This window comes from Cherax quadricarinatus, chromosome 9, assembly GCF_038502225.1.
Source record: "Cherax quadricarinatus isolate ZL_2023a chromosome 9, ASM3850222v1, whole genome shotgun sequence".
NCBI classification, from domain to species: domain Eukaryota; kingdom Metazoa; phylum Arthropoda; class Malacostraca; order Decapoda; family Parastacidae; genus Cherax; species Cherax quadricarinatus.
Genome location: NC_091300.1, coordinates 63,484,962 through 63,606,857, shown reverse-complemented (window position 1 = coordinate 63,606,857; position 121,896 = coordinate 63,484,962). Strand labels below are relative to the sequence as shown.

The 121,896-nt window shown below is 40.5% G+C and overlaps 1 protein-coding gene across 3 annotated transcripts; it reads right to left on the bottom strand.

Moving 5' to 3' along the window:
* Positions 1-1,471: 1,471 nt before the first annotated feature.
* Positions 1,472-89,878, bottom strand: p (WD40 repeat domain-containing protein pink). 3 transcript variants are annotated; one of them, XM_053772699.2, is made up of 8 exons: positions 89,799-89,878; positions 77,276-77,402; positions 59,878-59,988; positions 45,776-45,862; positions 31,947-32,099; positions 19,180-22,997; positions 17,099-17,210; positions 1,472-4,851 (listed from the first exon to the last, which is right to left on the bottom strand). In XM_053772699.2, the coding sequence occupies exons 2-8, from the start codon at positions 77,354-77,356 to the stop codon at positions 4,462-4,464; spliced, it is 4,752 nt and encodes a 1,583-aa protein (XP_053628674.1). In that variant the 5' UTR covers positions 77,357-77,402; positions 89,799-89,878; the 3' UTR covers positions 1,472-4,461. The 3 variants fall into 3 exon arrangements, with proteins under 3 accessions (XP_053628674.1, XP_069939555.1, XP_069939556.1); XM_070083454.1 differs by having other exon boundaries at positions 89,689-89,821; XM_070083455.1 differs by lacking the exon at positions 89,799-89,878 and adding an exon at positions 89,663-89,798.
* Positions 89,879-121,896: the final 32,018 nt, after the last annotated feature.

Below are 121,896 nucleotides of genomic sequence, written 5' to 3'. Positions count from 1 at the left end.
GCAGTCTGGTGAATACACAACAGCCAGTAGATGTACGCCGTGAGGCCGTCTGGTGAACACAATCACCAGCAGGTGTAGAGTCCGCTGAATAATGACAAAGGCCGTCACCAGCAAGTGTAGTCCGTGAGAGTTTGGTTAATACTCTCTTCAGGTGTACTCTGTGGGGAAGTCTGGTGACTACTGACATTCACCAGCAGGAGTATTCCATGAGAGTCTGGTGAATACTTTGTTCAGGTGTACTCCGTGAGGAAGTCTGGTGACTACTGACATTCAGGCCGGCTCAGCAGTCCCCACATTGGATCTGATGACATACATCATCGTACCGCCAGCCAGCAGGTCAACTACCCAACCACCAGTGTGGTAGGAGGCCGCAACAGGGTCAAAGAATCCCCCCCCCCAAAAAAAAAACAAAACAAAAAAAAAAATTATGAAATGATTGAGAATCTTTTCCAAAGGTAATGAAACAAAAAGCATGAAATATGATAGAAAACTTACGGAATTATGCTCTTGTGATTGTGGCTTAGCGCTTCTTTTTGATTATAATAATAATAATATGCTCTTGTGAAGTTAGTGGTCTCGGCGATATTTACGCATTGATAATTTTGCTCACTTTGAGCCCTATTTTGGGCCAATTCCACTGTTCCAGTCAACCAAACTCATAGCTGTCTCGCTAGAACTCCTTTTGTTCTATCGACTGAGTACGAGGAACTGCTCATTTACCTATTTCAACAACCCAATAGCGATCAGAAATCACTAATTTGGCCAATTTCACACAAAATTCAAGAAAGGCCAATTTCAAAATGGGGGCCAGAATACATAATGTAGACATTTCTGGCACTAAACATTTTCTCTGTTCATTATTCACATCTCCAGGCCTCTTTATATTACACTTGCTTTTCATTTTGAATTTTTCTGCACATGAAAAATTGAAGATTTACTGTTATTTAGACTGCTGCATAACTGTAGTAATTGTATAAATAATGTCAGTGCATTTGTGAATGCATATTAGACTGGCCAGTTGACGTGTATTGGATGCTATTTTGAGCTCAATTTCAGGCTACTTTTAGTTTGTAAACCATCCAAAAACATCTAAATTTCTGTAATATATCTGCAATTATATCAATTGAGACCAAAAAATTGAGAATACAACCATAAAAACCATATAAAAATACACTGCAAAGTCGTTCTTTTACACCAAAAACACGGTCACAGTTTTTTTCTCGTTATGCACTGCGTGCTGCAGGAATTTTTTTTATACCGCACGCACTGACCACACAGACCCATTCTCTCATATGTAGGCCTACCAGTTTTCTCTCACAAGATTGGAAGCCACTAGAATTTTGGCGTAGTATTACGGGACCAACCCTGGGTTAAATGTGGTATATTTCATTTAGGCATGGTAGCTGAGTGAGCTACCTTTTTTTTTTTTTTTTTTTTTTTTTTTTTTTTTAAAAAAAAAAAAAAAAAGGTAGCTCACTCAGCTACCATGCCTACACAAAATGACATTTAAAGTGCTCCAGGGCAATTATTAAAATAATTATTACAGTATTATTATTAGTACTGACATACCTTGTTCACTGAATTTAATCAACTCTCACAACTACCCTTAGATGCCATTGGAAACGAGAGAGAGAGAGAGAGAATGAGAGATGACAATAATGTAAACTAACAGATGAATGCATAAAAAAACCATACCACGGGCAGGGATAAATATATTGTTTCAGACTATGAAACAATGCTCTTCTCCAGACTGAGGGACTGACCACCTCAAAACTTTAAGGGTGATGGACTGATTACATCATCTTCAAGTCTCTTCTGCTTCTATCAACTTTTCTGTACTCGACTGAAGAAGCCTACTGTGTAGGCGAAACGTTTCAAAATAAAGATACTTAACTGTTGCATATGTGTCTTACCTAACAACAGGGATAAATATACCTAGTTGGATGAATAAGAATAAGCAGAGTTAACTGCACATGGCTTGTATCCAGAGACAAGACTGAGTAACTGAATCAAGCTTTCTGTGCAGTGGCAATTTGAAAATCTGAATTTGTGTTTGCATTCTCTGATGCACTTTTAATAAATTTTTGCAATTTTAGCAGAAACAGTACACTCAAACCATACCACAGGTGGGGTTAGAACCCGCGATCAGTGTCTCAAAACTCCAGACCAACGCGTTAGCCACTGAAGTTTTGAGACACTGATCAGGGGTTCTAACCCCACCCGTGGTATGGTTAGTTTGCAATCGTGTCATTACAATTTTGTGAGTCGGTACACTCATTTGTGGAGAAGAAGAATGTTATCCATGGAGCCCACACTCTTATACTGATGTGAAGAATGGGTTTTAAGCGTTGCAATGAGGAGGATGCCGCAGTAGTCATGTTTGAGAGCAAAGTGTGGTGTGAATATTATGTAGAGAATTTGGAGAGTAGGAGGTGCAGGGTCACTAAAAGTATTATCCATGGGGCTGAAGAAGGTTTAAGGTGGTTTGGACACTTAGGGAGGATGGAGGAAATAGGATGACTTGGAGGATATATAAATCTGTAGTGGAGGGGTAGGGGTCACCCTAGGAAACATTGGAGAGAGGGGTAAAATGGTTTTGTACAACAGAGGCTTGGGCATCCAACAGGCATGTGAGAATGTTAAATAGAAATGAATGGAGGCAAATGGTTCTTATGACTTGAAATGCTGTTGGAGTGTGGGCAAGGTAACGCTTATGATGGGATTCATGTAATGGGTTAGCCAGACTTGAGTCCTGAAAGTGAGAAGCACTGTGCCTGCACTCTGAAGAAGGGTTGGGGATATAGCAGTTTTGAAAGTCATCCGAGCTGTAGTGTTGGTACGCGTCTGACAAGACAATGATAAAGTGGGAAATAATAATTATTTCTCCTTTAACAGGTCACCCTACCTTGGTTGGAAATGTCTGTGTTAAAAAAAAAAAAAATGGAGCGTGTGGTAATCCCCAATGTTGCCGTCAGTAGGTCATCAACCTTCAATTTCATGCCCTCATATCTTGGAAAGTACTTGAGGTAATTTTTTGCTTCATTATCACCACAAAAAAATTTTTTTTATTTATTTATTTAATTTAATTTTTTTTTTTAAAAATGCTGACATTTTCTGCAGTTTTAATTCTGGGGCTCCGGACAGTGGAAGGGTTAATATAAAGTACACGTTTAAAAAATTCTTCTTTGTCCAATAAACAGTTGTTCTCTTACCTTACTGCAGTGACAAAGTGTGGAGACAGATATCTCCTTAAATTATATTGATAACATAAGGTTTGTGGGCAGCTGTGTTGTTGTAGGCAGCAGTTGTAGGGCGAGTGATGAGGACAGTTGTAGGGTGAGTGATGAGGACAGTTGTAGGGTGAGTGATGAGGACAGTTGTAGGGTGAGTGATGAGGACAGTTGTAGGGTGAGTGATGAGGTCAGTTGTAGGGTGAGTGATGAGGACAGTTGTAGGGTGAGTGATGAGGACAGTTGTAGGGTGAGTGATGAGGACAGTTGTAGGGTGAGTGATGAGGACAGTTGTAGGGTGAGTGATGAGGACAGTTGTAGGGTGAGTGATGAGGACAGTTGTAGGGTGAGTGATGAGGTCAGTTGTAGGGTGAGTGATGAGGACAGTTGTAGGGTGAGTGATGAGGTCAGTTGTAGGGTGAGTGATGAGGACAGTTGTAGGGTGAGTGATGAGGACAGTTGTAGGGTGAGTGATGAGAACAGTTGTAGGGTGAGTGATGAGGACAGTTGTAGGGTGAGTGATGAGGACAGTTGTAGGGTGAGTGATGAGGACAGTTGTAGAGTGAGTGATGAGGACAGACACATTAGTGTAGTGACCATAAATACCTGTTGGTTTGACCTGAGTATTTTACAAGGCTTGACAATCCACAGCTGAGCAAAATTATTTCACAAACTATGGTGCTAAAGTGTGCACCTGGAGAGTTGATACCTCATCTAACCTGAGATAAAATGTTCATAAATAATTTTACTCAACTAAAGACTTTTAAGAATAACTGTAACAATTCACCACAGAGTATTTGGCACATTGGATAATAAACTTAACAAGAAAAAATAAAGTACACAAAAGATTCACAAGATCAAAGGAACACGTCATTTTTTACAAATTTGCATAGGAACACTGTACCAAAAATGTATGAGGTTATGTAATCTTTTGTTTCTGGAGAGTATTTGGGCCATTCCAGCCAAAGGAATTAAATACTTTTTATCAAAGTAATCTCATAGCTGCTCCAAAGATCCAGATGCTAGGTATAAATTTAAAGATAACAATTAGTGTTAGGTTAATGTAAACACCCTATTGACCGCTTTGCAGTCAATAGGGTTATATTTTACCTGCACATCAGCAGTCAAGAATATTTTAATTCTTAAAAAACAAAAAGATTAAAGTATTCTTGTAAGCCCTCAGGGTATATATACTAGGAGATATACACTTCTTAGTGTAAATATCCTATATTTACAAATTGACACAGTTGAGAGAGGCACTGTGAGCACATATAACACAACAATGACCCCTGTGAGCTAAGCAGATGGTGTGGAAGGCATGACTGCAGGGAAACACAGTAATGCCACCTTCACTTACTAGAGCTTGAGTGGGCAACTTCAAGTGGCAACAAAAGCATACTCCTTGCAACACCTGCGTCTGTACTCCCCAGTGGTGCCCCAGTGGTCCTGGAGTAGCACCCAGCGCTGAGGATCTTGGGGGAGTATGCTCATCATTCTCATCCACCTGTACTTCATTCTCAATCTCACCATTCTTGGAAGAACACTGTGACAATTTAAGTCCTTCACTTTCTTCATTAGTTCTGTTGTCAATGGCATCATGTCTATGAAGTGATGTTGCTACCTGCAAAAATGTTCACTCATTAACGAGGTTATGAATGAATTTCTATGGCAATATAATGCTGTCTGACTCACATGGTCAGAGTGTTAAAATGAAAATAATAATTCTCATGCTGTTACAGTTGTCTGACAACCTCCTAGCAACAATTTATACATGTAAACTGCCTTGTATAATTAATTTTAAAAACTGGATACATATATATACTATATATTTTTTTTTAACAAGTTGGCCGTCTCCCACCAACGCAGGGTGACTCAAAAGGAAAGAAAATCCCCAAAAAGAAAATACTTTCATTATCATTCAACACTTTCACCTCGCTCACACATAATCACTGTTTTTGCAGAGGTGCTCAGAATACAACAGTTTAGAAGTATATACGTATAAAGATACACAACATATCCCTCCAAACTACTAATATCCCAAAACTCTCCTTTAGAGTGTGGGCATTGTACTTCCCATTTCCAGGACTCAAGTCCGGCTATATAGAAATAACCGGTTTCCCTGAATCCCTTCACTAAATATTACCCTGCTCACACCCCAACAGATCGTCAGGTCCCAAATACCATTCGTTTCCATCCACTCCTATCGAACACGCTCATGCACGCCTGCTGGAAGTCCAAGCCCCTCGCCCACAAAACCTCCCTTACCCCTTCCTTCCAACCTTTTCGAGGACAACCCCTACCCCGCCTTCCTTCTCCTACAGATTTAAATGCTTTTCATGTCATTCTACTTTGATCCATTCTCTCTAAACGACCAAACCACCTCAACAACCCCTCTTCAGCCCTCTGACTAATACTTTTATTAACTCCACACCTTCTCCTAATTTCTACACTCCGAATTTTCTGCATAATATTTACACCACACATTGCCCTTACACAGGACATCTCCACTGCCTCCAACCGCCTCCTCGCTGCAGCATTCACAACCCAAGCTTCACACCCATATAAGAGTGTTGGTACTACTATACTTTCATATATTCCCTTCTTTGCCTCCATAGACAACGTTTTTTGACTCCACATATACCTCAACGCACCACTCACCTTTTTTCCCCTCATCAATTCTATGATTAACCTCATCCTTCATAAATCCATCCGCTGACACGTCAACTCCCAAGTACAGTGGACCCCCGCTTAACCATCACCTCCAAATGCGACCAATTATGTAAGTGTATTTATGTAAGTGCGTTTGTACGTGTATGTTTGGGGGTCTGAAATGGACTAATCTACTTCACAATATTCCTTATGGGAAAAAATTCGGTCAGTACTGGCACCTGAACATACTACTGGAATGAAAAAAGTTCGTTAACCGGGGGTCCACTGTATCTCAAAACATTCACTTCTTCCATATTCCTCCTCCCCAATTTGATATATATATATATATATATATATATACATGTATATATAGGTAAAATGAAAGGGGGTAAGGCAGCCGGGATTGATGGGATAAAGATAGAAATGTTAAAAGCAGGTGGGGATATAGTTTTAGAGTGGTTGGTGCAATTATTTAATAAATGTATGGAAGAGGGTAAGGTACCTAGGGATTGGCAGAGAGCATGCATAGTTCCTTTGTATAAAGGCAAAGGGGATAAAAGAGAGTGCAAAAATTATAGGGGGATAAGTCTGCTGAGTATACCTGGTAAAGTGTAAGGTAGAGTTATTATTGAAAGAATTAAGAGTAAGACAGAGAATAGGATAGCAGATGAACAAGGAGGCTTTAGGAAAGGTAGGGGGTGTGTGGACCAGGTGTTTACAGTGAAACATATAAGTGAACAGTATTTAGATAAGGCTAAAGAGGTCTTTGTGGCATTTATGGATTTGGAAAAGGCGTATGACAGGGTGGATAGGGGGGCAATGTGGCAGATGTTGCAAGTGTATGGAGTAGGAGGTAGGTTACTGAAAGCAGTGAAGAGTTTTTACGAGGATAGTGAGGCTCAAGTTAGAGTATGTAGGAAAGAGGGAAATTATTTCCCAGTAAAAGTAGGCCTTAGACAAGGATGTGTGATGTCACCATGGTTGTTTAATATATTTATAGAAGGGGTTGTAAGAGAAGTAAATGCGAGGGCCTTGGCAAGAGGCGTGGAGTTAAAAGATAAAGAATCACACACAAAGTGGGAGTTGTCAGAGCTGCTCTTTGCTGATGACACTGTGCTCTTGGGATATTCTGAAGAGAAGTTGCAGAGATTGGTGGATGAATTTGGTAGGGTGTGCAAAAGAAGAAAATTAAAGGTGAATACAGGAAAGAGTAAGGTTATGAGGATAACAAAAAGATTAGGTGATGAAAGATTGAATATCATATTGGAGGGAGAGAGTATGGAGGAGGTGAATGTATTCAGATATTTGGGAGTGGACGTGTCAGCGGATGGGTCTATGAAAGATGAGGTGAATCATAGAATTGATGAGGGGAAAAGAGTGAGTGGTGCAATTAGGAGTCTGTGGAGACAAAGAACTTTGTCCTTGGAGGCAAAGAGGGGAATGTATGAGAGTATAGTTTTACCAACGCTCTTATATGGGTGTGAAGCATGGGTGATGAATGTTGCAGCGAGGAGAAGGCTGGAGGCAGTGGAGATGTCATGTCTGAGGGCAATGTGTGATGTGAATATAATGCAGAGAATTCGTAGTTTGGAAGTTAGGAGGAGGTGCGGGATTACCAAAACTCTTGTCCAGAGGGCTGAGGAAGGGTTGTTGAGGTGGTTCGGACATGTAGAGAGAATGGAGTGAAACAGAATGACTTCAAGAGTGTATCAGTCTGTAGTGGAAGGAAGGCGGGGTAGGGGTCGGCCTAGGAAAGGTTGGAGAGAGGGGGTAAAGGAGGTTTTGTGTGCGAGGGGCCTGGACTTCCAGCAGGCATGCGTGAGCGTGTTTGATAGGAGTGAATGGAGACAAATGGTTTTTAATACTTGACGTGCTGTTGGAGTGTGAGCAAAGTAACACTTATGAAGGGGTTCAGGGAAACCGGCAGGCCGGACTTGAGTTCTGGAGATGGGAAGTGCAGTGCCTGCACTCTGAAGGAGGGGTGTTAATGTTGCAGTTTAAAAACTGTAGTGTAAAGCACCCTTCTGGCAAGACAGTGATGGAGTGAATGATGGTGAAAGTTTTTCTTTTTCGGGCCACCCTGCCTTCGTGGGAATCGGCCAGTGCGATAAAAATATATATATATATATATATATATATATATATATATATATATATATATATAATATATATATATATATATATATATATATATATATATACACATATACAGTGGACCCCCGGTTAACGAACTTTTTTCATTCCAGTAGTATGTTCAGGTGCCAGTACTGACCGAATTTTTTCCCATAAGGAATATTGTGAAGTAGATTAGTCCATTTCAGACCCCCAAACATACACGTACAAACGCACTTACATTAATACACTTACATAATTGGTCGCATTTGGAGGTGATCGTTAAGCGGGGGTCCAATGTATGTATGTATGTATGTATGTATGTATATGTATATGTATATGTATATATATATATATATATATATATATATATATATATATATATATATATATATATATATATATATATATATATATATATATATATATATATATATATATATATATATATATATATATATATATATATATATATATATATATATATATATATATATATATATATATATATATATATATATATATATATATATATATATATATATATATATATATATATATATATATATATATATATATATATATATTTATATATATATATATATATATATATATATATATATATATATATATATATATATATATATATATATATATATACATAGGTAGTAGGTTGGTAGACAGCAACCACCCAGGGAGGTACTACCGTCCTGCCAAGTGAGTGTAAAACGAAAGCCTGTAATTGTTTTACATGATGGTAGGATTGCTGGTGTCTTTTGTCTGTCTCATAAATATGCAAGATTACAGGTACGTCTTCCTACTTCTACTTACACTTAGGTCACACTACACATACATGTACATGTTTATTTATACATACTCATCTGAGTTTTCTTTGATTTTATCTTAATAGTTCTTGGTCTTATTACTTTTCCTTTTATATCCATGGGGAAGTGGAATAAGAATCTTTCCTCCGTAAGCCATGCGTGTTGTAAAAGTCAACTAAAATGCCGGGAACAATGGGCTAGTAACCCCTTTTCCTGTAAAGATTACTAAAAAGAATAAAAAGAAGAAAATTGTCAAAGTGGGAAGTCTGAATGTGCGTGGATGTTGTGCAAATGATAAGAAAGAGATGATTGTGGATGTTATGAATGAGAAGAAACTGGATGTCCTGGCTTTAAGTGAAACAAAGCTGAAGGGGGTGGGAGAGTTTCAATGGAGAGGAATAAATGGGATTAGGTCAGGGGTTTCAAATAGAGTTAGAGCTAAAGAAGGAGTAGCAATAATGTTGAAGGATAAGCTATGGCAGGAAAAGAGGGACTACAAATGCATAAATTCAAGGATTATGTGGAGTAAAATAAAGATTGTATGTGAAAAGTGGGTTATAGTAAGCGTGTATGCACCTGGAGAAGAGAGAAGTGTAGAGGAGTGAGAGAGATTCTGGGAAATGTTGAGTGAATGCGTGGGGAGTTTTGAATCAAGTGTGAAAGTAATGGTGGTTGGGGATTTCAATGCTAAAGTGGGTAAAAATGTTATGGAGGGAGTAGTAGGTAAATTTGGGGTGCCAGGGGTAAATGTAAATGGGGAGCCTTTAATTGAGCTATGTGTAGAAAGAAATTTGGTAATAAGTAATACATATTTTATGAAAAAGAAGATAAATAAATATACAAGGTATGATGTAGCACGTAATGAAAGTAGTTTGTTAGATTATGTATTGGTGGATAAAAGGTTGATGGGTAGGCTCCAGGATGTACATGTTTATAGAGGGGCAACTGATATATCGGATCATTATTTAGTTGTAGCTACAGTTAGAATAAGAGGTAGATGGGAAAAGAGGAAGGTGGCAACAACAAGTAAGAGGGAGGTGAAAGTGTATAAACTAAGGGAGGAGGAAGTTCGGGCGAGATATAAGCGACTATTGGCAGAAACGTGGGCTAGTGCAAAGATGAGTAGTGGGGGGGTTGAAGAGGGTTGGAATAGTTTTTAAAATGCAGTATTAGAATGTGGGGCAGAAGTTTGTGGTTATAGGAGGGTGGGGGCAGGAGGAAAGAGGAGTGATTGGTGGAATGATGAAGTAAAGGGTGTGATAAAAGAGAAAAAGGTAGCTTACGAGAGGTTTTTACAAAGCAGAAGTGTTATAAGAAGAGCAGAGTATATGGAGAGTAAAAGAAAGGTGAAGAGAGTGCAAAAGGAGAGCAGATGAAAGAGTGGGAGAGGCACTGTCAAGAAATTTTAATGAAAATAAGAAAAAATTTTGGAGTGAGTTAAACAAGTTAAGAAAGCCTAGGGAAAGTATGGATTTGTCCGTTAAAAACAGAGTAGGGGAGTTAGTAGATGGGGAGAGGGAGGTATTAGGTAGATGGCGAGAATATTTTGAGGAACTTTTAAATGTTGAGGAAGAAAGGGAGGCGGTAATTTCATGCACTGGCCAGGGAGGTATACCATCTTTTAGGAGTGAAGAAGAGCAGAATGTAAGTGTGGTGGAGGTACGTGAGGCATTACGTAGAATGAAAGGGGGTAAAGCAGCTGGAACTGATGGGATCATGACAGAAATGTTAAAAGCAGGGGGGGATATAGTGTTGGAGTGGTTGGTACTTTTGTTTAATAAATGTATGAAAGAGGGGAAGGTACCTAGGGATTGGCAGAGAGCATGTATAGTCCCTTTATATAAAGGGAAAGGGGACAAAAGAGATTGTAAAAATTATAGAGGAATAAGTTTACTGAGTATACCAGGAAAAGTATACGGTAGAGTTATAATTGAAAGAATTAGAGGTAAGACAGAATGTAGAATTGCGGATGAGCAAGGAGGCTTCAGAGTGGGTAGGGGATGTGTAGATCAAGTGTTTACATTGAAGCATATATGTGAACAGTATTTAGATAAAGGTAGGGAAGTTTTTATTTCATTTATGGATTTAGAAAAGGCATATGATAGAGTGGATAGAGGAGCAATGTGGCAGATGTTGCAAGTTTATGGAATAGGTGGTAAGTTACTAAATGCTGTAAAGAGCTTTTATGAGGATAGTGAGGCTCAGGTTAGGGTGTGTAGAAGAGAGGGAGAATACTTCCCGGTAAAAGTAGGTCTTAGACAGGGATGTGTAATGTCACCATGGTTGTTTAATATATTTATAGATGGGGTTGTAAAAGAAGTAAATGCTAGGGTGTTCGGGAGAGGGGTGGGATTAAATTATGGGGAATCAAATTCAAAATGGGAATTGACACAGTTACTTTTTGCTGATGATACTGTGCTTATGGGAGATTCTAAAGAAAAATTGCAAAGGTTAGTGGATGAGTTTGAGAATGTGTGTAAAGGTAGAAAGTTGAAAGTGAACATAGAAAAGAGTAAGGTGATGAGGGTATCAAATGATTTAGATAAAGAAAAATTGGATATCAAATTGGGGAGGAGAAGTATGGAAGAAGTGAATGTTTTCAGATACTTGGGAGTTGACGTGTCGGCGGATGGATTTATGAAGGATGAGGTTAATCACAGAATTGATGAGGAAAAAAAAAAAAGTGAGTGGTGCGTTGAGGTATATGTGGAGTCAAAAAACGTTATCTATGGAGGCAAAGAAGGGAATGTATGAAAGTATAGTAGTACCAACACTCTTATATGGATGTGAAGCTTGGGTGGTAAATGCAGCAGCGAGGAGACGGTTGGAGGCAGTGGAGATGTCCTGTCTAAGGGTAATGTGTGGTGTAAATATTATGCAGAAAATTCGGAGTGTGGAAATTAGGAGAAGGTGTGGAGTTAATAAAAGCATTAGTCAGAGGGCAGAAGAGGGGTTGTTGAGGTGGTTTGGTCATTTAGAGAGAATGGATCAAAGTAGAATGACATGGAAAGCATATAAATCTATAGGGGAAGGAAAGAGGGGTAGGGGTCGTCCTCGAAAGGGTTGGAAAGAGGGGGTAAAGGAGGTTTTGTGGGCGAGGGGCTTGGACTTCCAGCAAGCGTGCATGAGCGTGTTAGATAGGAGTGAATGGAGACGAATGATACTTGGGACCTGACGATCTGTTGGAGTGTGAGCAGGGTAATGTTTAGTGAAGGGATTCAGGGAAACCGGTTATTTTCATATAGTCGGACTTGAGTCCTGGAAATGGGAAGTACAATGCCTGCACTTTAAAGGAGGGGTTTGGGATATTGGCAGTTTGGAGGGATATGTTGTGTATCTTTATACGTATATGCTTCTAAACTGTTGTATTCTGAGCACCTCTGCAAAAGCAGTGATAATGTGCGAGTGTGGTGAAAGTGTTGAATGATGATGAAAGTATTTTCTTTTTGGGGATTTTCTTTCTTTTTTGGGTCACCCTGCCTCGGTGGGAGACGACCAACTTGTTGAAAAAAAAAAAAAAATATACACACACACACACATATATATATATATATATATATATATATATATATATAGTTATAGTAGATTGGTAGACAGCAAGCACCCAGGGAAGTACTACCATCCTGCCAGATGACTGTGAAACAGAAACCTGTAACTGTTTTGCATGATGGTAGGATTGCTGGTTTCTTTTTCTGTCTCATAAACACGCTAGATAACAGGGATATCTTGCTACTCCTACTTACACTTTGGTCACACTTCACAGTCACGCACATGCATATATATATATACATACATCTAGGTTTTTCTCCTTTTTCTAAATAGCTCTTGTTCTTCTTTATTTCTTCTATTGTCCATGAGGAAGTGGAAAAGAATCTTTCCTCCGTAAGCCATGCGTGTCGTATGAGGCGACTAAAATGCCGGGAGCAATGGGCTAGTAATCCCTTCTCCTGTAGACATTTACTAAAAAAAGAGAAGAAAAACTTTATAAAACTGGGATGCTTGAATGTGCGTGGATGTAGTGCGGATGACAAGAAACAGATGATTGCTGATGTTATGAATGAAAAGAAGTTGGATGTCCTGGCCCTAAGCGAAACAAAGCTGAAGGGGGTAGGGGAGTTTCGGTGGGGGGAAATAAATGGGATTAAATCTGGAGTATCTGAGAGAGTTAGAACAAAGGAAGGGGTAGCAGTAATGCTGAAGGATCAGTTATGGAAGGAGAAAAGAGAATATGAATGTGTAAATTCAAGAATTATGTGGATTAAAGTAAAGGTTGGATGCGAAAAGTGGGTCATAATAAGCGTGTATGCACCTGGAGAAGAAAGGAATGTAGAGGAGAGAGAGAGAGATTTTGGGAGATGTTAAGTGAATGTATAGGAGCCTTTGAACCAAGTGAGAGAGTAATTGTGGTAGGGGACCTGAATGCTAAGTAGGAGAAACTTTTAGAGAGGGTGTGGTAGGTAAGTTTGGGGTGCCAGGTGTAAATGATAATGGGAGCCCTTTGATTGAACTTTGTACAGAAAGGGGTTTAGTTATAGGTAATACATATTTTAAGAAAAAGAGGATAAATAAGTATACAAGATATGATGTAGGGCGAAATGACAGTAGTTTGTTGGATTATGTATTGGTAGATAAAAGACTGTTGAGTAGACTTCAGGATGTACATGTTTATAGCGGGGCCACAGATATATCAGATCACTTTCTAGTTGTAGCTACACTGAGAGTAAAAGGTAGATGGGATACAAGGAGAATAGAAGCATCAGAATAGAAGCATCAGAATAGAAGCTATTGGAGGATAGATGGGCTAATGAGAGCATAGGCAATGGGGTTGAAGAGGTATGGGGTAGGTTTAAAAATGTAGTGTTAGAGTGTTCAGCAGAAGTTTATGGTTACAGGAAAGTGGGTGCGGGAGAGAAGAGGAGCGATTGGTGGAATGATGATGTAAAGAGAGTAGTAAGGGAGAAAAAGTTAGCATATGAGAAGTTTTTACAAAGTAGAAGTGATGCAAGGAGGGAAGAGTATATGGAGAAAAAGAGAGAGGTTAAGAGAGTGGTGAAGCAATGTAAGAGGCATTTTAGTCGCCTCTTACAATACGCATGGCTTACGGAGGAATAGTTCTGTTCCCCTTCCCCATGGAGATAAGAGGAAATAAACAAGAACAAGAACTAGAAAGAAAATAGAAGAAAACCCAGAGGAGTGTGTATATATATATATATATGCTTGTATACATGTATGTGTAGTGTGACCTAAGTGTAAGAAGTAGTAGCAAGACGTACCTGAAATCTTGCATGTTTATGAGACAGAAAAGAGACACCAGCAATCCTAATTCATAATATCTAACTTCTTATTGTTATCCAAAATCTACATATACGAGTTTACTCGTTCTTAGCATTCCACATGAAACTTAACACTGCTAGCTTGGGTTAAGGCCACTGAAGCCCCCATCCAGCCTGTTGAGACAGCCAATACACTAAATACAGTGGAACCCCGGTTAACGATATTTTTTCATTCCAGAAGTATGTTCAGTTGCCAGTACTGACCGAATTTGTTCCCATAAGGAATATTGTGAAGTAGATTAGTCCATTTCAGACCCCCAAACATTCACGTACAAACGCACTTACATAAATACACTTACATAATTGGTCGCATTGGGAGGTGATCGTTAAGCGGGGATCCAGTGTAATTCCTTCCCTACAATAGGATTAAAACTAGCTAACAAAATCCAAAGTTCTAATGCCCAAGCAAGTGACTACCTTGCTGCAAGTTTTCCAAACTTGCTCTATCTAGCTCTAATTCTACTGAGGTCTCTTTGATAAATTCACTAAAAAACATAGCAGGAAACTTAGCTACTTTGCCACCACTAATGTAAAAAAAAAAACAGCTCATGTGCTATTACCCACCACTGCAACATTAATCAACAAATCAAGACTGTTCTAACAATGCTTAAAATAGCAAGGGTTACCACAATACATAGAGGAGGAGGCCCAACTGATGTAAATAACTATAGGCCAATATCTAACTTGTCACTGTTATCTAAAATCTTTGAAAAATTAATTTATATGAGTATACTCTGAAGGAGGGGTTTTAATGTTGCAGTTTTATAACTGTAGTGTAGGATGCCTCTGGCAAGACAGTTGATGGAGTGAATGAGGATGAAATTTTTTCTTTTTCAGGCCACCCTACCTTGGTGAGAAATGCTTGTCTTATTTTATGCAGCTCTTCAGAATAATGAATATTCACTGAGCCTCTTCATAGACCTTAGTAAACCTATAGATACAGAATACTGACAAGACCTTCTATATGATGTTTGGGAACAGAGCTGCAAATGTCAAAATAATTATAATGATTAATATTTCTCCCACTGCAAGATAAACTGAAGGAAAATTCTTAGGTCTATACCTTGACAACAACTTGGAATTCAACAATGACATCCAACACATAACAAAGGTCTCTGAAAGAGTATGCATCCTCCCTAAGATATGTTACTATATACCTCAGACAACACTACACTACCTCACCTATGGTATTTATGCCTGAGGATCCACTACAGCAAATCATCTAAAGTCAATAATAACTCAACAAAGATTTGTATGAATGATCACCCAATCTAGTGCCAAGCAACACACTCCCTCACTTTTAAGAATTTAAACCTACTTAATAAACATAATATTCACTCATATTATTGTGCATATTATATATACAGGACAATCAATAATAATATAAACTCTGCTGGGAAACTCTCTCATAACAACATGTTTAGTGGAGTGAGAGAGATGAGAAAAATGAGGAGAAAAGGCATGGGAAACACTGCTGGAACAGCTGTAGAAATCTTCAAGAAGAAACTAGACAATTTCCTCTGCCAGGTGCCAGATCAACTAGGCTGTGACATATATGTGGGCCAGTAGGTTGCCAGCAGCAATAGCCTGATTAACCAAGTAAGTAACAAATAAGCCAGGTCCAGGGCCAGGCCAAGAGTGGGAAAATTCTCAGAGCCCATGAAGGTCTTCTACCAGGATAATATGACCCCCAAAAAACGAAACACAGTCACCATCATTCCTTCAAGAGCTGTCTTGCCAGAATTACACAAACATTACAATTCAAATGACTCTCCAAACTGAAACCATGATTTAATTCTATATGCAGTGGACCCCCCGTAAATCATGGTTCTGAATTAAAGGCTTCAGTAATTTGCAGATTTTTCCTTAGAGCTTAACTAATAATTGTTCGTGTAAATCTTCGCAAATTCACGGAATTCTTTTTGGCTTTTTTCGTGGCAATATACAATTTTTTATGCGTTTTAATGCTAAATATTAAGAACAATATAATTTAATAATTTTGTAACATAAGTAATGTAAATTCAGCGAAATTTCCATATAAAATATAATGCTTCTAATCCATGGGGAAGTGGAATAAGAATCTTTCCTCCGTAAGCCATGCGTGTTGTAAAAGTCAACTAAAATGCCGGGAACAATGGGCTAGTAACCCCTTTTCCTGTAAAGATTACTAAAAAGAATAAGAAGAAAATTGTTTTCTTTCTTTTTTGGGTCACCCTGCCTCGGTGGGAGACGGCCGACTTGTTGAAAAAAAAAAAAAAAAAAAAAAAAAAAAAAATGATTCTACTAAATTAATACCGTATATTTACTGTAAGTATACCAAAGAAAATGGGACTGCATGAATTACAGAATACCAAAGAAAACAGGCTTGCATGAATTACAGTATATATGGGGATAGCACCAGTATTTTACATTCTAGCACTGTGGGAGACATAGCAGTACAGTACTGTACACAGGTTTATCTTTACAGTTTTTTTTTTTTAAGGGTGATGTATGAAGCTGAGTTTGAAAGTAAATTAAAGTGTTTTAGGGGCATATTTAGGGTTTAAACTATAAAAAAAGGCATTTATAGGCAATATCTTAACAGCGTCCAGAATTCGCGGTTTTTCTAAATTCGCGGGTGGTCTTGGAACGTAACCCCGTGAATTTGGGGGGACTACTGTACAGTGAATAAAGACTGCAACAAAGACCTGCTTTGCAGAGTGAGTGGTAGTAAGTCACTGCGTGAAGTCCACTAAGCAAACAGCAAACACAGTTTTACTCTAAGTATGCATAGAAAATTATGATAAAACACTTGAAATTATTACTATTATTATAACCCCAGGGGCTGTATGACCTCTATAGGTCATACAGCCCCTGGGGTTATACAGTGCCTGGGGAAATGGTAGGCATTCCTGTTTGCTTCAAGGAAGACCTTACAAACACACAGGAAAGTAATAACTAGCATACAAACCTTGTGTGAGTAAAACTTTTTCCTGGTGTGAGTGAGAGTGTCAAAGAGCGACCAGCATGCAGCTGGTCCTCTTCTTTCAGCCAATGAGGAGAAAATACACCAACTATACACTCTGTAAATGTGAAAGCAATATTCAGGTAAGTTTTGTTCTGTTCACATTTTAAAAATATTTCAGTCTCAGTAATATACTATTATAATCTCGCATTAACATTCATGAAGTCAAAAGTCAAACACACATTGATGTTGCTTATGAAGTCTACAACATGTGGATAAATGCATCAATGCAGTATCTAAACACACAGATATATGGTAATGACTGTATGACAGTACTATGAATTTTTTTTTTTCAACAAGTCAGGGTGACCCAAAAAAGAAACACTTTCACCATCATTCAACACTTTCACAATCATTCACACATAATCAATGTCTTTGCAGAGGCACTCAAATACAACAGTTTAGATGTTACTCCAAACAGCAAATATCCCAAACCCCTCCTTTAAAGTGCAGGCACTGTACTTCCCACCTCCAGGACTCAAGTCTGGCTAACCAGTTTCCCTGAATCCCTGCAAAAAATATTACCCTGCTCACACTCCAACAGCTTGTCAGGTCCCAAAAGCCACTCATCTTCATTCACTCCTATCTAACACACACATGAATGCTTTATGTCCAAGCCCTTTGCACAAAAACCTCTTTTATCCCTTCCCTCCATCCTGTCCTAGGATGACCCCCTACCCCTATTCTCCAAAACAGATTTATGCACCCTGTAAGTCATCCTATATTGCTCCATCCTCTCTAAATTGCCAAACCACCTTAACAACCTCTCTTCAGCCCTCTGACTAATACTTTTAGTAACTCCAGATCTTCTAATTTCCACACTGCAAATTTTCTGCATAATATTTACACCGCATATTGCCCTTAGATACGGCATCTCCACTGACCACGGGTTCAAACCCCGCCCGTGGTATGGTTTATACTATTGTACATTCCCTTCTTTGCCTCCATGGATAACGTTGATTGTCTCCACAGATACCTCAATGCACCACTCATCTTTTTACCTTCATCAATTCTATGGTTAACCTCATCCTTCATAAACCCATCTGCTGACAAGTCAACTCCCAAATATATGAACACATTCACTTCTTCCATGCTACCTCCCTCTAATGTAATACCCAATTTTTCTTTACCCAAATTGTCTGATACCCTCATCACCTCACTCTTATTTATGTTCACTTTCAACTTTCTACCTTTACACACCCTCACAAACTCGTCCACTAACCTTTGCAGCTTCTCTTTAGAATCTCCCAAAATCACAGTATGATCAGCAAAAAGTAACTGTGTCAACTCCCATTTTGTATTTGATTTCCCATAATTTAATTTCATCTCTCTCCCCAGCACCCTAGCATTCACTTCTTTTACAACCCCATCTATAAATATGTTAAACAACCATTGTGACATTACACATCCCTGTCTAAGACCTACTTTTACTGGGAAGTATTCTCCCTCTCTCCTACACACCCTAACCTGAGCCTCACTATCCTCATAAGAACTCTTTATAGAATTTATTAACATTACGTATTCCATACACTTGCAACATCTGCCACATAGCTCCCCTACCCACCCTATCATATATCTTTCCTAAATCCATAAATGCAATGAAAACTTCCCTACCTTTATCTAAATATTGTTCACTTGTATGCTTCAATGTAAACACTTTGTCTACACATCCCCTATCCATTCTAAAGCCTCCTTGTTCATTTGCAATCCTGCTCTCTATCTTACTGCTATTTCTTTCAATAATAACCCTATCATACACTTTACCTGGTAATACCAGTAAACTTATTCCCCTATAATTTTTACAATATCTTTTGTCCCCATTCCCTTTATACAGTATAAAGGAAAAAATATATTGCAAATTTGTTAAGGATAAGGTTTGTCAACAATATGAAGGCCAATAAAGCTACAACATACCTAGAAATATATTCTCATTGTATAGTATATACTGAGAGATATACACCTGTCAGTGCACATGCACTCCTTATATCTCAATGGTTTTATTAAGATTATTACCGATGAAATATTACCTCTCTGTTAATATTCCTGATGGAATCTTGTGTTGCACCTGAGTGAGCAATCTGAGCGTCTCCACAGCTCCAGCTCTACGCAGGACCTGAACCACCACTGCCTCCCACAGCTCTCCCATGTTGTAGACACTTGCATCAGTTGATGCTCCACAGTGATCCACTTGCTCTTCAACCTGTCCGTTAATGTCTTTACTTGCATCTAACGAGATTTCGGCTTCGCTGTTAAAATCTTTTGAATTTAATTCTGTGTAATAAGGCTCAGCATTTACCTGGAATGTGTACTCAAACGTTTTCTGTTTCTTTCCATTACTCTCTTCTTCTTTTTCAGGGAAATGAATTGCACTGCGGCATCTGTAGCACTTCATAACAGAAGGATCTTCACTTGTGAGGCTTGCCAGCACATTGAAGAGTATCCCATAATCATGCGTGTCTAATATCTCCATAATATCATCAAGGAGATACAGACTACAGTTTTGTAAGATGAAAGGAATACACTGGCTGGTTGACTGCAACTTGTATGCAAGAGTAATGATACAAAAGCCTTTCCAAAAGCTCATTCTCCGACACAGCTCAGACATTTGTTTAGGATCTAATATATCATGATCCACTATGGTATCTGCAAGTTTCTCCAGAGCCATGGGTCTGTGCAATGGTAATGGCATCCCACAACTGCAAGAAAAACTGCTAGATTCAGCAGTATTAAGTAAAGCACTAAGAATGTCATACTGAAGCTCTGGGCATGAAGTCCAATAGTTCAGATATAATTTGACCAAATTCTTGTGGTGTGATAATTCAATCAAGTAGTGTAATAAATGTTTGTGTAAGTGTGGCCTGAAAACTGCAACATGATTCAACATGAAGATCACATCCATTATCACAAAGGGATTTTCAATCTGAGCTGCAACAGTGATAAAGTTTGTCATGTTCCCAGAAGAGGCTAACTTGTAGAGGATAGAGACTCGCTGAGATCGAGTGAAGTCCAGATCAGGAATAATGTCAGTCAAAAGTTGGTTATTCAACTTGTCACTGTTACTAGTCACTCTCTCAAGCAAGGTCATCCATGTCATGATATAATAGTGGTGGCCAACAGTATCTAAGGCATTAAGCAGGTTTGAGTAGCGAAGCAACCCACAATCATTTGATAGTAAAGAGGCATAGAGGGAGTCCAATTTTTTAACTGCTTCAGGTGTCAGAGGGTGTTGTATACTGTCTTGTTTATGAAGACCAGGAGCTATTTTAGCATTATAAATGCCATTAATACACACTCCAGCCTGTAAACACTGAAGAAACAATTCTGTAATCTGTTCCAGTATGTCTGCACTCATGGCAGATGGTTCAAAGCCAATATCACTACTATCCCAGTGAAGAGAATCACATGATGTTCTTCCACTGCCCTGCGAGTGTGGAGATTCCACTGAAGACAGAGATACAGGTCCATCACCAGCTGTGTCCTCACTGGCTTGTCTAGACATATGTTTACTTGGCTGAATTTGCTGCACTGTACTGAAATATACTTCTAACCATTGTGTCAAGAGAGTGTATGCCTCTGCTTCATTATCTGTTTTTAATATCTCATGAAAGGTGGATGTGACTAAGTCATGCAAGTTTCTCACAACTCCTGGAAGTTCCATATTTGGGTGTGAAATTTCTTCTATGGGTGCAGAAGCAGTGGTCAATGATTTGGTAGGCTGTGTAGCTCCACAACCGTTCTGGATACGTTTCTTCTTCGCTTTTGTTTTAATTACAATACTTGTGTTGATACCCTCAGCCTCATCTGTGTCTGCTGATGTGCTGCTTTGTAGCTGGTCTTCCTGGTCTGTGTTACAGCTGCTGCCAACCATATCCAACATGGATACTTGGCCATCAACCAATTTTCTAGAAGATCCATCACCTGAAGATATTAATGGAGTTACAGTTTTTAATCTTTCAGTCAGATTTTTAGTTCCTGAGGTTATGGTGTCTACCATGTTAGTGGCAACATTTTCCATCAAATCCTGGAAGAGAGTTGCTGCTTCTGAGCCAGGATGGATGGGAGCATAGGCAAGGTTGTAAAACTTGTGAGAATCATAAGCATTAACTGATGGCTGATTACTATCCAAGAATATTCTTGATGCCAGTTCAAGGTCTGGTGAGCTGTTATCAGAGGAAAATAAAGGATCTTCATACATCTCTAAAGAACTTTCAAAGCTCTTATGAGATTTATAATCAGACTGCTGAGAGCATCTTCCAGAAGACAGTGAGGGACTGTTTACTCTCCTATCATTGTCTAGTTCCATGGTGTTACTTTTCCTAGATATGTGTGAGGCAGTATTCAACCCATCAAGAAATTCATGTGATGACTTTGACTGCAGTGTGTCATCACTAGCAAAGCGAGTCAAAGTCAGTTGACTATGTGTATCCTGCACACATACTGAGCTACTCTGATTGTTATTTCCTTGAGCATGATGAAGGGGACTATTTGCAACTGAGACGGTGCAACGATGCACGACAGTTTTCTCTGCCTGTCCTTGACGTAAATAAGGCTCACTGTACCATCTTGTGACTGACAGTGGCAGAAACACTCGATGACCAAACCCTAAAGTGGAGCTGATTCCTTCTTTGATCTCCTCCTTATCAAAGCGATCATTCCTGACATAGGCAACACCAGATTTAATCAAAATGTTGCTGATTTTATTTTCCTTTTCCTCATCCAAACCAGCATAAGCCATTAAATCTTGCAGTTTCTCTCGAATGACTTTGCTCTTAATTTGAAGGGAAAGATCTGTTAATATTTTTGTCCCTAAACGAGACAGCAATTCAGAGTCAATGAAGATTTCTTGATTTTGTAAACACAAGTGAGCACACTCAACAGGTAAGCTGCGTGTGTGTAGCAACAAAATGGCAATGTCCACAGTAGTTATCATCAAGTTGTGTATGCCCCCACTGCCAGTCTTGTATATGAGAGTATTGCCTGATACCTTGACATCTGTGACACTATCAGATACACTGATCCACAAGAGCACTTTAGAGTTGGTTGGATCTATAACATATAGGCCATAAGTAGAGATGGCAAGAAGGTAGTTTGTGTAGAAGCTTAGCAGCTTTGTAAATGCAACACTCACAGGTGGATGGGATGCAACTGACATGGATTTTGCATAATGTGCCAAACCTCCAGTAGCAGTTTTCTCCAGTGTTTGAGTCTTCACAAGCCCACTGTTTACATGATCAGCATACTGAGAATGTAAGCCTAATGTCTTGCTGTATGGTGTCTTATCAATCTCTTCTAACAATTCTTGCTCACCATATGTTCCATCGGTATAAAGAACATCAGCAGGAGGAACCATAAGAGCTCTTTTGAGCTGATGAGTGACAAGAACTTTACCAGAATGGTCAGCCTCCCATATTCTTGTACCCGGACGAGCACAAAATATTCGTGATGCTGCAACATCTGACTGTTCCTTGCTGGGGTTACTCTGGTTGGCCTTTTCTTCTTCCACTGCTTCATAGCAATCAGATAATGCAAATTTTCCTGAACTAGACAGAGAATGCTCAACATTTTGGTGATCTAAATTTTCATACATGTCTTGTTGAGTATTTTTAGTAAAACCTGTGGCCTGAGCACTGCTGCTGCTGCTGGGGTTAACCTGACAGAAACATCCTCCATATTCACCTTGTCTTAATTTTGTCCCAATTTGCATGAAAGTTTCAAGATTTGTATTGCAAATGTAAGAACGGGTAAGAGTTGAGACCAGGAGGTAGCCATTGCTGTAGTCCAGTTGCATAACACCAGACTCCAGCGTCATCAGATGAGCACAAGAACTTCGAAAAAAAGCAGCAGTCTGTAAAACAGGATAAGATGTAGTAAATGAAAAGGTCAGAGACAAATACATAGTTAATTTTTTTTTTAAACTAAAGGATACAAAAATGAAGAGCATTTTGGGAAGACATCTTCAGTGTTTCAGGACCTAAACTTTGGAAGGAGATAACATTTTCATCATAATTTTTTAACTATAGTCCAATATTTAACTAGCAATTGTTATCTAAAACCTTTGAAAAACTAATTCTTCAGCCGTTATAGTCTTTCTTAATGTCTCTCAATATATTCAACCACTGCCAGTCTGGTTTCAGGCAAAGAAAAAGTACAAATGATGCAATCATAAAAATGCTTGACTTAGTTTATATAACTCTTGAAAATAATGAATAAACAACGATCCTCTTCATAGAACTTAGGAAGATTATTGATACAGTAAGCCACAACATTCTGCATCTTAAATCAGAACATTATCGTATCAAGGTTATATTCTTGCATACTTAACCCCTTCGGTGTTGGTCCTGTAATATTGCTACTCTGAAGTCAATATCGGTCACGTAACACTACACTAAAATTCTAGCAGCTTCAAATCTTACAGGAGAAAGCTGGTAGGCCTACATATGAGGGAATGGGTCTGCATAGTCAGTGTGCGAAGTAAAAAAAAGAAAAAAACAACTGACCATGTTTTTGGTTTAAAACAAAGAAATAGCGGTTTATTTTTTATGGTATTTATGCTTGTATTCTCATTTTCTTGGTTTCATTTGAAAGAATGAAAGATATATTACAGAAATAGAGGTGATTTTGAATGGTTTACTGACCAAAAGTAGCTTGAAATTGAGCTCAATGTAGTGGAAATGTTCGATTTTTGACGACGTTCAAGAGTAAACAAATCACAGTCACACATCCAATACACATCAACTGGTAGGTCTAATATGCATTCACAAATGCGCTGATATTATTTATACAATTATTACAATTATGCAGTAGTCTGAATAACAGTAAATTATTTATTTTTTTGTGTGAATAAAAATTTAAAATGAAAAGTAAGTGTAATATAAGAGGGACCTGGAGACATGAATAATGAACAAAGAAAAATGTTACTTTAGTGCCAGGAATGTCTGCTGTGTTTATTCTGGCCCCTATTTTGAAATTGGCCTCTCTTGAATTTTGTGTGAAATTGGCAAAATTTTGTAAATTCTGATCACTTTTCTGTGTAGTTGATATAGGTAAATGGGCCATTTCTTGTACTCAGTCGATAAAATAAAAGGAATTCTAGCAAAACTGCTATGAGTTTGGCTGAGTGAAACAAAGGAATTGGCAAAGAATAGGGCTCAAATTGGGCAAAATCACCGATGCGTAAATATCGCCAAGACCACTAACTTCATGAGAGCATAATTCCATAAGTTTTCCATCAAATTCCATAATTTTGGTTTCACTACATTCGGAAAAAGAAAATCTCTATCATTTCATAAAAAAAATTTTTTTTTTTTTTTAAATTCTTTGACCCTGTGAGCAAGTTTGCAACCTGGGGTCACGACACTCAAAGGGTTAAAACTAGACATTAGTTATGGAGTGGTAAATCTTAATTATTCATTATTTTATCTTATTACAATAGAGAAGCTTAAAAATAAAAAGCACAAGAACTTGGGACTTACTGACTGAAAATGCTGAAACTATCCTATCTGCCAACATCTTTACTAATATTGTTAAAAAGCAACTTTAAATCTCACATAAATGTTATACTTTGCAAGGAAATAAACAGTTTCGTTTTCATTTTCAAAGTAAATTCAATGTAATCAAACCAAATCAAATCAAAGTTTATTCTCTATAAGGATTACAATGCGGGGTTTACAAATTTTGGTTACTGTGTGGTTTATATGTAATAAAATACTAATTACAGAGGGGGCCACTAGAACACCTAGCAAGGCTAGGCCTTTCGGGCAAACTTCGATTAATTCTTAACCCTAAATTATTACAAATTGTGGAGTAAGTTGACTAAATACTAAGTGACTAAATACTAGTTTGTGAGTTTAGCAATGTGAATGCTTTTGTTTTGACACAATACATAGTTTCTATACTGGAGTATCACAGGAAAACTTGTGACTAGTTAGGAATCATTATTTTAAGATTAAGATACGTATTTCTGTGCTTATAGTCAAATGGGTGAGTGAGTGAGTGTAAGTGTGAACCGCCAGGTGGTTTTTATGTAGTTAGTTGACGGGGTGTATCAGGGAGATAAGATGTTTTCTAATGGTAGTTTTGAAGGTGATGAATGTGTCTGGAGTTCTAGAGTTTTCACGTAGGGTGTTCCAGATTTTAGGTCCATTGACATACATTGAATTTTTGTAAAGGTTTAGTAGGACATGGGGAATGTCGTAGAGATGTTTGTGTCTGGTGTTATGCTTGTGGGTCCTGTCACAACTATCAAGAAAGCATTTAAGGTCAAGGTTAATATTGGATTTTAAGATCCTGTATATGTAGATTGCACAGTAGTAAGTGTGGATGTTCTGAACAGGGAGTAAGTTTAGATCTATGAAGAGTGGGGGGGTGTGTTGCCATTGATGGGATTTAGTAATTATTCTTACTGTGGCTTTTTGTTGAGTTATTATTGGCTTTAGGTGAATTGCTGCAGTTGATCCCCAAGCACAAATAGCATAGGTGAGGTATGGATAAATCAGTGAATGGTGTAATGTGAGAAGGGCATTTTGCGGCACGTAGTATCGTATCTTGGAGAGGATCCCAACTGTTATGGATACTTTTTTTGATATGTGTTGGATATGGGTGCTGAAATTCAGGTTGTTGTCGAGGTATAGGCCTAGGAATTTGCCCTCATTATGTCTGGCAATTAGAGTGCTGTCAATCTTAATGCTTAGTTGCACAGCACCTGCTCTGCTACCAAACATAATATAGTAGGTTTTGCCAGTGTTAAGTGTAAGTTTATTGGCTGTCATCCAAGTCGATATTTTGAGCAGCTCCTCGTTAACAATGGTGTTGAGGGTGGCAAGATTAGGGTGAGAGATGACATAAGTCATGTCGTCAGCAAAGAGAATGGGTTTCAGGTGTTGGGATACGTTTGGGAGATCACTGATGTAAATGAGGAAGAGCAGGGGTCCAAGGACACTTTCCTGCGGAACTCCAGTATCAAGAGCCCGTGTTGATGATGCTGTGTCTTTAATGGTGACATATTGATACCTATTAGTAAGGTAGGATTTGAAATATGCAAGCGCATGGCCTCTTATACCATAATGATCAAATTTGTGGAGTAGGATGTCGTGGTCTACTGTATCAAAAGCTTTTCTTATGTCAATAAAAATTCCTAGCGGATATTCCTTACTTTCCAATGCTGTGTAAAGCAGATCTAGCATTTTTACAATTGCATCATTAGTGCTTTTATTTTTCCTGAATCCAAATTGGCAGGGGTTGAGTATGTTTTGTGCCATTATAAATGAATACAGTCTCCTGTGCACGAGTTTCTCGAAGATTTTGGATGGCATTGGTAAGTTTGATATTAGCCTATAGATGTTAACATCTGTAGGGTCACCACCTTTATGTATTGGTGTAACCCTTGCTGTCTTGAGTAGTTTCGGGAAGGTACTAGTTTCTAGTGACTTGTTAAAAAGTAATGAAATAGCATGCGAAAGGACATGGGCCACTCACTTGTACAATAATGGTGGGACATGAGACAGGTTCCCTGAGTTATTTTTAAGTGACTTTATAATCTCAGTGACTTCCGTGGGCTCAGTTGGTACAAGATAGAAGGAATTTGGGAAATTCCCATCTAGATAGTCCCCGGCATGGGCGTTGGTACGTGGGATTTTACTGGAAAGATTAGATCCTATGGTTGAGAAGAAGTCGTTTATCTTGTTAGCCGTTTCAGTGGGATGTAGTGGTGTTTCATTAGGTTTAGTTAGGACAATATTCTTGTTTTTTTTTTCAGTTTGTGGGTCCCTAGAATCTGAGTGTGTGTTTTCCAGGTCTTTTTTTATATCTCCTCTTGTGTCAGTGAATCTGCTGGAGTAGTACAGTTGTTTGGCTTTCTTTATTGCTTTGGTGATTTATTTCTAATTGACAAATTTGTCATCTGCAACTTATAGTCCTTATGAGCATAAATAATTACTCAAGTTTTATTAGTTCTCAATGACATTTACATACCATGTCTAGATTTAACCCTTTCAGGGTCCAGACCTCCGATCTGAAACTTGTCCACAGGGTCCAAGAATTTTCAAAAAAAAATTTCTGTTACTTTTTTCTAATGAAATGGTAGAGAATCTTTTTTTGAAAGTTATAGAGCAAAAAGTACAAAATCTGAAGATAATTTGATAAAATTACACTATTATGAATATTGCTGCATAAGTGATATTTATGCATCGGAAATTTTGCCCAATTTGACTTCCATTTAAAGGCCAATTACATTATTCTTACATTTCTTCAAATAAACACAAGAAACTTCCCAATCAACTATTTCAACTACCCAATAAAGTGATCAGAAGTTGGTAATTTAGCCAATTTCACACAAAATTGAAAATATTCCAATTTCAATATAGGGTCCAAAATAAACAAGGCAGCCATTCCTGGCACTAAAATAACATTTCCTATGTTTATTAATTAAGCTTCCAGGCTTTACAGATGATATCCATTTTTATTTTTAATTCACATAATGAATTTTTATTTATGCCAAAAAATAGAAGATTTACTCTTATGCAATATTGTAATAATTGTATAAATAATATCAGTGCATTTGTGAACATATATTAGACGCACCAGCTGATGTGTACTGGACGTGTGGCATCATTTGTTTACTCTTAAACATTTTTGCTACTTTGATCTCAGTTTCAACCTATTTTCAGTATTAAAACCAATCAAACTCATCTCTATTTCTGTAATATATCTTCCATTCTATCAAATGAGACTAAGAAACCATCAATACAACCTTAAAAACCCTAAGAAAACACACTGCAAAGTTGCTGTTTTAATCCAAAAACACGGTTGCATTTTTTTTCATTACGCACTGCATTCTGGAGGATTTGTTTTATATGGTACACACTTACCACATAGATGCATTCTATCATATCTAGGCCCAAATTTACCACTCGCAGCTTATGTGAGTGAGCTGAGCTCACGACGGAATACTACAGCTTGGACCCTGGCTTCAAGGCCATAGAACTATGAGACGGACCCTCAAGGGGTTATGTAGTGTGCAAATCTTGTGATCAGTTTACCCAAAATGCACTGCATAGTTAGTGGCTGCTCTAATTCCTCTGATTAAGAGCCCTTGGAAGAGATGAGCTAAAAACTGTAGATTAAATAATAGTATTGGTTGATGTGAATAGAGGCAGTGTGTTGCTGATACAACTGAGAATGCAGCTCTGGGGCAATGGTTCTTCTTATCCTCATGTTATCTGATACTAAATAAGCAGTGTAATGCAGCTGTGAGATTATGGACCTTCTTATCCTAACGTTATCTGGTACTGAATAAGCAGTGTAATATAGCAGTGGGATGATGGACCTTGTTATCCTCATGTTATTTGAAACTGAATAAGCACAGTGTTTAAGGTAATACTGTCAGGTCTCAATTACTGCAAGTTTATATAGTGTAAATTTCGATATAGTGTGAAATTAATTTATGCTATTTTTTCCTTCCTCAAACCCTTTAACCCTTTCAGGGTCGCCAGGCCCTCTCAGAGACTTGTTCTCAAGGTCGCCAAAATTTAAAAAAAAAAATTTCTTATGAAAAGATAGTTTTTTTTTTTTTTCTGAACATTATAGGCTAAACAAAAATTTTTACCATCAATACTTACCGAGATATGGAGGCATGAAGTAGACAGAAAATGACCTGCATACGGTAACATCGACGACTGCCGGTCACCCGGTATTACTTTATTAATTTTTTAGGTACTATTTTCTATTATTTTTTTTTTTCCAAGTAACTTTTATGGCCTGTGAGACCAATATGAGAACTATTTTGTAAGCTTTTTCTCATTATTTACTACGCAATAACTACATAAACACTGTTGTCACTGTTTTGTTTACAAAAAAATATTTACACAAACAAACGATATGAAATGTTGTTTATTACTATTTTTCTATATTTTATATACACATATACAGTCACAGGGAATGTTTCTAGAAGTTCTACAGCCTGTGGAAGTCTTTGAAACATGGTGTCATACACAGTGGTGTTTTACACTCCTCACACATAATACGAGTGTCTTTGCATTGTTGTGGGCGTCTTTCTTTTGTATGTGCACAGACGTAACACCTCTTCTGAGCCTTTTTCTTGAAAGCAGTAGCAGGCAGTTGTATTAGGAAGTGATCACCATGCTTCAGACGAGAAGGTAGTTGTTGATAATTTAGTGGGCGGTCTATTGCAGGTGTTGTTCCTTGGTACTTGAATACTATTTGTCTGATGACAGACAAACAGAATTCGACATATGGTGGTTTGTTTCTGGTCCTCATCTTATACATATTATAAGCATTGAGCATGGAAATATCCAGAAGATGGAAAAATAGTTTTATGTACCACTTATAACTCTTGCGAACACAATCAGCAAACCCAATCTGTATGTCACATTTGTCCACTGAGTGCATATTGAAGGTGTAATCAATCACAGCTGCAGGTTTTAGAATGGATTTGTTGCTGTCTCTACGCTGCCTGCCAGTGTTTTTCATTTCGTTAGGGTAAACTGAAGACAGTGTGACATCTCGTTTCTCATGTCACCGAAATACCATGATGTCATTGGCAGCAAACCCCTGCACCTCATCTCTACAAGTGCCAGCGTCAAACCTGGGCATGTGTTTACGATTTGCATGCACTGTGCCACACACATCTGTCATGTTCACTCACAAAAAATCACTGAGTGAGGGGCTTGTGTACCAGTTATCAGTATATAATATATGCCCCTTACCAAGGTATGGTTCTATCATTGTTCTAACCACATCACCAGAGATGCCCAATAACTTCCTGGTATTTTGCAATGTATAACTTCCAGTGTACACAATAATATCCAATACCAGACCACTGTAACAATCACAAAGCACAAACAACTTTATATCAAAGAGTCTCCTCTTGCTTGGTATGTACTGCTTGAAAGAAAGTCTTCCTTTGAAGAGAATCAAAGACTCGTCAATAGCAAGCTTCCTGAAGGGATAAAAATACATATTGAATTTCTCTTTCAGATACACAAACACATTCCTAATCTTATATGACCTGTTGTTTCTGTCAGGCCTGGTTTTGTCTGAGAAGTGAAGCATACGTAATAGTAGCACAAATCGATTCACTCCCATTATATCACTGAAACCTGGGGTTGCAATCAGGCGGTCTGTTGACCAGTATGATTTCACACTGTACTCACCTGTATGTGGTTGCAGGGGTCGAGTCATAGCTCCTAGCATAAGCATTATTGTGGCAAAGAAAAGATACATCTCAGCTACAGTTGTGTCCTTCCACTTGTGTACACGTGATTTTGGTGAAAGTATTGTTTACCATGGTGTACTCGTAGTATCTGTTGCTTTCCCTGACAAAAATTTCCATCAGGGGTTCGTCAAAGAATAACTTGAAACATTCCAGTTCACTGGCATTGTTTCTCAGTGTACAACATGGCCGTATTCCACTTTGGCTTTCATCAAACTGGTGGGGATTTGGAAAAAAATTGGCAGCTTCCTGCCAATCCCAGGTGCGGTCTGCTGGTGGGTACTGGACATTGACAGGTGGTTGTGGTTGTGGAGGCTGGTGTGGTGGGTGGGTGGGGGATGATGGCCTTTGTTGTAGATCAGCTGAGGCAGTGGCGTGGGTGGCAGCGTGGGTGGCAGCATAGCCCACTGCTGGTGCCTCATGGCCGGCACCACAACTACCACCACCATGCACATTTTCCATCCCAATCGCAACACTATCATTGCCATTTTCACTGTCTGTTCCTGTTGTACAGCCACGGGATGTACTCCGAGATGTACTCCTTCCCCTTGGAATAGCATATGGCACACTACCAGAGCGCATATATCGTCGTATATACTGACGCTTCACTGGAGAATATTCCACTTCACTATCACTACTGGAACTGGTTTCAGGAGCTTGTAGTTCATATTCACTATCACTAACATCACCAATGCTCACATCTGAGTCTGGGATTTGGGAAAATAGGAGTTTCCTCTTTGATTCTGGTACAACTGAACGTGAGCAAGACGGCCCAGCAGCAGAGGTGGAAGGCTGAGGGTCGTCTGGGTTTTCCTCACTATTACCGATATTATGGCCATTAATTTCAGTCACAACCTCACCAAAACCTTGAAACTCATCTTCACTGGCACTTCCATCTGTATTAGAACTGTCACTGGGGAACAAAAGTGTCCCAATTCGCCGAGGAGTGAGAAGCTTCTTACCGCGAGGCATGGTGAACAAAGTCTACTAAAATGGCATTCCCACAATGCGCCACTGGGTCCCAGATTTTTTTTCTACCGTGCACACCGACCACACACACACCCATTCTCTCACATCTAGGTCTACCAGCCTTGTCCAGCGAGATTTGAAGGCGCTAGAATTTATGCGTACTAGTACGTCAAAAACCCTGGCGCGTAAGCCGTACTAGAACAGCCGAAACCCTGAAAGGGTTAAATCATGTGCAAAAATTACAGTGGATCCCCGTATAACGATTACCTCCGAATGCGACCAATTATGTAAGTGTATTTATGTAAGTGCATTTGTACGTGTATGTTTGGGGGTCTGAAATGGACTAATCTACTTCACAATATTCCTTATGGGAATAAATTCAGTCAGTACTGGCACCTGAACATACTTATGGAGTGAAAAAATATCGTTATCCGGGGGTCCACTGTATATATAATTCAAAGTACAAACTCGAATAATGCGACTGCCTCACATGATTCATTTTTCACACTAATCGAGACCTGGCTGTACTGTACTGATAGATATCTGTAATTTTACTGGCAAATCAAGTCTCTTACAAAACAACATTCTTGAACTTACCTTACTCTTGGGGATATAAAGTACTGATATTCTGCCAGAAGTATCGCCAATATAGAGCTCACTAGAGCTGTGTGACCAAGCCAGGGATGAGACCGTGTCACCTTCATGTTCTCGTGACCTGATGAGATGTCGTGACCCACCTGCTCTCACAACCTGCCGTCACCAAAACTATTTTCGCTTATTTTTTCATTACGAAAAAATTAGATGACACCACTGTATATTTATGATAATTACTGTAGTTCATATGTGATATAAATAAAAATATTTGGTAAAGAATTTAAAACATACAAAATGTATACTAGAGTTTTGTGGCACTGAGAAAACACTTAATATGCATAATGAAACCAACTTAATCCATAGGTTGTCTGTCATGTACTAGAACATTGTTCCAGAGTATGGAGCTAAACTCTTCTCCAGGCTGAAGAACTGACCACCTCGGTGAAGGACTGATTACAGTGCCTTTTCATCTCTATTCTTTCTGCTGCCTCCTCTGTAATCAACTGAAGAAGCCTAATGTGTAGGTGAAACATTATGGAATAAAGGTACCTAACTACTGCACATGTGTCTTACTTATCATGCTACATAGCATAACATTAATTTCCCATCCTACAGACACTGCAAATGCTGACTGCCTAGAATATGTACCAGGTCAAAATTAGGAACATAACCACACATACCGACTTTTCATTGCCTCTCTTATACAAAGAATACAATAATACCAGGTAGCTGGGTGTGTGGCAGGGGATGAGTGGAGGTTGCTGGGTGTGTGGCAGGGGATGGGTGAAAGTTGCTGGGTGTGTGGCAGAGGATGAGTGGAGGTTGCTAGGTGTGAGGCAGGGGATGAGTGGAGGTTGCTGGGTGTGTGGCAGGAGATGGGTGGAGGTTGCTGGGTGTGTGGCAGGGGATGAGTAGAGGTTGCTGGGTGTGTGGCAGGGAATGGGTGGAGGTTGCTAGGTGTGTAGAGGGGGATGGAGGATGTAGCTCGGTGTGTGGCAAGGGATGGGTGGAGGTTGCTGGGTGTGTAGCAGGGAATGGGTGGAGGTAAGTGGTATAACAGAGGCATGGGGCTGAGCTATGGCAATGGACTTGTACAGACGGAGCACTGACGCAAGGCAGGTTATGTACAGGACGTGTACATTGCTGGATAATGTTAAATGTTGAGTAACTGATTGTTGAACAGTTTATTTCTAGTGTATTACAGAGAGCTAGATTATGAGTAACTAACCTACCTCAAACACCTCCACACTGCCATTACTCAACACAACAACATAACTTACCTCAAACACCTCCACACTGCCACTGCTCAACACACAAACAACATAACCTACCTCAACCACCACCACACTGCCACTACTCAACACACAAACAACATAACCTACCTCAACCACCACCACAGTGCCACTACTCAATACACAAACAACATAACTTACCTCAACCACCACCACAGTGCCACTACTCAACACTCAAACAACATAACCTACCTCAACAACCACCACAGTGCCACTACTCAACACACAAACAACATAACCTACCTCAACAACCACCACAGTGCCACTACTCAACACACAAACAACATAACTTACCTCAACCACCACCACAGTGCCACTACTCAATACACAAACAACATAACCTACCTCAACCATCACCACAGTGCCACTACTCAACACTCAAACAACATAACCTACCTCAACCACCACCACAGTGCCACTACTCAACACACAAACAACATAACCTACCTCAACCACCACCACAGTGCCACTACTCAACACACAAACAACATAACCTACCTCAACCATCACCACAGTGCCACTACTCAACACACAAACAACATAACCTACCTCAACCACCACCACAGTGCCACTACTCAACACACAAACAACATAACTTACCTCAACCATCACCACAGTGCCACTACTCAACACACAAACAACATAACCTACCTCAACCACCACCACAGTGCCACTACTCAACACTCAAACAACATAACCTACCTCAACCACCACCACAGTGCCACTACTCAACACTCAAACAACATAACCTACCTCAACCACCACCACAGTGCCACTACTCAACACAAAAACAACATAACCTACCTCAACAACCACCACAGTGCCACTACTCAACACACAAACAACATAACTTACCTCAACCACCACCACAGTGCCACTACTCAACATACAAACAACATAACCTACCTCAACCACCACCACAGTGCCACTACTCAACACACAAACAACATAACCTACCTCAACCACCACCACAGTGCCACTACTCAACACACAAACAACATAACCTACCTCAACCACCACCACAGTGCCACTACTCAACACACAAACAACATAACCTACCTCAACCACCACCACAGTGCCACTACTCAACACACAAACAACATAACCTACCTCAACAACCACCACAGTGCCACTACTCAACACACAAACAACATAACCTACCTCAACAACCACCACAGTGCCACTACTCAACACACAAACAACATAACCTACCTCAACCACCACCACAGTGCCACTACTCAACACACAAACAACATAACCTACCTCAACAACCACCACAGTGCCACTACTCAACACACAAACAACATAACCTACCTCAACAACCACCACAGTGCCACTACTCAACACACAAACAACATAACCTACCTCAACAACCACCACAGTGCCACTACTCAACACACAAACAACATAACCTACCTCAACCACCACCACAGTGCCACTACTCAACACACAAACAACATAACCTACCTCAACAACCACCACAGTGCCACTACTCAACACACAAACAACATAACCTACCTCAACCATCACCACAGTGCCACTACTCAACACACAAACAACATAACCTACCTCAACAACCACCACAGTGCCACTACTCAACACACAAACAACATAACCTACCTCAACCACCACCACAGTGCCACTACTCAACACTCAAACAACATAACTTACCTCAACAACCACCACAGTGCCACTACTCAACACACAAACAACATAACTTACCTCAACCACCACCACAGTGCCACTACTCAACACACAAACAACATAACCTACCTCAACCACCACCACAGTGCCACTACTCAACACACAAACAACATAACCTACCTCAACAACCACCACAGTGCCACTACTCAACACACAAACAACATAACCTACCTCAACCACCACCACAGTGCCACTACTCAACACACAAACAACATAACCTACCTCAACAACCACCACAGTGCCACTACTCAACACAAACAACATAACCTACCTCAACAACCACCACAGTGCCACTACTCAACACACAAACAACATAACCTACCTCAACCACCACCACAGTGCCACTACTCAACACACAAACAACATAACCTACCTCAACAACCACCACAGTGCCACTACTCAACACACAAACAACATAACCTACCTCAACAACCACCACAGTGCCACTACTCAACACACAAACAACATAACCTACCTCAACAACCACCACAGTGCCACTACTCAACACTCAAACAACATAACCTACCTCAACCACCACCACAGTGCCACTACTCAACACACAAACAACATAACCTACCTCAACCACCACCACAGTGCCACTACTCAACACACAAACAACATAACCTACCTCAACCACCACCACAGTGCCACTACTCAACACACAAACAACATAACCTACCTCAACCACCACCACAGTGCCACTACTCAACACACAAACAACATAACTTACCTCAACCACCACCACAGTGCCACTACTCAACACACAAACAACATAACCTACCTCAACCACCACCACAGTGCCACTACTCAACACACAAACAACATAACTTACCTCAACCATCACCACAGTGCCACTACTCAACACACAAACAACATAACTTACCTCAACCACCACCACAGTGCCACTACTCAACACACAAACAACATAACTTACCTCAACCACCACCACAGTGCCACTACTCAACACACAAACAACATAACTTACCTCAACCACCACCACAGTGCCACTACTCAACACACAAACAACATAACTTACCTCAACCACCACCACAGTGCCACTACTCAACACACAAACAACATAACTTACCTCAACCACCACCACAGTGCCACTACTCAACACACAAACAACATAACCTACCTCAACCACCACCACAGTGCCACTACTCAACACACAAACAACATAACCTACCTCAACCACCACCACAGTGCCACTACTCAACACACAAACAACATAACTTACCTCAACAACCACCACAGTGCCACTACTCAACACACAAACAACATAACCTACCTCAACAACCACCACAGTGCCACTACTCAACACACAAACAACATAACCTACCTCAACCATCACCACAGTGCCACTACTCAACACACAAACAACATAACCTACCTCAACCACCACCACAGTGCCACTACTCAACACACAAACAACATAACCTACCTCAACAACCACCACAGTGCCACTACTCAACACACAAACAACATAACCTACCTCAACCACCACCACAGTGCCACTACTCAACACACAAACAACATAACTTACCTCAACCATCACCACAGTGCCACTACTCAACACACAAACAACATAACCTACCTCAACAACCACCACAGTGCCACTACTCAACACACAAACAACATAACCTACCTCAACCACCACCACAGTGCCACTACTCAACACACAAACAACATAACCTACCTCAACCATCACCACAGTGCCACTACTCAACACACAAACAACATAACCTACCTCAACCATCACCACAGTGCCACTACTCAACACAAACAACATAACCTACCTCAACAACCACCACACTGCCACTACTCAACACACAAACAACATAACCTACCTCAACCATCACCACAGTGCCACTACTCAACACACAAACAACATAACTTACCTCAACAACCACCACAGTGCCACTACTCAACACACAAACAACATAACTTACCTCAACAACCACCACAGTGCCACTACTCAACACAAACAACATAACCTACCTCAACAACCACCACACTGCCACTACTCAACACACAAACAACATAACCTACCTCAACCATCACCACAGTGCCACTACTCAACACACAAACAACATAACTTACCTCAACAACCACCACAGTGCCACTACTCAACACACAAACAACATAACCTACCTCAACCACCACCACAGTGCCACTACTCAACACACAAACAACATAACTTACCTCAACAACCACCACAGTGCCACTACTCAACACACAAACAACATAACCTACCTCAACCACCACCACAGTGCCACTACTCAACACACAAACAACATAACTTACCTCAACAACCACCACAGTGCCACTACTCAACACACAAACAACATAACCTACCTCAACCACCACCACAGTGCCACTACTCAACACACAAACAACATAACTTACCTCAACAACCACCACAGTGCCACTACTCAACACACAAACAACATAACCTACCTCAACCACCACCACAGTGCCACTACTCAACACACAAACAACATAACTTACCTCAACAACCACCACAGTGCCACTACTCAACACACAAACAACATAACCTACCTCAACCACCACCACAGTGCCACTACTCAACACACAAACAACATAACTTACCTCAACAACCACCACAGTGCCACTACTCAACACACAAACAACATAACCTACCTCAACCACCACCACAGTGCCACTACTCAACACACAAACAACATAACTTACCTCAACCACCACCACAGTGCCACTACTCAACACACAAACAACATAACCTACCTCAACCACCACCACAGTGCCACTACTCAACACACAAACAACATAACTTACCTCAACCACCACCACAGTGCCACTACTCAACACACAAACAACATAACTTACCTCAACCACCACCACAGTGCCACTACTCAACACACAAACAACATAACTTACCTCAACCACCACCACAGTGCCACTACTCAACACACAAACAACATAACTTACCTCAACCACCACCACAGTGCCACTACTCAACACACAAACAACATAACTTACCTCAACCACCACCACAGTGCCACTACTCAACACACAAACAACATAACTTACCTCAACTACCACCACAGTGCCACTACTCAACACACAAACAACATAACTTACCTCAACCACCACCACAGTGCCACTACTCAACACACAAACAACATAACTTACCTCAACCACCACCACAGTGCCACTACTCAACACACAAACAACATAACCTACCTCAACCACCACCACAGTGCCACTACTCAACACACAAACAACATAACCTACCTCAACAACCACCACCACAGTGCCACTACTCAACACACAAACAACATAACCTACCTCAACAACCACCACCACAGTGCCACTACTCAACACACAAACAACATAACCTACCTCAACAACCACCACCACAGTGCCACTACTCAACACACAAACAACATAACCTACCTCAACAACCACCACCACAGTGCCACTACTCAACACACAAACAACATAACCTACCTCAACAACCACCACAGTGCCACTACTCAACACACAAACAACATAACCTACCTCAACCACCACCACAGTGCCACTACTCAACACACAAACAACATAACCTACCTCAACAACCACCACAGTGCCACTACTCAACACACAAACAACATAACTTACCTCAACCATCACCACAGTGCCACTACTCAACACACAAACAACATAACTTACCTCAACCATCACCACAGTGCCACTACTCAACACACAAACAACATAACTTACCTCAACAACCACCACAGTGCCACTACTCAACACACAAACAACATAACCTACCTCAACAACCACCACAGTGCCACTACTCAACACACAAACAACATAACCTACCTCAACAACCACCACAGTGCCACTACTCAACACACAAACAACATAACTTACCTCAACCATCACCACAGTGCCACTACTCAACACACAAACAACATAACTTACCTCAACCATCACCACAGTGCCACTACTCAACACACAAACAACATAACCTACCTCAACCATCACCACAGTGCCACTACTCAACACACAAACAACATAACCTACCTCAACAACCACCACAGTGCCACTACTCAACACACAAACAACATAACTTACCTCAACCATCACCACAGTGCCACTACTCAACACACAAACAACATAACTTACCTCAACAACCACCACAGTGCCACTACTCAACACACAAACAACAGACAATACAATACAAAATTATTTATTCTTTTTGCAGTATACAATATACAGTTTACCTGTAATAAAAAACTGTTAGACACAAAAGAAAGCCACTTGCATCCAGTGAATTTCAGGCAGAGTAATACTAATGCTTACACACTACTTAAGAACCAGACGTAAGTTATTAAACCATACCCCCGGCCGGGATTGAACCCGCGGTCATAGAGTCTCAAAACTCCAGCCCGTCGCGTTAGCCACTAGACCGCGGGTTCAATCCCGGCCGGGGGTATGGTTTATTTGCAATCGTGTCATTACGATTTCTTGAGTCATGTTGACGGCAGTGAAGGGACTTGAGCTAGAGTTCGTCACGGCCACGCTAGCTGGAGATTCGTCTGTAAAAACTTGCATTTGTGATCACAGAGGTGCCTGTGCTAACTTTCCTATGGTGTAGAAATATACCTAGTTAGATGAATCTTATTGTGGCTAGCTGGTCTAGTGGCTAACGCGACGGGCTGGAGTTTTGAGACTCTATGACCGCGGGTTCAATCCCGGCCGGGGGTATGGTTTATTTGCAATCGTGTCATTACGATTTCTTGAGTCAGATAAGTTATTAAATAGGAGTTTTTAAATGTATAAAATGCGAGGTAGCTCAAGGAACAATAATAAAATTTTAAGTATACATTAATACAAAAAAAAAAAGAGAGGTAGGTAAATTTTAAGTATGCATTACTATTTTAAACTGATTCAATGATCTGAAGTTAATTGGGATTTCTTAAACAGTTTCAAACTGACTTGATGTCTTAAGGCTACACAACAATTATACAAGATGGTGAAGAAACTGGAAGCTAATTAAGTTTCAGTAGAATTAAAATGGAACAAGATGACTAATTAATTTTCTATGGAAGTTTGAGGAAGACTGGAAGAAGAACAGGGTTAGAGTTGAATGAGCTGGTTTTGTTTGATATAGCACAGTGTTGGTTTAGTTACATTAGAGATGAGGTGCTTTTTAACAATAGTGCAAAAATTATAGGGGGATAAGTCTGTTGAGTATACCTGATAAAGTGTATGGTAGAGTTATTATTGAAAGAATTAAGAGTAAGACGGAGAATAGGATAGCAGATGAACAAGGAGGCTTTAGGAAAGGTAGGAGGTGTGTGGACCAGGTGTTTACAGTGAAACATATAAGTGAAAAGTATTTAGATAAGGCTAAAGAGGTCTTTGTGGTATTTATGGATTTGGAAAAGGCATATGACAGGGTGGATAGGGGGGCAATGTGGTAGATGTTGCAGGTGTATGGTGTAGGAGGTAGGTTACTGAAAGCAGTGAAGAGTTTTTACGAGGATAGTGAGGCTCAAGTTAGAGTATGTAGGAAAGAGGGAAATTATTTCCCAGTAAAAGTAGGCCTTAGACAAGGATGTGTGATGTCACCGTGGTTATTTAATATATTTATAGATGGGGTTGTAAGAGAAGTAAATGCGAGGGTCTTGGCAAGAGGCGTGGAATTAAAAGATAAAGAATCACACATAAAGTGGGAGTTGTTACAGTTGCTCTTTGCTGATGACACTGTGCTCTTTGGAGATTCTGAAGAGAAGTTGAAGAGATTGGTGGATGAATTTGGTAGGGTGTGCAAAAGAAGAAAATTAAAAGTGAATACAGGAAAGAGTAAGGTTATGAGGATAACAAAAAGATTAGGTGATGAAAGATTGGATATCAGATTGGAGGGAGAGAGTATGGAGGAGGTGAATGTATTCAGATATTTGGGAGTGGACGTGTCAGCGGATGGGTCTATGAAAGATGAGGTGAATCATAGAATTGATGAGGGGAAAAGGGTGAGTGGTGCACTTAGGAGTCTGTGGAGACAAAGAACTTTGTCCTTGGAGGCAAAGAGGGGAATGTATGAGAGTATAGTTTTACCAACGCTCTTATATGGGTGTGAAGCATGGGTGATGAATGTTGCAGCAAGGAGAAGGCTGGAGGCAGTGGAGATGTCATGTCTTCTGAGGGCAATGTGTGGTGTGAATATAATGCAGAGAATTCGTAGTTTGGAAGTTAGGAGGAGGTGCGGGATTACCAAAACTGTTGTCCAGAGGGCTGAGGAAGGGTTGTTGAGGTGGTTCGGACATGTAGAGAGAATGGAGCGACACAGAGTGACTTCAAGAGTGTATCAGTCTGTAGTGGAAGGAAGGCGGGGTAGGGGTCAGCCTAGGAAAGGTTGGAGGGAGGGGGTAAAGGAGGTTTTGTGTGCGAGGGGCTTGGACTTCCAGCAGGCATGCGTGAGCATGTTTGATAGGAGTGAATGGAGACAAATGGTTATTAATACTTGACGTGCTGTTGGAGCGTGAGCAAAGTAACATTTATGAAGGGGTTCAGGGAAACCGGCAGGCCGGACTTGAGTCCTGGAGATGGGAAGTACAGTGCCTGCACTCTGAAGGAGGGGTGTTAATGTTGCAGTTTAAAAACTGTAGTGTAAAGCACCCTTCTGGCAAGACAGTGATGGAGTGAATGATGGTGAAAGTTTTTCTTTTTCGGGCCACCCTGCCTTGGTGGGAATCGGCCAGTGTGATAATAAAAAAAATAAAAATTCTAAATTAATTGGCAGACAGGACTTTTCAACGGTTTAGACAATTAATTCCAGATCTTAGGGTTTTTTATGCATTTTTGCATAGGATGAGTTGGACATGAGGGATGCTGAAGAGAGTTTTGTGTGTTGCATTATACCTGTGTGTTCTGTTGCAGCTTTCTGTATATATAACAGGCACAGTAATGTAAGTGCATATTATGTATATTAAGTAAGTTCAAACTCTTAAAGAGCAGAGGGGTGTGTTGTCTGGCACAGGAATAGGCAATAGTCTACACAGCAACTTTTTACTGGGTTAACCCTTACGAGGTGGGTCTCATTGTTGGTCCCGTAGTACTACGCCATGAGCTCAGCTCACTCAGATAAGCTGTGAGCATTAAATTTGGGCTTAGAGATGAGAGAATGGATCTATGCTGTAAGTGTGCACCATATAAAAAAAATTCTATAGCACACAGTGCATAATGGGAAAAAACTACGACTGAGTTTTTGGTTTGAAAACAGAAACTCTGTGGTGTATTTTAGTATGGATTTTATGGTTGTATTCTCAGTTTCTTGATCTCATTTGATAGAATGGAAGAAATATTACATAAATGGATAACGGAATGACTGGTTTTAGGACTTGAAATAGCTGAAATTGAGCTCAAATTAGAGGAAAAGTTCAATTTTTGCCATTGTTCAAGAGTAAACAGATCATGTCTTGCATCCAATATACATCAACTTGTGGGTCTAATATGCATTCACAAATGTGCTGATATTATTTATACAATTATTACAATAGTGCATAACAGTAAATCTTTTATTTTTTTTTGTGTGAATCAAAATCAAAATGAAATTCACGTGTAAAGCCAGGAACCGTAAATAATGAACAGAGGAAACGTTATTTTAGTGCCAGGAATGCCTGCACTGTTTATTCTGGACCCTATTTTGAAAATGGAATATTTTGAAATTTGTGTAAAATTGGCCAAATTACCAATTTTTTATTACTTTATTGGGTAGTTGATATAGTTGACTGGACAGTTTCTGGTGCTCAATCAATAAAATGGAAGACATACTAGCAAAATAGTTAAGAATTTGGTCAACTGGAATAACGTAAAATCAGATTAAAATCGGACTCAAAGTGGAGGAAATTGCCGATGCATAAATATTGGTGACGCAGCAAAATTCACAAAAATGTAATTTCATCAGTTTTCCATCAAATTTTGTACTTTTTGTTTTATTAACTTCAGTAAAAGATTCCCAACCATTTCATAAGAATTTTTTGTTTTTAAATTTTGTGACCTGGAGAGCAAGTTTGAGAGCAGGGTTTGTGACCCTGAAAGGGTTAATGGCTTAAGGTGAACTGTTGTAGCAGATCCCCAAGCACAAATACCACAGGTAAGGTACATTAGAGAGCGGTATATTATAAGTAATGTTGTTTGGGGTAGTACCATATCTTGGAAAGGATGCCTACTGTTTTGGAGACCTTCTTGTCTATGTGTTGGATGTGGGTATTAAACTTCAAGTTGCAGTGTAGGAGTAGACGTAAAAACTTGCCTTCAGTGTGTCTTGTAATGGGGGAACTATTGATCAATAGGTTAACATGGATACTTGAAGCTCTCTTACCAAACAGCATATAGTAGGCTTTGTCTATATTAAGGGTGAGTTTGTTGGTAGCCATCCAGGTAGCTAATTCTAGCAGCTCATCATTAACCCTTTCAGGGTCCGTCCCGTAGATCTACGGCTTTACGTTCAGGGTCCAAACCGTAGATCTACGCCATGAGCTCAGCTCACTCTGATAAACTGTGAGTGGTACATTTGGGCCTAGATATGAGAGAATACATCTATGTGGTATGTGTGCACCACATAAAACAGATCCTGCAGCACACTGTGTATAATGAGAGAAAAAAAATGAAATCATGATTTTTTGATTAAAACAGCAACTTTGCAGTGTTTTTTCGTATGTTTTTTATAGTTGTATTTGCGATTTCTTGGTCTCATTTGATAGAATGGAAGACATATTACAGAAATAGAGATGATTTTGATTGGTTTTAGCACTGGAAATGGCTTGAAACTGAGCTCAAAGTAGCGGAAATGTTAAATTTTTCCCGATATTCAAGAGTAAACAAACGACCTCACAAGTCTAATACACGTCAGCTGGTGGGTCTAATATACATTCACAAATATGGTGATGATATTTATACAATTATTACAGTATTGCATAACAGTAAATCTTCTATTTTTTGGTGTGAATAAAAATTCATTATGTGAATAAAAAATCAAAATGGAATTTATTTGTAAAGCCTCAAAACATAACTAATGAACAGAGGAAATGTTAGTTTAGTGCCAGGAATGCCTACATTGTTCATTCTGGACCCTATTTTGAAATTGGAATATTTTGAACTTTGTGTAAAATTGGCCAAATTAACAATTTCCGATCACTTTATTTTGTAGTTGAAACAGTTGACTTGGCGATTTCTTGTGCTCAATCGATAGAATAGAAGTAATACTAGTGAAATAGCTAAGAATTTGGTTGATTGGAATAATGTAATTGGCCTAAAATGGGAGTCAAAGTCGGCAAAATCGCCGATTCGTAAATATCGCTGACACATCAAAATTCACGAGAGCATAATTTCGTCAATTTTCCACCAAATTTCGTACTTTTTGTTTTATTACCTTCACAAAAAGATTCTCTACGATTTCATAAGAAAAAATAACAAATCTTTTTTTTGAAAATTCTTGGACACTGGTGCGTGACTCCAGATTTGGGCCTTGGACCCTGAAAGGGTTAACAGTGTCACTGAGCGTAGTTGGATTTGAATGGGAAAAGACATAAGTAGTGTCATTTGTGAATAGAACAGGTTCAGGTTGTGAGACATACTGGTATCGATTGCTAAGATGAGATTCTTAGTATGTAAGGGTATGTCCTCTGACCTCATAACATTCTAGTTAAACCCTTCCAGGGTCCAGAGGCCAAATTTCAAAGTGCGCACCAGGGTCCAAGAATTTTCCAAAAAAAAATTTAGTTATTTTTTCTTATGAAATGGTAGAGAATCTTTTTTTGAAGGTAATAAAACAGAAAGTATGAAATTTGATGGAAAATTTACGACATTATGCTCTCGCGAATTTTGATGTGTCAGTGATATTTACGAATCGGCGATATTGCCGACTTTGACTCCCATTTTAAGCCAATTACATTATTCCAGTCAACCAAATTCTTAGCTATTTCACTAGTATTACTTCTATTCTATCGATTGAGCACAAGAAATCGCCAAGTCAACTCTTTCAACTATAAAATAAAGTGATCGGAAATTGGTAATTTGGCCAATTTAACATAGAGTTCAAAATATTCCAATTTCAAAATAGGGTCCAGAATAAACAATGTAGGTATTCCTGGCACTAAACTAACATTTCCTCTGTTCATTAGTTATGTTTTGAGGCTTTACTAATGAATTCCATTTTGATTTTTTATTCACAATGAATTTTTATTCAAACCAAAAAAATAGAAGATTTACTGTTATGCAATATTGTAATAATTGTATAAATATCATCATCACATTTGTGAATGTATATTAGACCCACCAGCTGGCGTGTATTAGACGTGTGAGGTCGTTTGTTTACTCTTGAACATCGGCAAAAAATTAACATTTCCGCTATTTTGAGCTCAGTTTCAAGCCATTTCCAGTGCTAAAACCAATCAAAATCATCTCTACTTCTGTAATATATCTTCCATTCTATCAAATGAGACCAAGAAATCGCAAATACATCTATAAAAAACATGCGAAAAAAACACTGCAAAGTTGCTGTTTAATAAAAAATCACTGTCTCAGTTTTTTTTCTCTCATTATACACAGTGTGCTGCAGGATCTGTTTTATGTGGTGCACACATACCACATAGATGTATTCTCTCATATCTAGGCCCAAATTTACCACTCACAGCTTATCAGAGTGAGCTGAGCTCATGGCGTAGATCTACGGTTTGGACCCTGAACGTAAAGCCATAGATCTATGGCATGGACCCTGAAAGGGTTAAGATACTGTGGTCCACTCAACAGTGCCACAACCCACACAGTACCTCTACTGAACACACAAACAACATAACTTGCCTCAAACACCTCCACAGTGCCACTACTCAAGGCACAAGCAACGAGGCACTCATCATGTGAGATGCTTAGCTCCACCACTGAGCCTGCCTGGGGGGGAGAGGGGAAGGAAACAATTGTTAATAATCACAAATAATAATGTGTGTGATGACCACCTGTAAACACACAAGAATACACTAATGTACAATCTTTTTCTGCTCATTGTTGCTATTAACATGAATGGTTAATAGTATGAATGATTAATGGCATGAATGGTTAATGGTATGGATGGTTAATGGCATGGATGTTTAACCCTTTGAGGGTCGACAGGCCCTCTCCGAGACTCGTTCTCACGGTCAGCCAAATTTTAAAAAAAAATAATTTTTTCTTATGAAAAGATAATCTTTTCCCGATCATAATGACACCAAAAGTATGAAATTTGATGGAAAACTTATGGAATTATGCTCTCGCGAAGTTAGCGGTCTCTGCAATGTTTACGTATCGGCGATTTTGCCCACTTTCAGCCCCATTTTTGGCCAATTCCACTGTACTAGTCGACAAAAAACATGAATATTTCGCTAGAACTCCATTTTTCTATCGAATGAGAGCAAGAAACCACCCATTTATCAATTTCAACTATCCAATACAGTGGTCAGAATTTAGCGATTTTGCCAATTTCACACAAATTTCTAAAGATGCCAATTTCCGAATAGGGTCCAGAATAAACAAGAAAGACATTCCTGGCACTAAAATGACATTTCCTCTGTTCATTAGTCACGTCTCAAGGCCCCTCTTACATTCTTTTGCTTTCCACTTTGAATTTTTATTCTCACAAAAAATAGAAGATTTACTGTTATGCAGACTACTGCATTAGTGTAAAAAATGGTATAAATAATATTGGCGCACTTGTGAAAGAATATTAGACTCACCAGTTGACGTGTATTGGGCACTTGGCATGATTTGTTTACTTTTGAACTTTGGTAAAACTCGAACATTTCTGCTACTTTGAGCTAAATTTCAAGGTACTTTTCACTGTAAAAAAAGGCAAAATCATCTCAATTTCTGTAATATGTCTTCCATTCTATAAAATGAGACCAAGAAAACTAGAATACAACAATAAATACCATACGAAAATACAATGCAAAGTCGTTGTTTTATTCCAAAAAAACGTTCAAAGTTTTTTTTTCTCATTATGCACTGTGTGCTGCAGGATTTTTTTTATACTGTGCACACTGACAACATAGACCCATTCTTTCATATGTAGGCCTACCAGCTTTCTCCCACTAGATTTGAGGGCGCTAGAATTTAGGCGTACTAGTATGTCAAAAACCCTGGGTCGTAAGCCGTACTAGTATGGCCGAAACCCTCAAAGGGTTAATGGTATGGATGGTTAATGGTATGGATGGTTAATGGCATGGATGGCTAATGGTATGAATAGTTAATGGGATGAATGGTTAATCTGTTCACAGCCAGTCTTCATAATATGTGCACCACACCAGAGCACATCTGATAATAATAATACAGTAATAATAATAATAATAATAATAATAATAATAATAATAATAATAATAATAATAATAATAATAATAATAATAAAATAATAATCTTTGTTTCTACAAGCACATGTACAATGTTTACAGACCTACCTGGAGTTTACCTGGAGAGGGTTTTGGGGGTCAACACTCCCGCAGCCTGATCTGAGACCAGGCCTCATGGTGGATCAGGGTCTGATCAACCAGGCTGTTACTGCTGGCCACACGCAAGCTGACGTATGAACCACAGCCCGGTCGGTCAGGTACTGACTTTATGTGCCTGTCCAGTGCCTTCTTGAAGACAGCCAGGGGTCTATTGGTAATCCCCCTTTATGTATGCTGAGAGGCAATTAAACAGTCTTGGGCCCCGGACACTTATTGTGTTGTCTCTCAGTGTACTTGTGGCGCCCCTGCTTTTCATCAGGGGAATGTTGCATCTCCTGCCAAGTCTTTTCTTTTCATATGGAGTGATTTTCGTGTGGAGGTTCGGTGCCAATCCCTCCAGGACCTTCCAAGTGTATATTATCATGTATCTCTCTTGCCTGCGTTCGAGGGAATACAGATCAAGGACCTTCAAGCATTCCCAGTAGTTTAGGTGCCTCATCACACTTATGTGTGCCATGAAATTTCTTTGTACACTCTCCAGGTCTGCAATGTCGCTAGCCTTGAAGGGGGCCGCTAGTGTACAGCAGTATTCCAGCTGAGAGCACAAGCGATTTGAAGAGAATCATCATGGGCTTGGTGTCCCTAGTTTTGAAGGTTCTCATTATCCATCCTATCATTTTCCTTACGGATGAGGTAGATACATTGTTGTGATCTTTGAAGGTGAGATCCTCTGACATTATCACTCCCAGGTCCTTCACATTACTTTTCCTCTCTATTGTATGGTTAGAATTTGTGATATACCCTGACACATTTTTAATTTCTTTAAGTTTTCCATATCTGAGTAGTTGAAATTTCTCCTCGTTGAACTTCCTATTGTTTTGAGTGGCCCATTCGAAGATTTGGTTGATGTCTTCTTGGAGTCTCGCGGTGTCTTCGATGGATGTCACTGCCATGGTGATCCGGGTGTCATCCGCAAAGGAAGACACGGAGCTATGGCTTACATCTCTGTCTATGTCAGAAATGAGGATGAGGAATAGAATGGGAGCGAGTACTGTGCCTTGTGGAACATAGCTTTTTACCGTGACTGCCTGGGACTTTACTCTGTTTACTATTACTCTTTGTGTTCTATTTGTCAGGAAGTTGTAGATCCATCTACCAACTTTTCCCGTTATTCCTTTATCCTGCATTTTGTGTGCTATTACACCATGGTCACACTTGTCGAAAGCTTTTGCAAAGTCTGTGTATACTACATCTGTATTTTGTTTATCCTCTACAGCATCCAGGACCTTGTCATAGTGGTCCAGTAGCTGGGACAGGCAGGAGCAACCTGCTCTAAACCCGTGTTGCCCTGAGATGTGTAATTGATGGGTATCGAGGTGGTTGGCTATCTTGCTTCTTAGAACCCTCTCAAATAATTTTATGATATGGGATGTTAGTGCTATCGGTCTGTAGTTCTTTGCAATTGCTTTACTGCCACCTTTGTGGAGTGGGGCTATGTCTGTTGTTTTTAGTGTGTGTGGGATGACCCCTGTGTCCATGCTCTCTCTTCATAAAATGCTGAAAGCACACGATAGGGTTTCTTGCAATTCTTGATGAACATGGAGTTCCACAAGTCTGGGCCTGGGGCAGAGTGCATGGGCATGCTAACATCAATGACATACAGCAGAACCCTCATATCCACGGATTTGGTATCTGCCGTATCAGTTATCCGCTGTTTACTGTGGCCCACAAAAAACGTTATGCTTAATAATGGCCCCAAAGTAAAAAAGTAGTGATGCTAGCAGTTCTTCAAAGCCTAAAAGAAGCCATGAAATGCTCCCCAACTAGGCTTATTTTGTGTAATTCAGCAATTTAATTTAACTATAGATAGGTATGTAAATGAAAAATGATTTATATATACAGTAGGGCCCCACTTATACAGCGGGTTAGGTTCCAGGCTGTTGCCGGAAAGCAGACATCGCCGGAAGGCAGAACTCCATTTTTTCCATTTATAAATGCATATAAATGCCAAACAACAAGTTTACACTAAATTATATTAAGTTAGTAATAGAACTAGGCATTAAAAACACTCTAAGTAAAATACAGTCACAGTAAATTCATTACTTATCTTTAAGTATTTGTAATCTTAATGTAGGGAGAGAGGTGAGTAGTACTTATTTGTAGGAAGTCAGGTGCAGGTAGCCCAGGTGCAGGTAGCCCAGGTGCAGGTAGCCCAGGTGTAGGTAGCCCAGGTGTAGGTAGCCCAGGTGTAGGTAGCCCAGGTGCAGGTAGCCCAGGTGCAGGTAGCCCAGGTGTAGGTAGCACTGGCTCCCCGTCTCATACTTAATATACGATATTTAAAACAGAGAATGGAGCGAAACAGAATGACTTCAAGAGTGTATCAGTCTGTAGTGGAAGGAAGGCGGGGTAGGGGTCGGCCTGGGAAAGGTTGGAGAGAGGGGGTAAAGGAGGTTTTGTGTGCGAGGGGCTTGGACTTCCAGCAGGTATGCATGAGCGTGTTTGATAGAAGTGAATGGAGACAAATGGTTTTTAATACTTGACGTGCTGTTGGAGTGTGAGCAAAGTAACATTTATGAAGGGGTTCAGGGAAACCGGCAGGCCGGACTTGAGTCCTGGAGATGGGAAGTACAGTGCCTGCACTCTGAAGGAGGGGTGTTAATGTTGCAGTTTAAAAACTGTAGTGTAAAGCACCCTTCTGGCAAGACAGTGATGGAGTGAATGATGGTGAAAGTTTTTCTTTTTCGGGCCACCCTGCCTTGGTGGGAATCGGCCAGTGTGATAATAAAAAAAAAAAAAAAAATTAAAACATCCCAGAGAGGTAAAATGCACATACAGTACACTCATTATTTACCTTAAAATATGTGTAGTCTTAATATAGGAAGAGAGGTGAGTAGTATTTATTTGTATAAAGTCAGTGTAGGTAGCCGGTAGTTGTAGCCTGGGCTACACCTACCGGCTACCTACACTGTGGTCCAGAGCCAAATTATTAACATCGACATGCCTTGTTCACTGAATTTAATAATTTCTAACAACTACCTTTAGATGCCATCATAAACGAAGGTAGAAGTAATGAATAATTCATGCCGAAAATTGTAAACAAAAGCGGAGTGGGGGAGTGGCTGGGCCAAACGCAGATTCATACATGTTTTCTCTGATGGCTGAACAGAGAAAACGTAATGTTGTCCCTCCACGCGGCTCCACAAGTATTATTATCAGAGCATATAAAATATGCAATAAATGCCAGACAACAAGTTTACACTAACTTATATTAAGTTAGCAATAGAAATTGGCATTAAAAACACAATAAAAGGTAAGATACACACAGAGTACACTTATTACTTACCTTAAAATATTAATATTAATGTGTGAGAGGTGAGTGGCAGGGTGTTTATTGAATAAAATCAGAATGGCACACCATCATCCTCTAACTTGGCACTTAAAGCAAGAGGCTTATGGCTTCTCTTTTTATTACAGCTAACCTTATACACCATTGTCAATGAGAGCCAACTAGTTAACGAAAGAGTAAACGAGAGAGAGAACGAGATACAGAGTTGAGACAATGTAAGAACACAAACTGAACAGGTAGTGGATGATCACTTGGTCAGGTTAAATAAATGCGTATTAATATGTGTCTACTTTTAGTTCATTCACGTCCATTTGTAAGAGTTTGTAAAACATTTACCTCAATATTTTTTTATTTTAATAATTACCTCACAATACAAATACTCTTACATTGTGTACAAGTTAGTTCAGAATAAACAAACAGCAACACACCATTTTTAGACTGAAGATAATAATATTAATAATAATAATAATAATAATAATAATAATAATAATAATAATAATAATAATAATAATATTATTATTATTATTATTAATATTAATAATAATAATATTATTAATAATAATAATAATAAATTATTATTATTATTATAAAAAGCACTAAACCCACAAGGGTCGTGAATTGCTATACATAGAGTAAAGGCATACGAAAAGCATATTTTTCTACAGTTACCCCCAGTGTTTGACTACAGAAAATGTAATTCTTCCGACACCACCTACACAGCTGCTTTGTAAACAAATCTCATATTTACATCAATTTTTATTCTGAGTGTATATATCATGTTTATATGCTATGTAATGGGTTTCATATATAATTTTGAGGAAAATATCATAGATGGATTAATGAAAATGCCTATATTGATGTAAAATAAGACATTTAGTGTGCCCAAGAGTGATTATTATTATGTAGTATTGGCGTCATGAGTTGAGAGAGACTTAGTGATTTTAATGTGTACCTGCACACCAGCACAGTGTGTAAGTGTATTTAGGTACAGGTATACATAAGTATAATTATCAGAGTACATATAAAATATGCAGAAACTTTAAAACACTTGAAATTTTGGAAAGTTTCCTGACATAATAGATGTGGTCACGGAAAATGTAAACAAACCGGGTGGGGGGCGCCATATTTAAAAGACCACTTGCCGTATAGCAAATTTTGGTCATAATTTGACATTGCCGTATTAGCGGAACGCTGTAAGGCAAAACGCCGTAAAGCGGGGCCTTACTGTACATATACAGTGGACCCTCGAATTTAGTCGTGCCTTTTCTGTATGCAAAACTATTTTTATCTATAAAATGTATTTTTTGTTAATATTTCCCATAGGAAATATTGTAAATCCAATTAAACCATTCCAGACACCCAAAAATATTAACAAAAAATACATTTTATAGGTAATAGAAATAGTTTTGCATACGGAAAAGGCACGACTAAATTCGAGGGTCCACTATGTATATATATACAGTGGACCCCCGGTTAACGATATTTTTTCATTCCAGAAGTATGTTCAGGTCCCAGTACTGACCGAATTTGTTCCCATAAGGAATATTGTGAAGTACATTAGTGCATTTCAGACCCCCAAACATACACATACAAACGTACTTACATAAATACACTTACATAATTGGTCGCATTGGGAGGTGATCGTTATGCGGGGGTCCACTGTATACATTTATTTTTTTTATTATCACACTGGCTGATTCCCACCAAGGCAGGGTGGCCCAAAAAAGAAAAACTTTCACCATCATTCACTCCATCACTGTCTTGCCAGAAGGGTGCTTTACACTACAGTTTTTAAACTGCAACATTAACACCCCTCCTTCAGAGTGCAGGCACTGTACTTCCCATCTCCAGGACTCAAGTCCGGCCTGCCGGTTTCCCTGAACCCCTTCATAAATGTTACTTTGCTCACACTCCAACAGCACGTCAAGTATTAAAAACCATTTGTCTCCATATATATATATATATATACAGTGGACCCCCGCATACCGGACGCATCGCATACCGTACAATCCGCATACCAGACGCTTTGATCGCAAAAATTTTGCCTCACATACCGCCCAAAAACCCGCTCAACGCCCTTCGTCCGAGACGCGTCCAATGTGCGGCCTGAGCCACGCTCACATGTTCCGCCGGTGGCATTGTTTACCAGCCAGCCTCCGCGGTAACATCCAAGCATACAATCGGAACATTTCGTATTATTACAGTGTTTTTGGTGATTTTTTCTGGAAAATAAGTGACCATGGGCCCCAAGAAAGCTTCTAGTGCCAACCCTACAGCAATAAGGGTGAGAATTACTATGGAGATGAAGAAAAAGATCATTGATAAGTATGAAAGTGGAGTGCGTGTCTCCGAGCTGGCCAGGTTGTATAATAAACCCCAATCAACCATTGCTACTATTGGTGGTACAGCTGCTGCTGCTGCTGTACCACCGTCAGCTGCTGCTGCACTGTCAGCTGCTGCTGCTGTACCACCGTCAGCTGCTGCTGCTGCTGCTGTACCACCGTCAGCTGCTGCTGCTGCTGTAGTACCGTCTGCTGCTGCTGTAGCATCATATGCTGCTGCTGTAGCATCGTCTGCTGCTGCTGTAGCATCGTCTGCTGCTGCTGTAGCATCGTCTGCTGCTGCTGTAGCATCGTCTGCTGCTGCTGTAGCATCGTCTGCTGCTGCTGTAGCATCGTCTGCTCCTGCTGTAGCATCGTCTGTTGCTGCTGTACCACCGTCAGCTGCTGCTGCTGCTGTAGCATCGTCTGTTGCTGCTGCTGCTGTAGCATTGTCTGCTGCTGCTGTAACATCGTCAGTTGCTGTTGTAGCATCGTCTGCTGCTGCTGTAGCATCGTCTGTTGCTGCTGTAGCATCGTCTGTTGCTGCTGTACCACCATCAGCTGCTGCTGCTGCTGTAGCATCGTCTGTTGCTGCTGCTGCTGTAGCATCGTCTGCTGCTGCTGTAACATCGTCAGTTGCTGTTGTAGCATCGTCTGCTGCTGCTGTAGCATCGTCTGTTGCTGCTGCTGCTGTAGCATCGTCTGCTGCTGCTGTAACATCGTCAGTTGCTGTTGTAGCATCGTCTGCTGCTGCTGTAGCATCGTCTGTTGCTGCTGTAGCATCGTCTGTTGCTGCTGTACCACCGTCAGCTGCTGCTGCTGCTGTAGCATCGTCTGCTGCTGCTGCTGTAGCATCGTCTGCTACTGCTGTAACATCGTCAGTTGCTGCTGTAGCATCGTCTGCTGCTGCTGTAGCATCGTCTGTTGCTGCTGTAGCATCGTCTGTTGCTGCTGTACCACCGTCAGCTGCTGTACCACCGTTGTTGGTGTGGCTTATTGAGAATACCAAGAAACAATTAACCCCAGAGGATTTGCCACCCAGGATAACCCAAAAAAGTCAGTGTCATCGAAGACTGTCTAACTTATTTCCATTGGGGTCCTTAATCTTGTCTCCCAGGATGCAACCCACACCAGTCGACTAACACCCAGGTGAACAGGGAAAAATGCCTGGAACTAGTGCTCATATTGGTGAATTTAAAGCCAGCAAAGGTAGGTTTGAGAGATTTAAGAATCGTAGTGGCATACACAGTGTGATAAGGCCTGTTCTGGAAGAAAATGCCAAACAGGACCTACAGTACTCAGGAGGAAAAGGCACTCCCAGGACACAGTGTCTCATCAGTCATTGCTGCATCTTCAATAAAGGTAAGTGTCATTTATTCTTCATTTAGTAGAGTAGTACATGCACAATATATATTGTGCATGTACTACTCTACTATTGTGCATGTATCCTTCTCTTTGTATGTAGGAAAATGTATATTTCATGTGGTAAAAATTTTTTTTTCATACTTTTGGGTGTCTTGCACGGATTAATTTGATTTCCATTATTTCTTATGGGGAAAATTCATTCGCATACCGAACATTTCGCATAACAGCCAGCCCTCTTGCACGGATTAAGGTCGCTATGCGGGGGTCCACTGTATATATATATATATATATATATATATATATATATATTATATATTATATATTATATATTATATATTCTTTCTTTCTTTCAACACACCGGCTGTATCCCACCAAGGCGGGGTGGCCCAAAAGGAAAAACGAAAGTTTCTCCTTTTACATTTAGTAATATATACAGGAGAAGAGGTTACTATTTCGTTTTACACTCACTTGGCATATATATATATATATATATATATATATATATATATATATATATATATATATATATATATTATTATAATATATATATATTATGTTTCTACCCTTGCCAGGTATCAAACCCGGACCCTCACCATGTGAAGCGAGAGCTTTAGCCACCAATCCGCGGGGCATCTGTACATTGCATTATGCTGAAATAAATCTTTTACTTTTACTTTGACTCTGACTTGACTATATGTTATGCATTTATAAAGGAAGAGTATGAACAACACCCAAATTTGCACAACAGTGTCATCCACTGAAGACAATGCAAGACTCCAGGCGGACATCAACCAAATCTTTAAATGGACCACAGAAAACAATATGAAGTTCAATGATGAGCAATTTCAACTATGTACTCCAATATGGAAAACATGAGGAAATTAAAACTATATCCTAATATGAAATAAATTACAACCACACAATAGAGCAAAAAACTAATGTAAAAGACCTGGGAGTGATAATGACATAGAATCTTACTTTCAAAGACCATAAAATTGTATCAGTCGCATCTATTAGAAAAATGACAGGATGGATAATGAGAATCATCAACACTAAGGATGCCAAGCCCATGATGACACTCTTCAGGTCACTTGTTCTATCTAGGCTGGAATATTGCTGCACACTAACAGCACCTTTCAAAGCAGGTGAAATTGCTGGCCTAGAAAATGTACAGAGAACCTTCATGGCACACATAACTGCGATAAACCACCTCAAATACTGGGAACACTTGAAGTTCCTTAACCTGTACTCTGTAGACAGCCTGTACTGTCTGCACAGACAGCCTATGCTGTCTGCCAGCCGAGTTCATATTTTGCACCATGCTGGTGCTGCCGCCTATAGGCTTACCACTTCAGTATGCCCACCCCTGCATCTGCCTCACTCACTCAGCGGCCTAGCAGCAGTCAACAAGTCCTACTAGCTCTCTCCCTCGTGGGCATAGCCCTCCTGGGCAATGGTCACACAACACAAAAGCCACACACCACAATTTTTCAAATAAAGTAAAGAAGCCTCCAAAGACGTATCATTTACTCCCCGCTACCAGAAACACAAAATAATCACGTTATAAATGGTGGGAAGCGGTGGTCGCAGCAGTTGTGTTTGCCCGGAGAGAGGAAGGAAATGGAATGAAGTTGTGTTCACTTCATCACCCTACACTAGAAACATCCGTCTCTCAACGAGTTATCCTGATGTCGTGTCTGCATGCTTTAGCATCCAGACACAGGTACAAGCAGGATCTAGCCAAAATTTCCCAAATTTCTTCTAGAATTGTAAATGGTGTTCCAGTGACCCCCCGCCACAGCGTCCCATGCTGTTTCTCAAGTCACGTGTTCAGCATCTCTTGTATGTTCTGATGTTGTTGTTCAGCTCAACACAGCTATTTCAGCAAGCCAGAGGCGAGTTTGTGGTGATTTCTGCGTCCAGTGTGAGTATTTCGCCGTGTTGTGGGTTTGAGAGGAGGAAGTGGCCAGATCCTCCCTCGCCATACACTCACCCACGCTCTGCGCCACCACACTACCATACACCACTATGCACTCACTTCCTCTGCTGTGTTTCTGCTGTTTTCCATGTGAATTAATTGCCAGAGCTGTGTATCCGAGTGCCTGAGGCCACTCGAAGCCACGTGGATCAGCATGCCACGTAGATCACTAAGCCACGTGGATCAGCAAGCCACGTGGATCAGCAAGCCATGTGGAGCAGCAAGCCATGTGGATCAGCAAGCCATGTGGATCAGCAAGCCACGTAGATCATGACGCCACGTGGGGTGTGGACGAAGCCATGTGGATCTACGAGCCACGTGAGTTATCGATGCTGCTGCCCGACTTCATGACATCACAATGTCTGCCTGACGTCACCCTGAGATGTCTGCTGATGTCACAGTGCTTCTGATGTCACCTCGCGACGTCACGCCTGACATCACATGATGTCACATCGAGTGTTTCAGTAATTATGTCAGTATTGTCGAGAAGATTGAGAGAAGATATATGTTGTGTTAATTAATTCCTCTCAGTCAGTGTTCTCACATGTTAGTGTATGGCTTAGTGTCAGTTTTGTGAACAGAAAAGCATCATTTGCTAGTTTAAGCCATGTTGTACCGCATGTACTGCGGGTGTGTGTAAAGTTTCCGTGTGTTCAGTGTGGTCTTGAGGTCAGACCCCTGTGTAGCACTTTGTTGCCTGTCACCCGGTGTGACCAGCGCATTTGACAGCTGATATTTGTCAGCCTGAGCGTATGAGCCCCTTCGTACAGAAAGCTCTTATGCTCATCGCTCATAGATGTTCTGCAGAATTGTACCTGCTACGATTCCCATCGAGATTTGTTTCACTTCACCTCCAGACCTTCAGAGTGCAGTTATATGTAGAGAAACAAGTCTGGGGATGCTTAGACTAACCTCTGCTATAACTCCAACTGCCGAGAGAATGACACTCGTCAAGTTGCAGTTAGCCCTGTCGGCAGGCACTGTGTCAGCCTCGTGTCACAAGCTTCAGTGAGCAGCCTGCACAAAGAAGATGTCACTTTGACTACTAGCTCACTCACTGCAGTCTGGTGTATGATGTTACGACTCCCAAATGTTTTGCCCAGTCGTCTCTGCCACGACTCACTCCACGACTCACTCCACGCTCACCGGCAGTGACAACCCAGCGACAGTACCAGTCGAGAAGTGTCCTCCTGAGTCACTTGCCAGAAGTCCTGCCCAGTTGCCAAGTTTTGAAAATGCCTCACTCGAGGGCACCAGCATGTAGTGCCCCAGGTTGAGTGAAACCTGCAGCGACTCCTACAATGTCTGCTTCACTGATCTAGAGGACACCGTACCCCATTACGTCACAGCTCAGCCGCAGCGATGTCTCCTGTGTTGCAGTATCTGTCCAGATGCAGGAAGGCGTGCAGTGATGCCCTTCGACGCTCACTGCCTTTGATCACGATGTTTAGCACATCCCACACGTTTTTTTCTTCCCCCCCTGTAGGAAGTTTTTTTTTTCCATGTCCATATGTATATACACGTTTTTTTATTTAGTGTTCTGTGCCCTGTTCCTACGAGAGAGAGACTGAGTTTTTTTACCACCAGTATTGTCGCGTCGGGACGACGCGAGGTAGGTAGCCGAGCAAATGTAGACAGCCTGTACTGTCTGCACAGACAGCCTATGCTGTTTGCCAGCTGAGTTCATATTTTGCGCCATGCTGGTGCTGCCACCTATAGGTTTACCACTTCACTATGCCCACCCCTGCATCTGCCTCACTCACTCAGCGGCCTAGCAGCAGTCAACAAGTCCTACTAGCTCTCTCCTTCGTGGGCATGGCCCTCCTGGGCCATGGCCATTTACTCCCCGCTACCAGCATCGCCAAATAATTTCGTTACAACTCTGTAGAACGCAGGCAGGAGAGATACATAATTATATACACTTGTAAAATCATAGAGGGGTTAGTACCAAACTTCCACACAAAAATTACTCCCTATGGAAGCAAAAGACTTGGCAGACAATGCAACATTCCCCCAATGAAAAGTAGGGGCACCACTAGCAATATAAGAGACAACACAATAAGCATCAGGGGCCCAAGACTGTTCAACTGCCTCCCAGCCTACATTAGGGGGATTACTAATAGACCCCTGGCCATCCTTAAGAAGGTGCTGGATAGGCACCTAAAGTCAGTACCTGACCAACCGGGTTGTTGTTCATATGCCAGGTTGCGTGTGGCCAACAGTAACAGCCTGGTTTATCAGGTCCTGATCCACCATGAGGCCTGGTCACAAACCAGGCAACAGGGGCACTGAGCCCTGAAACCCTCTCCAGGTATACTCCAGGTATCACCACTATGTCTGTTAGAAACTTAATTAAAGAAGAAAGAGTATATCACCACTATGTCTGTGTTATGAACTTATAAAAGTGATTATGTGCGAGTGAGGTGAAAGTGTTGAATGATGAAAGTATTTTCTTTTGGGTCACCCTGCCTCAGTGGGAGACGGCCGACTTGTTGAAAAAAAAAAAAATGTTGCAGTTTAAAAACTGTAGTGTAAAGCACCCTTCTGGTAAGACAGTGATGGAGTGAATGATGGTGAAAGTTTTTCTTTTTCGGGCCACCCTGCCTTGGTGGGAGACGGCCAGTGTGTTAATAATAATAAAAAAAAAAAATCATCAATGTCTCTACCAAATAATGAACTCATCTCTAGTGAATATATACTGCATAGTTCTAAAATTGTATTAAAAAAAACAGGAAATAAAAAAATATGTTATAGCCTTAGTTCCCATTTCAATTTAAAATAGGGAACTTAGACAATAACACACAGCAAATTACTGTTCCAGTTTGAATCTCAAGTTATAACCTGGGGTTTTATGGGTAAACCAGATTCTCTTGTTGTAATTTTTGATTAGAAAATGATTCTAATGGCCCCTATTGCAGTCACTGCATGAGGGATGACTCTGGTTGGTAAACACTCCAGTAAGTCTTCCTCAAGATAAATACAGTGGACCCCCGCATAACGATTACCTCCGAATGCGACCAATTATGTAAGTGTATTTATGTAAGTGCGTTTGTACGTGTATGTTTGGGGGTCTGAAATGGACTAATCTACTTCACAATATTCCTTATGGGAATAAATTCGGTCAGTACTGGCACCTGAACATACTTACGGAGTGAAAAAATATCGTTAACCGGGGGTCCACTGTACTGACAGCTTGCCTTTCCAAAGTTCATAAATTTCTTAGTACTATATAATGTTCTGAAGGTAGACAAATAAAAAACTTGACTAAGAAATTAATTTATATAGTAAACTTTCTTAAGAAGCCCCTCTATATAGTGTGATTTTTGGCGAATGCAATTGAAAAACGTACTATACATCCAAAATTTATTAGCTTGCTTTTCAATTTGGATTCACTCTTTGAAACACATTTACAAAGTAAAAAATCTAACTATATAGAGGACATTTACAACAGCTTACCATAAAAAAAATCATGTGCTTACTTCTGTTGGTATCTGGTGCTTGAGTGTGAGTGTCTCGTGGTCGAGTACATACACAGTGCCACTGTTAGCACCAAGCACTATTGTTGAGGGACTCAGGTCGAAACACACTACCTGCAGACATAGAGACCATGGGTAGTACAACTAACCAGGAGGTGGTGACAGTCATAGTGGAACAAGGATGATTAAAGTAATGATACAACCAAGATGGTGACAGGTATGTCACAACAAAGATGGTGACAGTAATGGTACAACAGATGGTGACAGGCAGGTATGGTGCAACAAAAATGGTGACAGTAATGGTACAACAAACTTGGTGACAGGTAGGGTACAACAAAGATGATGATAGGTATGAAGCAACAAACATACTAACAACAGACCAAGTTTATGCACGTCTCGCTCACAGATGAGGGAAACATAGCAAAGACTTGCTGGGTGACTCTTCAGAAACCCTCAAGGTGCTTAGAAACAAAACATTCAGTACAAACTACAGCATGTTCCTTGTTAAACATTCCTTAATAAACATTTAATACTACTGCCAATATCTACAACCATGAATAAGCACAATTATAATAAAGACTGCATTAAAAAGTACACATGAAAAAGACAATACAGTACATAATTACATATCTAGATAACCCCTTCACTGTCTTTCACATAGACTTACGTCAGTGGGATCAGTGTTGTAGATGTAATTATGTCAGCGGGATCAGTGTTGTAGATGTAATTATGTCAGTTGGATCAGCGTTGCAGACTTAGATTTGTCTTAATCACAGGATCGTCAAATATGCCATCAGCGGTGAAGTTTGAACTTGACACCAGACAATAGGTCTGTGCGGTGGGTATGAGCATTATAAAAAAAACCTGCCCCCACACAGTGCATGATGGAAACAACTACCCTCTCACTTTGTCTGGTTTAAAATAACAAATTCGATCCATTTTCTAGGGTGGTTTTCATGGTTTCAGCAGTGGCTTGAAAGAGACCTCAAGGTTGTGGAAATGTTCGATTTTTGGTGAATTTCCTGAGGAAGAGTAGGTGCCCCTCCTGGTCTGTTTCATGGATTTTGGCTATGTCTACCTCAATTATCTGGATTGCTTAAAACAGCCTATCACTCTTTCTTATACATATTTTATTAGCTGGGAAATAAGGTAAAACTCTTGATTATTTTTGTGTGATAGTGAATACAATACGGAGGACAAGTGTTACATAGGGGAGGCCTGAGATGTGATTCATGAACAGAGAGAAGGTTGCTTTAGTGGCAGGAATGTCTACATTATTATTATAATCAAGGGGGAAGCACTAAACCCGTAGGAGTATACAGCGCCTATGGGGGGATGGAAGGCATTCAGGCTTAATTCAGGGAGGAATGTCTACAGTGTTTATTGCACACTGTTTTACATTTGAATTCATTGTAATTTGTGTAAAATTGGCAAAATTACCAACATATGAGCAGTTAAAAGGGCAATTTTACATTCAATCAACAGAACGGAAGTCACCCAGTGAAATGACCAGAGATTGGGTCACTTTAAACAAAGGAATTGGCCTACAATAGGCTTCAAAGTGGGTGAAATTGTGGCTGCTTACAGTGATCCTCAACCTTCAACTTCTCACCTGCATAATTCCATAACCCTGGCACCAAATTTTTCATTTTTGGTGTCTTTACCTTCAGGAAAATATCCTCTTTCCACTTCAGAAGATACAATTATTTAATTATTTAAAAAACTGTGATATGATGGGATTTTTAATTTCGAGGGAGACCACAATGAAAGAGTTAATACATTAGAAAGTATACACAAAACAGAAAATATATAGTTATATACTTATATAAGAAACTTAATAGTGACATAAAAGAAGGCAATATATAAGGTACAAATAAAAAAAATATCTTGCCACAATAAGTGAAATTTTAAAAACAAAAAAAAACTGCATTCTGCAACCATGCCTGTAAACACTGCTAGTAACTAGCTATGTAATTTATAAATACTGCTAGTAGCTAAGTAAGTTATAAACACTGCCATTAGCTATGTAACTTATGAACACTGCTAGTAGCTAATTATGTCAGTTACGAACACTGCTAGTATCATGAACACATCCAAAACAAATCAGACTTACTCTCGCTATCTGTAATTCCCCCTAATTTACACTTACACTCTCCCAAATGACTGTAAACATAAAATTCCTAATACGTACAGGTATTGCCTAATGAATTTTAAGTTAGTCCTAAGTTTGCCCAAGATACTCTCCCAATATAGGAGCTTTGATAGAAACAGTGTATCATGCCAAGATAAACCATTCCCATTACAAAATTTACTAATTGTAATATTGTTATATGTTTTGCATCTTATTATTATAAATCTAGTTAATCACTTGAGTTACCTAACTTTTATATCAGTATGTAATAAGGTATATTAAAATGTACTGCTCCATAACCTGTGCCAAAATAGAGTAAGAATTAGTATTAGTCTGCCCGAAGTGCCTAGGCTTGCAAGTAGCCCTCTTTCTAATATTTTATAATATGTAAACCATACATTGTAAGCCTTGCAAGGAAATGAACATTTTCATAAGTAACTTATAAACGTTGCTAGTAGCTAGTTATATCAAGTATAAACACAGCTAGTATTTAAGTAACTTATAAACACTGCTAGTAACTAGCTATGTAACTTATAAACACTGATGATCACTATCAACACATAGACCTTCCACTGATGATCACTATCAACACACAGACCTTCCACTGATGATCACTATCAACACACAGACCTTCCACTGATGATCACTATCAACACACAGACTTTCCACTGATGATCACTATCAACACACAGACCTTCCACTGATGATCACTATCAACACACAGACCTTCCACTGATGATCACTATCAACACACAGACCTTCCACTGATGATCACTATCAACACACAGACCTTCCACTGATGATCACTATCAACACACAGACCTTCCACTGATGATCACTATCAACACACAGACCTTCCACTGATGATCACTATCAACACAGACCTTCCACTGATGATCACTATCAACACAGACCTTCCACTGATGATCACTATCAACACAGACCTTCCACTGATGATCACTATCAACACAGACCTTCCACTGATGATCACTATCAACACACAGACCTTCCACTGATGATCACTATCAAGTTCTAAAATATAATGTCTGTGTACTTCTGGCCAAGTACTGAACAAATGACAGTAAAAGTATATCACATGTTTTGAATGAGCCTACCTGGGGTAGGCTCATTCAGAAAATATGTAGCCTATGAAAAGAACTGAAGAGAAAACACATGAAGGTACAAGCTCATTAAATGTAATTTGTTAATTATCACTATTTTTGTTTGCTGCAAACTATTACTGACAGTAAACCCTCCCTATACAAGACCTCCATGTAACAATCTTCGGAAACAATGGACGAAGTCTCTTGGTTACAGAATTGATTATGGCAGAACAATTTTGTCTTTATCCACCACAATTACTGTTATTATCCACCCTCTACCCAACTACCCTATTAGTCCATTATATAGAGGGTTTACTGTATTTACCTTAATTCTCCACCTCACTTTCTGCCTTCCTCTTATACCTTTACCATTCTCATCCTTCCATCTTCATCCTAAACTCATACTACTTCTTCTCTCCACCCCACCACAACCCTAACACTTCACCTCTCTTCCTACCTACATGTCTCAGACTCAGTAAATGCATAATATATGCAGGTCTATGTACTGTGTGTACACTAAACTGTAAGCTAATATATAAACAAAATTTGTAAATTTAGTGATTAAAAAACTGTACACATACCAACAACAATTACTAAAATATAATGTATCAAAACACACATTAATTCAATTTATTTAGCACACAGCAAGTAACCAATTTATTGTAATAAAAATATATAAAGCGTGTGAACATCAGTAGTGCAGGAAACATACAATAAAAATAAATAAATTTGCAAACACTTGTGATTAACTAACATTAAATAAAAAACACCATGATCAGTTAACTACCATCAACCACTACACATTGCATCACATGCCCAGGACAAGCAAAACTGATCTTTATGTCAGTCAATACAAACATACCTTGAGATATTTGCTGTCCTTGTTTATGAGACGTCATTCAAGGTCTCCTACCACAATCCTGAGTAATCATTAAGTCTTCAGTTTCTCCTCATAAGAGTTAACAGTGATGTAACAATTTTGTCAAGATTAATGGTTAACACCTCTCTCACTTACTCACCATCATGGCCTCTCTCTCTCACTTACCATCATGGCCTCTCAACACTCAGTGTAATACAGCAAGATCTTGATTAGTGTGAACAATTAATCCTTTGAAATGGTCACACTATTTGAATTGCAGTAGACAGTTGATTAACACACGATCCTCATAACACGCTTTCAATGATACACTACTACAATATTGCAGCATATTTTCAACGAGTGTGCCATAAAATTCATCTAGCACAGTGTAACTTTTGGAAAAAAAATAGCTAAAAGCCAATACAAGAAGGCTAGTAACTGCTACCTGCATACTGCTATGCCATCAACAACTAGTCATTCACTTACCCTAGCTGTATTTACACAAATGTTGAATGTGTTAGTGATTGATATTAAAAAGTACATAAAGTAAATAAAAATTGAAGGGATAATCTAGTGGGACCACCAGGATAAATATTTGTCCAAAGTTCTGAGTCCACCACAGTGTACACCGTTTATTTATAAATTGTTTATCACCACAGGAGTCTCAGGTTATTTGTGTATTATATCCCTTTACTGTAATAAATTTATTAATATGTACTAAATAGTTTATATTTACAAAAGCATTCTGATAGTTAATCTCACAGCAGTGAGATGGGCACAATGGCCCTTGAGCCATCACAACCCTCAACCCAATAATACTAATAACAACACATAAAGTGGGAGTTGTCACAGTTGCTCTTTGCTGATGACACTGTGCTCTTGGGAGATTCTGAAGAGAAGTTGCAGAGATTGGTGGATGAATTTGGTAGGATATACAAAAGAAGAAAATTAAAAGTGAATACAGGAAAGAGTAAGGTTATGAGGATAACAAAAAGATTAGGTGATGAAAGATTGGATATCAGATTGGAGGGAGAGAGTATGGAGGAGGTGAATGTATTCATATATTTGGGAGTGGACGTGTCAGCGGATGGGTCTATGAAAGATGAGGTGAATCATAGAATTGATGAGGGGAAAAGGGTGAGTGGTGCACTTAGGAGTCTGTGGAGACAAAGAACTTTGTCCTTGGAGGCAAAGAGGGGAATGTATGAGAGTATAGTTTTACCAACGCTCTTATATGGGTGTGAAGCATGGGTGATGAATGTTGCAGCGAGGAGAAGGCTGGAGGCAGTGGAGATGTCATGTCTAAGAGCAATGTGTGGTGTGAATATAATGCAGAGAATTCGTAGTTTGGAAGTTAGGAGGAGGTGCGAGATTACCAAAACTGTTGTCCAGAGGGCTGAGGAAGGGTTGTTGAGGTGGTTCGGACATGTGGAAAGAATGGAGCGAAACAGAATAACTTCAAGAGTGTATCAGTCTGTAGTGGAAGGAAGGCGGGGTAGGGGTCGGCCTAGGAAAGGTTGGAGGGAGGGGGTAAAGGAGGTTTTGTGTGCGAGGGGCTTGCACTTCCAGCAGGCATGCGTGAGCGTGTTTGATAGGAGTGAATGGAGACAAATGGTTTTTAATACTTGACGTGCTGTTGGAGTGTGAGCAAAGTAACATTTATGAAGGGATTCAGGGAAACCGGCAGGCCGGACTTGAGTCCTGGAGATGGGAAGTACAGTGCCTGCACTCTGAAGGAGGGGTGTTAATGTTGCAGTTTAAAAACTGTAGTGTAAAGCACCCTTCTGGCAAGACAGTGATGGAGTGAATGATGGTGAAAGTTTTTCTTTTTTGGCCCACCCTGCCTTTGTGGGAATCGGCCAGTGTGATAATAATAAAAAAAAAAAAAAAAAAAAAAAAAAAAAATGCTCAGAACTTTGTGAAGCTTTTCTCGTGATTTTATAATTTTTTTCATGTTTTCTTGGATAGCTTGCATTTATATTATGGTGGGTATTACTCTGAATACATTTATTTAGTAAAAAATCTTGTCTCTGCTGTAATTGTTTTACATGATGGTAGGATTGCTGGTGTCTTTTGTCTGTCTCATAAATATGCAAGATTACAGGTACATCTTGTTACTTCTACTTACACTTAGGTCACACTACACATACATGTACAAGCATATATATACACACACTCATCTGAGTTTTCTTTGATTTTATCTAAATAGTTCTTGGTCTTATTACTTTTCCTTTTATATCCATGGGGAAGTGGAATAAGAATCTTTCCTCCGTAAGCCATGCGTGTTGTAAAAGTCAACTAATATGCCGGGAACAATGGGATACTAACCCCTTTTCCTGTAATAATTACTAAAAAAAATAAGAAGAAGAAAACTGTCAAAGTGGGAAATCTGAATGTGCGTGGATGTTGTGCGAATGATAAGAAAAAGATGATTGTGGATGTTATGAATGAGAAGAAGCTGGATGTCCTGGCTTTAAGTGAAACAAAGCTGAAGGGGGTGGGAGAGTTTCAGTGGAGAGGAATAAATGGGATTAGATCAGGGGTTTCATACGGAGTTAGAGCTAAAGAAGGAGTAGCAATAATGTTGAAGGAAAAGTTATGGCAGGAAAAGAGGGACTATAAATACATTAATTCAAGGATTATGTGGGGTAAAATAAAGGTTGGATGTGAAAAGTGGGTTATAGTAAGCATATATGCACCTGGAGAAGAGAGAAGTGTAGAGGAGAGAGAGATTTTGGGAAATGTTGAGTGAATGCGTGAGGAGTTTTGAACCAAGTGCGAGAGTAATGGTGGTTGGGGATTTCAATGCTAAAGTGGGCAAAAATGTTGTGGAGGGAGTAGTAGGTAAATTTGGGGTGCCAGGGGTAAATGAAAATGGGGAGCCTTTAATTGAGCTGTGTAGAGAGAGGTTTGGCAATAAGTAATACATATTTTATGAAGAAGAGGATAAATAAATATACAAGGTATGATATAGCACGCAATGAAAGTAGTTTGTTAGATTATGTATTGGTGGTTAAAAGGTCAATGGGTAGGCTCCAGAATGTACATGTTTATAGAGGGGCAACTGATATATCGGATCATTATTTAGTTGTAGCTACAGATAGAGTTAGAGGTAGATGGGAAAAAGAGGAAAATGGCAACAACAAGCAAGAGGGAGGTGAAAGTGTATAAACTAAGGGAGGAGGAATTTCGGGTGAGATATAAGCAACTATTGGCAGAAAGGTGAGCTGGTGCAAGTATGAGTAGTTGGGGGGTTGAAGAGGGTTGGAATAGTTTTAAAATTGCAGTATTAGAATGTGGGGCAGAAGTTTGTGGTTATAGGAGCGTGGGTGCAGGAGGAAAGAGGAGTAATTAGTGGAATGAAGAAGTAAAGGGTGTGATAAAAGAGAAAAAGTTAGCCTATGAGAGGTTTTTACAAAGCAGAAGTGTTATAAGAAGAGTAGGGTATATGGAGAGTAAAAGAAAGGTGAAGAGTGTGCAAAAGGAGAGCAGATGATAGAGTGGAAAAGGCACTGTCAAGAAATTTTAATGAAAATAAGACAAAATTTTGGAGTTAAACAAGGTAAGAAAGCCTAGAGAACGAATGGATTTGTCAGTTAAAAACAGTAGGGGGAGTTAGTTGATGGGAAGACAGTGAGAATATTTTGAGGAACTTTTAAATGTCGACGAAGAAAGAGAAGCGATAATTTCATGCACTGGCCAGGGAGGTATACCATCTTTTAGGAGTGAAGAACAGGATGTGAGTGTGGGGTAGGTACGTGAGGCATTACGTAGAATGAAAGGGGGTAAACCAGCTGGAACTGACGGGATCATGACAGAAATGTTAAAAGCAGGGGAGGATATAGTGTTGGAGTGGTTGGTATTTTTGTATAATAAATGTATGAAAGAGGGGAAGGTACCTAGGGATTGGCGGAGAGCATGTATAGTCCCTTTATATAAAGGGAAGGGGGTCAAAAGAGATTGTAAAAATTATAGAGGAATATGTTTACTGAGTATACCAGGAAAAGTGCATGGTAGGGTTATAATTGAAAGAATTAGAGGTAAGGCAGAATGTAGGATTGCGGATGAGCAAGGAGGTTTCAGAGTGGGTAGGGGATGTGTAGATCAAGTGTTTACATTGAAGCATATATGTGAACAGTATTTAGATAAAGGTAGGGAAGTTTTTATTGCATTTATGAATTTAGAAAAGGCATATGATAGAGTGGATAGGGGAGCAATGTGGCAGATGTTGCAAGTATATGGAATAGGTGGTAAGTTACTAAATGATGTAAAGAGTTTTTATGAGGATAGTGAGGCTCAGGTTAGGGTGTGTAGAAGAGAGAGAGACTACTTCCCAGTAAAAGTAGGTCTTAGACAGGGATGTGTAATGTCACCATGGTTGTTTAATATATTTATAGATGGGGTTGTAAAAGAAGTAAATGCTAGGGTGTTCAGGAGAGGGGTCTGATTAAATTATGGGAAATGAAATACAAAATGGGAATTGACACAGTTGCTTTTTGCTGATGATACTGTGCTTATGGGAGATTCAAAAGAAAAACTGCAAAGGTTAGTGGATGAGTTTGGGAGTGTGTGTAAAGGTAGAAAGTTGAAAGTGAACATAGAAAAGAGTAAGGCGATGAGGGTATCAAATGATTTAGATAAAGAAAAATTGGATATCAAATTGGGGAGGAGGAGTATGGAAGAAGTGAATGTTTTCAGATACTTGGGAGTTGACGTGTCGGTGGATGAATTTATGAAGGATGAGGTTAATCATAGAATTGATGAAGGAAAAAAGGTGAGTGGTGCGTTGAGGTATATATGGAGACAAAAACGTTATCTATGGAGGCAAAGAAAGGAATGTACGAAAGTATAGTAGTACCAACACTCTTATTTGGGTGTGAAGCTTGGGTTGTGAATGCAGCAGCGAGGAAGCGGTTGGAGGCAGTGGAGATGTCCTGTCTAAGGGCAATGTGTGGTGTAAATATTATGCAGAAAATTTGGAGTGTGGAAATTAGGAGAAGGTGTGGAGTTAATAAAAGTATTAGTCAGAGGGCTGAAGAGGGGTTGTTGAGGTGGTTTGGTCATTTAGAGAGAATGGATCAAAGTAGAATGACATGGAGAGCGTATAAATCTGTAGTGGAAGGAAGGTGGGGTAGGGGTCGTCCTTGAAAAAGTTGGAAGGAAGGGGTAAGGGAGGTTTTATGGGTGAGGGGCTTGAACTTCCAGCAGGCGTGCATGAGCGTGTTCGATAGGAGTGAATGGAAACGAATGGTATTTGAGACCTGACGATCTGTTGGAGTGTGAGCAGGGTAATATTTAGTGAAGGGATTCAGGGAAACTGGTTATTTTTATATAGCCGGACTTGAGTCCTGGAAATGGGAAGTACAATGTTGCCTGCACTCTAAAGGAGGGGTTCAGGATATTAGCAGTTTGGAGGGATATGTTGTGTATCTTTATATGTATATGCTTCTTAACTGTTGTGTTCTGAGCACCTCTGCAAAAACAGTGATTATGTGTGAGTGAGGTGAAAGTGCTGAATGATGATGAAAGTATTTTCTTTCTGAGGATTTTCTTTCTTTTTGGGTCACCCTGCCTTGGTGGGAGACGGCCGACTTGTTAAAAAAAAAAAAAAAAAACATTGTAGGTGACAGCTGATAACAGGTTATAGCCTGTCAGTTTGCACATGTATTGTACTGGGTCATATCAACCCTCCCGACACATTTCAGTATCAACAAGCAATGACAACTACAGTGAATATGTTCTTCTGGGGCTAAAGACACATTACACATCACAGAATTTCTGACTACTCCAGTACAATCATCGACTTTAGTGCCAAAGTCTCAACCATCCACCTAAACAAATAATCCACAATCATCCACCTCAGCAAATAATCCACAATCATCCACCTCAGCAAATAATACACAACCATCCACTTCAGCAAACAATCCACAAACCTTCCACTGCAGCCCAGCAGGGCCACATCCCCCTCCACCCTGTTCAGAATCATCGATAAACACCAGCAACTACAATTTAAGGTAAGAAATATTTCTGTAACATTTATTGCCTTAACTAATGCATTAAACATAATACATGTATATCTCAACAACCAGTTATAATAACATTATCATTTTTATTTGTTTACAATTTGGAGACCTAAAAAAAATTGTTTGCCATTTTCGCGGGGTCAAGGAATGTAACTAGTATTTTCCCACAAGTTCTTCAGTTTGTTTTACACAATTTTTCCTTACATGCACCTTTCATGAACTGAACTACCATGTTAATCGAAGGTCTACTGTATATGTGATTTTTGTGCAGGACTTGAAAAATTGGGGAAAAAACTATAACTAATTTCACACTAAATCAAAATTAGCACTAATCAAACTCACACTAATTGAGACCATGCTGTATAATAAGCTCCCATAAAAATCTCTATATAGTGTGATTGTAAGTGCAAATGAAAAAAAATGTATCTAAAATTGAATAACTGAACATCCTGTTTAATTTTCAATATTCTTTTGCAATCACATATAAAAAATACACACTATACAGAGAAGTCTCATTAGAGTGCCTACTGTATGAAAACTGTTGGTAAACAGATACATGTATTTTGAAGCCTAAATTACTTTGTGTTCAGATTCATGAAGAACCATTATGAATGGCTTCCTGTGTGAATGTAACCTAGCTCCATCTGTACAACCTCTAGTTAAACACAGCTTAAAACTTTTTTAATCTCTAACACCCTTTTAAGGAAAGATGATCATTTTGATAACCTGGTAACATATAGTGAACCTGATGATTTCATAAGAGTGGTCATGGCCACTTACATTTTAACAGGTCTAAGAAACCACTGTGGGCTAATGGAGTTTAATGTGGAGACCTGTGAGTGTGTAACTGGCTGAACACAAATCTTTCATTATTCTCTGTTGTATCCCATCCCTTCAATTCTTTTGACAACATTGGCACCATTATCCCATACTATCAAATGAATTTTGGATGCTGATAGGTATGCTGAATTCCCAGCTTATTTCATGTGCACTGCTCATTGATTTTTTAATGTTTTAAATTGTTACCTTGACAGTTTTTAAGTACAATCGTAATATTAAAAATACTGGATGATATAGGTAACTTTTTCACTTGCAACATTTGGGTATGTTTCTCTGCATTCGACTGAAGAAGCCACAGGCTGGTAAAAAACATTTCCAGAATAAAGATACCCAAATGTTGCACAAGTGTCTCATTTATCAACTCATCATTATTTTTAATTATTTAATCAAGCTTTTTCACCATTAAAATTAGCCAATACCCAATGATAGTGATACTTTGACATACTTCTATCTGAGTTTACCCCTTGAAGAAGATGATTCCTAGAGGCAAGGTCTCCAGGTTAGAGGGTCAAGATATAAACCTGCAATAGAAGCCAATATGTGTACACAAACGGGGCAAACTCTTCCACACAGCCAATTACAGTTGGTGTCCCACAGGGAAGTGTCCTTGGCCCTCTTCTCTTTCTCATATACATAAATGACCTACCAAATGCATTGCAACTACTCAAACCCACACTACATACATCTTCTCTCACCCGAGCCCAGTCATGCTAGCCAATACTGTAAATACCGAATTACAGAAAATATCTACCTGGATGAGGACTAACAAACTTACTCTAAACATTGACAAAACCTACTTCATTCAGTTTGGTAACAGAGCTAGAGGCAAGGTCTCCAGGTTAGAGGGTCAAGATATAAACCTGCAATAGAAGCCAATATGTGTACACAAACGGGTCAAACTCTTCTGCACAGCCAATTACATAATGATAAACGGATCACCTATCACAAAACTCACAGAGGGAAAATTCTTAGGAATCCACCTTGATAATAGACTCAAATTTCAAACACATATACAGCAAATTTCCAAAAAAATTTCCAAGGCCGTAGGCATGCTATCAACACCAGGAATGACTAACTATGGCAAGACCATCCAAACAGTCATAGACAGCCATACAGAACAAATAATATCTCTTAATACAAAGGTTGAAGAAGCAGTAAAAGAATGGAAGAACAACTTAGATAACCAGTTCAGTGACTACTTTGCTCTCCAAGAAGATAAAACTGAACAAGATAAACTATCGGACGCAGTAATAGTTAACAGTCCACTTTTTCCCAGTGATATGAACCAAACGAACAGTAAAGAAATTACTCTCCAGATCATAAAGGACCAAACAAAAGTTACAGTACCAGAGTCAGAAATAAAGGAAGCCAGGTTACTAGGATCCCATGGTAGAAAAAGTGTTATGCTTAGATTCCACTCACATGACAAGAAAAAAGACTTAATAATTACATCTATTAAAGTAAAGAAAGAGGTATACATAAACGAGTGTCTTACCAAAAAACGTCAGAACCTCCTGTATAGATTCAGAAAACTTAAGCGGGAGAATAATGACAATACACCAATGCTTCACACGGGATGGGAAAATTCTAGTTAGGAAAACAAATGTAGGTCAACTGTACACAATCACGAACGAGAATGATCTATCACGATTTCTCAGGGATACTAATCTTACAGAGAATAACTAAACAATGTCCAACCTAAAAGCCTACGTAGCGTAGTGTATGTTTTGCTCCATTATTGTTCAAATTTCATAGTACAATCTCTTAGTAATTAAATAATCAACTACCTCATTATGTGATTTTACTAGTAAGCATAAGTCACCTTATGTAATTTTCTTATTTACTATTGTTTGCTTAAATATTAGCTGAATTGATACTTTCTCTGTCCATATTACTACCTCATATTTTTTTTCAATATCATTAATTGATATTACTTACTAAAATTAATAATTAATTACCATTTTTATTATCAGTACAATTTACTCTTAACATTTTTGACATCATTTAATTACCATTACTTGTCTAATTACCATAACCTGTTTTAATACCACATTTACTATCTTAGAGTACTCTTAAATACCTTGTACTGCCGAAGAACCTCTAGTATAACTACCAGTGCAATATTGAATCCAAATAACTGTTCTTAAAATTTAATACTTGAAATAAACATTACTTTTTCACTTATTTTTTTGCTAATTAATCTTTTTTGTAATCATTATTACTTACTAAAATTTTATTAAACACCATATTTACTACCAGTCAATTTTACTTTTGTACATTAATCATTATTTTATACTTTTCATAACATTTTGTTGCCAAATTTTCAAGTTTGTATATTCAACTGCAGACTATACCAAGTTGGGGGTGGTACTGCAATCTATTACTCTAACCAACTATCTTGTATTAGCACTAATTGCTTTAGTGATGAATATAAGGAATACATTTTTGCTAATTTTACTGTAAAAAACCTCAAGACGCCTATAACAATCGGTGCCATATACCGGATACCCCACACAAACATCCCAAACTTCAGTGAGAATCTAAAGTCACTAATAACAAACAGACAAATGAACAAGCACCACCTTCTCTTAGCTGGAGACTTCAATATCAACCTTGGCCTACCAGATGATCAGACTGTAATTGATTTCATCAACAATATGAAGAACACACTTCTCATACCAACAATAACTAAACCAACCAGGCTGACTGAGACAAGTGCAACCATAATACACCACATGTGAACCAATATACTAGCCCCCCTTAAATCAGGGATAATCATAGACAGCACTACTGACCACTACCCAACCTTCCTCTTAACAAACATTAGTAAGCCACCACTCGAATACAACAAAGTTTCATTTAGACTCCATGACGAGGCCTCAATAAGGAATTTCACAGCAGACCTAGAGACTGTTGACTGGCCTACAGAATTCTCCAATGCCAATGGTACTGACGATTGGACAGACATTTTTCTTAACAAAATACTTAGACTATACAACAAACATTGTCATATAAAAACGAAACAGATCACGAATAAACGGCTTGGTTGCCCATGGCTAACCAGCAGCATTCTGAAATCCATTGATAAGAAACACCAATATGAAAAGCAATATAGACAGGGCTTAATACACAAAGATATTCTTAAACAATATTCAACAGTTCTCACCAAATTAATAAAGAAAGCCAAACAACTATACTACTCCAGCAGATTCACTGACACAAGAGGAGATATAAAAAAGACCTGGAAAACACTTTCCCAGATTCTGGAGACCCACAAACTGAAAAAAACAAGAATATTGTTCTAACTAAACCTCATGAAACACCACTGCATCCCACTGACACATCTAATAAGATAAACGACTTCTTCTCAAACATAGGATCTAATCTCGCCAGTAAAATCCCACGTACCAATGCCCGTGCCAGGGACTACCTAGATGGGAATTTTCCAAATTCCTTCTATCTTGTACTAACTGAGCCCACTGAAGTCACCGCGATCATAAAGTCACTTAAAAATAACTCGGGGAATCTTTCTCATGTCCCACCATTATTGTACAAGCAAGCAGCCTATGTCCTTTCGCATGCTATTACATTACTTTTTAATAAGTCACTAGAAACTAGCACTTTCCCAACACTACTCAAGACAGCAAGGGTTACACCAATACATAAAGGTGGTGACCCTACAGACGTAAACAACTATAGGCCAATATCAAACTTACCATTGCTATCCAAAATCTTCGAGAAACTCGTGCACAGGAGACTATATTCATTTATAACGTCACAAAACATACTCAACCCCTGCCAATTTGGATTCAGGAAAAATAAAAGCACTAATGATGCAATTATAAAAATGCTAGACCTGCTTTACACAGCATTGGAAAATAAGGAATATCTGCTAGGAATTTTTATTGACCTAAGAAAAGCATTTGACACAGTAGACCACGGCATCCTACTCCACAAACTTGACCACTAGGTATAAGAGGCCATGCGCTTGCATATTTTAAATACACTGTACTACCTTTCTAATAGGTATCAGAATGTCACCATTAAAGACACAGCCTCATCAATAAGGCCACTTGATACTGGAGTTCCACAGGGAAGTGTCCTTGGACCCCTGCTCTTCCTCATTTACATCAATGATCTTCCAAACATATCCCAACACCTGAAACCTATTCTCTTTGCTGACGACACGACTTCTGTCATCTCCCACCCTAATCTTGCCACCCTCAACACCATTGTTAATGAAGAGCTGCTCAAAATATCGACTTGGATGACAGCCAATAAACTTACACTTAACACTGGCAAAACCTACTATATTATGTTTGGTAGCAGAGTAGGTGTTGCGCAACTTAACATTAAGATCGACAACACTCTAACTGCCAGATATAATGAGGGCAAATTCCTTGGCCTATACCTCGACAACAACCTAAATTTCAGCACCCATATCCAACACATAACCAAAAAAGTATCCAAAACGGTTGGGATCCTCTCCGAGATACGATACTACGTGCCGCAAACTGCCCTTCTCGCACTATACCATTCACTTATATATCCATACCTCACCTATGCTATCTGTGCTTGGGGTTCAACTGCAGCAACACACCTAAAGCCAATAATAACCCAACAAAAAGCCGCAGTAAGAATAATCACTAAATCCCATCCCTGGCAACACACCCCCCCCACTCTTCATAGATCTAAACTTACTCCCTGTTCAAAACATCCACACTTACTACTGTACAATCTATATCTACAGGACCTTAAATTCCAATATTAGCCTTGACCTAAAATGCTTTCTTGATAGTTGTGACAGGATCCACAGGCATAACACCAGACACAAACCTCTCTATGACATTCCCCGTGTTCGATTAAACCTTTACAAAAATTCAATGTATTTCAAAGGACCTAAAATCTGGAACACCCTACCTGAAAACTCTAGAACTGCAGACACATTCATCACCTTCAAAACTACAGTTAGAAAACATCTTATCTCCCTGATCCACCCTGACAACTAACTACATGATAACCACCTGGTGGTTCACAATTACACACTCACCCACTGATTATAAACCCAGAAATACTAATCTTAATCTTAAAATAATAAATCCTAACTAGTCATAAGTTTGCCTATGATACTCCAATATAGAGACTTTGTATTGTGCCAAAACAAAAACATTCACATTGCTAAACTCACAAATTATGATGTAGTCACTTAGCCTTAATACCATAATCTGTAAGGATTTAATGTTAAGAATTAATCTAAGTCTGCTCGAAATGCCTAACCATGCTAGGTGTCCTAGTGGCCCCCTCTGTAATTAGTATTTTATAACATGTAAACGACACAATACCCAAAACCTGTAAACCCCACATTGTAACCCTTATAGAGAATAAACTTGAAGTGAATTGAATTGAAGATACGGTACTATGTTCCACAGTCAGCCCTCCTGGCCCTATATCACTCACTTATTTACCCCTATCTCACCTATGGAATCTGTGCATGGGGCTCAACAACAATTAACCATCTCAGACCATTAATTATCCAACAAAAGGCTGCAGTCAGAATGATAACAAATTCCCACTAGAGGCAGCACACTCCACCAATATTCAAAACTCTAAACCTACTCACCATACAAAACATCCATACTTATTACTGCACCTACTACATACATGGAACACTTAACTCTGATATAAACCCTCCCCTCAAACATCTCCTTACCAACCTCAACAGAACACATGACCATAACACAAGGCACAGATCACTCTTTGATGTTCCTCGTGTCCACCTCACGCTATGCAAAAACTCAATGCACATAAAAGGCCTTAAAATCTGGAATTCATTACCTGTGAATATAAAAGAAACACTGTCTGTTTATAAATTCAAGTCTCTTCTCAAAAATCACTTACTCATCCACAACTATATAAATACTGAATAATTGTATCACATAAATTGTATTTCATAAATGTTTCTCATTGTTGTATGTCATAAATGTTTAACCTGTGACCCAATCAAACTTTGTTAATTTTTATTACATTACCTAAGAGAATACTCCATTCTATTGAATGCTCAGTAACACAGTAAATGACCATATGACCTGTCTTTGTAATACTCATTTGTGCTAAATTGTTATCTGTTTACAATAATGTTTTTACCACTGAATATATCATTGCTACTTAATCTTAAGTTAATTTTAAGCCTGCCCATAATGCTCTGCATACAAGTGGCTTTGGCATGTTGCACTTTAATAACTGTATTCCTTTGTACTTCTCTGTATCAAGTTCAAATTAATAAATAAAAAAAAAAAAATATTATAAAGAAAAAAATTGTAAAAGTTGTCAGCGTAATATCCATGATGAATGTTTAAGGTAATAACCTACAATATTATAAACACTATCATAAATATTGTTGTAGTAACATATGATGGAGGAACCGTTGAAATAACTTGCAGTTTACCTTGAGTCTAGTGCTGCCTTGATGAAGGAAGTTTAGCTGTTGTAAGTCACTAGCTTGGATCACCACCAGATCTGACGTCATCTTGTGATATAAAACTTCACTTGCTGCTCATGGTAAGCTGTTCCGGCTATGGGCAGAAATTTGATAAACTTCATTTTAATACCACATTAAAACTGTAAAATAAAAATACAGTGCCTACAAAATAAATTCTTGAGCCAACACCACAAAAGACATGAGTGTATTTCAACGTTTTGTCGTTTTCTCTTGCACTAGACAGCCTATGTGATACAATACCAAGACTGACTGTGCACTGTGAACTTTCCTGTTAAACTATCTGACAGCTTACATTTTGGTTACCAGTAATCATAATGGAACTGTGTAAAATAAGCATGGAAGATGAGGCTTCTGTTTGGGCTCCAGCAAGAGAAGAACATTGAATCACAATGGACAGTGATTATTTCAAGTATCTCTCTGTTAGAATTTCCGTAACACACTGGATGTCTCCCACCAAGACAGGGTGATCAAAAAACGAAGAAACACTTAAGATTTAAGCTTTAAAGTTTTTGTTCCAGTTCCACTTTATTAATATTATGTTTGTAAAATGGTAAAATGCCAATGATTTCTATCTTGTTGACAGTTTCTTTTAGAGGTACTGTATGCACAATTCTGTTAAGAATAATTTTATATATTTTTTTTAATATGTCAGCTGTTTCCCACCGAGGCAGGGTGACCCAAAAAAAAAAAAGAAAAACCTAAAAAGAAAGAAAAGCTTTCATCATTCAACACTTTCACTATCACTCATACATAATCACTATCTTTGCAGAGGCGCTCAGATACGACAGTTTAGATGTCCCTCCAAACTGCCAATATCCCAAATCCCTCCTTTAAAGTGCAGGCATTGTACTTCCCATTTCCAAGACTCAAGTCCAGCTAACCGGTTTCCCTGAATCTCTTCACAAAATATTACCCTGCTCACACTCCAACAGCTCGTCAGGTCCCAAAACCTATCATCTCCATTCATTTTACAGAGTAATAAATATATTTTAAAGTACAGTGGAACCTCAAAAATCGAACTTAATCCATTCCAGGAGCTAGTTCTAAATTCGAAAAGTCTGAAATTCGAAGCAATATTTCCCATAAGAAATAATGGAAATACAATTAATCCGTTCCAGAAACCCCAAAATATTCACACAAAAAATACATTTTATAGAGATTAATTACAGTTTTACATACAACATATACTATAGTTTTTAATTATGTATAGTAATACATATAAAATAACATTTTTACTTACCTTTATTGAAGATTGGTGATGGCATCTGGAAGATAGGGAGGAGGAGAGAGGGAGTTGGGGTTAGTGTTTGGAAGGAGAATCCCCCTCCATGAGGACTTCAGGTAAAGCCCTCTCTGGGGTTACTTCCCTTCTCTGTCTTTTAATGCCACTAGGACCAGCTTGAGAGTCACTGGACCCCTGTCTCACAAAATAACTGTCCACAGTCCTCTGTTTCTGGCACCTCTTTAACATTTCCCTAAAATGGGACATGGTTCTGTCACTGAACTTGTTGCAAAGATGGCTTGTTTCAGCTTGCTCAGGGTGGTACTTCTGCACAAACATTTGGACATCATTCCACTTGACACAAATCTCCTTAATCTTTGAAGAAGGTACCTCATCCACTCCCTATATTAACACCTTTCGCAACATAAGCTTCCTTGATTTGTTCTTTCTTTGACAGGATAGAACCAATGGTCGACTTGTTTTTCCCATACATCCTGGCAAGCTCAACAAGTCTCACACCACTCTCATACTTCTGTATTATTTCCTTCTTCAAATCTATGGTGTTTCTCACTTTCTTTACCACAGGGGTACCACTAGCAAGTTTCTTTGGGCCCATGGCAGCTTATTTCACAGTCCCACAAGCACTAAACACAACAAAATAATCGTAAAATGTGTGAATGAGAGCGCAGGTTAGTGTTCACTCAAGCATAAACAAAGCTAGACTGCTCACGGCGCCTGCGCGGGGACGCGGACAGAGCAGGCGGCAGACAGGTCCCATACCCGGTGGTCCAAAAATAGGGGCACATTCAATAATAGGGACACAGTTTGTCTGAAAAAATGGTCCTATTTTCGAAACGTTCGATATGTGATACGTTCGATTTTTGAGGTTCCACTGTACAGTAAACCCTGGGTTTAAGGGACTAAGGGGACGGGAGTAAAGTGGGTGGCTGGTAATAGTCATTGTGTTATCTGTTCCTTATAAACTGCATAACTGATCTAGTGGATTTTGTTCTGTATTATTGAACTCTGTTATCTTAAGGGATGTTAAGTCAAGGACTTGCTGTATTTTGTTAAATATATCATACTGAATTTCACATATATACTGTATATGTATGGAGAATTATATTTGATATAAAAGTATGGTTGAACCCCCGTATCAACTGATTTGGTATCTGCAGTTTCAGTTATCTATGGTTTACTATGACCCAAAAATACCTCTTACACTGCATAATAATGGCCCAAAAGCACAAAAGTAAAAAAGTGCTGTCAGTTCTTAACCCCTTGACTGTCGCAACCCCAATCCTGAGGTGTCTCCTGGTGTCGCAAAATTTAAAAAAAAAAAAAAAAATTATTTTTTCTTATGAAATGATAGAGAATCTTTTCCCGATTGTAATGACACCAAAAAAACGAAATTTGATGGAAAACTGATGGAATTATTCTCTCGCGAAGTTAGCGACCTCGGCGATATATACAAATCGGCGATTTTGCCCACTTTGAGCCCTATTTTCGGCTAATTTCGTTGTTCCAGTCAATGAAACTCATAGTTATTTCTTTATAACTCCATTTTTTCTATCGATTGAGTACAAGAAACTGCCCATTTACCGATTTCAACTACCCAATAATGTGGTCAGAAATTTGCAATTTGGCCAATTTCACGAAAATTAAAAAATATGGCAATTTCAAAATAAGGTCCAGAATGAACAATGCAGACATTCCTGGCTCTAAAATAACATTTTCTTTGTTCATCAGTTATGTCTCCAGTCCCCTCTAATATTACTCTTGCTTTCTATTTTGAATTTTTATTCAAACAAAAAATAGAAGACTTACTATTATGCAGACTACTGCAATACTGTAATAATTGTATAAATAACATCAACCCATTCATGACTGCATATTAGAATGGCTAGTTGGACATTTATTGGACAATGACATCATTTGTTTACTTTTGAACATTGGCAAAAATCAAACATTTCCCCTACTTTGAGCTCCACTTCCAGGTTCTTTTTATAGTAAAATCAATCAAAATCACCTCTATTTCTATAATATGTTTTCCATTCTATCAAATGAGACCAAGAAAAGGAGAATACAACCATAAATACTATACGAAAATAGACCACAAAGTCGGCATTTTAATTAAAAAAAACGGTCGGAGTTTTTTTTTCTCATTATGCACTGCGTGCTCCAGGATTTTTTTTATATGGTGCACACTGACCACACAGACCCATTCTCTCACATGTGGGCCTACCAGCTTTCTCCTGCTTGATTTGAAGCCGCTAGAATTTATGAGTATATTATTTATTTATTCACTTATTTATTATCACACTGGCCGATTTCCACCAAGGCAGGGTGGCCCGAAAAAGAAAAACTTTCACCATCATTCACTCCATCACCGTCTTGCCAGAAGGGTGCTTTACACTACAGTTTAAACTTCAACATTAACACCCCTATGAGTATATATATACAGTGGACCCCTGCATAGCGACTTTAATCCGTGCAAGAGGGCTGATTGTTATGCGAAATGGTCGGTATGCGAATGAATTTTCCCCATAAGAAATAATGGAAATCAAATTAATCCGTGCAAGACACCCAAAAGTATGGAAAAAAAAATTTTTACCACATGAAATGTTAATTTTAATACACACAAACTGAAAAAGGCATGCACAATTACATGACACTTACTTTTATTGAAGATCTGGTGATGACTGATGGGATGGGAGGAGGGGAGAGAGAGTGTTAGTGTTTAGAAGGGGAATCCCCTTCCATTAAGACTTGAGGTGTCGAGTCCTTTTCTGGGGTTACTTCCCTTCTTCTTTTAATGCCACTAGGACCAGCTTCAGAGTCACTGGACTTCTTTCGCACAACATATCTGTCCATAGTGGCCTGTACCTCTCGTTCCTTTATGACTTCCCTAAAGTGTTTCACAACATTGTCAGTGTAATAATCACCAGCACGGCTTGCAATAGCTGTGTGAGGGTGATTTTCATCCATGAAGGTTTGCACTTCAAGCCACTTTGCACAGATTTCCTTAATCTTTGTAGTAGGCAATTTCTTCAATTTCTCTCTCCCCTCCTTCGAACCAGTTTCCTCAGGTCTGGCCTCTTGCTGTTGAAGTTGATCTATCAGCTCATCAGTGGTTAGTTCTTCATTGTCCTCCTCCACCAACTCTTCCACATCCTCCCCACTAACCTCCAACCCCAAGGACTTTCCCAATGCCACAATGGATTCCTCAACTGGCATAATCCTCTCAGGGTTAGCCTCAAACCCTTCAAAATCCCTTTTGTCTACACATTCTGGCCACAGTTTCTTCCAAGCAGAGTTCAAGGTCTTCTTAGTCACTCCCTCCCAAGCCTTACCTATAAGGTTTACACAATTGAGGATATTAAAGTGCTCTCTCCAAAACTCTCTTAGAGTCAGTTGAGTTTCTGAGGTCACTACAAAGCACCTTTCAAACAGAGCTTTTGTGTACAGTTTTTTGAAGTTTGCAATAACCTGCTGGTCCATGGGCTGCAGGAGAGGAGTGGTATTAGGAGGCAAAAACTTCACCTTAATGAATTTCATGTCCCCATAAAGTCGCTCTGCCACGTCTGTAGGATGACCAGGGGCATTGTCTAACACCAGGAGGCACTTAAGTTCTAATTTCTTTTCAGTTAGGTAATCTTTCACATTGGGGGCAAATGCATGGTGTAACCAGTCATAGAAAAAGTCCCTAGTGACCCATGCCTTACTGTTTGCCCTCCACAGCACACACAAATTCTCCTTGAGGACATTCTTTTGCCTGAACGGTCTGGGAGTTTCAGAGTGATACACTAATAAAGGCTTCACTTTGTAATCACCAGTAGCATTGGAACACATCAACAAAGTAAGCCTGTCTTTCATAGGCTTATGTCCTGGGAGTGCCTTTTCCTCCTCAGTAATGTAGGTCCTGCTTGGCATTTTCTTCCAAAACAGGCCTGTTTCATCACAATTAAACACTTGTTCAGGTTTCAGTCCTTCACTGTCTATGTACTCCTTGAATTCCTGCACATATTTTTCAGCTGCTTTGTGGTTCGAACTGGCAGCCTCACCATGCCTTATCACACTATGTATGCCACTACGCTTCTTAAATCTCTCAAACCAACCTTTGCTGGCCTTAAATTCACTCACATCATCACTAGTTGCAGGCATTTTTTTAATTAAATCCTCATGCAACTTCCGAGCCTTTTCGCTTATGATCACTTGAGAGACGCTATCTCCTGCTACCTGTTTTTCATTTATCCACACCAATAAGAGTCTCTCAACATCTTCCATCACTTGCGATCTCTGTTTTGAAAACTCAGTTAAACCTTTGGCAAGAACAGCTTCCTTGATTGCCTTTCTGTTGCCCACAATAGTAGCGATGGTTGATTTGGGTTTCTTGTACAACCTGGCCAGGTTGGCGACACGCACTCCACTTTCATACTTATCAATGATCTCTTTCTTCATCTCTATAGTAATTCTCACCCTTATTCCTGTAGGGTTGGCACTAGAAGCTTTCTTGGGGCCCATGGTCACTTATTTTCCAGATAAATCACCGAAAACACTGTAATAATACGAAATGTTCCGATTGTATGCTTGGATGTTACCGCGGAGGCTGGCTGGTAAACAATGCCACCGGCGGAACATGCGAGGCTGGCTGAGGGCGCACATTGGACGCGTCTCGGACGAAGAGCGGTGAGCGGGTTTTTGGGCGGTATGTGAGGCAAAATTTTTGCGAAAAACGCGAGCGGTATGCGGATTGTACGGTATGCGATGCGTACGGTATGCGGGGGTCCACTGTACGTCAAACACGGTACCTCGTAAGACGTATATATACGGGCGCGACAGTCAAAGGGTTAAAAGCCTAAGAGAAGCTGTGAAGTGCTTCCCATCAGTGATAATGTGATAGTTCTCCACTTACTGTGCATAATTTATCAATTAAACTTTATAATAAGTATGTATAGGACTTATATACAATAAGGTTTGCTACTATCCACGGTTTTGGTATCCACGGCAGGGCCTTGGAACATATCCCCCGTGGATACAGGGGTCCTACTGTATATCGGCTCTTTATTTAAAGTCTTGTCACAGAGGTACAGCCTCTCCTTACTTAGCGACATACAGTGAACACTCAACCAACGGCTTTAATCCATTCCAGTCGAATTAGCCGTTAGATAAGTTAATTTTCCCCATAAGAAATAATGGAAATCCAATTAATCTGTTCCAGACAGCCAAAAGTATTTAAAAAAAAAAAATTCTATATGAAATATATACATTTCCCTACAAAGAAAACAATGAGACATGCCCAATACATACATACATAAATACTAAAATGACACTTACCTTTATTGAAGAGTATTGTTGAGTAATGAGACACTGTTTTTTCTTGAACACACTGGGATTTTCAGAGTGATACATGAGCAAAGTTTTCACTTTGCAATCCCCACTAGCATTACAACAAAACATGAGAGTTAGCCTGTCTTTCATAGGCTTGTGTCCTGGGAGTGCCTTTTTCTCCTGAGTAATGTAGGTCCTCTTTGGCATTTTCTTCCAGAACAGGCCTGTTTTGTCACAATTAAACACCTGTTGGGGTTGGAATTTTTCAGCTTTGCCATGCCTTATCACACTGTGTATGCCACTACGATTCTTGAATCTCTCAAACCAACCTTTGCTGGCCTTAAGTTCACCAATATGAGCACTAGTTCCAGGCATTTTTTCCTGTTCACCTGGGTGTTAGTCGACTGGTGTGGTCACATCCTGGGGAACAAGATTAAGGACTTCATTGGAAATGAGTTAGACAGTCCTTGAAGATGCACTGACTTTCTTGGGTTATCCTGGGTGGCTAACCCTCTGGGGTTAATTGTCTCTCGGTATTCTCAATAAGCCACACCAACAACAGTCTCCCCACATCTTCGAGTAGTACAGCTGACAGTGGTGCAGCAGCAACTGACAGTGGTACAGCAACAGCTGACAATGGTACAGCAGCAGCTGAGTGGTGCAGCAACAGCTGATGGCAGTGCAGCAGCAGCAGCTGACCGTGATACGATAGTATTTCGATAGTATTTCTCACCCTTTTTACCACAGGGTTGGCACTAGAAGCTTTCTTAGGGCTCATGGTGGCTTATTTAGCAGTTACAAGCACTAAAAACAATGGAATAATACAAAATATATTGCAGGTACATGTGGGATCAACCACAACGGCTTGTAAACAATGCCACATTGGCTGTACATGGAGTCTTGGAGCGGCTGGGCCCGCTCAGGTTGCATGGACACGTTCGGGACGAAAGCCTATAGACGAGTTTTTCGTCGTTGGTAGAGCCAATATTTTGACGCCAAAGAGCGCCGTTAGTCGATGCCGCCGTTGGTTGAGGGCTCACTGTACTTGTTTACAGACACCTCGGACTTACGATGGGCTCTCTGACCAATATTCATACCTAAATAATGTATATTAGAGCTGATTTCCTCTATTCAGTTATTTCAATATATAGTACATTACTGAATAAACATTTAAAAATATACCAGAAATGTTATAAATGGTGCAAAGGTGACATTAAAACAATATCAAAGATGGTTGACACAAACTCACCACCATTATAGTATTGTCCTCACTTAGTGACGAATTCCTTTTATGACGTTTATCTGGAGTTTATCTGGAGAGAGTTCCGGGGGTCAACGCCCCCGCGGCCCAGTCTGTGACCAGGCCTCCTTAGGTCAGTGTCCCAGGATGCGACCCACACCAGTCGACTAACACCCAGGTACCCATTTTACTGATGGGGAACATAGACAACAGGTGGAAAGAAACACGTCCAATGTTTCTACTCTGGCTGGGAATCGAACCCAGGCCCTCACCGTGTGAAGCGAGAGCGTTAACCACCAGGCCACCAGACGTGGTCTAAGGAACAATACTCCGTTGTTAAGTGAGGAGAGGCTGTATTACGGCGCATACCAGCAAAATGTTCCTATATTATTATTATTATTTTTACCAGTATTGTTATTATTGCCGAGACATTCTTTACCTATAGGAGTCATACAGCACCTGGGGGATAAGAGGCAATTAGGTTTGATTCAAGGTAAGGGAGACTCCTGTCCCTCAGATCAAGATCCCTTCACCAGCATCAAGACACTCCTGTTGAAGGGCCAGAAAAGTCTTTACAGTTAAACAAATATTGTCTTAATTTAAGATGGTCTTAAAATTACTCAAAGATTTCATACCATTGAAAAATACCTGTACCACATATATATAATTTGCTGAAATTTATTCACACCTGAACAATAATATGTTAAAACCGGTACATATATAATATACATACATTCTTATATATACATACAGTACATACCTAAGTTTTTTTTTTTTTTTTTTTTTTTTTTTTTTTTTTTTTCAACAAGTCGGCCGTCTCCCACCGAGGCAGGGTGACCCAAAAAAGAAAGAAAATCCCCAAAAAGAAAATACTTTCATCATCATTCAACACTTTCACCACACTCACACATTATCACTGTTTTTGCAGAGGTGCTCAGAATACAACAGTCTAGAAGCATACACATATAAAGATACACAACATATCCCTCCAAACTGCCAATATCCCAAACCCCTCCTTTAAAGTGCAGGCATTGTACTTCCCATTTCCAGGACTCAAGTCCGACTATATGAAAATAACCAGTTTCCCTGAATCCCTTCACTAAATATTACCCTACTCACACTCCAACAGATCGTCAGGTCCCAAGTATCATTCGTCTCCATTCACTCCTATCTAACACGCTCACGCACGCTTGCTGGAAGTCCAAGCCCCTCGCCCACAAAACCTCCTTTACCCCCTCTCTCCAACCCTTTCGAGGACGACCTAAGTACATATATTATATACAGTACTATACACACAACTGAATACATAAATTTATAACCAACAGAAACAGTTATACATTTATTCATTATACATCTATATTTTTATCATGTTTTTACAATACATTTATACATTATACATCTATACATTTATATTGTCTTTACAATACATTTATACATTATACACCTATACATTATAGTCTTTACATTGATAAAAATCATCGCAAAGCTTCAATTTAGACATGTGCAACCTTACCTATAATTTTAAACCAACATCTCTGGAATTTGTTTCTCAATAAAATTATAATCACTTCTGTATTAATAACAGATTAAATATTTAAAAAATATGAAAATGTACATCTATCTTATAGTATACTATAGGATACAGTTCCTTTCAACATATTTAATTTGCAAAAAAAATTGTAAGATTTCAGGATGTTTGAAGAATTGTGTGGCTAAGTGAATCAGACATAGCCAGTTTAACCCGTAAACGGTCCAAACGTATACGTTTTTTCAACATTTGAATGTAAAAAAAGTAGATCATCTTTTTGTTTTTTTTTACATTTGAAAATGTGAAAAACTTTGATCTACTTTTTTTTTTTTATATTTGAAAATATGTAAAAAAAACGTAGATCTACTTTTGTAGCACTACACATGTGAACGTAGATCTGCTGGGACCGTTTACGGGTTAAACATTAGATTATTATTATTATAATCAAGGGGAAGCGCTAAACACGTAGGATTATACAGCGCCTGGGGGGGGATGTGGAAGGCATTCAGGCTTAATTCAGGGAACTGGAGCACAGATCCAATTCCCTAAATCAAGAGCCCCTCACCAACATCAAGGAACCTTCCCTGAGGGGATTAAACATTATAGCAACCTTGTTTTCTTTACCATGGACACAACTTTGGTAATTTCTCACTCTAATCTGTATTCCCTTAACAACATTCTTAATGAAGAATTCTTTAACCCTTTCATTGTCCAGACTTCCTATCTGAAACTTGTCTAAAGGGTCCAAGAATTAAAAAAAAAAATATTTCTTCTTATGAAACAGCAGAGAATCTTTTTCTGAAAGGTATAAAACAAAAAGTCAAAAAATTATGAAATTTGATAGAAAACTGACAAAATTATGCTTTTGCAAATTTTACTGTCAGCAATATTTACGCATTGGCGATTTGCCCACTCTAACTCCTATTTTAAGCCAATTACATTTTCCAGTAGACCAAATTCTTAACTATTTCATTAGTTTGTCTTCCATTTAATCGGCTGAGCACAGGAAACTGTTATCAACTATGTATTTCAACTACCCAATAAAGTGATCAGAAATTGGTAATTTGGCCAGTGTCACACTGCAAAAATGCAATGCATATAAAGGACGCGAAGATCTGGAATTCACTACCTGAACCGGCAAAGGATCCCCTGACTACTTATAAATTTCGGACTTTGCTTAAAAATTATCTTAATACTAACCAAAACAACTTCGAATCGGTTTGAAGCAACTCTCCAAAATATTCTATTATATGACCTTTAGTCTATTAAAACATCTGCCAATCCATAAAATATTGCTGTTTGAATCATTATTTGTAATGCTGTTTTTATTATGTGCAACTTCAAGATTATTATATTTATAAACCTCCACCTTGACTACCTCAGATTATTATTAAGATTATATAAAGATTTTAATACAAATTAACCACACTTATCTTGTCTAGATTTAAGGAGTTATTATGTACAAGGATTAGTCTGCCCGAAATGCCCCAGCATAATAGTGACTTTCTTCATACTTAGCAAACCAAAATTGTAATTACACATTGTAACCTTTACAAAGAAATGAAATCTTTATCAAATTTCAAAATAGGGTCCAGAATAAACAACGCAGCCATTGTGGCACTAAAATAACATTTCCTCTGTTCATTAGTTACATTCCCAGGCTTTACACGTGAATTCTATTTTGCATTTTTAATGAAAGAACCAGGCCATGAGCCAACTTAGGCGACTTGTGGCATGGGTGGCAAAGCTCTCGATTCATACGCTGAGGGTCCGGGTTCGATTTCTGGCAGGGTGAAAACATTGCACGTTTCCTAACACCTGTTGTCCATGTTCGCCCATTAGTAAAATGGATACCTGGGTGTTAGTCGACTGGTGAGAGTCGTATCCTGGGACAAAATCTGACTTAATTTGCGGGAAATGCTTTGCATAACAAGTGGCTTTCTATACAGAATTATGTCGTTGATGTCTGCTAGGCCTGTATACCTGCTAGGCCAGTATATCTTGTGGCCTGGTGGCTAAAGCTCCCGCTGCATGCACGGAGGGCCTGGGTTCGATTCATGGCAGGGTGGAAACATTTCGTCGCATTTCCTTACACCTGTTGTCCTGTTCACCTAGCAGTAAATAGGTACCTGGGTGTTAGTCGACTGGTGAGGGTCGCATCCTGGGGGACAAGATTTAGGACCCCAATGGAAATAAGTTAGACAGTGCTTCATGACAGACTGACTTTCTTGGGTTATCCTGGGTGGCTAACCCTCCGGAGTTAAAAATCCAAACGGAATCTCTTACATGTACTTGTAGTAATATTATTTATGACTCACTGAGGAGTTTAACCTTCACGACTCATTGAGGTGTTGAAGCTCTATGACACACTGAGGTGTTGAAGCTCTATGACACACTGAGGTGTTGAAGCTCTATGACACACTGAGGTGCTGAAGCTCTATGACACACTGAGGTGTTGAAGCTCTATGACACACTGAGGTGCTGAAGCTCTATGACACACGGAGGTGTTGAAGCTCTATGACACACTGAGGTGTTGAAGCTCTATGACACACTGAGGTGTTGAAGCTCTATGACACACTGAGGTGTTGAAGCTCTATGACACACCGAAGTATTGAAGCTCTATGACACACTGAGGTGCTGATGCTCTATGATACACCAAGGTGTTGAAGCTCTATGACATACTGCGGTGCTGAAGCTCTATAACAAACTGCAGTGCTGAAGCTCTACAACACAATGAATTGAAGCTCTATGACATACTGCAGTGCTGAAGCTCTATAACAAACTGCAGTGCTGAAGCTCTACAACCCAATGAATTGAAGCTCTATGACATACTGACCCCTCAAGGAAGGTTCCTTGATGTTGGTGAGGGGCTCTTGATTTAGGGAATTGGATCTGTGCTCCAGTTCCCCGAATTAAGCCTGAATGCCTTCCACATCCCCCCCCCAGGTGCTGTATAATCCTCCGGGTTTAGCGCTTCCCCTTGATTATAATAATAATAATAATATGACATACTGAGGTGCTGAAGCTCTATGACATACTGAGGTGCTGAAGCTCTGCTTCTGGATAACAGATCACAGAGCTGGTTTACCACTGCTTGTTTTACACACAAGTTACTCCACTAACAACCTGGTAAAACACAAAAATTAACCTAGTAAAACAGGTAAAATATCGCAGTAGAGGTGAGTAACAACAGTGACTGACAACGTCACGTGACCCACTCCAAGTGACCATTATGATAAATGTTGACATTACTAACATTAATAATAATAATAATAATAATAATAATAATAATAATAATAATAAAGCAGTGAAGAGTTTTTACGAGGATAGTGAGGCTCAAGTTAGAGTATGTAGGAAAGAGGGAAATTTTTTCCCAGTAAAAGTAGGCCTTAGACAAGGATGTGTGATGTCACCATGGTTGTTTAATATATTTATAGAAGGGGTTGTAAGAGAAGTAAATGCGAGGGTCTTGGCAAGAGGCGTGGAGTTAAAAGATAAAGAATCACACACAAAGTGGGAGTTGTCACAGCTGCTCTTTGCTGATGACACTGTGCTCTTGGGAGATTCTGAAGAGAAGTTGCAGAGATTGGTGGATGAATTTGGTAGGGTGTGCAAAAGAAGAAAATTAAAGGTGAATACAGGAAAGAGTAAGGTTATGAGGATAACAAAAAGATTAGGTGATGAAAGATTGGATATCAGATTGGAGGGAGAGAGTATGGAGGAGGTGAACGTATTCAGATATTTGGGAGTGGACGTGTCAGCGGATGGGTCTATGAAAGATGAGGTGAATCATAGAATTGATGATGGAAAAAGAGTGAGTGGTGCACTTAGGAGTCTGTGGAGACAAAGAACTTTGTCCTTGGAGGCAAAGAGGGGAATGTATGAGAGTATAGTTTTACCAACGCTCTTATATGGGTGTGAAGCGTGGGTGATGAATGTTGCAGCGAGGAGAAGGCTGGAGGCAGTGGAGATGTCATGTCTGAGGGCAATGTGTGGTGTGAATATAATGCAGAGAATTCGTAGTTTGGAAGTTAGGAGGAGGTGCGGGATTACCAAAACTGTTGTCCAGAGGGCTGAGGAAGGGTTGTTGAGGTGGTTCGGACATGTAGAGAGAATGGAGCGAAACAGAATGACTTCAAGAGTGTATCAGTCTGTAGTGGAAGGAAGGCGGGGTAGGGGTCGGCCTAGGAAGGGTTGGAGGGAGGGGGTAAAGGAGGTTTTGTGTGCGAGGGGCTTGGACTTCCAGCAGGCATGCGTGAGCGTGTTTGATAGGAGTGAATGGAGACAAATGGTTTTTAATACTTGACGTGCTGTTGGAGTGTGAGCAAAGTAACATTTATGAAGGGATTCAGGGAAACCGGCAGGCCGGACTTGAGTCCTGGAGATGGGAAGTACAGTGCCTGCACTCTGAAGGAGGGGTGTTAATGTTGCAGTTTAAAAACTGTAGTATAAAGCACCCTTCTGGCAAGACAGTGATGGAGTGAATGATGGTGAAAGTTTTTCTTTTTCGGGCCACCCTGCCTTGGTGGGAATCGGCCGGTGTGATAATAAAAAAAAAAAAAAAAAAAAAATAATAATAATAATAATAATAATAATATTAATAATATTAATAATATTATTATTATTATTAATTATTATTATTATTATTATTATTATTATTATTATTATTATTATTATTATTATTATTATTAATAATAATAATAATAATAATAATAATAATAATCATTTTTAGGTGAAAATCCACACACAAGAGCTATTAAATGTCTGCACCAAATTCACTTTAAACCAGCAAATATTAGAGCCTAGAGGACTAGAAAATACACTGGGCTTTATCTTCACTAATAATGACGATCTGATATGTATTTTAACCTTATTAAAGACAATAGACTCAGAGCACAATATAATCGAGGTACGGAGATGTATGCACAGGGCTCCTGGCCAGGGAAATGTGATCAGTTATGAGGGTATCTTCACAAATTTCAACTTCAGTAACAAAAATATACAATGATACTCCAATACTGAAACTATGTATTGTGTTAAAACAAAAGCATTCACATTGCTAAACTCACAAACTAGTATTTAGTCACTTAGTCATAATACCAACTTACCTCATAATTTGTAATATTTTACAATTAAGAATAAAACTAAGTCTGCCCGAAATGCCTAGCCATGCTAGGTGTTCTAGTGGTACACTCTGTAATGCCTAGCCATGCTAGGTGTTCTAGTGGTACACTCTGTAATGCCTAGCCATGCTAGGTGTTCTAGTGGTACACTCTGTAATCACTATTTTACTACATGTAAACCACACAATAACCAAATTCTGTAAACTCAGCATTGTAATCCTTATAGAGAATAAACTTTGAATTTGAATTTGAATTTGAATGGGAATATGGAAAATTTTATAGGGGTGATTACTTTTACATACCTCAACATTACATGCATACAAGTAATCTCCTTGGGAGACAACAACTATATTGTTTACCGTAGTCACCCCGTGTAGACATGTGAGAAAACTTAACCACCTCTGGTCACTGCAGGTGGCCCCTCGACCCTCACAATCTTATCCATATCTATCCGAGACCAGTATAAATTGGGTAGCACCCTCAAGCACGGCGCTACTAATTAATTGTGGACTGTATAGATTATATTAGTTTAACTGAATGAAGGGGGGGGGGGGGTAGGTTACACATTGATACATCCATCAAGGAAAAAACATTTGTACATAATCCCACCACTTACCAGATATTCTCTGGTGGTCACTTGATGTGGCTGGATCACCCTTAACCTATCCAATTAAAACATACCTAACTGGCCAGTATCAGTCTGTTATAACTAGAAGGGTTACTTAACTGGGGGTGATTGATGCTCCTTATTTCCTCCATTCACCATCTTATTTCAATGTCCCGCTACACCGACACGGTTCTTATTCCAGCAGGACGAGGTATCCGTTGGTTCGTCCCGGTTTAGAAGTCGTGATTCCATAAAACTTCACTATCCTCGGTACGAGAATCATGCGTTCACTCGGAGCAGAGCAATCTATTTCACATCCCGCATTCTCTTAACTTAATGTTATTATCACTGATTACATTACCATTCACAAGACGATCTAATGTCTCATAATTATTATACACATTAGAGGTCACTCCATTAAGATCTGAGGCCGATGAGTGAGGATTAACTCACGGGTATTTCCCCTGGACACACACCATGGCCGCGCACCAGTCACACCCAGTCGAACCATTATTCACTAATTTTACCACCCTTTTACGGTAGTCCCGTAAATCACGTTCCCTCACTCTTCACCAGGAACAGTTACGACACTTCCTATTATGAATTGAGGCCTATATTAATCCTTAGGCCGCCGTGAACGCCAATTTCCTGATCCCATGTTTTCACAGCCTCCTCACTACATTCAAAACACTGCCGCCACCTCGTGCCCCAGCTCGACCTATACCCCCACACTGCCGCCACCTCGTGCCCCAGATCGACCTATACCCCCGCACATCTGCGCAGGCGCAGCGGGAACCCAGTTGGTTCCATTCAAAATACAAATACATTTTGACCCAAATCAACACATTAAACACTTTTTAGGCACCATAGCTTCGGAAATTAAATAATTTCCACAGGGAACAAGTCAACCATGTTCTAAATGAAACAAGCTGGGAAGATATCCTAAACAACAATGGTCCGAACCTTTGCCTAGAAAAAAAATCAACTCTGTGGTTCTTGAGATCTGCTCGAGGCACATTCCGTGAAGAAAAAGAAAGAGAAGATATAAACTAGAAAGACAGAGACACCCCCTAAGCAGACGAAGGCAAAGAATCACAGAGCTGCTGAGAGGGGGCAAATATATCTGAAATATGAAGCAAGGCACTGGTTCCGGGGGCGTTGACCCCCGAAACACTCTCCAGGTATACTCCAGAAATTCCAGGTACAGGCGCACATAAATACATTACAAAAATTATCATACATAAGTAACGTATGTGTAAAGTACCTACGATAACCCCCCCCCCCCTCTCCCAAAATGTCAAAATCTTTGACTTATTTCAATTAGGGTCCATTATCTGTATTATTCTTGCAATACAGTGTAATTCGTTTATAAAACAATGCTCAGTGTTGCAAGAATATCATACATGAGCATTGAGTAACATAACCCTATTATCCGAGATCACTGTCTGTAACATATATATATATATATATATATATATATATATATATATATATATATATATATATATATATATATATATATATATATATATATATATATATATATATATTTTCATCAAACCGGAAGCATCCCACCAAGGCGGGGTGGCCCAAAAAGAAAAACAAAAGTTTCTCTTTTTAAATTTAGTAATTTATACAGGGGAAGGAGTTATTAGCCCCTTGCTCCCGGCATTTTAGTCGCCTCTTACAACACGCATGGCTTACGGAGGAAGAATTCTGTTCCACTTCCCCATGGAGGTAAGAGAAAATAAACAAGGAAAAGAACTAGAAAGAACATAAGAACATAAGAAAGGAGGAACACTGCAGGAGGCCTGCTGGCCCATACTAGGCAGGTCCTTTACAATTCATCCCACTAACAAAACATTTGCCCAACCCAATTTTCAATGCCACCCAAGAAATAAGCTCTGATGTGAAAGTCCCACTCAAATCCAACCCCTCCCACTCATGTACTTATCCAACCTAGATTTGAAACTACCCAAAGTCCTAGCCTCAATAACCCAACTAGGTAGACTGTTCCACTCATCAACTACCCTATTTCCAAACCAATACTTTCCTATGTCCTTTCTAAATCTAAACTTATCTAATTTAAATCCATTACTGCGCGTTCTCTCTTGGAGAGACATCCTCAAGACCTTATTAATATCCCCTTTATTAATACCTATCTTCCACTTATACACTTCGATCAGGTCTCCCCTCATTCTTCGTCTAACAAGTGAATGTAACTTAAGAGTCTTCAATCTTTCTTCATAAGGAAGATTTCTGATGCTATGTATTAATTTAGTCATCCTACGCTGAATGTTTTCTAACGAATTTATGTCCATTTTGTAATACGGAGACCAGAACTGAGCTGCATAATCAAGGTGAGGCCTTACTAATGATGTATAAAGCTGCAGTATGACCTCTGGACTTCTGTTGCTTACACTTCTTGATATAAATCCCAGTAATCTATTTGCCTTATTACGTACGCTTAGGCATTGCTGTCTTGGTTTAAGGTTGCTGCTCACCATAACCCCCAAGTCCTTTTCGCAATCTGTATGGCTAAGTTCTACATCATTTAATTTATAAGTACTAGGGTTATGGGCACTCCCAAGCTTCAGAACCTTGCATTTATCTACATTGAACTGCATCTGCCACTTTTCTGACCAAGAATAGAGTTTGTTTAAATCCTCCTGAAGTTCCCTAACATCTACGTTTGAATCAATTATCCTACCTATCTTTGTGTCATCGGCGAATTTGCTCATATCACTAGTAATTCCCTCATCAAGATCATTGATATATATTATAAACAACAACGGGCCCAAGACTGATCCCTGTGGAACGCCACTTGTTACAGATCCCCACTCGGATTTAACCCCATTTATGGACACTCTCTGCTTCCTGTCAGTGAGCCATGACTCGATCCACGAGAGCACTTTTCCCCCAATGCCATGAGCTGCCACTTTCTTTAACAGTCTATGGTGCGGAACTCTATCAAAAGCCTTACTAAAATCTAAGTAAATAATATCAAATTCTTTATTGTGGTCAACAGCCTCAAAAGCTTTACTGAAGAAAGTTAATAAATTAGTTAGACAAGACCGGCCTCTTGTGAATCCATGCTGAGTATCATTAATCAAGCTATGCTTATCGAGATGGCTTCTTATAATCTCAGCTATAATTGACTCTAGTAATTTGCCTACAATTGAGGTCAGGCTTATTGGGCGGTAATTTGACGGTAACGACTTGTCCCCTGTTTTAAAAATAGGAGTTACATTAGCCATCTTCCACATATCAGACACTACACCTGTTTGAAGAGATAAATTAAAAATATTAGTTAATGGTTCACAGAGTTCCATTTTGCATTCCTTAAGAACCCTTGAAAAAACCTCATCAGGACCCGGCGACTTATTTTGCTTCAGTCTGTCTATCTGCCTCACAACCATCTCACTAGTGACTGTGATGTTACATAATTTATCTACTTCTAGCCCACTGTAAAAATTAATTACTGGAATATTGTCAGTGTCTTCCTGTGTAAAAACTGAGAGAAAATAATTATTTAAAATCAAGCACATTTCATTCTCATTGTCAGTAAGGTGCCCATAGTTATTTTTAAGGGGACCTATCTTATCTCTAACTTTTGTTCTATAGACCTGGAAAAAACTTTTTGGGTTAGTTTTAGAATCCCTAGCAACTTTAATTTCATAGTCCCTTTTAGCTTTTCTTATCCCCTTTTTAATGTCCCTCTCAATGTCAATATACTGATTCATAAGATGACCCTCACCTCTTTTGATACGCCTATAAATTCCTTTCTTATGCCCTAGTAGATATTTGAGCCTATTATTCATCCATTTTGGGTCATTTCTATTTGATCTAATTTCCTTATATGGGATAAACGCTCTTTGAGCAGCATGTATAGTGTTCAGAAAACTGTCATATTGATAGCTCTCTTCGTTACCCCAGTCAACAGATGATAAGTGTTCTCTAAGCCCATCGTAATCTGCTAAGCGAAAATCTGGGACTGTTACTGAGTTATCGCTACTATCGTACTTCCATTCAATGCTAAATGTAATTGATTTGTGGTCGCTAGCACCCAGTTCCTCTGAAATTTCTAAATTATTAACAAGGGATTCATTGTTTGCCATAACTAAGTCAAGCAGGTTATTTCCCCTTGTAGGTTCTGTCACAAACTGCTTCAAAAAACAATCCTGAAATACTTCTAAGAAGTCGTACGATTCTAAATTCCCAGTCAAGAAATTCCAATCAACATGACTAAAGTTAAAGTCTCCTAAAATTACTACATTATCGTGCCTTGTGGCCTTAACAATTTCCTCCCATAGTAGTTTCCCTTGGTCCCTATCTAAGTTAGGGGGACGGTATATCACTCCTAAAATCAGTTTTTCATGCCCCTCTGAAAATTCTATCCAAACAGACTCTGTATGTGTTACTTCAGACTTAATACCCGTTTTTATGCAACAGTTCAAGCGATCTCGGACATACAATGCCACCCCACCCCCCCTCCCAATACTTCTATCTTCTTGGAACAATTTAAAACCCTGAATATGACATTCCGCAGGCATGTCCCGACTTTTTGAATTAAACCACGTCTCAGTTAAGGCAAATACATCAATGTTACCTACACTAGCAACTAATCTCAACTCGTCCATCTTATTCCTAGCACTACGGCAATTAGCATAATAAACATTGAAAGACTCTCCTTTCTCTTTACCCTTCCTGCTCATTTCTATTTTTCTACTAAACCTATTACTGTCCTTATCACCCAAGGTCCCTGGCTTTTCAATAGAAGAAAACCCAGAGGGATGTGTATGTATATGCTTGTACATGTATGTGTAGTGTGACCTAAGTGTAAGTAGAAGTAGCAAGAAGTACCTGAAATCTTGCATGTTTATGAGACAGACAAAAGACACCAGCAATCCTACCATCATGTAAAACAATTACAGGCTTCAGTTTTACAATCACTTGGCAGGACGGTAGTACCTCCCTGGGTGGTTGCTGTCTACCAACCTACTACCTAGGATATATATATACATACATACATATATATATATATATATATATATATATATATATATATATATATATATATATATATATATATATGTATATATATATGTATATATATATATATATATATATATATATATATATATATATATATATATATATATATATATATATATATATATATATATATATATATATATATATATATATAAACATATACAGTGGAACCTCAAATATCGAACTTAATCCGTTCCAGGAGTTAGTTCTAAATTCGAAAAGTCTGAAAAGTGATGCTATATTTCCCGTAAGAAATAATGGAAATACAATTAATCCATTCCTATTCTATTCTGTTCTATTTGATTCGCCGGTATGGTATCCCGGCCCTGGTCTCTTCCATTTTGGTGACCCGGCATTGGCTCCCCGGGTAGGGAAGTGTCGTTTATCTTTGCTTGCACCTACGTGGCAGTTCTTCAGCGGGAAAGGGGGGTACCTCACCGGCTCTATGGCCAGATGATGTACCAAACGTTAGTGTGCACTAACGGCGGCTGGTGTGCAGTGCAATGGAGGTCCAAAGCAGGCCCTTGCAGTAACTTCAGCGGGGAAGGGGGCGGATGACGTGCAATGACTGGAAGTAAGGTTACCAAGTCCCTGACAGCTAAGTACACAAGATGTGCTGCCTCATCCTCTCGAGCCTGCCCCACTGGGGTCATTGGGAAGTGTCTACGGCAAAGGGGCATCGTAGCCTGGCAGTCTAACAGGTAGTGCACCAAGGGCTTCGGAACGATTCGGTCACAATGGGCACAGAGCTCCTCTCATGCCCGTTCAATAATCCGCGCAGTGGTGGGATACCCTAAGCGTAGGCGGTGGATGTGCACCCTCAGTTCTCTGGACTGTGTCCGAATACTTGAAGGGGGCGCCCTGTGGGTCGCCCTGACATACCAACAGAGGCTCCGTGAATCCCCAGGGTCAGGGAATGGGCGCCTGGCCGCACTGTCAGCCCACAACGCAATCTGGCTGAAGCTTATGGAGATTGCAGCACGTGGCTGTGCCTCGAGGGTTGCAGTCCTAGCAGCCTCATCTGCAGCATCATTGCCAGGGATACCCACATGGCTCAGGATCCAGTTGATGGTGGCCCTGCGACCCTGGGCCATGAGAGTCTGCAGGTCACCCCGGATGGATGTGATTAAGTGTATGTTGTCCTTTGGCTCTCTGTGCATAATCGCTTGGATCGCTGCCTTGGAATCAACGTGGATGACGAGGGGATGCTGATGGTCTGCAAGAGCATGCTGCAGAGCTTGTTGTATGGCAAAGAGTTCAGCCTGGAGGATGGTGCAATGGTCTGGGAGGCGCCAACCTGCTGTCAGATTGCTGTGGAATATCCCAGCAGCTGTGCGGCCAATCCGTTCCAGAAACCCAAAAATATTCACAAAAAAATACATTTTAAAGAGATTAATTATAGTTATACATACACATAACAAATATAGTATTCAATTATGTATTAATAAATTTAAATAAACATATAAAATAACATTTTACTTACCTTTATTGAAGATTGGTGATGGCATCTGGAAGATAGGGAGGCGGAGAGAGGGAGTTGGGGTTAGTGTTTGGAAAGAGAATCCCCCTCCATGAGGACTTCAGGTATCAAAGCCCTGTCTGGGGTTACTTCCCTTTTCTGTCTTTTAATGCCACTAGGACCAGCTTGAGAGTCACTGGACCCCTGTCTCACAAAATAACTGTCCATAGTCCTCTGTTTCTGGTGCCTCTTTAAGATTTCCCAAAAATGGGACATGGTTCTGTCACTGAACTTGTTGCAAAGTTGACTTGTTTCAGCTTGCTCAGGCAGGGTGGTACTTCATTCCACTTCTGTATTATTTCCTTCTTTACATCTATGGTGTTTCTCACTTTCTTTACCACAGGGGTACCACTAGCAAGTTTCTTTGGGCCCATTGTAGCTTATTTCACAGTCCCAAAAGCACTAAACACAGTAAAATAATCGTAAAATGTTTGAATGAGAGTGCAAGTTAGTGTTCACTCAAGCATCAACAAAACCAGACTGGCTCACGTCTCCTGTATGGGGACACGGACAGAGCGGGCTGCCAGACAGGTCCAGCACCCGGCGGTTCGAAAATAGGGGAGAGTTCGATAATAGGGACAAAGTTGGTTCGGAAAAGGGGTTCTATTTTCGAAGAGTTTGATAAGTGATACATTCTAAATTTGAGGTTCCACTGTATAGGGAAGTACCACCTCTATAGCTGGACTGGGGACCCTCATCCTCAGAGAAGACAATAAACATACCTCAGGGAAAACTCAAGGTTCTCCCCAGAACTGTTTGAATATTTTCTTCTCCTACCACCCCCTATATTTTATATTCTATGTGAACAATTATTAATAAATAGAATACATTTACGGAAAACACAGACATGAATACAATGGTACAATGCATTAAAGATCATGAATTTCCTCCAGCTCCTCCGAGGCTGGACGTGAGCCAAGTATGCAGCAAGCATTTCCCCTCTGGATGACCACACTGAGGCGCTGGAACATGAAAGTGGCTGCCCTTGGGTCCCTAGTGGTGTCGATGAGTCTGGAACCCAATTCTTTAAGGAAACATGGGGCATTTTTTCCCCATGATCCCAAGGTCTCTGACCCCACTGGGACAAATTGATACTGTTGGCTTATGTCCCTGTACTTGCTGATCTTGTACTCCTCCCTGTGGTCAGCAGCTCCTCCCTGTCGCCCGACACTGTGATGGATATAGGTGTCAGCCAGTGTGGACACACAGGTATAGTCCCATGCTAAGAGCTTGCCATTCTTCCAAGGAGAGATGGTGATCCCATTGGGGCGGTTTGCTGGGTTGTTGGTGTTGTTGGCTGCTAGTGACCAGGGCTCCCTCTCGGCTGGGCATCCAGCTGTAGCAAGGGTTTTCTTTATATATATATATATATATATATATATATATATATATATATATATATATATATATATATATATATATATATATATATATATATATATATATACATATATATATATGTATATATGTCGTGCCGAATAGGCAGAACTTGCGATCTTGGCTTAAATAGCAACGCTCATCTTGCCATATAGGACAAGTGAAAATTTGTGTATGCAATAATTTCGCCAAAATCATTCTGAACCTAACGAAAAAATATATTTGATTGTGTTTGTTTAGTATTAAATTATTGTAAACGTATTTAAAATATATTTAGTTGGGTTAGGGTAAAATAAATTGCTCTTGTTATAATAAGGTTAGATAAGTTTTCTAAGATTCTTTTGGTGCAAAATTAAAAATTTTTACATTAACATTAATGAAAAAAAAATAACTTTAAACGTATAAGAGAAAGTTTCAGAATGGACTGAATTTTAAATGAGTTCTTGCTAATTGACCAGTTTTGCATATTCGGCACGACATATATATATATATATATATATATATATATATATATATATATATATATATATATATATATATATATATATATATATATATATATATATATAAATATATATATATATATATATATATATATATATATATATATATATATATATATATATATATATATATATATATATATATATATATATATATATATATACAAACATTGTCTCTAAGTCCACAGCATGACTCGATCCTACTAACTATGCATCAGAGTCCACAGTACTTTACCACGAGATTAGACCTGCGATAAGTATGGGAGCTTAGCCGAAGCTAAGCACCCATACTTATATATATAAACAAGATGCATTGACAAAATACACTGGCAAAAATACAATATGGAGTAAAACAACATAGATAACAACTCAGCTAAATCTCAAATACTTCGTCCAGCTCCCCAGCAGTGGGCTCTGAGCCCAGAATGCTGCAGGCATTTCCTCTCTGGATCGTGACACTGAGTCTCTGAAAGAGGAAGCTGGTCACCCTGTGGTCCTTGGTTTCTATGATGAGTTTTTCACCCAGCTCTTTGAGGAACTTTAGAGCACATTTGCCCCATGCTCCAAGGGTCTCCAACCCAATTGCGATGAAATTATAGCAAGGGGTGAGGTCTTCATATTAGCAAGTCTTCTGGGTCTCCCTGTGGCTGGCAGATCCATCCCCTTCAGCTACGGAGTATGGCAAGTAGGTGCCTGCCAATGTGGCTGCACAGGTGTAGTCCCAGGCAATCTGCTTTCCATCCTTCCAGGGTAGAATAGTAGCTCCATCAGGATGCTTTTGACTTCCATCAGACCTCCGCACTTGGGGCTCCTGTTGAGCTGGGCAATGAGCTGTGGCAAGACTTCTCTTTATGATGTCATTGACCTCCTCATGTCTGGCATACTTCCCTTCTGATGTGTGACACATGAGACCATGAAGTCCGAATTGATCAGCCGTCGCCATGCCGCAAATACACCTATGTTTGGTGAAGACGGGGGCGGCTAGGTGAAGAGCAACACCAATCTGAATGGCCTGTGGGTCGAGTCAAGTGCCCAGGGAGGAATTGGGAATAGCGAGAAGGAAATCGCCTGAGTGTGGTACCTTCACCGCTAGGACACGAGCTTTGTCCTTACCTGAAGCGTTGGTGAGAATTGTGTTAGCGATTTTTTCCATGATCGGTTTGTCCCAGTGGGACTGTATGTGCTCTTTGGGAGGAGCTGGTCTACTGGGGGAGTCTGCAAGGGTGTCCCACCGCATTGCTGCTTCAGTAAACCTGGGATCTTGAGCCTCTACCACGTCTCTCAAGCGTTCGGGAACAATCTTCTTGACTAATGTACTGGAAGCCAAACACGAAGACAGAAAAGCAGGTAAAGCAACATGTGTTGCTTTGCGCACCCCTATACCTCCCAGTCGCACTGGGAGGGTTGCCTGATCCCATTGCTGATCCTCTAGTGACAGGTTCAGTGCCTTCTTAAAGGTTGATCTCAGGTGTGCATCATATTCATCGAGTGTTGGGTTGTCAAAAGAGGGTGCACACCTCAGGAGGTAAGTGAGTCTTGGCATAGTAAAACACCTTGTGAGGAGATACAGAGCATCATGGGCATCAAGATCGCTTATTCTCTCCTCCATTCTCATCAGGTCATTCAATTTGTTCTTGAGGACAGTGTCGATGGCCTGGTGACACAGCGGTGCTCCCAAGAGGGTACTGATCGACGGAGTGGTAGTAGAGACTTCCGGGAGGATTCTTCACATGGCATTCAAAGTTTATTCTCTATAAGGATTACAATGCTGAGTTTACAGAAATTTGGTTATTGTTTGGTTTACATGTAGTAAAATTGTGATTACAGAGTGTACCACTAGAACGCTTAGCATGGCTAGGCATTTCGGGCATACTTAGTTTTATTCTTAATTGTAAAATATTACAAATTATGAGGTAAGTTGGTATTATGGCTAAGTGACTAAATACTAGTGTGTGAGTTTAGCAATGTGAATGCTTTTGTTTTGGCACAGTACATAGTTTCAGTATTGGAGTATCACAGGATTCATTATTTTAAGACTGAGATTAATATTTCCGTTTATGGTCAAATGAGTGAGTGAGTGTAAGTGTGAACCACCAGGCGGTATTCGTGTAGTTAGTTGACGGGGTGTATCAGGGAGATAAGATGTTTTCTAATGGTAGTTTTGAAGGTGATGAATGTGTCTGCAGTTCTAGAGTTCTCAGGTAGGGTATTCCAGATTTTAGGGCCTTTGACATACATTGAATTTTTGTAAAGGTTTAGTCGGACACGGGGAATGTCGTAGAGATGTTTGTGTCTGGTGTTATGCCTGTGGGTTCTGTCACAACTATCAAGAAAGCGTTTTAGGTCAAGGTTGATATTAGAGTTTAAGGCCCTGTAGATATAGATTGCACAGTAGTAAGTGTGGATGTACTGAACTGGGAGCAAGTTTAGATCTATGAAGAGTGGGGGGGTGTGTTGCCAGGGATGGGATTTAGTGATTATTCTTACTGCAGCTTTTTGTTGGGTTATTATTGGCTTTAGGTGTGTTGCTGCAGTTGATCCCCAAGCACAAATAGCATAGGTGAGGTATGGATAAATAAGTGAGTGGTATAGTGTGAGAAGGGCATTTTGCGGCACGTAGTATCGTATCTTGGAGAGGATCCCAACCGTTTTGGATACTTTTTTGGCTATATGCTGGATATGGGTGCTGAAATTCAGGTTGTTGTCAAGGTATAAGCCTAGGAATTTTCCCCCATTATTTCTGGTAATTAGAGTGTTGTCAATCTTAATGTTAATTTGTGCATCTCCTGCTCTGCTACCAAACATAATATAGTAGGTTTTGTCAGTGTTAAGCGTAAGTTTATTGGCTGTCATCCAAGTCGATATTTTAATCAGCTCCTCATTCACAATGGTGTTGAGGGTGGCAAGATTAGGGTGAGAGATGACATAAGTCGTGTCATCAGCAAAGAGAATGGGTTTCAGGTGTTGGGATACGTTTGGAAGGTCATTGATGTATATGAGGAAGAGCAGGGGACCAAGGACATTTCCCTGCGGAACTCCAGTATCAAGTGGCCGTGTTGCTGATGCTGTGTCTTTAATGATGACGTACTGATACCTATTAGTAATGTAAGATTTGAAATAAGCAAGTGCATGGCCTCTTATACCGTAGTGATCAAGTTTGTGGAGTAGGATGTCGTGGTCTACTGTGTCAAAAGCTTTTCTTAGGTCAATAAAAATTCCTAGTGGATATTCCTTATTTTCCAATGCTGTGTAAAGCAGATCTAGCATTTTTATGATTGCATCATTAGTGCTTTTATTTTTCCTAAATCCAAACTGGCAGGGGTTGAGTATGTTTTGAGCCGTTATAAATGAATGCAGTCTCCTGTGCACGAGTTTCTCAAAGATTTTGGATAGCAATGGTAAGTTAGATATTGGCCTATAGTTGTTTAAGTCTGTAGGGTCACCACCTTTATGTATTGGTGTAAAACTTGCCATCTTGAGTAGTTTCGGGAAGGTGCTAGTCTCTATTGACTTGTTAAAAAGTAATGAAATAGCATGGGAAAGGACATGGGCCGCTCGCTTGTACAGTAATGGTGGGACATGAGACAGATTCCCCGAGTTATTTTTAAGTGACTTTATGATCTCAATGACTTCCGTGGGCTCAGTTGGTGCAAGATAGAAGGAATTAGGGAAATTTCCATCTAGGTAGTCCCCGGCATGGGCATTGGTATTTACCTGGAGTTTACCTGGAGAGAGTTTCGGGGGTCAACGCCCCCGCGGCCCGGTCTGTGACCAGGCCTCCTGGTGGATCAGCCCCTGATCAACCAGGCTGTTGCTGCTGGCTGCACGCAAACCAACGTACGAGCCACAGCCCGGCTGATCAGAAACTGACTTTAGGTGCTTGTCCAGTGCCAGCTTGAAGACTGCCAGGGGTCTGTTGGTAATCCCCCTTATGTGTGCTGGGAGGCAGTTGAACAGTCTCGGGCCCCTGACACTTATTGTATGGTCTCTTAACGTGCTAGTGACACCCCTGCTTTTCATTGGGGGGATGGTGCATCGTCTGCCAAGTCTTTTGCTTTCGTAGTGAGTGATTTTCGTGTGCAAGTTCGGTACTAGTCCCTCTAGGATTTTCCAGGTGTATATAATCATGTATCTCTCCCTCCTGCGTTCCAGGGAATACAGGTTTAGAAACCTCAAGCACTCCCAGTAATTGAGGTGTTTTATCTCCGTTATGCGCGCCGTGAAAGTTCTCTGTACATTTTCTAGGTCGGCAATTTCACCTGCCTTGAAAGGTGCTGTTAGAGTGCAGCAATATTCCAGCCTAGATAGAACAAGTGACCTGAAGAGTGTCATCATGGGCTTGGCCTCCCTAGTTTTGAAGGTTCTCATTATCCATCCTGTCATTTTTCTAGCAGATGCGATTGATACAATGTTATGGTCCTTGAAGGTGAGATAAGATAAGATAAGATAAGATAAGATTTCGTTCGGATTTTTAACCCTGGAGGGTTAGCCACCCAGGATAACCCAAGAAAGTCAGTGCGTCATCGAGGACTGTCTAACTTATTTCCATTGGGGTCCTTAATCTTGTCCCCCAGGATGCGACCCACACCAGTCGACTAACACCCAGGTACCTATTTGCTGCTAGGTGAACAGGACAACAGGTGTAAGGAAACGTGTCGAAATGTTTCCACCCGCCGGGAATCGAACCCGGGCCCTCCGTGTGTGAAGCAGGAGCTTTAGCCACCAGGCCACCGACATAATCACTCCCAGGTCTTTGACGTTGGTGTTTCGCTCTATTTTGTGGCCAGAATTTGTTTTGTACTCTGATGAAGATTTAATTTCCTCATGTTTACCATATCTGAGTAATTGAAATTTCTCATCGTTGAACTTCATATTGTTTTCCGCAGCCCACTGAAAGATTTGGTTGATGTCCGCCTGGAGCCTTGCAGTGTCTGCAATGGAAGACACTGTCATGCAGATTCGGGTGTCATCTGCAAAGGAAGACACGGTGCTGTGGCTGACATCCTTGTCTATGTCGGATATGAGGATGAGGAACAAGATGGGAGCTAGTACTGAGCCTTGTGGAACAGAGCTTTTCACCGTAGCTGCCTCGGACTTTACTCTGTTGACGACTACTCTCTGTGTTCTGTTAGTGAGGAAATTATAGATCCATCGACCGACTTTTCCTGTTATTCCTTTAGCACGCATTTTGTGCGCTATTACGCCATGGTCACACTTGTCGAAGGCTTTTGCAAAGTCTGTATATATTACATCTGCATTCTTTTTGTCTTCTAGTGCATTTAGGACCTTGTCGTAGTGATCCAATAGTTGAGACAGACAGGAGCGATCTGTTCTAAACCCATGTTGCCCTGGGTTGTATAACTGATGGGTTTCTAGATGGGTGGTGATCTTGCTTCTTAGGACCCTTTCAAAGGTTTTTATGATATGGGATGTTAGTGCTATTGGTCTGTAGTTCTTTGCTATTGCTTTACTGCCCCCTTTGTGGAGTGGGGCTATGTCTGTTGTTTTTAGTAACTGAGGGACAACCCCCGTGTCCATGCTCCCTCTCCATAGGATGGAAAAGGCTCATGATAGGCGCTTCTTGCAGTTCTTGATGAACACAGAGTTCCATGAGTCTGGCCCTGGGGCAGAGTGCATGGGCATGTCATTTATCGCCTGTTCGAAGTCATTTGGCGTCAGGATAACATCGGTATGTGGGATTTTACTGGCGAGATTAGATCCTATGTTTGAGAAGAAGTCGTTTATCTTGTTAGCTGTGTCAGTGGGATGTAGTGGTGTTTCATTAGGTTATTGATTATATATATGGTTATACGAGTGATCCCTACACTCTTATAATATAATAGTAATAATAATAACAATAATAATAACTATGGTGATACCTTGAAAAACGTAAGGTAATTATTTTCGTAATATTTTTGCGGCCTAATTCATGTCTGCATAAATAACTCCTTACAACTATAACCTGATGTAAACATTGTTTCTACTGTAACTTGTTCATTACCACTGAAGAGAAGTCTGAAGCTCAGTTTCTGAACCCATTATGTATCTCTTGAAACAGTCGCTCATTTGCTCGGAATTACTAAACGCCTCAAATGACGTAGTTAAAGTTTTGGCAGTAAAAATTGAAAACGAAAACCTTGTCATTGTGGTTTTATACAAGCTACCAGATACAACTTCTCAGCAATTCAAGGAACGGTTTTTGAAAAATTAACTACTTTCTGAAAAATCTTTCAACCCCAGCCCCATATATCTTGTTGCTGGGTGATTTCAGTTTAAGACACCTAAAATGGAGGAATGTAGCAAATAATATTTTAGTACATATAATCCCAGGACATATTGGACATAACCCCACTCTACAAAGGTGGCAGTAAAGCAATTGCAAAGAACTACAGATCGATAGCATTAACATCCCTTATCATAAAAATCTTTGAAAGGATTCTAAGAAGCAAGGTCGTCAGCCACCTAGATACTCATTAGTTACACAACCCAGGACAACATGGGTTTAGAGCAAGTCGCTCCTGCCTGTCCCAGCTACTGGACCACTATGACAAGGTCCTGGATGCTTGAGAGGATAAACAAAATACAGATGTAGTATACACAGACTTTGCAGAAGCCTTCGACAAGTGCGATCATGGTGTAACAGCGCACAAAACGCGTGATAAAGGAATAACAAGAAAAGTTGGTAGATGGATCTGTAACTTCCTGATAAATTGAGCACAAAGAGTAATAGTAAACAGAGTAAAGCCCGAAGCAGCTACAGTGAAAAGCTGTTCCACAAGGCACAGTATTCGCTCCTATCCTATTCCTCATCCTCATATCTGACATAGAGATGTAAGTCATAGCTCCGTGCCGCCCTTTGCAGATGATACCCGAATTGCCATGACAGTGACCTCCATCGAAGACACCACAAGGCTCCAACCACGCTGTCTTCAAAAATACTGCCTGGTGACCAACGATAAGGATCTGAGAGGCTCTCCGGATGTACTGTGGATATTGCATTCTTCCAGACCCTCACAGTCAGGCAATCTGCTATGTTTTTCCTAGTATTAGTTGGGCAACGGTATTTTGGGAAACGCAGGACATTTGAGCTACGGGTTGCGAGTGGGAGGACGCCCATTTCAATGGTAAATAACAGCTAAGATTGAATATAGACCAGAAGCTAATAGTTCCTCCCTACGTACATAAATATTAATTAGGGAAACCTCCAAAAGACTTCAGGGACCCCTGAGGTGTCGTGGGAGTTACTAGAATCAGTCCTTCAGTGCATGTATCGTCTTGAGGTGAAGAGGAAGCCATAGCAATCTAGGTAGCCTGAGTAGAATTAGGGAATTTCTAACTAGTATAGACTCCACAAACCACAAGTTTGTTCTAGTTAATTCATGGAGGCAGGAATTTCCTGTATCTCAATTGATTCTCAAGCGTACCCTAGGGATGTTTGTGAGACTGGGACTCTAGGAGTTTTGTGTTTTCTGTGTCATCAGTGATTGCCAGAGTGAGTATCTCATAAGTTCCCACATAGTATCTTTATTGCCAAAAGTTTCACCTTCACAGTCGCCTTCTTCAGTGGAACACAGAGGAGGCAGCAGAAGCAGTAGAGATGTCAAGACGATGTAATCAGTCTATCACTCTCGAAGACGTAGTGTTGAGGTGATCAGTCCCTCTGCCTTGAGAAGAGTTCTGCTCCATAGTCTGTAACAGTATGTTGAGGATGTGTCTTACCTGTCGGCATTACCTGGAGTTTTACCTGGAGAGGGTTTCGGGGGTCAACGCCCCCGTGGCTTGGTCTGAGACCAGGCCTCGTAGTGGATTAGGGTCTGATCAACCTAGCTATTATATAAAATTTTTATGAACTCAGTTTAAGTCATAACAAACATCTATTAGAGAATAAACAGAAAGGTGGACAGGAGGCTTGAACGTCGGTCCCAAGATTAACAGTTCCAGCTCTTTACTGCTGAGCTACGGGGCTTCATATAGGAAAGTTTCGATCCTCCTGTCCACCTTTCTGTTCTTCCATTAACAGTCGTTTATTTTGACTTCAACTGAGTTCATGGACTGCAACTTTGAGGGAGGTAAGGATAGTTTTACTGTCAAAAGCTACCGTGATTGTGGGAAAGGACAGTAGAGGTGCAGACAGTAGCCATTGACAGCCAGGACACAGCATCTTCTGTGAAATTTTCCAAAAAGATACCCCATACCTCCGTGGTAAACCACTAGACCTGTTAATCACGGGACTAAGGTTCGAACCCCCGACCACCTATCTGTTTAACCACTGTCATGTTGATCACACCACCTGCACGTCTGCACAACACCATCTGCGCAGAACCACCTGAATAATTAATTTCGTGATAAATTTCAACGCCAGGTAAACCATTTTTCCTAACTAATAAATAAACCAGAACGAACAGCAAGATATGAAGATATTTCACAAGATGGAGACATCTTGTTCCCGTCCAGGCTGCCAGCAACCATGATCCACAGGTCAACATATATAAATTATATTATGGTTTAACTCACCTATGTCGAATTGTGACACGTAATTCTTACGTGTCGCTGGTAAGTGAACACTCTTTTACGAAGGTTATATATTATTTGCAGGTGTTTCTGCTTAGTGTTTAATTTGTGTAAATAGAAACATGTACCGTACACACACACACACACACACATACAGAGGACCGTGTACACCTGTACACCGTGTACGTTAGACCCATATTGGAGTATGCGGCACCAGTTTGGAACCCACACCTAGCCAAGCACATAAAGAAACTAAAGAAAGTACAAAGGTTTGCAACAAAACTAGTCCCAGAGCTAAGAGGTATGTCCTACGAGGAGAGGTTAAGGGAAATCAACCTGACGACACTGGAGGACAGGAGAGATATGGGGGACATGATAACGACATACAAAATACTGAGAGGAATTGACAAGGTGGACAAAGACAGGATGTTCCAGAGATTGGACACAGTAACAAGGGGACACAGTTGGAAGCTGAAGACACAGATGAATCACAGGGATGTTAGGAAGTATTTCTTCAGCCACAGAGTAGTCATTAAGTGGAATAGTTTGGGAAGCGATGTAGTGGAGGCAGGATCCATACATAGCTTTAAGCAGAGGTATGATAAAGCTCACGGTTCAGGAAGAGTGACCTAGTAGCGACCAGTGAGGCAGGGCCAGGAGCTAGGACTCGACCCCTGCAACCTCAACTAGGTAAGGACACACACACACACACACACACACACACACACACACACACGGGGGGCCAGGAGCTAAGACTCGACCCCTGCAACCACAAATAAGTGAGTACAGAGGAAAATAGAGAGACTAGTCGAAGAGCCAGAAACGAGTATGTACAGATAAGGAGGGAGGCCCAGCGACAGTGTGAAAACGACATAGCATCGAAAGTCAAGTCTGACCCGAAACTGCTGTATAGCCACATTAGGAGGAAGACAACAGCCAAAGACCAGGTGATCAGGCTGAGGAAAGAAGGTGGGGAACTTACCAGAAACAATCAAGAGGTATGTGAGGAGCTCAACAAGAGATTTAAGGAAGTATTTGCAGTGGAGACAGGAAGGCCTCTGGGTGGACAGAACAGAGGGGGACGCCAACAAAGAATATACCAACAAGTGTTAGATGACATACACAACTGAGGAGGGGGTGAAGAAGCTGCTAAGGGACCTTGATACCTCAAAGGCAATGGGACCAGACAACATCTCCCTATGGCTACTTAGAGAGGGAGCAGAAATGCTGTGTGCCACTAACCACAATCTTCAACACATCCCTTGAAACTGGGCAACTACCTGAGATGTGGAAGACGGCAAATGTAGTACCCATATTTTAAAAAAGAGATAGAAAAGAGGCACTAAACTGTAGACCAGTGTCACTGACGTGCAAAGTAATGGAGAAGATTATTAGGAGGAGAGTGGTGGAGCACCTGGAATGAAATAAGAATATAAATGCCATCCAGCACAGATTTATGGAAGGCAAATCCTGTGTCAAAAAAATATTGGAGTTTTATGATAAAGTAACAGAAGTAAGACATGAGAGAGAGGGGTGGGTTGATGGCATTTTCTTGGACTGCAAGAAGGCCTTCAATAAAGTTTCCCACAGGAGATTGGTGCAGAAGCAAGAGGACCAGGCGTGTACAATAGGAAGGGCGCTGCAATGGATCAGAGAATACCTGACAGGGAGGCAACAACGAGTCATGGTACGTGATGAGGTATCACAGTGGGCACCTGTGACGAGCGGGGTCCCACAGGGGTCGGTACTAGGACCAGTGCTATTTTTGGTATATGTGAATGACATAATGGAAGGGTTAGACTGAGAAGTGTCCCTGTTTGCAGATGATGTGAAGTTACTGAGGAGAATTAAACCAGATGAGGATCAGGCAGGACTTCAAAGAGACCTGGACAGACTGGACACCTGGTCCAGCAACTGGCTTCTCGAATTTAACCCCATCAAATGCAAAATCATGAAGATCAGAGAAGGGCAAAGAAGACCGCAGACAGAGTATAGGATAGGTGGCCAAAGACTGCAAACCTCGCTCAAGGAGAAAGATCTTGGGGTGAGTATAACACCGAGCATGTCTCCAGAAGCACACATCAACCAGATAACTGCTGCAGCATATGGGCGCCTTGCAAATCTGGGAATAGCGTTCCGATACCTTAGTAAGGAATCGTTCAAGACACTGTACACCGTGTACGTCAGGCCCATATTGGAGTATGCAGCACCTGTTTGGAACCCACACTTGATCACGCACGTCAAGAAATTAAAGAAAGTGCAAAGGTTTGCGACAAGGTTAGTTCCAGAGCTAAGGGGAATGTCCTACGAAGAAAGGCTAAGGGAAATCGGCCTGACGACACTGGAGGACAGGAGGGTTAGGGGAGACATCATAACGACATACAAAATACTATGTGGAATAGACAAGGTGGATAGAGACAGGATGTTCCAGAGAGGGGACACAGAAACAAGGGGTCACAATTGGAAGTGGAAGACCCAGATGAGTCAAAAGGATGTTAGGAAGTATTTCTTCAGTCACAGAGTACTCAGGAAGTGGAACAGCCTAGGAAGTGAGGTAGTGGAGTCAGGAACCATACATAGCTTTAAGATGAGGTATGATAAAGCTCAGGACCTAGTAGCACTCAGTGAAGAGGCAGGGCCAGGAGCTGAGTCTCAACACCTGCAACCACATTTAGGTGAGCAATTAGGTGAGCATACACACACATACACACACACACACACAAGATTGGGGAAGGGCAAAGAAGACTGCAGCCGGAATACAGTCTAGGGGGCCAGAGACTACAAACCTCACTCAAGGAAAAAGATCTTGGGGTGATTATAACACCAGGCACATCTCCTGAAGCGCACATCAACCAAATAACTGCTGCAGCATATGGGCGCCTAGCAAATCTCAGAACAGCATTCCAACATCTTAATAAGGAATCGTTCAGGACCCTGTACACTGTGTACGTCAGGCCCATATTGGAGTATGCGGCACCAGTTTGGAACCCACACCTAGCCAAGCACGTAAAAAAACTAGAGAAAGTGCAAAGGTTTGCAACAAGACTAACCCCAGACCTAAGAGGTATGTCCTAAGAGGAGAGGTTAAGGGAAATCAACCTGACGACACTAGAGGACAGGAGAGAAAGGGGGGACATGATAACGACATACAAAATACTGAGAGGAATTGACAAGGTGGACAAAGACAGGATGTTCCAGAAATGGGACACAGCAACAAGGGGACACAGTTGGAAGTTGAAGACACAGATGAATCACAGGGATGTTAGGAAGTATTTCTTCAGCCGCAGAGTAGTCAGGAAGTGGAATAGTTTGGGAAGCGATGTAGTGGAGGCAGGATCCATACACAGCTTTAAGCAGGAAGAGTGACCTAGTAGCGACCAGTGAAGAGGCGGGGCCAGGAGCTTGGACACGATCCCTGCAACCTCAACTAGGTGAGTACACACACACACACACACACACACACACACATACCCTCCCCACCCCTCCCCACTCCGCTCCCATATAGCCACAGTTCCTCCACTACTTTCCCCCCCCCCACACTCTGACATACACACTACTAACCTAACATACAGAACTACATATGTTTCCCACTCTGAGGCAATCAGGATAAAACAAAAATGGGTTGCCAGAGAGCAACAAGAAAAACCAAGGGACAGGAGGAGGAAACTGCAAAGGAAGATTGGGCAGCAGAGCTCATAAAAAGGGATCATGAATGGGAAAAGAAACTAGAAGAACTTAGCATGAGAATGAAAGAGAGGATAGATATGGAAAGCAGGAAGTGGGAGGTGCATGTCAAAGCAGCAGAAGCTAGGATACAGAGTTTAGAAGAGGAATTGAAAAATCTGAAACAGCCTAAAGAACTAAAGAACATTTTGGGATTGACAACAGAGACTGCTACCTCAGCCACAAATAAGGGGACTGTAGGGAAAGAAGGGGCACAACTGCATGGAGAAGCTCTATCAGAGGAGACTGTAGCAAATGAAAGAGCTAAGCTTTATGTGGAGGCCCTAACAGACAACAACAGAGCCCAAGGAAAGCCGAGAAGGGAAAATGACAAGCCACTGAGCCCAAGTACATTAGCCAGTGAAACTGATGAAAGGAAAGCTGCAGTGGAGGAAACCAAATTAAATGAGGGGATACACAGGGATATGCAGTGGGAGAATGAAAGGGTGAGGTCAGTCTTTGTGTATGGGCTCCAGGAAGTCGAAGGGGAAACATATGAAGCAAGAAAACAAGGGGAAAAAAAAACAATTGAAAGCATCATGAAAGCAATAGGAGAAGACGATATGACCCAGCTGGAAAATTTTCGGTGAATAGGAGTGTTTGTAAAAAAAAGATCCCGGCCAGTGAGAGTAACCTTCAAGGCAGAAGCGACTCGGACCAGGATCCTGCAGGAGAAAGCACGATTAAGGGACATGCCGGTATACAGGAAGGTGTATCTCGACCGCGACAGAACACAAGAAGAAAGGCAGAAACTGAGAAAGATGATACAAAGGCGAAAGGAGGAAAGAGAGGGGATGGAGAAGACAGACAGGAGATCCCAGACCCAGGAAGAAGATCAAATACAGCCTCCCTCACAACTTCCTATAGAAGCCTCCCAACCAGGTCAACCCCAGTGCAACCAAACACTCTAAATCAAAACACCCATGCCACATCCAATGCCCCCACCCACTACATTACAAACTCCACCCCCACAGCAACAACCCATAGTTCCTTACCAGGTCTCCCACTTCCCCAACCCCAATATACCTCCCAGACCACAGTCTTAGAAAAGAAGTTGAAGGTGTGGTATACAAATGCAGATGGAATAACAAACAAGTATGAGGAGTGGCACGAAAGAATCAAAGAGACATCCCCAGACATAATAGCACTCACAGAAACAAAACTCACCAGAATAATAACAGATTCAATCTTTCCATCCGGATATCAAATCCTCAGGAAAGACAGAGGGAGGAGAGGGGGAGGAGGAGTTGCACTGCTCATTAAAAGCCAGTGGGGTTTTGAGAAAATGGAAGGAATGGATGGCACGGGCGAAAGGGACTACTTAGTAGGAACAATCCAGTCTGAGGGACATAAGGTGATAATTGCAGTAATGTACAACCCACCACAGAACTGCAGGAGGCTAAGAGAAGAATACGGTGAGAGCAACAGAGCAATGATCGACACACTAGCCGAGGTGGCCAGGAGAGCACACATGGGGGGAGCAAAGTTACTAGTTATGGGTGATTTCAATCACAAGGAGATTGCCTGGGAAAACCTGGAGTCCCATGGGGGTCCCGAAACATGGAGAGCCAAGATGATGCATGTGGTACTGGAAAACCTCATGCATCAACATGTTAGAGACACTACCAGAGAGAGAGGAGAGGATGAACCAGCAAGGTTGGACCTTGTATTCACCATGAGTAGTTCGGACATCGAGGGTATCATGTATGAAAGGCCCCTGGGAGCTAGTGATCATGTGGTTCTGTGCTTCGACTACATAGTTGAGCTCCAAGTGGAGAGAGTAGCAGGAATAGGCTCGGAAAAACCAAACTACAAAATGGGGAACTACTCAGGCATGAGGAACTTCCTTCAAAACATTCAGTGGGAGAGGGAACTGACAGGAAAACCAGTACAAGAAATGATGGACTATGTGGCAACAAAATGCAAGGAGGCAGAGGAGAGGTTTGTTCCCAAGGGAAACAGAAATAATGGGAAGAACAGAACGAGTCCTTGGTTCACCCAAAGGTGTAGGGAGGCAAAAACTAGGTGTACTAGAGAATGGAAAAGGTACAGAAGACAGAGAACTCAGGAAAATAAAGAAATCAGCCGAAGAGCCAGAAACGAATATGCACAGATAAGAAGGGAGGCTCAGAGACAATATGAAAATGACATAGCATCAAAAGTAAAGACTGACCCGAAGCTGTTGTACAGCCACATCAGGAGGAAAACAACAGTCAAGGACCAGGTAATCAGACTGAGGAAGGGTGATGGGGAATTCACAAGAAACGACCGAGAGGTATGTCAGGAGCTCAACACAAGATTTAAAGAGGTATTTACAGTGGAAACCAGTAGGACTCCAAGAAATCAGAACAGGGGGGCGCACCAGCAAGTGCTGGATGAGGTACATATAACCAAGGAGGAGGTGAAGAAGCTGCTATACGAACTTGACACCTCAAAGGCAGTGGGACCAGACAACATCTCTCCATGGGTCCTTAAAGAGGGAGCAGAAATATTGTGTGAGCCATTAACAAAGATCTTCAACACGTCATTTGAAGCTGGGCAACTCCCTGAGGTATGGAAAATGGCAAATGTAGTCCCAATTTTTAAAAAGGGAGACAGACATGAGGCACTAAACTACAGACCTGTATCACTAACGTGTATAGTATGCAAGGTCATGGAGAAGATCATCAGGAGGAGAGTGGTGGGGCACCTGGAAAGAAACAAGTGTATAATTGACAACCAGCACGGTTTCAGGGAAGGAAAATCCTGTGTCACAAACCTACTAGAGTTTTATGACAAGGTGACAGAAGTAAGACGAGAGAGAGGGATGGATCGACTGCATATTTTTGGACTGCAAGAAGGCCTTCGACACAGTTCCTCACAGGAGGTTACTGCAAAAGCTAGAGGACCAGGCACACATAACAGGAAAGGCACTGCAATGGATCAGAGAATATCTGGCAGGGAGGCAACAACGAGTCATGGTACGCGACGAGGTGTCAGAGTGGGCGCCTGTGACAAGCGGGGTTCCACAGGGGTCAGTCCTAGGACCTGTGCTGTTCTTGGTATATGTGAACGACATAACGGAAGGGATAGACTCAGAAGTGTCCTTGTTTGCAGATGATGTGAAGTTAATGAGAAGAATCAAATCGGACGAGGATCAGGCAGGACTACAAAGAGACCTGGACAGGCTACAAGCCTGGTCCAGCAACTGGCTGCTTGAATTTAACCCTGCCAAATGCAAAGTCATAAAGATTGGGGAAGGGCAAAGAAGACCGCAGTCACGATATAGTTTAGATGGCCAAAGACTGCAAACCTCACTCAAGGAAAAAGATCTGGGGGTGAGTATAACACCGAGCATATCTCCTGAGGCGCACATCAATCAGATAACTGCTGCAGCATACGGGCGCCTGGCAAACCTACGGATAGCGTTCCGATACCTCAGTAAGGATTCGTTTAAGACTCTGTATACCATCTACGTCAGGCCCATACTGGAGTATGCAGCACCAGTTTGGAATCCACACCTAGTCAAGCACGTCAAGAAATTAGAGAAAGTGCAAAGGTTTGCAACAAGACTAGTCCCAGAGCTACGGGGATTGTCCTATGAAGAAAGGTTGAGGGAAATCGGCCTGACGACACTGGAGGACAGGAGGGTCAGGGGAGACATGATAACGACATATAAAATACTGCGCAGAATAGACGAGGTGGACAAAGACGGGATGTTCCAGAGATAGGACACAGACACAAGAGGTCACAATTGGAAGTTGTAGACTCAGATGAATCAAAGGGATGTTAGGAAGTATTTCTTCAGTCATAGAGTAGTCAGGCCATGGAATAGCCTAGAAAGTGATGTAGTGGAGGCAGGAACCATACATAGTTTTAAGGCGAGGTATGATAGAGCTCATGGGGCAGGGAGAGAGAGGACCTAGTAGCAATCAGCGAAGATGCGGGGCCAGGAGCTGTGACTCGACCCCTGCAACCACAAATAGGTGAGTACAAGTAGGTGAGTACACACACACACGCACACACACACACACTGGAATTTTGATGAGCTGGAGAGAGGAGACAGCGGAGAAGAAAGTGATTACATTGCGGGAACGCTTCACTCTGGAGGTCCCAAGGTGGTAATAGCAGTGATGTATAACCCACCACAGAACAGCCTGAGGCCAAGGCAAGAGTACTACGAGAGCAATAGAGCGATGGTTGACACACTGGCTGCAGTGGCCAGAAGAGCTCATGCATGCAGTGCAAAGCACCTGATCATGGGTGACTTTAACCACAAGGAGATCGATTGGGAGAACTTGGACCCGCATGGGGGTCAAGATACACGGAGGGCTAAGATGATGGAGGTGGTACTGGAAAACTTCATGGACCAACACGTAAGGGACACTACAAGAGAGAGAGGAGAGGATGAACCAGCAAGGCTGGACTTAGTATTCACCTTGAGTAGTGCAGATATCGAGGACATCACATATGAAAGACCCCATGGGGCCAGCGACCATGTGGTTTTAAGCTTCGAATACACAGTAGAGCTACAAGTGGAGGGAGAAGCAGGAAGGCCAGGACGAATGAAGCCAAACTACAAGAAAGGGGACTACACAGGAATGAGGAACTTCCTGAACGAGGTTCAGTGGGACAGAGAACTGGCAGGGAAGCCAGTTAATGAGATGATGGAATATGTAGCAACAAAATGCAAGGAGGCTGAGGAGAGGTTTGTACCCAAGGGTAACAGGAATAATGAAAAATCCAGGATGAGCCCATGGTTCACCCAAAGGTGCAGGGAGGCAAAAACAAAGTGTGCTAGGGAATGGAAGAAATATAGAAGGCAAAGGACCCAGAAGAATAAGGAGAGCAGTCATAGAGCCAGAAACGAATATGCACAGATAAGAAGGGAGGCCCAAAGACAATATGAAAACGACATAGCAGCGAAAGCCAAATCTGACCCGAAACTGTTATACAGCCACATCAGGAGGAAAACAACAGTCAAGGACCAGGTAATCAGGCTAAGGAAGGAAGGAGGAGAGACAACAAGAAATGACGGTGAAGTATGTGAGGAACTCAACAAGAGATTCAAAGTGTTCACAGAGGAGACAGAAGGGGCTCCAGAAAGACGGAGAGGTGGGGCACACCACCAGGTGCTGGACACAGTACACACAACCGAGGAAGAAGTGAAGAAGCTTCTGAGTGAGCTAGATACCTCAAAGGCAATGGGGCCAGATAACATGTCCCCATGGGTATTGAGAGAGGGAGCAGAGGCGCTATGTATACCCCTAACAACATTATTCAATACATCTATCGAAACAGGGAGATTGCCTGAGGCATGGAAGACAGCAAATGTAGTCCCAATCTTTAAAAAAGGAGACAGACTTGAAGCACTAAACTACAGACCAGTGTCACTGACATGTATAGTATGCAAAATCATGGCGAAGATTATCAGAAGAAGAGTGGTGGAATACTTAGAAAGGAATGATCTCATCAACAGCAGCCAATATGGTTTCAGGGACGGGAAATCCTTTGTCACAAACCTACTGGAGTTCTATGACATGGTGACAGCAGTAAGACAAGAGAGAGAGGGGTGGGAGGATTGCATATTCTTGGACTGCAAGAAGGCGTTTGACAGTTCCACACAAGAGATTGGTGCAAAAACTGGAGGACCAAGCAGGGATAACAGGGAAGGCACTACAATGGATCAGGGAATACTTGTCAGGAAGACAGCAGCGAGTCATGGTACGTGGCGAGGTGTCAGAGTGGGCACCTGTGACCAGCGGGGTCCCACAGGGGTCAGTCCTAGGATCAGTGCTGTTTCTGGTATTTGTGAACGATATGACAAAAGGAATAGACTCTGAGGTGTCCCTGTTTGCAGATGACGTGAAGTTGATGAGAAGAATTCACTCGATCGAAGACCAGGCAGAAATACAAAGGGATCTGGACAGGCTGCAGACCTGGTCCAACAATTGGCTCCTGGAGTTCAATTCCACCAAGTGCAAAGTCATGAAGATTGGGGAAGGGCAAAGAAGACCGCAGACGGAGTACAGTCTAGGGGGCCAGAGACTACAAACTTCACTCAAGGAAAAAGATCTTGGGGTGAGTATAACACCAGGCACATCTCCTGAAGCGCACATCAACCAAATAACTGCTGCAGCATATGGGCGCCTAGCAAACCTCAGAACAGCATTCCGACATCTTAATAAGGAATCATTCAGGACCCTGTACACCGTGTACGTTTGGCCCATATTGGAGTATGCGGCACCAGTTTGGAACCCACACCTAGCCAAGCACGTGAAGAAACTAGAGAAAGTGCAAAGGTTTGCAACAAGACTAGTCCCAGAGCTAAGAGGTATGTCCTACGAGGAGAGGTTAAGGGAAATCAACCTGACGACACTGGAGGACAGGAGAGATAGGGAAGACATGATAACGACATACAAAATACTGAGAGAAATTGACAAGGTGGATAAAGACAGGATGTTCCAGAGATTGGACACAGTAACAAGGGGACACAGTTGGAAGTTGAAGACACAGATGAATCACAGGGATGTTAGGAAGCATTTCTTCAGCCACAGAGTAGTCAGTAAGTGGAATAGTTTGGGAAGCGATGTAGTGGAGGCAGGATCCATACATAGCTTTAAGCAGAGGTATGATAAAGCTCACGGTTCAGGGAGAGTGACCTAGTAGCGATCAGTGAAGAGGCGGGGCCAGGAGCTCGGACTCGACCCCTGCAACCTCAACTAGGTGAGTACAACTAGGTGAGTACACACACACACACACACACAGGGGCCAGGAGCTCGGACTCGACCCCCGCAACCTCAACTAGGTGAGTACACACACAAAGTGCAAAGATTTGCAACAAGGTTAGATCCAGAGCTAGGGGAATGTCGTACAAAGAAAGGTTACGGGAAATCGGTCAGTGAAGAGGCGGGGCCAGGAGCTGAGGTGAGTACATATAGATGAGTACATACACACTCATGCTCAAAGAGAGTGGCCAGGGAGTATGTGAGGAGCTCATCTCAAGATTCAGGGAAGTATTCACAGTGGAGACAGAGAAACTTCCAGCAAACCGAGGGAGTAGGGTGCACTAGCAAGTGTTGAACACACTGCAAACAGCCGAGGAGGAGGTGAAGAAATTGCTACGTGAAGTAGATACGGTGGGCTAGATAACACTTCTCCCTGGGTCCTGAGAGGGGGAGCAAATGCACTATGTGTGCCACCTTCAATAAAGTTACTGAAACAGGGCAGCTGCCTGAGGTTTGGAAGACAGCAGACATAGTCCCAGTTTTTAAGACAGGAGACAGACAGGCAGAGCTAAACTTTAAACCAGTGTCACTGATATGAATGGTATGTAAAGTTATGGAGTCTGGCCCCAGGGCCAGACTCATGGAACTCTGTGTTCATCAAGAACTGCAAGAAGCCCCTATCACGAGCCTTTTCCATCCTATGGAGAGGGAGCATGGACACGGGGGTCGTCCCACAGTTACTAAAAACAACAGACATAGCCCCACTCCACAAAGGGGGCAGTAAAGCAACAGCAAAGAACTACAGACCAATAGCACTAACATCCCATATCATAAAAATCTTTGAAAGGGTCCTAAGAAGCAAGATCACCACGCATCTAGAAACCCATCAGTTACACAACCCAGGGCAACATGGGTTTAGAACAGGTCGCTCCTGTCTGTCTCAACTATTGGACCACTACGACAAGGTCCTAAATGCACTAGAAGACAAAAAGAATGCAGATGTAATATATACAGACTTTGCAAAAGCCTTCGACAAGTGTGACCATGGCGTAATAGCGCACAAAATGCGTGCTAAAGGAATAACAGGAAAAGTCGGTCGATGGATCTATAATTTCCTCACTAACAGAACACAGAGAGTAGTCGTCAACAGAGTAAAGTCCGAGGCAGCTACGGTGAAAAGCTCTGTTCCACAAGGCACAGTACTCGCTCCCATCTTGTTCCTCATCCTTATATCCGACATAGACAAGGATGTCAGCCACAGCACCGTGTCTTCCTTTGCAGATGACACCCGAATCTGCATGACAGTGTCTTCCATTGCAGACACTGCAAAGCTCCAGGCAGACATCAACCAAATCTTTCAGTGGGCTGCAGAAAACAATATGAAGTTCAACGATGAGAAATTTCAATTACTCAGATATGGTAAACATGAGGAAATTAAATCTTCATCAGAGTACAAAACAAATTCTGGCCACAAAATAGAGCGAAACACCAACGTCAAAGACCTGGGAGTGATCATGTCGGAGGATCTCACCTTCAAGGACCATAACATTGTATCAATCGCATCTGCTAGAAAAATGACAGGATGGATAATGAGAACCTTCAAAACTAGGGAGGCCAAGCCCATGATGACACTCTTCAGGTCACTTGTTCTATCTAGGCTGGAATATTGCTGCACACTAACAGCACCTTTCAAGGCAGGTGAAATTGCCGACCTAGAAAATGTACAGAGAACTTTCACGGCGCGCATAACGGAGATAAAACACCTCAATTATTGGGAGCGCTTGAGGTTCCTAAACCTGTATTCCCTGGAACGCAGGAGGGAGAGATACATGATTATATACACCTGGAAAATCCTAGAGGGACTAGTACCGAACTTGCACACGAAAATCACCCACTACGAAAGCAAAAGACTTGGCAGACGATGCACCATCCCCCCAATGAAAAGCAGGGGTGTCACTAGCACGTTAAGAGACCATACAATAAGTGTCAGGGGCCCGAGACTGTTCAACTGCCTCCCAGCACACATAAGGGGGATTACCAACAGACCCCTGGCAGTCTTCAAGCTGGCACTGGACAAGCACCTGAAGTCAGTTCCGGATCAGCCGGGCTGTGGCTCGTATG

Excerpts from the sequence above, each read along its gene's own strand:
- p (XM_053772699.2), bottom strand. The coding sequence starts at position 77,356 with ATGACGTCAGATCTGGTGGTGATCCAAGCTAGTGACTTACAACAGCTA. Across the intron at positions 17,211-19,179 it reads TCAGGAATATTAACAGAGAG|AGTGTATAGTTGGTGTATTT; the intron begins GTAATATTTCAT and ends TCACATTTACAG. Across the intron at positions 4,852-17,098 it reads AAAAGTTTTACTCACACAAG|GTAGCAACATCACTTCATAG; the intron begins GTTTGTATGCTA and ends ACATTTTTGCAG.